Source organism: Adiantum capillus-veneris, chromosome 13, assembly GCF_014529385.1.
Source record: "Adiantum capillus-veneris isolate H3 chromosome 13, ASM1452938v2, whole genome shotgun sequence".
NCBI classification, from domain to species: domain Eukaryota; kingdom Viridiplantae; phylum Streptophyta; class Polypodiopsida; order Polypodiales; family Pteridaceae; genus Adiantum; species Adiantum capillus-veneris.
The window spans coordinates 73,373,579-73,517,757 of NC_140943.1; the positions used below are offsets into that span (position 1 = coordinate 73,373,579).

A 144,179-nucleotide genomic window follows, 5' to 3' on the forward strand; every position below is an offset into this window, starting at 1 on the left:
ATAACCTACCACTGAATCCAAGATCTGATCGATGAATGGAAGAGGATATGGGTTCTTCTTAGTGGCTGCGTTTAAGGGTTTAAAATCTACACAAATTCTCCACTTCCCATCCTTCTTTTGATTGACTACAACTGGACTCACCCATTCTGTGGTCTCCACAGAGACTATGAACCCTGCCTTCAACAACTTGTCCACCTCTTCTCGCAAGGCTTCCATTTGCTCTTGACCCATCCTTCGTAGCCTTTGCTGCACTGGCTTAGCACCTTCTTTCAGCTCTATATGCATCTCTTTGCCCTTGAACCCTCTGATCTCTTCATATGAAGTAATGAACAAATCCGGAAAACTAGCCAGCATGTGCAAATATATATCCTTCTCCATAGCTAAGAGGTCTCCACTGATCATTTGTGTCATCAATTCCTGCTTCTTTGACAACTCAACCTTGGTTTGGATCAGCTCTTCAACCACTTCATAAGGCCCTTCACTTTCATCTTCAACCTCATTCGCAAATGCAACTAAACCAAACTCCTAGATTTCGTTGTCCATCAAAAGAAATGCAACATCAGCATCCTCATCACTGTTGGTAGTGCTATCACTGTCCTCATCTGTCACCGTGGAAGAGTCTTCATCACTAGACTCATCCTCATCTTCATAAATCTCCTCTAATTGTTTCTTTGTGTCCATATTATAAAGCTTCTTGGTACCTGTCTTTCCATAGAGGATAATCGTACTATGTCACCAATCTTGAACAGCTCCCACTGCACGTAACCATGGTCTGCCCAGTATAATAGGATATGCTCCCAACCTCGCTAGCATCACATGAAAATCAACCACCGCCTTTGCATCATATGCCTCCACTTCTAAGCTCTTTATAACACCCAAACATTTTACTTTCTGATGGTTTGCCAATCTGACCGAAAACCTGACACCCCAGCCACTGTGAGACCCATCTTCTCAACGCATGAGTGTGTTATGACGCATATTTGGGCTCCGCCATCCACATAACCTTGTCCCAAATTTTTCCTTTTATGCCACACATCTACTATTGGACAAATGTCTGGTAGCTCATCCATTGCCAACACCTTTACTGAACCTCTCTCTGGCTCTTTCTCCATTGGGTTAACCATCCTCTTCCACTGTCGCTTTAGCTTAGGCACCATCTCTATAAGCTGCCTAAAAGTAATATCTGCCTTCTTGTTCGTCAGATCCTCCTTCAAGTCATAGCTTAATTGCCCATCCCCTAGTGGAAAATCTGAAACATGAAACTTTCGACGAGATCTCCTTTTCCTCTTGGCCTTGACATCCTCACCTTCATGACTCTTTCCCTTCTTCTTACTAGGACCTGGGGCACTTCTTCCTTCCTTGTCCTCTGTGGTCCTCTTCCGAATAGGCATCACTAATGTATCCTCTAGCTTTGATGCCTTCTCCAAGGTGACTACACTTAGCACTTTTGTCTTTCCCTTTTCCTCCTGGGTCAGTCCACTGGTTCCTTCATCTCCCTTAATTTCGATGCCATAATCATTTGACCTAGTTAATACCTGTCTTGGCAATGGATACATGTCTCCCCCCATCCTTCGTGGCTTATCACATTGCGGGCTGATGTGACCCAACTCTCCACAATTGTAACATGTGGGCGTCTGCCTCCAAAACCTACCATTGCTTTGTTAGGCCTTTCCTAGGCCTTTCTTCACCTCCTGGCTGATTTGCAAACCTTCCTCGACCTCGATTATTTCGCACTTGACCTAGCATGTTTAGGCTGAGATTCTTCATTAAATCTACCATTTGCCTCATGTCTTGCCTTCGCCCATCATCTTGCATTGTTGTAGTGACCATTGTTGGCATAACCTGAGTAGTAACCGGAACCACTGGTTCATGATGAACCCCTGACATGCGACCTTGTAAAGACTCTATAGGCTGAAATTCAGACCTCATGGGCAAAGACTCCACCCCTAACTGGCTCATTTTCCTCAACTTCCACTGTTTGTTCCTTGCTACCTCTAGTGCATCTTCATATGTCCTAGGCTTCTTTAGCTCCACTCTCCAACATATATTCTCCCAAAGACCAGCGAAGAACCTGTCCTTCTTCATCATGTCAGGCGGGGGTACCTGTGGTGCTAAGGCCTTGCACATTTGCTCCCATGCCAATGAAAACTTACGTATGTACGCATCTACTGGCTCACCTTCCTTCTGCACCAAACCTTGTACTTCTTGCCACACTTTGTCATGATCTTCTATCTTCACAAACTCCACTTCCAACCCATGTCGTAGATTGTCCCAACTCAATCTTACAGGTGGATCAGCCACACGCAACTCCTCTTCAAATGCTTTGGACCAAACTCGTGCATCACTCTTAAAACAGATTTGGAGAAGACGTAACATCTGCGCAGGGTCATGAATCTGGTTGCTAATGCAGGCAACCTCCATCTTTTCCAAAAAGTCTTCCACATCTTCATCACTTCTTCCATGAAACTAAGGATAAGATAAAGCCATGGCTACCCAAATTATGATGCTTTGAGAACCCCTTCGAACACACGTGCAAGAACCCAAAAATTTTCACTACCCAATCCCCAAAAACTTCAATGGAGCTCAACTTTAAATAAGGACAAACACATGCACATCAAATGAGTTTTCATAGTTGATCATCGGAATTACAACAGGCAAAGGACATTCCAAGATCTCTCGTAATCTTCTTGTCCCGAACATAAAGACTATGCGCTGCTAGAAAAAAATCTTCCTCGACACATGAACATTTATCTGGATTCTTTGAGTTAAATGAAATGGAGTGAATTGAGGGCCATTTTGATCATCCATTAAAGCCAACCATGAAGCTCCCAAGAAGGCACACCTTACTTAACCTCTGATTTTGCCAAAATTTCAGCAGCATAACAGCATAAATGGCTCAAAAGACCAAAAAACTAGCCATCATAACTTGGAAAAATTTTGGCAGAGTTTCCCCAGAAATAGAGTAGTAGGAACCCAAAATATAGACTGTATATGTATGCATAAACTGTCAACAATAGAACCCGAGCATCAAGTAGGACTCACTAGTACATAGCCTATGGCGAGGTCACAAAAAGGGTTCTCCAGCTACCTGTATCACTGAAAGGATCTCTACATTTGAGAATCCCCCAGCTCAATAAAAACCTCACGCTATTGACCCTCACACGAAGGCTAATGCAAATCGCGTATAGTCAAGTCTCAGAAATGATTATCTTCCAGACCAAGTCTCAGAAATGGCTGGGACTACCAAATACAACCAAGTATGGCTCCACAAATGCGTACAATGGCAGTTTCCACAAGTAACATACAATCTAGCAGACAATGCGCTCAAATAGGCGCCAAGTGATGCATACCCACAACAACTGCAAGTGACATCACTGCTAGTATATCACTGTACTCCAGCTACCTGTACCTGTGTGAATCACTTGTACCTGTACATGTCCCTATAACCTATAAACTATAACCTGTAACCTGTAATCCCGAATCTCAAAGCTTGAAGCTCGAAGGAGAAGGTACTCGAAGAAGATCCTCTGTGGGGGCGCCAAAACAATGTGAACGGGATGAAAACACACACAACGCCTCTATAACGACGTGACCCACACTCTTGGAATGATACACACACACACACATGCTATGGGGCACCACTCAGCTTACACAACACACCTGGCCGAGACAGGGAACACACCTCTAGAGTGAGAGGAGAGAGACTATCCACTTGCCCACTCCACACAGACACACACACACACACCCAAAAAACTCAGCTCAAAAGAGGGGAACTTTTGATGTTTAGATACAATTGAGCTTGGGCCAACACCAATGGGGCAAATAGCTCACACAATATGGGTAAAATAAGCCAGATACAATCACAAACTAGAGCAGAAACTTCGCTCATAGGAGAAACTTACATAGAAAAATATCAGGAAAAGAGTGAGGAATTTGGCAAAATGGACAGCACCATCGTGTCCGGAACGTCCCAAAACCCCAGTCTACAATGTCAAAGTGCTCAAATCCGACCTCGGATGAGCAGTTTACGGCCAAAACAAGCTCCAAAATGAGCAAAAACACACCTGCGGCTGTTCCTCCTCTCTTCTCCACGTTTTTTCTGGTCTTCTCTCATTTTTTTAAGTTCCCACACTTAGCTTTATTAGTTGGCCACCCTTGGCCTTTTAGATGACCTCAAACAGACCCCGAACAGGCCAAAAACTGACCTCGTAGTGCATAGTTGTCACCTTTTTTCATCATCCGCACACCTGGCACTCATTTCTTTTCAATAATGCATCTCGGAACCACGTGAAGTGGCCCCAAAAAGTGGTCATAATGATTACCTTTTTGCATAACTCTCACAAGAAAACACCCACGTTGTGTCCGTCCTCATCCGCGTGCAAATATTGACCCCGTTCGCCCTCCTGACGCCACTAGATGCCATCTGACGCACCTGCTTACCTCATGTCTTCGGCCTGCGGATAGCTTCCTCGAGAATTTTTACGCGCTATAAACTCCTCATTATTGTAGAAAAAACATACTGGTACTGGTGATAGTGAAAATCGATGCACTATGTACATGCTGTCCTACTTGTACACATGTGGGCCCCACGTAACCACCTGGCTCTGGAAAATGGGAAATTATTTATTTGATGCACCATGCATGTGTATGTACATATGCGCAATCCCTTGCTCCAAAAAACTCCTGACAACGTTGTTGGGCACATTTCTGACACCCCGTTTTTTGTAAATTTGTACATATGGACATGATGTCCAATGTCAAAAGTTTGTGTGGGCTTTATTTTTGTGAGGTTTTTAGCTTTCTTTAGCAAGCACATGTACATGCACTGCAAGTTGCTAGTCTAGTGACAACTATCGGGCTACTATAAGTGCCCGGGAGTGAGTTTTTTGAAGTGAGACTTGTATATAACTTAAACTCATGTACAAACTAGAAACATTCAGTCAAATATCATAAAATTATAGGTCTTATCTTATTCTGGCCTCTTGATGCTTTTGGATGCAGTTTCTTGCCCTCAACTAGCTCTCTCTACACCTAGTCTTCCTATTACAGCATCCTGTTCGTGTTGATTTTGCACAGAGTTGTGCGGGGGTTCGATTTGAAGGATTTCAGCACTTTTTTTGCAGAGTTTGTAGAGATTTTTTGAAGTTTGAAATCATGTCTTTTGGAGTTGGGTTTTGGAGTTATGGTATGTTCTCTACAACGTACAGTGCATGACAGCTTTGGGACAAAACTATGTAGTTTGAATTGTGGAAACCCGTACGTCTTGTGGGTGATGTATGATTTGAAGGGGGAGTTTTAAATTGGTTTTTGATGAAGGGGAAAGCTTTGTTTTCAAGAGAATTGGTAGGTGACGTCCGTAATTCCGTGCCTAAAGAGGTTTCTTCCTTGTTTGTGACATAGTCTCTTGGGTGGGCGACAGCCAGTAAATTCCCAAGGGGACTACTCTTGTTGGATTATTGGTGTTTCAAAGGAGTTTCCTAAAGCTTTTGGTGTCTTTTACTTCTCTTTCAAAACTCTTGAGTAACATCACTATAGAGGTGTTTCAGTTTGCTTGTTTCCCAACAGTGTTTTGGTGCCCGCCACCGAGGAATCGCTTCAAGTTACCTTCAGTTTACAGGTTTTGGAAGACATGGCCTTTAATTTTTCGGAGTTTAGTAGGAAATCAAATGAAAGTTCCAAAGGTTTCATTTTGAGAGAATGGAGTTTGCTTGCTTGACAAGAAAGAACCAGCGTTGGTGTTGCAAATCTTCTACTTCTGTTTGAAGGGAGATGCTAGGGAATGGTTGGAAGGCTACAAAAAGGAGCTACAATCATCCCAACCTCCTCAAGTTATGACTTATGAAATGGTAAGGCATGCTTTTCTCACACACTTTCAACAGGTGGAAGACCCACAAAAGGTATGGCAATCTATTCAAGGCGTGGTACAGGGTGAAGGCCAAACCATAGAAGACTTTGTGAAGGCAATCAATGCATTATGGAAAAAGTGGTGTACATCTTTGGGGGCTTAAATTCCTCCAGCCATGATGAAGAAGGATAGGTTTCATGCAAGTTTGAGGAGTAACCTACGCTTGAAGGTAGAGCTTAAGTAGCCAAGGACCTTTGAGGAGGCAGTTGAAATTGCAAAGAAAAAAGAGTGGAAAGCAAAGTGTCTTCATCAACTTGGAATCAATGTCAAGCCAAAGGTTGAAGTGAAAGCGATAGAGCAACCAAGGGTCCTCATCAGGGAGTCAGGTTATGATCAACAAGCTTCTCATGATGTGAATTCTTTTCGCAAAGAGATGCAAGAGGTTGTAGTTCTTATGAAGAATGTTAGTGTTCATATGATGGGAGGTGGAAGAGGTCAAAGCTATGGATATGGATGTGGGTATAGAAGCAATGAGGGGTTTACAGGTGGTAGAGGAAGAGGCATGGCTGGAAGAGGGAATATGTTTCAATGTTACAATTGTGGTGAATGGGTTCATAAAAGCTCTCAATATGACAAGCCAAAGAGAATGGGTGGTGACATGTTTCCTCTTCCTCCACAAATTCCTTCTCGAGCTCACGATTATGGTATTGAGATTAAAGGGGAAGCAAAGCCAAGCGGTTTGACAGCTGAAGAGAAGGACAAAACAAAAGTGGTAAGCATAATCCATTTGGAGAAGAAAGAGGATGATTTGGGAGCCGTGGTCATGCCTGTAGGTACAATAGATCATGACATGAGCGATGTAAGTCCCAACCATAAAAGAGGGAAACGAGGTGGCAATAGGTACAGGTAAAGAGAAGAAGAAGAGAAAACCCAGGCATGAGCGATGTAAGTCCCAACCATAAAATAGGGTTACAAGAGATCATGACATGAGCGATGTAAGTCCCAACCATAAAAGAGGGAAACGAGGTGGCAATAGGTACAGGTAAAGAGAAGAAGAAGAGAAAACCCAGGCAACATTACAATGCATCCAACTTTCCTTTGGGAGAAGGACAACCAAATTATAGTTTAAGGGCTGATTTTGTGGATAGAAAGGCTGATGTTACCTTTGGGAAACTCATGGAGATGTGTCCCAGGTTAAAGAGGCAATGGAAGCATGTAGTCAACCCCATGAAGAAGGAGCCTCCAAGGGGGTCAGTGAGAGTCCTATCTTTGAATGAGCTACCTGATATATGCCCTACTATGGATGCATGCCATAAGAGGAAGTGCGTTGGAGAGGCTTATATTGATGGAGGTGCACATGTATGTTTTATTACTCAAGCTTTTGTATCAATGTTGGGACTCAACATGGTGAGAATTGAGGTTTTTGCATAAAGCTTGCCAACCAAACAAGGGTGAGGTGCTTGGGATTTATAAAGGAATTGGAGGTGGATGTATTTGATGGTAAAGTGATGGTCAATTTCCATGTTATGCCCGCAGGTATTGGTGCATTCCCTCTCATCCTTGGAAGACCATGGTTATAGGCAACCAAAGTTGTACAGGATTGGGGACATGGTACCATCACTCTCTACAGTAGAAGGGGTGATAAGAAGAGGTTTGACATGGCTAGAAATCAATCTTTGGACATTGATTTTGATGAGAAAAGTGATGAAGAATAGTACTCAAGTGAAGAAGAAGACAATGGGATGATGGCAGTGAAGTGGAAGATAGCAGCAATAGCGATCTAGATGTTTCCTCCTTGTTTCTTGAAGAAGAGCATGATGAGAAAAAAAGATTTCTTGGCCTTATGGAGAATGAGTATATCTTTGGTCCTTATGAGAAAATTGAAGAGCTGATGCAACCCAAAGTTCAACCTAATGTTAAACAGGAGCTGATACAAGGTATGTTGTCTCCCGACTTGACTAGTCATGAGAAGGGTGAGTACCTACATATGATACAACAATTTCCCCATTTATTCATCACTTCTTATGAGGAAATTAGAGGCTTTAAGGGAGAGGAAATTCACATTCCAATCAAGTAGGATCCCATCTCGTACGCCAAAAGCTAAGGAGAATGGGATAGGTACAACTTAATGCTTTAAGGAAGAGGTAGTCAAGCTTCTTGAAGCAAGTTTCATATGTCTTGTGAGTACTACAGAATGGGTAGGTGAGTCCTGTTGTTGTCACACCCAAGAAGGATGGAAAGTGGAGGATATGTGTTGATTTTAAGCCTCTAAACGTAGCCATGAAGAGGGATCTATACCCTCTTTCTTTCATAGATGACATACTTGATTCTATTGCAGGGCATGAGAGGTATAGTGTATGTGATGGATTCTCTGGATATTCTCAGCTCACCTTGGATTTAGAAGATCAAAATAAGACCACATTTATCACACCGTGGGGATACTTTTGTTATTGTGTGCTTCCTTTTGGTCTTATGAATGGTTGTGCGTGGTATCAAAAGCGCGTCAATAAGGTGTTCTCTCCCTTTCTTGGCAAGTTTGTGAAGGATCTTATTGATGACTTTTGTGTTTATAGCTCTAGAAAGGATCATTGTGTAAAGCTTGGGATGGCATTGAAGCAATATGATGAAAGTGGAGGTCAACTCAACCCAAAGCAGTGTAATCTTGCTCAACCAAGAGTGATGTTTTTGGGGCATATGATCTCAGAGAATGGGATTGAAGCGGATCCTGAAAAAGTGAAGGCTTTGGTGCTCCTCACATCACCTAAATATACAAAGAAACTTTCTACTTTCATTCAAAACGTGAATTATATGGCAAGTTTCATTCCTTTGTCCTCTCAACTTCTTTATCCTCTACAACAAGTAGCAAGGTTGGATCCTCTACAATTGACAAATGAATGTGAAGAGGTTTTTCAAGGTATCAAAGAGGTTCTTGGTTCTCTTCTTGCTATGAAAGCTCCTAATTGGGATAAGGAGTTTTATGTGAATCCATCAGTAGGTGACGATACTATTGGAGCTATGCAGGGTGAAGCCACAAATCCCACTACATGAAACCTGTCTAGTGTGCTAGCAGGGTGAAGCTAGAGATGGAAAGAGGCTATACTAAAGTGGATCTCATCATGGTGAGTGTGATTTATGCATGTAGAAGGTTTAGGCACTACCTTCTCCCTAAACCATTCACATTCCTCACTAGCTACACTCTTCTACCTGAATTGGTGAATAGCCCTACTTTGTCAAAGAGGCTCATGAAGTGGATTGTGGAGCTACAAGAATTTCAACTCTCTTTTCTTGTTGAGGAGAGTACAAGGTCTACATTGGCTGATTTGCTTACCTATAAGGAAATCCCTCTTCTTCTTAAGGAGGACACGGTGAAGAAGCAACACATGGAATCTCCTGACATAGACAATGCCTATCTATTGTTTTTTGATGGATCTTAGAGGAAAGCGCATGGTGAAGCTTCAGAAGGTCTTGTAATTCATGATCCTCAAGGTGCTTTGGTAACTAAAAGGATTTTGAAGATTACAGCAGAAAGCAACAATGAAGTTGAGTATGCTACTTTGGAGAAAGGTCTCATCCTTTGCCTTGAGCTTGGCATCCGTCGTGTGAGGGTAAGAGGTGATGATATTTTGGTGGTTGAGCAAGTACTTGGGGTGTGGAAAAGTAAGAATCCAAGGCTGAAAAATTTGTGTATTCAAGGAAAGAATCTGCTTAAGCATTTTGAAGCTTGAAGTTTAAGGCATGTGGACATGTCTCAAAATGAAGAAGCACATGGTGCATCGCAAGCTTCAATTGCCTTATATATGAAGGGGGCTGATCTTGTGATGCAAAAAGTTCCTTGGAAAGAGAAAATTTACAAAATTTTAGAGGAGAATCATGGGGGTTCTTGTGGTGGTGACTTTTCTTTAAAGATCACTTTGCATAAAGTCTTGCAGGAGGGGTATGTGTGGCCAAGCGTTCAACGTGATGTTCATCATTGGTGCAAGTCTTGTAAAGAGTGTCAAATCATGGCAAATAGGGTTCTCAAATCAGAAATTAGAGGCACCATTGTAAATTATGATGTGTTTGAGAAGTGGGGTATTGATGCAATCGGTCCTCTGCCTATGACAGGTAGAGGCAAATGTTACATACTTACTGCTGTTGACTATCTATCCAGGTGGGCCGAAGCCAAAGCTGTTAAGCACATCACGAGTAAAGATGTTTCCTTATTTATATATAAAGATATTTGATGCAAATTTGGCATGCCATTGGAGTTACTTTCTGATAAGGGTCCAGGTTTCAGAGGAGAGTTGGTGGATTATCTATGTGAGAAGCTTCATGTGCATCGTAGGTTTACTACTCCATATTATCCTGGATGCAATGGCATGAATGAAAAGTTTAATGGAGAGCTCATAAGGATGCTTACAAAGATGACAAGAAACAATGTGAAGACTTGGGATTTAGAGCTACCTTGTGCTCTATGGGCTTACAGGACTGCCATCAAATCAGGTATTGGTTTCTCTCCCTTCCATCTATTTTTTGGCAAAGAGGCTTTACTTCCTATTGAGGTGGAGATGCAGCTTTGAAGATGATTCTAAAGCTTGAACAAGAGCCCAATGATGCATTCAAGGAAAGGCTTCTATATTTTCAATGTGTACAATTGGATAGGTTGTTGGCTTTTGAGCATTATGAGCAGGTCTTGAAGAAGAATCAAGCAAAGGCAAATGAGAAGGTGAAGGACAAGGACATCAAGAAGGGTGACATGGTGCTTCGTTATAATAGTAATCTTGATAGAACTTTTCAAAATAAATTTCAAATCAAGTGGCAAGGTCCTTTCTTGGTCTTAAACACGTTTCCAAATGGCACATATCAGCTTGCTGACTTGGATAGTACCCCACATAAAGCATGTGTGAATGGCTATAGGTTGAAGAAGTATAGTGCAAGGTTGATGACTGTGATTGAGGATGAGCATTATTTTGAAGAATTTTCTAATCATATGGCTAAGGATGAAGATGAAGTGAAGACTCCCTCATGTGGTTTACAGGATCTCTTTTGTGTTGCTGATCATGTTATGGTCTGCTCTCTACAACCTACAGTGCATGGCAGCTTTGGGGCAGAACTATGTAGGTTGAATCGTGGAAACCCATACGTCTTGTGGGTGATGTATGCTTTAAAGGGGGAGTTTTAAAGTGGTTTTTTATGAAGGGGAAAGCTTTGTTTTCAAGAGAATTGGTAGGCAACGTTCATAATTCCGTGCCTAAACAGGTTTTTCTATGACATTTGGAGCACATTACCGCTCAGATAGACGCACAAAAACAAAGGAAAAGTTCAAGCCAAAAAATATCGGGAGCGGTAATCCTTGAGTCAATGCTCGCGATAATGGTCCTTCAGCAATGCATGCGGTAATCGGCCCGGCTATATTTACGCACGTATTTCCGCGGGACTTATCGCCAGTATTACCGCAACCATTACCGCGCACGCGAGTATTTTTTTTAAAAAGCAGATGACCATTTGGATGGTCCTTGGTAGGACCCATCCAAATGGTCATTTTCCTTTTTTTTCCTATACATTTAATAAATAGAAGAACAACAATTTCATTACACAAAAACTTTGGACCAAAATCAAATGTTTAATTATATTGGAGAAACTGCTCATTACAAAATTGCCCAAATAGGCGATGCATGGCAGCTATACAACTGTGGCCAAAAGAAGACTTTGGGCCAAAATCAAGTGTTTAATTATATTGGATATTACAAAATTGCCCAAATAGGTGATACATGGGGGATATACAACTGTGGCCAAAAGAAGAGGGGCCCAAAAACACTTGGAGGATTGAGCTATTTGGATCCTGGGACCTCTCGAGGGACTCTTTGACTCTGGAAAATAAAAAAACAACAAACCCTTTAATTAATACAAATGGATATATAATTCTACATGCACTCATTTTTAAAAAAAGTTCACACTTACAAGTTGTAGTGTACGACATGCATTTTCAAATTCTTCGCGATTGATTTTGTTGTTTTCATACAGCCAGCACCATGTCTGATATTCGGAGTGGCTCTCTCTGTATCTCTGGATCTCTCGGCTTGGGCGGGTCATAGTAATATTTTGTTGTATCAATTAAAAAATATCACATACCTAACCTTATTACCACAAATTAAATCAATTCAAATGAAAATACACGCACTCACAAATTTATCTTTCCATGCTGCTTTTCCGCCCGAGCCGTAATGTGTGGGCATTTGCTACGTCCTTGTCTCCACCTGCCGAGTGTGCGCCCTAGCACGTGCCGCTCTCTCGTCCTCCAGCTCGCCCTGGGCTTTCTCCCACTCCTCGTCATGAACATTTCCAGGGCGATAGTTGTGACCCTCAGATTCAAATGTTCGCTTTGCCTCCCTCCGCACACTGGACTTCTTATTTTTCAAGAAATTCTTGACATAATCCTCGAGCCACTACCTGAAGAACTCTTCCACTTCCGGATTAGGGTTAAAGCAATCTTGGTATGTCGAGTGGATGAGTTGGTTAAGGTACCCTCGAAATGTCCTCCCCAAAGAGGAACCTATATCCACCTCCCCCCCTCGATGTATATAATAGTAGTAGCCACGAGCGTCCGGGGCGGGCGCATCGCGGTCCTCATCCTCATTTGGAGCTCCAAGGGGTGAGCGAGGAGGTCAGGGTGTAGGAGGAGGTGAGTCCATAGCACTACCCCCTCCACCACCAAAGCAGCACGAGCCACTACCTCAATGAGAGCATGAGCCACCACTACGGGAAGAGTGTTGGCCACCCAAAGAGCGTTGGCCTGAGCTCGAACCGCTGGGTGGTGTAGGCGATGGATAACTCGACGTTGCGGGCGTGGATCACTGTGAACGCAAGGTGGAGGGAGCTATGGGTGACGGGAAAGTCGAGGGTAAGGTGGAGGGAGGCCCACTGGGAGGCACACTCTGCACGATTGGAGTGCCGGTGCCCAGTGTCGCAAGCGGTGAGAGCCCATAGGCAGCCAACTGTGCTGGTGTGTACCGCCCACGAAGACTCTGCTACGAGGATAGCCACTCTGCCTGGGCGCGGTATGCCCTCTTGAGGTCGGGGTCGTGTACTGCATCTCGGAACCATCGAAAGCCGAAGGTGGATTGTGACTGGTGGGAGGAAGACTGCGAGTAGTAAGCATCACAAGCGTCCTTGTAAGAGAGGCCCTCGGCGAGAAAGTCCTCTATGGATCGATAGCCGGGCGTGGAAGAGGATGCCATATCCTACAATTTCACAAAAAAGAGGGACCCTAATTAACATTGGATTCTAGTCAAAGTGAGATTATTTATTGTATAGGATTCCTCCTTGCATAGGATTCCTCCCTGCATAGGATTCCTTTTATCTTCTATTTAAGAAATGGTTTGTGTGCTTATTTTTTTTGCATCCATTTAGAGTGTGTGTGTGTGTGCTTCTAAGTAATATATTGTGTGTGTGCATTAGTGTGTGGCAAAAAAATTAATCTAGTGTGTGTGTGTTGGACCTTAATCTACCGTTGGGCTTCTCAGTGACCATTGGGGTCCCAATCAACTTCATCGCACACCCACATGGAGGTATGTTTTGGTATGCTAATGCTAATGGAGGTATGTTTTGGTATACTAATGCATGCCCAAGCACACACTAATGCTAGCATTAGTGTGTGCTTGTAACGCATGCACACACTAATGCTTGCATTAGTGTGTGCTTGTGCACAAATTAGTGTGTGAAAACACACCAATGCATGCACACACACACACTAATGCGAGCAGTAGTGTGTGTGTGCATGCATTGGTGTGTTTTCACACACTAATGCAAGCATTAGTGTGTGCAATTTTTTCACACACCAATGCTTGCATTAGTGTGTGCTTGTGCACAAATTAGTGTGTAGACACACTAATTAGTGCACAATCACACACTAATGCAAGCATTAGTGTGTGCTAGAGAGGTATGCACACACTAACGCTTGCATTAGTGTATGCTTGGGCACAAATTAGTGTGTGGAAACACACTAATGCTTGCATTAGTGTGTGATTGTGCACAAATTAGTGTGTGCAAACACACTAATTTGTGCACAATCACGCACTAATGCAAGCATTAGTGTGTGTGTGTGTATAATGCATGCATTGTGCACAAAATAGTGTGTGAAAACGCACTAATTTGTGCACAATCACACACTAATGCTTGCATTAGTGTGTGTGTGTGTGTGTGTGTGTGTGTGTGTGTGTGTGTGTATAATGCATGCATTGTGCACAAAATAGTGTGTGAAAACACACTAATTTGTGCACAATCACACACTAATGCAAGCATTAGTGTGTGTATAATGCATACACACACTAATGCTTGCATTAGTGTGTGCTTGGACACAAATTAGTGTGTAGAAACTAACTAATGCGTGTGTGTATAATGCATGCACACACTAATGCTTGCATTAGTGTGTGCTTGTAACCCATGCACACACTACTGCTTGCATTAGTGTGTGTATAATGCATGTACACCCTAATGCAAGCATTAGTGTGTGATTGTGTACAAAATAGTGTGTGAAAACACATTAATTTGTGCACAATCACACACTAATGCAAGCATTAGTGTGTGTGTATAATGCTTTCACACACTAATGCTTGCATTAGGGTATGCTTGTGCATGCATTAGTGTGTTTACACACTAATTCATGCACAAGCACACCCTAATGCAAGCATTAGTGTGTGCTTGTAATGCGGGCATTAGTGTGTGATTGTGCACAAAATAGTGTGTGAAAACACACTATTTTGTGCACAATCACACACTAATGCAAGCAGTAGTGTGTGTATAATGCATGCACACACTAATGCAAGCATTAGTGTGTGATTGTGCACAAAATAGTGTGTGTGTGTGTGTACAATGTGTGTGTGCATGTGTGTGTGTGTGTGTGTGTAGAAGAACGAGAAGAAAGAGAGAGACTTCGAGCACTTACATTCGTGACCTCGATCGCTTGGATATGGTGGGGATGGAGATGAAGAGAGTAATAGAGGTTGGAGATGGAGAGGGAGAAGGAGAGAGAGCTTGGAGATGGAAAGGGAAACAAGCCCGCGCAGAAGAGGAGCCCGTTTTTGAATTTTTGGTATTCAATTTCACGAGGGCACGCAGGCGCCCCCTTTATATAAAAAAAATTGTTGGGGATTTTACCGCGTGTATTACCGCGCCTTTTTCCGCTTGGATTACCGCCTGTATTACCGCAAAAATCTCTAATGAGACATTAAGGTTACGCCGACTGCATGACCTCTTGTGCCCACCTCCCCTCTATCTTTAATGAGTGTCAATCATGTCAGTACCAACATTCTTGATTCTTATTTTCCTTATTTATTTTTTTCTTATTTAGTGTGTGGTCGTGTGTGCAGGTCGATTGGGATGACGTGGGTCCGTCGGTTGGCGCGGAACGAACTCGATTGTTGAGCGAGCGATTACCATGTCCATGTACGCGATGTAAGCGTGCGATTGCATGGCTTCGGCGTATATGCTTGGCTCACGTGGATGATTATGGACTATGGGACGATCTGAGAAAACGTGCTCGAATGGAAACTAGCAATCCGAGGGTTTTGGCATCCATTGATGTCGCTTCCCATTGGAGTGTGATCGGGGGCGGAGGCGGGAGGAGGACGAAAGAGCGATTGCACCAAGAAGCAGTCATGGGAGGGGGGTCACACCCGTTGTCCGATGTAGGTGGGTCCACACGAGCGCATGTGCATCCTACATCCATCACATATGGGGATCTCCCCACCACCCTGCCCCACATGGAGGTGGAGGAAGATCATTTGCAGAATATGGTTGAGGATCTTCTTGCACGTGAGGCGGCGAATGAGTGTGAGCCTGAGTGTGCATGTGAAGAAGCCGCCCAAAAAACCAAAGATTCATTGCTAGATGCAGCACACACCACTCTTTACGAGGGATGCTCCTACTCCATATTACAAGCGTCTCTTGAGATCTTGAATATTCAAGCAATGTTTGGATGGAGCAATGCAGGGGTCGATGCACTATTGAGGTACGTTCAAGTGTAATAAGTGTTAGTTGTGAGTTTTTTTCGTAGTTATATGCAATAACGAGTGTTCTTTAATTATGTCATAGGCTATTAGGCAAGATGATGCCTAAAGGCAATCATCTTCCAGAAAATCGAAGGAAGGCACGACAGGTGGTGACAGGGCTTGGGATGGACTATGATCGCATACATGCATGTGTCAATGATTGCGTGCTATTCTACAATGAACATGCAAGGCTTGATGCATGCCCCGAGTGTGGAGAATCAAGATACAAAGAGGTAATGCAAGGAACCACAATACCTCGCAAGGTTCTTCGTCACTTCCCCCTCATTCCCTGCATCAAGAACATGTTCAGCACCAAAGGAACAAGCGAGCTTCTTACATGGCATATGACAAATCGCTCCACCGATGGGGTTATGAGAGTGCCGGCTGACTCGCCGGCATGGCAACACATTGAGCAGACATGGCCGGAGTTTAGAGAAGAGCCTCGTCACTTGAGGCTTGGTCTGGCTAGTGATGGGGTAAACCCATTTGGGCATCGGTCTACCTCATGGAGTACTTGGCCAGTGGTTGTTGTGAACTACAACATTCCACCATGGGAGTCAACCAAGAAGGGGAACATTTTGCTCTCTCTTCTAGTCCGAGGAAAACACAAGGTGAAGAACATGGATGTATATTTAGCACCTTTGATTGAAGAGCTTCAAGAGCTATGGAACGGCATAGATGTTTTTGATGTATCAAGACCACTTCGTGATCGATGCACAATGATCAAGTGAATTCTCATGTGGACCATGCATGATTACCCCGGGCTTGGAGAGATTTCTGGTAAGCTTATACTTTGTGACACTCTTTAATGTCTTTGCATTGGTCACTTATATGCGGTTATGTCTTTTGTTTTTGTAGGACTATCGACATCTGGACATAGGGCATGCCCAACTTGTCGACCCTCACTCGTGACAGAGAGACCCGCTCTACTTGGTAAGGTGATCTACCCCAATCACCATCGCTTCTTGCCGCCCACACATCAAGCTTATGCTCCATCGTGCAATGGGATGGAGACACTCCATTGGACCATGGCCAATTGGGCAAGACATTGGAACGAGCATCACAACACATTGCCTCCTCCCAATGATCCACCTAGGGGTATGTCTAGGTACTCTATTTTCTTATCACTACCCTATTGGGCTTCATTGAAAATCCAACACCTATTGGATCCAATGCATGTGTTCAAAAATGTTGGGCAAGTTATATGGGATCACATAGTAGTCAAGAAAGATTCATTGGGGGCTAGAGAGGACATGAGGGCCATAAGGAGGCTCCCTCCTTCGGCCACACCTCACATGGGGCCTCGGGGGAAGATGGTTCTTCCAAAGGCACCTTGGATTCTATCAAGGGTGGATCAAGAGCGGATGAAACAAGTCATTGCATCCAACCATACTCCAACAGGTTATATGCGTTCGCTAAAGGGTGCCTTCAGTAAAACTAAGAAAGGAGGATCCACACAACTGTATGGGCTCAAATCCCATGATTGACACAAGATTCTTCAGGTAATGTGTGTGTGTGTGTGTGTGTGTGTATGTGTGTGTATATGTGAGTGTCTGTGTATGTGGTTTAGGGTTCTGGATACTAATAAGTCTTTTTGTTTGTGCAATAGTTTGTGCTTCCAATTAGCATTAGTGGATTGCGGACACGAAGGTAAAGATTGCAATATTCAAGGTGGGAGAAGTTGTCAGGCATAGCACATTTGATCCTCCCTCTTAAACTTTACATTGAAGACTAACTTTACTATGAATATTATGAAGGGTTTTTTGGTTACAGGTTTGTGAGTTCCAAAGAAATCGAAGTTTCAGCCATTCCAACAGCTTGACTTCTAGCGATTGAAGCAACTTGTGCTATTGAGGATGCATTCCCACGTTCTATCCTTGTTAGCCAAGTTCACCTATTGCTCCATCTTGTTGAGGAGATAGCCATTTGTGGTGTGGTTCACTCTAGGTGGATGTTCTTTCTTGAGAGGTTCCTAAAGACCTTGAAAGACTTTGTAAGGCTACGATCACAACCAGAGGTATTCATCGATCTTAAGCTTTAAACCTTATTAGGATTGGATTGTATTCACAATGCTTTTTACTTTTTACTTTAATCACTAATGGTTTCACACTACAAGCCATGCTTAACATTAGCGACGCTCATAGTGCGACACTCAAACATGAAAATGCACGACGTAGCTATATGCGTGCGTCGCTATATGCCTCGCTATGTTAAAAGTAACATAGCGACGCTCATAGCGACGCCGACAGGGCTTAAAAAATAACCGAGAGCGTCCGAAAACTCAGATCTCAGATCTAAGTTTTCGACGCGCGGTCAAAGCAAGCAAGGTAACGCTCTCCCTCTCTCCCTCTCTCTCTCTCTCTCTCTCTCTCTCTTTCTTCTCCACACACACACACACACACGAGGAGAGGAAGGAGAGCCACGTATGCTCCTTCCCTCTCCTCACTCTCATGTTCCCTTCTCCTCTTTCTCTCTCCTTCTCACACACACACACACACACACACACACGAGGAGAGGAAGGAGAGCCAGGTATGCTCCTTCCCTCTCCTCACTCTCATGGTTCCTTCCCCTCTTTCTCTCTCCTTCTCTTTCACTCACACACACACACATTGTGTTTTTGAGAGAGAGAGAGAGAGAGAGAGATAGAACGAGAGAGAGAGAGAGAGAGACAGAGAGAGAGAGAGAGAGCACAAGCATAAACAAAAAACACACACACACATGTATACACAAAGAAAGCACACACACATTGAGAGAGGAAAAGAGAGAGAGCATGTATAAACCAAAAATGTGCACACACACATGCATAATCAAAGAAAGCACACACACATTGAGAGAGGAAAAGAGAGAGAGAGAGAGAGCATGCATAAACCAAAAAAGCGCACACACACATGCATAATCAAAGAATGCACACACATTGAGAGAGGAAAAGAGAGAAAGAGAGAGATATATATAAAACAAAGAGAGAGAGAGAGAGAGAGAGAGAGAGAGAGAGAGAGAGAAAAGAAGAAGAAGAAGAGAGTTTTAACATCGTAGGAAAGTATCCCAAGAGACCTTAAAGATCTAGTCGACAGGAGTTGAACTCAAGACATGTTATTCATCAGGAAAATGACATAACCAATCTATCACACTTCGGTGATAGAATAGTTATACCATTTTTCTCCTTTTTGTATTGGCGTGCACACACACCCGAGAAGAAGAGAGTTTAATTTAACATCGTAGGAAACTAATTAAAGAGACCTAAAAATCTAGCCGACGAGGAGTTGAAACCAAGACTTGTTATTCAAGAGGAAAATGGCATAACCAATCTACCACACTTGAGTGATAGAAAGGTTATACTATTTTTCTCTTTTTATTGGCACACACACACCCACACACACACACACAAGAAGAAGAGAGTTCTAACACCGTAGGAAACTATCCCAAAAGACGTTAAAGATTAATTAGGGTTTTAGTAGACTTACATTAAATTAGATTTAGGTTTATTTTTAGTTAGATTTACGTTTGATTAGATTTAGGTTTATTTACGTTAGATTTTGATTTACATTATATTAGATTAGATTTAGGTTTATTAATTTAGGTTTATATATGTTATATTAAATTAGATTTAGGTTATTTAATTAAGGTTAGAAGAAATGGCGAAGAAATCGTTTAAGATAAGGTTAGAAGAAATGGCGAGAAAATGACGATAAAATTTCTTGCGCTCATAGCCTCGACAATCCATGCGCACCAGCAATTCCACCTGCATGTTCGATTGCTGGTACCATACAATAAGCCATCATGTTCAGCTAATGGAAGAGAAAATTGAGCATACACAGAAATTAGTGATGCAAGATGAAGATTCCAAGGGTCACACACACACACACACACACACACACCACATCCCGTCAAATATAGAATAAGAATCAAGTGCCTTGAGCAGACATCAGCTACATTGCAAGAATGACGTACCTGCATGCTACAAACAAAGATCTACTATGAAAAGATGTTAAGATGCTGTGAAATGCTACTGCTAGAGAAGAGGCAAAGGGGTTTTGTCCACTACATGCAGTATCATGTAGACGTGGGTGTGTAGATTTCTTGCACCCACAAATATAGGCATTGACCAATAAAGACGAGATTATAACCCGGTGGTTCTGATCTCCGTGCACCTCTAGACCGAGGTGTGTGGGGATTGGACATGACTAGAGAATGTGAGGTAGTTTACAGTGTGAACAGAGAGAGAGAGAGAGAGAGAGAGAGAGAGAGAGAGAGAGATAAAAGACGAAGAATGCCAATAGAAGATTAAATTTGTTATCCAGGTTATAAGATTTTTGCCCTCATTATGAGTAGTGACGAGGATGTGGGGCCATCCAACCGAAACACCTATCTCTCAACAAGGATCTTATGTCCTTGTAACCATTGCAAGCATACTGTGCGACGGACAAGACGCGTTTCTTTGCAGCACGTTCACAAATTTGGCGAGTTCAATCCATCTATTATAGATCGAGTTGTTGCCAATTATAACTCGTCGGACTCTGACGCTGGCCAACAGGCAGCAATCTTGTAACCCAATAGACGTGTTCGCAGGCGCTTTGGTCAAGCAGCATATGTGAGGCCACAAGATGTAGCCTCTGATAGCTTGGGGGATGATCATGCAGACCACATTCCCAACGAGGCAATGTTTGAGCCTGAAGTTGATGAAATGATCGAGACGATCATGGATTCAGAAAGGCTTGTCTATGATGATATGAAAAGTGAAGCCGATACGCCATTGTATAATGGAGCACGTGTGTCTAGATTGAAAGCGCTCCTGGTTCTTCTCAACATGCAGACAAAGTTTGGATGGAGTGACACTAGCGTCACAGCGCTTTTCAAGTGATCTATTACAATTAGTTTACTTTAATAAAACTCTAAATGTATAATGATCTGATAGATTTTTACACAATTCTACCGTATTTTTATGTTGTGTAGATTGCTCAAAGAGCACATACTACCAGTTGATAATGTGATGCCAGATTCTCGAGAGGAAGCAAGAAAGATTTTGCGAAACTTGGGGATGGATTATAATTCGATCCACGCTTGTCCTAATGACTGCATTTTTTTTTAGAGGGGAATACATAGACATGGAGAAGTGTCCGAAATGTGATTCTGAAAGATATCGAGTAGATCTCCAGGGAACAAAAATTCCGCAAAAGGTTTTGCGACATTTTCCTCTGCTTCCTCACATCAAGAATTTCTTCGAATGTAAGTCCATGGCCGCCCTAGCATCATGGCATGAGGAGAATAAATCTTCGGATGGTGTGCTACTGATTCCTACAAATTGTGCAGCCTGGAAACATATAGATGGAACATGGACAGACTTTGCCAGGGAAGCTCAAAATTTGCACTTAGGCCTGGCTATGGATGGCGTAAATTCATTTGGTCAAAGATCAACATCTTACAGTGTATGGCCCGTTGTCATCGTCAACTACAACATTTCCCCGTGGTTGACTACGAAGAAGGGGCACCTATGGCTAAGCTTGATTGTGACGGGGCGATATAAAGTGAAGAATATGGATGTGTATCTTCGTCCACTATTGGAAGAGCTACAACAATTGTGGATTGGCTTAGAGGTGGTGGATATGAGCCGACACACAGGTCGACGGAATGCTTTGATCAGAGGCATTCTAATGTGGACCATGCATTACTATCCCGGACTAACAGAATGCTCAGGTGATCTATTTACACTCCTCACTTAGACACTGTAAATCCATTAGGAAATTTCGGAGGTCATTTGGAGGGCCATATGAAGAGAGAGAAAAATAGAGCGCGTCCAATGAGCATGAAGGCTACGTTACGTAGGAAAGTACCTGGAAAGACTCAAAAAATAGGAAAATAGCATAAAACTTTCACGAAACTAGGATTGTAGCATAGTAATTTCCTTCCTTTTACCGAGCTTTTAGGTGCTTGCGTGTGGTCCCACTTCTGATATTCTCTTACGGTCATTAACGTACTGGAGGGTGACCATTAAGCCCGCACAAGATATTGGAATTTTAAAACACTTTCCCTCCATTAGAATGCTTTCAAAGTGAATCTCCCTCCACTAAAGCTTTTCTCTGAGAGTTATGGCGTCCACGTCTTCTCGCCCAAGAGCCTCCAGGTGTTTACTGTCTCTCACACCAACAACCAACAACGGCACTTTGCCTAGAAGGCCAAGTAGTAGCATATCTTCAATTACAATACCAGCTTCAATAAGTGCAGACAACCAATGGGTTGGACAAAGGATAAACAAAGGTTCATGGGTCCTCATGCAACCAAGAAGACCCAAGAGGTCTAGTGGTATCAACGTTTACCGCTCAGCATGGAAGGCCAGGGTGTTGGATTTCAAAGTTGAGATCGGCAAAAGATCTGTAAAGGAAGTTCTTGTTCAGCATGTGTTTACCCATCCAGAGGTGATAGCAAATGGTGGAAATGTATCAGATATACATCAACCACGTTGCAATTGTAAGTACTCTTGACATGTGAACTTACTGATACTCTCATTATAACTTTTCTTATATATTTTGCAATGTTTCTCCCGCTTGTTATGAGTAATGTCTCCACTCTTCACAGCTCAATTGCATTAGATTTGTCATTTGTACTTATTGATACTCTTGCAGATGTTTATCCCTCTTCTTATATATATTGCAGATGTTTATCCCTCTTCTTATATATATTGCAGATGTTTATCCCTCTTCTTATGAGCAATGGGAACCTGTGGAGTGCATAATAGGCCTCTTCCATGTTGTACATGCCCATATTGGTTCTCTACAGTACTCAGAGAGGAGCAGCAAAAGATTGGCTGATGAGGGAATCTTTTTTTATGACCACTTTTACCAACTCAGCTCAGGGAATAAGAATGGCATGTTGGTGAAAGTGCCTCTACCAACCGATTGGAACACTGTGGACTGGCCAGTTCCCGAGGAAACAATGGTGGAGGCAATGCGAAGTAAGCTCTACAAGGATATACAAAGGTCTCTACGTAGCTCTATTCCTACCAAACTGGTTAGAATTGCAAACTTTTGTCCCGTTGCACTCTTCATAGAGCTGTTTCATAGTTACAACATCAGAGTTACAAAAACTATGTTCATGTGCAAGTCATTTCAGCAGTCATCCTGTGACAAACTTCTTGACAAAGGATGGTATGCAAAGGAAGAGATTGGTTTACGGTGCGAGGTCGCGCTTGATACTCTAGTTGTCAAGTACATGATTGCAAGCCAATCACTGTTACTCTCATTTTGGTATATGCGATCACAAATGCTAAACGGTAAGTACATTCCTATGGACCAGGTTTCTGCAGGTTTGGAAGATAATCCTACTGTGGATGTGGAAGTGATTGATAAAGAGCATGGCCTACTATTGGTGGTTACAATAAGGGAGCTATGCAGTCTTCAGCATTTGCGAAATGACATCATTGAAGAGTCAATGGACAAGGAACTATCAGATTTTTCATTTTTCTTAGCTGGCCGTAAGGTGATGCGGCGAAGGGAAAAAGATATTTTGTGCAAAGAGTTGGATGGTCGGGTTGAAGTAGTGTCAATGTAACAGATATTCTTGTAAACCCAAGTGTATACAAATGACTTTCAAGACATGAAGTTTATTGATCTCATTTTCCAATTGTGCCCTGTGAAAAAGTGTGCTTGAAATACATTTCTTTACCACGTCAAATCTCTCTCTCTCTCTCTCTCTCTCTCTCTCTCTCTCTCTCTCTATATATATATATATATATATATATATATATATATATATATATATATATATATATATATATATATATATATATATATATGTTAGACAAGACAAAGACAGATAGAAAAATCATCTTAATTCATTAGAAAGTACAAACTCGTCCGTGAACAATGGACTGAGATACAATTTCTGTAAGTATGGAATCAGAATGTCTTCAAGGTAAAAATCGAAGGAATGCCCCTCGAAAGAAGGTGGTGAGATAGTTGTTCCCGGCGGATTTAGTTCTCCCTTTTCAGGAGTATCATCAATTAGTAGTGTATTAGTTGCATCAAAGGGTACACCGATTTGGCTAAACGGTTTGTACAAAAGAGGTAATCTTGGTTTTTTAGGGTGGTAGTGGCCCTCAACGGTAACGCATTTTCTTTGATCATACAAAAAGGCAAAATCTGACGTGTGAGCTTGGCATACACTGCAAACTATTGCAACTAGTGGCGATAAGTTTTGCCTTTGCATTGAAGACCATATGGCAACTCTGAAGCGCGGAAGAAGAAACTCAATAAATTCCTTGGTTCCTGGATGAACCACGACTCGACAAGTTCCCATCCGAAACGTTTGCAAATCCTCAAAGGGTCCTCTGTCACCGAGAGGCACCCGCATCAGCAGCAATCCATTGACGTCCAAGATAATCAACCTCTGTAAAAGTTGACAAGTACATATAAGTAGTTAGAAGCTGAACATATTTTTCCATACTTGAATAGACATTACCGGAACAACCGTATCTACAGGTAGCAAGGGTCCATACTGGGTCTCTGTAGTGTTCATGTCGTTGTTGCTCTCCTCCGCTTTATCTTCATAGTCATCATTCAAATCTTCATCAGGAGTCTCCCCCATGGCCCTTTCTGCCTGATTCAAGGTTGATCGGCTTGCCTCATACATCCTTGCCTCATCCATATCATTTTGCTCATCCCTAGGCCTGCTTTCCTCATCCATATCCTTTTGCTCATCTATAGGCCTGCTTTCCTCATCTTGGGTTTCAGCCATAGGCTCTTTTGGCTCCTCCACTGGCTGACTTGGCTCTTTCATTGTCTCCTCCGGTTGAACCTTAGCAGCTTCCATATGCTCATTTGTCCTTTCCTCATCCTCGGCTCTTTCATCTTCTGCTGATATGACACCCTCGGCCCGATGCGATTCCACTGTATCGAATGTAGGGGTTTTTCGTGGTGGCACGTCATGTTTTGTAAGATCAATAGTGCGCTCATCCAAGCCGCTATCTTCAAGCTCTCTAGGGCTAGACATAGTAAGCAGGTGTTGTATTAAACTTACCCGGTATCTTTGCAAATAATCATATGTGTAGTTTTTTAAAGCACTCTGCAAAATTGAAAGACCACATGGTGAGAATTCTTTTATATACTAAACCAAAACTAACTGAATGCATTGCCAAATGGGTACCTTAGTCATGAAAGGTTTTAATGCAAAGTAGCTTTGCAGGACATATTCTGCATGGAGAAGACATCTCCAGCCGCAAGAATTCCCATCGGTTTGATTTGGGATAGGTACTTCTTTGATTGGGGCTTTGTATAGTTCATACCTTCCACATAGCTTGCCATAGGCAAGCAACCACCTCTTTATACAACTGCACAAAGCAATGTCAAGATGTTAGCATGAGGCTTCAAATTTACATGGATATCTATAAGAAACACTTTCTGATACAAAACACTTACAGCCTAATTTCAGGGTGGGTTCCTTTTATTGAATTGAACACCCACACTGCTGGTTGGTCAACATCAAGGCATATGAGACTCCAGTGATGGTTGTTCTCATATGGGAAGATGATCACAGTAACTTCCAGCATAGCACAGTGGAGAAACCAGCTCTCAAAGGTCCCAGATGGACTGTTCTTTTGTCTAATAATTACAGACATTTGTGGATCAAGGAGAAACACCTCTGTGTGAGTGTGCAGTGGGAGTTGACTTTTGATCAGGCTACAGAGACTCTACCTGAGTTAGCAAACCTATTATCTGAGTTTTCAAAGCTAGCAAGATAGTAACACTTACTTAAGACAAGCATAGATAATTGTGTCTGAAATCTGAGCATCTCGATTCTGCAATAAATCGATGTCCGCTTTTTCCAGAGCTAGCTTTCTGGTTCCATCTAGAAATGGTATCTCTGCAAGCAAACCATTCTTCATTGAAAGTAGAGTTTCTTGATTCATTGCCTCTATAGACAGGGTCACATTGCACTCTATTTGTTTCTGGGACTCCACTGCTACTTTTGCTTTCTCCTTAAGCTCTGCTTCCCTCATTTCCTCTGTTTGGCGAGCAATAGTCTCTGCCTTTGCCCTTGTATTCACATCATGTGTGACATCTACAACTGTGAGCTGAGGCACTAGCTCCGGGGGTTATAACAAAATTTCTCTCATTTTCTTATCCTTGCAGACATTGGGGACCAGCAGTTTGTCATACCTCCACCTTATTCTTTTCAATGTCTCACTATCTTTGTCCATTATAGTAACCCTGTGGGCATGGGCTGCAACAATGGTCATGTCACTGAAGTACTCCAGTAGGAAGTCCTCTGCTTCTTCCTGTAGAGCCATTAATGCCACCACCTTCCACCTTTTGGTACCCCAGGTAGCTTCATCACATATGGACCTCACCATCCTCTGGAAAGGCAGCTTTGGTATGCATAAATCTACACATTTCTGTGCCTTTTTGATTTCTCTGAAAAGTCCCATGCAGGTTTGCAGCTTCTTCATCCTTGGCCCTTTCAGAATTTTATTTGGTTTTCCAACTCTTTTCTTTGGGGTTGCAGATCTGCCACTTGCTTTCGATGCTAATCCTGGACCCTTGCCTGCCTTCCTTGCAGTGGCTTTTGTTCTAGCCATCTTACTGTACACCAAAAAAAGAGTCTCAATCCCCTTTTCTCTTTCTATGAATCTCTCTCCCTCTCTCTCTCTCTCTCTCTCTCTCTCTCTCTCTCTCTCTCTCTCTCTCTCCTTTCTATAGCTTAGCATATATAACTAGAGAGAGAGAGAGAGAGTCCACATTACTAAAGGCGCGCATGGAGCACTTTTTAACCTCAACAAGCACCTCCGCGCGCCGTTAGTATAGGGGAAATAATACACACATACTCTCTCTCTCTCTCTCTCTCTCTCTCTCTCTCTCACACACACACACACACACACGGCGCGCATAGACAGTACTAACGGCGCGCATAGAGAGATGCACTACGGGTGTGGCTCTCTACGCGCGCCTTTGGTATAGAGAGAGAGAGAGAGAGAGAGAGAGAGAATGTGTGTGTGTGTGTGTGTGTATTTTAAAGATGTGTGTCTGTGTGTAAGTGAGTGTGTTTGTGAGTGTGTGTGTGTGTGTGTGTGTGTGTGTGTGTGTGTGTGTGTGTGTGTGTGTGTGTGTGTGTGTGTGTGTGTTTGTGTTTGTGAGTGTGTGGGTGTGTATGTGTATGTCTGTGTGTGTGTGTGTTTGTATTTTAAAGATGTGTGTCTGTGTGTTTGTTAGTGTGTTTGTGAGTGTGTGTGTGTGTGTGTGTGTGTGTGTGTGTGGACAGAAACAGAGATAGAGAGATTTAGGCAAAGGCAGGGGGAGAAGCAGACCTTCGTTATGTCGATGCGTGGCCTTGCTGTCGGAGACGCAGGCGACGGCTCTTGCACTCTCTCTCTCTCTCTCTCTCTCTCTCTCTCTCTCTCTCTCTCTCTCTCTCTCTCTCTCTTTCACGAGGTGTGTTTTTTCTCTCTCTTGACCGCTTTATATGGCGTACAAAAAGTATACGGTCTCAATAATGACCACACGTGCGACAACATGCAAATATATTATAATTTATAGTGACACGTGGGGCGCCGCCGTGTGTATCCGTTATAAGTGTGATTTTGAGAGACACAAAAAGAGAGAACAATAGAGAGCTTGACACACAGAAAACGAATGGAGAAGACACCACCCTTTGAGTTCCTGCAAACCCCACCAAAAAAAGGTGATCTCTCACTCTTTCTCTCTGTATTTCCAACAGTTGGTACAAATTGTCTGTTTGTGTGTGTGTGTGTGTGTGTGTGTGTGTGTGTGTGTGTGTGTGTTCAACACACACACCTCAATACCCATAGTTCCATAGACAGAGACACAGACACACATACACACAGACACAGCCTCTCTCTCTCTCTCTCCCTCTCTCTCTCTGCATTTTTCTATTTGACTAAAGGCGCGCGAGGAAGGAAAAGTACCTTTTGCAACTCACTCCGCGCGCCGTTAGTATTGTTATTGCTCTCTCAGTTGTACTTAAGGCGCGTGGAGAGGTTTGCAAAAGGCACTTTTCCTTCCTTGCGCGCCTTTAGTCAAATAGAAAAATACAGAGAGACAGAGAGAGAGAGAGAGAGAGAGAGAGAGAGAGAGAGATAGATAGATAGATAGATAGTTCTATTATCGTCCTGGGAGGTCAAATATGACCTATGGGACCAAATGAACATGTCACGTGGTGTGAGTGGAGTTCATAAGTGACTCTCGATGCTCAAAAATGGCTGAAATGAGCGTCGCAATAGAGAGTCCACATCGTGGCTGGGAGAGGAAGGTATGTAGGGAGAGCTCATGGCTGAATATATGGGGAAAAGAGGACCTAATGTGGTCAAAATCTGAGCACTCAAGTAGTGTGTGGTACTCACTCTCTCGCACTTGACGAGGGCATAAGGTGCAAAGTCGATGACACTCCTCGCCAGTGCCCCAACGTCCTGTCTCGCAGCGTAGAGAATGGGAGCTAAGACGAATGGAGGCAATGGTGCGGATCGCACTCAACGGGATGGGCTCAAGGATGTAGGAATGGGTTCGGTTACCTCGTTCCGAGAAGAAGAGAGATTTGTAGTTTGGGGCAACGTGTGTGGTGTAATGGCTGAAGCGAGAACCTCCAGATTTCTCCCAAGCCATGATACATTGGCGTTGTAAGAAGGCCTCATTAACTTGGGAGTCGATCGACGCATCCTTGACCAAGTGACATGCATCCCATCTTCCAAACCATTTCTTGATATCAAGCATCCACCCCGAACTTAGTATTTTGCTCTTGCATGTCTTTTGAACCTTTTGACTTGCTTCATATGCGATTCTAGGAAGTCGATGCAAAGGGCTACGTTGTGTCTTACGCATGTACTCCACAACCCTTTCCATGCCCAAGACCTCAATGGGAAGCGATCCGGACTCAAGAAGTAAGAGCATGTAGGGTGTTTGTGTCTTGACTTGGAGAAAGTTGGTGAGAAAACGCTTTTGGACATTCTCAAACTCTTTCCAAGTAGACTTCCCGATGCTTCCACCCCACACCTCCACTCCATAAAGAAGCACCGGTGTCACCAATGTGTCAAAGAGGTACTTTTTGAGAGCCCAACACTTGATCTCTCCTGCATTGCACATGTTCTCAAATGCATAATAAGCCCTCTTTCCGGCTTCCAAGCGACGTATTGCACAATCCTTCCATTTATGATTGGATGGAACCTCAAGGCCAAGGTACTTGAAGTGATCTACCACTTCAAGTTTCTCATTGTTGTATACAATGCATGGATTTTCGTCATTGAGGGTCTTTACAAGCATAACCTTGGTTTTGGATCCATTCACGATCAGCCCGCTATGTAGGCAAAAGCGTTCCAAGACACTCATAAGCTTTTGTGCATCTTCTAAGGTATGTGCCAAGAGCACTACATCATCGGCATAAAGCAAAAGCATGATCACCGCATTTCCAATCTTAACCTCTTCTATGCCTTCTTGCTGCATAAAATCAGGAACCATGTGCTCCAATTCATCAATGAGTAGCCCAAAGAGGGTTGGGGAAAGTGGGCATCCTTGTTTGACACCAATAGTGCTTGCAAAAAATTCTGAAATTCCATCTCCCATACGTAATCGACATATCACTTTTTGGTAGATGCGAAAGACTGCATGCATAAATTCTCTCGGCACTTGAAGGCTTTGCATACGTCTCCAAAGATTTCCTCGCGGTACCATGTCAAAAGCTTTCTTGAAATCCACAAAGCAACAATACAACTTTTTTCCTTTCAATCGAGACGCTTCCATAAGAACTCGAAGAGTGACAAGGTGATCAATAGTGCTATGATGCTTTCGAAAACCTGCTTGGCCAAGCGCACGTTTGCCATTCTTTTCAGCCCATTCACTTATCTTCATCTCCATGATACATCCAAATAACTTTGCCATCAAAGAACCAACCATTATAGTGCGATAGTTGTTCACATTGTTTACATCTCCTCCTTTGTGCAAAGGTTTGATCCAATTTGCACTCCAATCATGAGGCATGCCATACTGAAGTGCAAGGTTAAACATATCGCATATCCAATATCGTGTTTTCTTGCTTGTCCATTTAATCATTTCAGCCTTGACACCTTGAAGGTCACCTGCCTTGCGAGTAGCAAGTTTCTCAAGCCCGCGGCATACATCCTCAATGGTAAAGAAGGGAGACATAAATGGAAGGGAGCTACAACCCTCCATCTTATCAACATTGGGTTGCTCATAGAGGTTCTTACAATGCATATACATATCCTCAAGAGTCAAGTCACCAAAGCTCTCAACGCGCTTGCCTTTTAGATTTTGCCAAAACTTGCCACATGCATGTGCTTTCTCTTGTGCTAAAAGAAGTTGTTTTTCGACTTCCCACCTTCTCCTCTTCTTTTGAACAAGTGCTTTGTATGTGTGTGAACATTCCAAGTAAACTTCCTTGTCTTTGATTGCATCCAATCTTAGCAAGTGTTTTCGGGCTTGACTACATTCCATGTCAAACCATTTCTTCTTGGTGCTACCCTTCTTAGACCTTTTGCAAGACATGTGTTTCGCCGAAAAGCATTCCTTCGCACAAGAGAAAATTACTTCTTTGAAAACTTTCCACTTGCATTCTAATGTTGGGCTCCCTTGATGCTCTATCATGCTTAACATTTGGTCCACCATATCAGCATATATAAGTGCTCGTTTGAAGTCTAGACGTAGGTACAAATGATTCACATCATGATTGGAGGCTACATGCTCGGGCCGTTTACCACACTTGAGGTCAATACATAACATCCTATGATCCGATTCCGGATTCCATTCACCAAGTGTAAAGCTTTGTATGCATTCTAGAGTGGCTTCTGAGAACAACATATAGTCAATCACGCTAGCACCATTGTGCTTTCTACATGTAAAGTCATTGGTGCCTTGCCATAGAGATACACCATTTGCAATGAGCATTCCGGTACTATTGCACATATGTAGAAGTGACTTTCCATAGTGATCCACTTCTTTTGCATCATTAGAACTTCGATTATACATGTATGAGTCATCCACTCTTCTTGATACATGCGGCATGTCGACTTGTTGTGTGTCGTGTTGTAACATATTTGTGCGAGCATTCATGTCTCCAAAAACAATGACTTCACCTTGATCCTTGTAATAAGCAATGTCTTCCTCTAGTTCAACAAAGGGCTGATCTCTATCCATATTCAAGCGAGCATAAAAGTTGGAGTCATAGTGAGGAATGTAGCAGCTGGCCACAAACATGACTTGACCATTTGGTGGGCTGATTTTCAGCCATAAGTAGCGTTTATACTTATCTTCTTTGACAATGGAAACATCTTTCAAACCCTTTTTGGTCATACATGCTATGCCTCCTTGGCCTCTTCGTTGCTTTGCATTTTTGGCCCACATCAAAGAATGTACATCGTATTTGTCAAATCCAAGAATTCGTTGCGCATCATGCTCCCATGTTTCGACAAGAAGTATCACATCGGAGTCATTGGTAAGCTCATCAATGCCAATTCCCGCATTCCATGGATACCCGTTACAATTCCAAAAGCTTATTCGCAAGCGTGAGTTGGTCTCATAGATCATGTGTCCCTATTTGTTGGGTGGACTTGCATCCTCCTCAAGTGCCTTTTCTTCTTGAGATGATACCTTAACCTTCTTGCTTCTTTCCTCGTATGCTTTGCGACGTACATTTTGTTGCATAAGAGTGCGATCCTCATATACATTACAACCCGTTCCTTTGAGGTAGATCCAACCATTGTCAAGGATGATCTTTCTCTTTACCTCATCAGCCATGGTACATACAATAGGTCTTTCTCCTGAGCGAGGGACTCCTTGTTTTCCAACTCGATGTGCACCATAAGCCATGATTCCTGACATGCCAAAGTGTGTAGCAAAAAACTCTTCAATAGCAACCGCAAGAGATTGGGGTGTTTCCATGCTTTCCTCCTTGATTCCACGAATGACGATGTTCTTTGAGCGTTTTTGTCGTTCTTGCAATTCTTGAGTGTCCACATTCTCTACATTCTTTGCTTGGACAACGGCTTGCGTGATAGGAGATGTAGAAACCACATTATCCTTACATATATCAGCCCATGATTTGGATGCATTTCTCATCTCACATACATCATGTCGTATTGTATCTATCGTTTCCTCTTTCAATACATGATCACTCTCAACTTTGCTCAAGCGCTCTTTCACTACATTCATGTCCACAAGAGAGCGTTTACATTCTTGAACTTCATTCTCAAGATGCATCAAGCGCGTTGTTTGCATTTCAAGAACCTTCTTGAGGTGCTCATTCTCCACAACGAGAACTCTTAAAGTACCATTCTCCATTGCAAGTGCGCGCAACTCTTCACCTTGCTTGTTGACGGTTTCTTGTAACGAGATCAAGTAAGCCATGATCATTGCTTCCGTTGTTGTAGACGATGTGGTTGGATTAGCATCCAAATTCCTTGGAGATTTTGCATCATTCTCCATGGCGAGTGTGGCTTTTCCACCCTTGCGAGTTTTGTCTGACATTGCCTTCAAGTCGGCAACAAAAACGCAAAGTTTTGACAGTTTTTTCAGTTCTGAGATGCTGTTACAGCAAAGCCTTCCATTACACAGAAAAATTCTGTCTTTACATCAATGCGTAGAGGGCTTCGTGCTCTTCGATTGAGGCTATAGATCACCTAAATCGGAGTTTGGATGAGCAAGTTATGGTCAAAAGAGTGAACTGCTGTCTACTAGGTCAAAAAACGGCTGTGTGAGAGAGAGAGAGAGAGAGAGAGAGAGAGAGAGAGAGAGGCTGTGTGTATTTTTTAGTGTTCTTTGGAGAGAGAGAGAAAGAGAGAGAGAGAGAGAGAGAGAGAGAGAGAGAGAGAGAGAGAGAGAGAGAGAGAGAGAGAGAGAGAGAGACTAGGTGTGTTTTTGTTTGTGCTTTGGTGAGAGACAGATATATATATATTTATTTATTTATTTATTTATTTATTTATTTATATATTTATATATATATATTTATATATATATATTTTATATATATATATTTTTATATATTTATATCTATCAGGAGAGAGAGAGATCATGATGGTTTGGTTTTGGCAGAGTTGTCATGTTTCCTCATGGTTTTGACTTGTCATGTTTCTTGATGAACAGGATTAAGGTCCAATAGGCAGAAGAGGCTGAAACCAGATCCAGAGCTTGTGCCAGGATCTCAACCCTTGCAGGCTCAGTTGCTTAATGTATCTGCCAAAAGAACTGTTGACTTTTTTCAGGACATATCTGAAGAAAAGTCGATTGGTGAAGATCAATCAGAGAGGTCACCAAGGCAAGAGGATCCCTCACCCTACAAGGGTGTGGTGCCCTGTAGAGTACTTCTGAAGAAAAATACAAGAAAGAGAAATATAGACTTCTCAGATGATGCAGATGTGCTAGAAAGTAGTCCCTGTACAACTAAATGTAAAGAAAAAGAGGATGTGTCCTCTCTGGAAGACCCAGCTGCAACTGATGAGAGGCTGTTTGATTTTGCAGCATCTTGTGGTGCTGGGGCCAAGTATGATCTAGTTCATTCTATGTTTAATCCAAAGTTTGACATTGAAGACCTGTTAGCTCAGCACAGTAATTTCTTGCAGGCCTACAGAGATAAGTTTGAAGTGATGGTGCAGGTAGGAAGGGTTGTTCTGCCTAACATGACTCTTGTGCATTTAAATGACTGTGGTGGAAAGGGCCAGGGAGTGAAGAAGTATAGGGAATTACCACCCTCTTGCTGACATTCAGCCTGCCCTTTGCATCAAAAATAATGCAAACTCATTCAGGAAGCCTTTGGCTTTATGATTTACCTGAACAGCCTGTTTGGATTCCTCATGCAGAATCCTGATGAGGTGTTAGAGGAGCAGGATGCAGCACCAGATGAGGAATGCGAGGAGACAACTCATATGCAAGAAGTCGAGGAGGTTGAAGACACAGTCGACCTTGAGGTTGAGGCAATTGAAGTACAAAGAAGTAAGATGCTCTCTGTGAAAACCACAGAAATCAAACTTCCATTGGATGTCAGTAACTTCACTGAGAAGCATGCTCAGATGATGTTGCCTGCTGTGCCTGACTTCAGGATTGGAGACAGGACCTATATCTTCTTACATGATGTGCAAAGTGTGTTTTATTTAAGGGAGGATTTCTCCCTAGCTATTATTTCCAGAGTCCAAGAGGAGAGGAGTGGATTTGTTTCAGAGGATAGTAGTGATGATGAGGCAATGGAAACATCCAGCAATCCAATGGAATGCCTTCGAAGATGCTTTGAGAAAGCTGAAAAATACAAGGAGACACTACCTGATGAAGCCACCTTCCAAGCAATAAGACAAAGCCTAAGACCATCGAAAAGTAACAAAGAAGTGGAGGATTGTTTTAACCATTCAGGTCAGGGGTCAACTACATCTGTAGACCTGTGGCAAAAAAACCTCTTTCTGCAGGATGAGAGCTTCATGGTAAGTGTCTCTCTCTCTCTCTCTCTCTCTCTCTCTCTCTCTCTCTCTCTCTCTCTCTCTCTCTCTCTCTCTCTCTCTCTCTCTCTCTCTCTCTCTCTCTCTCTCTCTTCTGTTTGTGTCATTTTCTGACATTGTATGTGCAGTCTTGGATTGCTGACAAGGATGACTTCCTTCGGCGCCGGACAAGAGAGTATCGAGGAAGGGATGCGGCCCTAGCACAGTACCTTTCAAAGCTTTGCGAGTCGCCGATAGTAGTTTTTCACAATTCCATGTCACAAGAGGGTTCAATAGCAACTTACACATTCAAGACACTATCACGCTTCTTGGGTGGACCGGTGCTGCCCAAAAGTGCAGATAAAGTCATTCTTGTGGACAAAGTGTTTGCTAGAGATTGTTTTGGTTACTGCCCAGGCTATACAGGTGGTCGGGCAGCGTATTACTACACCTACACAGCAATGGCACTAGCTCTTGGTAGACAAAACCCAGATGAACTTTTAGAGTATGGCAAACATCTCATGATTTGTTACAAGGGTGACGTGCCAAAAAACAAAATTGAACCTGCAAAATCTTGATACACTTCAAGTACCAATTGTATAAGATCATGTATTACATAAATTTTGAACAATGTCATCCACTCAGAGTATCTTTCTCCACTTGTGATTCACATACACCATTGTCTCTCTCCACCTTCGTTGACTTTCACGAGCTCCGGAGTTGTTGTATGCCATTGATCTTTTAGCTTTTTGTTGTTGTAAATGTCTGATGGCTTGTGCTGTTTCTGAATTTGCCAAGACTTCTTTTGCCTGCATTCGATGAATGATTCTACGATAGAACCATTCAAATAGTTCTCTCAAACTGTTAGCCTTGATTCGAGAGCCACCATGTCGTGTGTGCCTGAAATAAGCATTTCTCGCCATGTAATGAGACTTTTCCATCCCTTGGGTATTCCATATTGCCGGGTTCCCATACTTCTGTATAAAATATGGCAAATGATTGAAGATGATGTGCTAGATATGAAAACAGATTAGTTAGAATGTTTTACAGTCACATATTTGCACATAAGAGAGAAAGAATACATTATAATACCATGTAGTGAGTAATCTGGGTGTCCGTCCATGATGTCTTGAATGATTTTTTCAGAAGGTTGAGATTTTCCTTGAACTTGTTCATATCACCTTGTGACCAGTCATCTTTGTCGCACATCAAAAATAGGATGTCTATTGATCGCCAAACCTCAGCCTTCGCGTTACGAGTAGTTGGTTCGTGGTCTTTGACTGCAATATGTAGCTTTTTCCATCTCTGATACTCTACCTTGCTAACATAAGATGTGTTATATATTTTTCCATGTTTTGTTAGCTTTGGATCTCTTGTACCTTGGGGCTTAGATAAAAACCTCCGTGCCTTCACCCCACCGATGGATGGTTTGCATGGGACATCCTTCTCAGCAGTTGATCTCTTTTCATCCCGTTGGATTTTCAAATTGCCACCATGAAGCCCCATATCCGACAGTACCATTTCTAAGCACTGCAGGGCTACTTGTCGTTCTGCGGAGTTCTTAATCTTCCAAGCAAACCCGATGTATAAATAGACCAATTTCTCCACAATTCTACAAAGGGCATGCATTGTACAAATGTGGACATTCACAAGTGGTATTTTCAAAACTGGTCAAAAAGCAGGATCCTCAATGTGACGTGTTGGAGCTTTTCTCCACCACTTTGGGTCCATGACCTTTGCAGGCTCCATGCAGAACAAACACGGTGACCTTTCCATTGCACCCATTCCACAATTATACATGCACTTTAATGTTTTAAGGTCACCTGCAAGATGCCACTGAACTTGAAAGTCTCCCCTTCCATCTAGACGTAGTACCTCTCCCTGGTTAGTCTGTCGATCAATCAGCTCCGGAATATTAGTTCGATGGAACACCCAATATAGAATCTCATGATCTTCTTTCTTTACCTGCAACACAAAATAAATGAGACTTAAGTAGATCTGAACATTTGAGCTTACTTGAGAATATCGCTTACCTCAAACGCACCAATCCACCATATATTACATTCTGATTGAACACTAAAATATAAAGGATCATCACTGGGACACTTTGAGAGGGCTCTATTCATTAAAGTAATAGTAACACGCTCTAGCTTTTTCTCTTTAACAAGCTCACACTCATCCAGTTTTAACACAAAATGTAATATCCCACGTGACTCTTCAAATGTGATGTTGTAAAACTCCACCATTATCTTCTGTAGTATCCGCAGGTCCATAAAAATATTGTTGAACTCATCATATGCCATGTTCGCTCCATGGCCACTGTAAGTTGCTTTAATATGAAAGGGCTGTCCAAGATAGTCTCCGTGTGCCTCGTTAAGCTGAAGCCTCTCTTTCCAAACACTTGAGGCTGATGGTAGAAGTTTGGATTTTATACCCTTCCTAACAAAGATGGATGAGACAGACTTTTGGATAGCCGAATATCCTCTTTTGCTTACACCAAGTGAATCAAGTGTGCCTTGTATCTCTTTTGCAGGCACTGAGTTCTCTGAAATAAAGCGGTCCACTACATTTCTTTGTAGAACATTAAACTTCTTGTCATGTACTATATCTGCTGCCAGGCTTCTACTTATAAGTGGCTTCAATCTCTTTCCTATATTGGCTTTGGGGTCAATGTTTTCCTTGTCATGATAGATTGAATCTCTACATGAAGACAATGCATAAGTAAATAACAGAAAATTTGCTTCACTAACACTATTTAGGCACATGAAAACAATGCATAACAAGAAAAAACAAAGAGATTACTTAACTAAGACCATGTCTCCTTATGAACATAAAGGACAATAGGGAACTAAGAAAACATGCATATATTATTTGTATTGAGCGCGACTATAGAAACTTTGATGATAGGTTTGCAGAATGGTAAAAATTCAACTTTTTGTACCTATTTATTTTTTCAAAACAAAAAATAGTGAGTGAGAAGCAATCATATGTTCTGACCACCAACCCATTGAAGTTAACTAGGGAATTTATCTCAAGTCCTACAAAAATCCCTAATCTTATTTTTATGCAACAAAACGTAAGAAATGACTGTTTTGATGAAAATGCACTGGTCCATCAACTTTGGAGGCTTGGTGTGACCAAAAGATGCAAAATTTTACAAGTTTCTTATTTTTTCCATGTGTAGTAGGCCTTGAACTATAACCTCATGAAAGGATTTTACAAAACGAGTGGATCTACTATGGTTTTGGAGGTTTTTTTCAAAACCCTGAAAGGACACTTTTATGTCCTGTTAGGTTACCAACCTAGTGTTAAGGGTGTAGGAACAATCTAAAGAGACGTTAAAGTTACACGACAAGTCTAACAATTGATATATCTATGGAGAGAGAGAGAGAGAGAGAGAGAGAGAGAGAGAGAGAGATAGGTTTTTTCTTTTTTTTGGGGGGGGGGGGGGGGGTGGTATGAGGAGAGCATAAATATTTTGAATCTCATAGTTATTGTACTGGAACAATAGCAAAAGGCCTCAAAACCTATGTGGCAAATCTTCAAATTAAGCATATATATATATATATATATATATATATATATATACACACACACACACGCACCTGCACACACACACACACACACACACACACACAATTGAAGCTCTTTAAGATAAAGTATCATAGTAGTCACCCATCAAATTTGAGGGCTAGAGTTTTATAATGGCCCTCAAAAGACAAAGTAGAGTCACTCTTTAAATGACACATTGAAGCCTCCATGGATCCTCTCTCTCTCTCTCTCTCTCCCTCTCACACACACACACACACACACACACACACACACATACATTGATATCCCATGCGAGGGTGTAACAGATTTTCAACAAGTGTGCCCCTCCTCTCTTGGCATAGCATGTCCTTGGGCTGGTGAGAGAGTGATCGTGGATGTATTGGGCATTCAACTTTTATCTGTCCTTTGTGCCCTCATTGGCACCCCAGATGGGGTGAGAGATTGCCTAGTTGAGGGGGCTTTTACCAATTTTGGGAATTTTTTTCTTTTTATTTTCAAGAGTTAAACTATGGGACATGCTTAAAAATTTATAGATTCTCTAAAGTTTGACATACAAGGGTGCTCATAAAAAACTATGTGTGTGTGTGTGTGTGTCTGTGTGTGTCTGTGTGTGTGTGTGTGTGTGTGTGTGTGAGAGAGAGAGAGAGAGAGAGAGAGAGAGAGAGAGAGATAGAGAGAGAGAGAGCTAGAGAGATAGATAGATAGATAGATAGATTTTATTATCGTCCTCGGAGGTCAAATATGACCTATGGGACGAAAGTTACATGTGATGTAGTATGTGTATGGCTAATGAGTGACTCTCGATGCTCCAAAATTGTAGTGATGAGAGTCGCAATGGAGAGCCCACACTTTGGCTGGGAGAGGAAAGTGTGTAGGTCTAAGTTATGGCTGAAAATGTGAGAGAACCAAGTTCAGATGTGACCAAAAGTTGAGCACTCTAGTAGTGTGTGGTACTCAGACTCTCGAACTTGCAGTGAGCATAATGTGCACAGTCGATTTGACTCTTCTCCATTGCCACAACGCCCTATCTCGCATTGAAGGAAATGGGAGCTAAGCCGAATCGCTGCGATAGTGCGTATCGCGGACAAGGGAATAGTCTCAAGCATGTAAGTGTGAGTATGGTTTCCTCTCTCATCAAAGAGCATGGTTTTGTAGTTGGGGGCAATATGGGTGCTGAAATGTATGAAGCGTGACCCACCGGATTTCTCCCAAGCCGTAATACATTGGCGTTGTAGAAAAGCTTCATTCACTTGAGAGTCAATTGAAGCATCATGTAGCAAGTGGAATGCATCCCATCTCCCAAACCACTTCTTTATGTCTTGCATCCATCCCGTGCTCAAGATCTTGCTTTTATGCGTCTTTTGAACTTTTTTGCTTGCTTCCCATGCAATTGTAGGAAGTCGATGTGAGGGGTTTTGACGCATCTTTATCATGTACTCCACAACCCTTTCCATGTCCATAACCTCAATTGGAAGAGATCCCAACTCAAGAAGTAGGAGCATATATGGTGTTTGTGTCTTAACTTGGAGAAAGTTTGTAAGAAAACGCTTTTGGACATTCTCAAACTCTTTCCAAGTAGAGTTTGAGATGCTCCTGCCCCACACTTCAACTCCATAAAGAAGAACCGGTGTCACCAATGCATCAAAAAGATACTTCTTGAGAACCCAACACTCGATGTTTCCCGCATTACACATGTTCTCAAATGCATAATATGCTCTCTTTCCCGCTTCCAAATGACGCATAGCACATTCATGCCACTTGTGATTGGATGGAACCTCAAGGCCAAGGTACTTAAAGCTCTCAACAACTTCAAGTGTCTAATTTTTGTACACAATGCATGGCTTCTCCTTATGGTTGGTTTTCACAAGCATAACCTTTATTTTGGATTCATTTACAATCAGCCCACTATGCAAGCAAAAGTTCTCAAGGACAACCCTAAGCTTTTGTGCATCATCTAAAGTGTGTGCTAGAAGCACTACATCATCCGCATACAACAAAAGCATGATTACCGCATTGCAAATAGTGATCTCTTCAATGTCTTCTTCTTGCATAAAGTCAAGTACCATTTGTTCTAATTGATCGATGCATAGAACAAAGAGAGTTGGTGACAATGGACATCCTTGTTTAACCCCAATAGTGCTTACAAAAATTTATGAAATTTCTCTTCCCATGCGCAATTGACAAATCACCTTCTCATAGATTCGAGAAACCGCAAGCATAAACTCACTTGGCTCTTGGAGTTCTTCCATCCTTCTCCACAAATTGTTACATGGAATCATATCAAAGGCTTTCTTAAAGTCCACAAAACAACAATACAATCGCTTTCCTTTCAACCGACTTTCCTCCATGAGAACACGAAGAGTGACAAGATGATCAATGGTGCTATGACATCGACGAAAATCCACTTGTCCCTTTGCACGCTTATCATTCTCTTCAGCCCAATCACTCAATTTCATCTCCATTATGCACCCAAACAACTTTGCCATAAGAGACCCAATCATTATAGTCCGGTAGTTGCTTACATTCTTTACATCCCCTACTTTATGCAAAGGCTTAACCCAATTAGTATTCCAATCATAAGGCATACCATGTTGAAGTGCAAGGTTGAACATATCACACATCCACTCATGGGTAATATCTCCCGTCCATTTGATCATCTCCGGCTTGATACCTTGAAGATCTCCTGCTTTGCGAGTGGCCAACTTTTCAAGCCCACCGCATATATCCTCAATAGTAAAAAAAGAGGGCATACATGGGAGTGAACCATAAAATGGAATTTTTTCAACATTTGATCATCTCCGGCTTGATACCTTGAAGATCTCCCGCTTTGCGAGTGGCCAACTTTTCAAGCCCACCGCATACATCCTCAATAGTAAAAAAAGAGGGCATACATGGGAGTGAACCATAAAATGGTATTTTTTCAGCATTTTCTTGCTCATATAATTGCCTACAATGTGTGTACATATCCACTGACTCAAGTTACCAAAATTCTCAACCCGCTTGCCCCTCAAGTTTCTCCAAATCTTCCACATGCATGTGCCTTTTCTTGGACTTGAAATTCTTGTTGCTTTACTTCCCATGTTCTTCTCTTATTTTGAATCAATGCCTTGTATGTATACAAATGACTTTGATAGTTGTCTTTGTCCATAGTTGCATCAAGCTTTATCAAGGACTTTCAAGCATCTTGACATTCTTTATCAAACCACCTTTTGTGTGATGTATCTTTGTTGATACCATGGAGATGCTTTATGGCAAAGCATTCTTCCGCACAAGAACAAATAGCTTTCTTGAAAGCTTCCCATTTAGTTTTTAATGGTGCATCACATTGAAGCTTTGTCATCCATAATTTTTGCTCAACCATTTCAATGTACATTGGTGCCCGTTTGAAATCCATACATAGTGATAATGTCTCTTTCCTTTGGCTGAGATTATCATGCTTAGTTTCTTCTCCACATGAAAGTTCAATACATAAGGTGCGATGGTCAGATTCCGGGGTCCATTGACCAAACATAAAACTCTTTATGCGATACATGATGGCTTCAGAGAGTAGCATATAGTCAATCACGCTATCCCCATTATGTCTCCTACATGTAAATCCATTAGTTCCACTCCACAAAGATACACCATTGGCAATGAGCATTCATATCCCCAAATACAATAACATCACCTTCACCTTTGAAATAAGCAATGTCCTCTTCTAAATCAAAAAATGGCTGATCTCTATCCATGCAAGCATAAAAGGGAGAATCATGATGAGGAATGTAGCAACAACCAGCTACAAAAATGGGTGCTCTTTTTGGTGTCATAATTTGTATCCATACATAACGTTTGTACTTGTCATCTTTTACAATTGATACAAAATCTTCCAATCCTTTCTTAACCATACATGCGACCCCTCCTTGTCCTCTTCATTGCTTGAGATTCAACAAGAAGTACAACATCGGCTTTGCTTGTTAGTTTATCAATGCCAACCCCCGCATTTCATGGGTATCCATTACAATTCCAAAAGCATATTTTCAATTGTAACTCGGTCTCATAGGTCACGCAGCCCTATTTTCTTGAGGGACTTGCCTCCTCCTTGGGCACATTTTCTTCATGAGAGATCTCCTTGTTTTTATTATTCTTTTCCTCATATGCCTTGCGACACATATTTTGTTGCTTAATGGTGCGATCTTCACATACAAAACATTTTGTATCCCTCAAATAGATCCAACTATTATCAAGGATAATCTTTCGCTTGGTCTCATCCGGCATGGTGCATACAATTGGCCGTTCTCCCGAGCGAGGAGCTCCTTGGTTCCCCACTCTATGTGCTCCATAGACCATAACTCCGGACATGCCAAAGTGGGTTTTGAAGAAATCTTCAATAACAATGGCAAGAGAAGGAGGTGTCTCTAACTTCTCTTTGGGAATTCCACGAATAACAATGTTCTTGGAACGTCGTTCCCGATCCTTCAACTCATTAGGAAATTTCGGAGGTCATTTGGAGGGCCTTCTAAGAAAATGTATTTTTTGCACTCTCTCTCTAGAAAAAATGGCATATAAAAGAGCTGGGTCTTTCATAGTAAAACTTCAAAAAGTGTACTTTAAGTAGATTCCTTACTCCTCTGAACATTCGTTCGTAGTGATTGAGGGATAATCCTCTTTTCAGTTGCATTGAATGAACAACGTCAATACGGAGGGAATGAGGCTAACATGGAGGGACGAATCCGCAACCGCTATTCACTTTCCATTAAACCTGCACATTTGGCTAATGGCGCACTCCTCAAATGGCACAAGTGTTACCCAGAAACGAGCCAAATATCACCTTCACATTGATTTGGACAATGAGTACCAACCATTGATTAAGCGCAGTAAAACAAACACACATATACCTCCCGCCTCCATAGACACGCTCAGAGCTCAAGGAGCCAAACACATAGATATCTGGACGAGAGGCTCTCTCTACCCTAAGAATCCAATAACTAATGGGTCTCCACCGTTTGTCAATCCTACAAGCTTATTGACCTTTGCTGGTGATGGAGAAAAGGGCCTTCTGGGTTATTGTAAATCACTTACAAGAGAAGCTGAAACTTACAAGAGCATTCTCCAAGCTCAACAATGTGAGATTGTTCGCCTTTCACATTTACATTCTACAGATCAGGTTACCATTTTGCAACATAAAACAGAGGTACAAGAACTGAAAGGAAAGGTGCGAAGTTGTCAAATGAGGGACACCATCTTGGGTGGTCGTATCCGAAAGAAGAAATTGCGCAATCTTGAAACATTGCAGGTTGCATCAGGAGGTCTCAAGAAAAGAATCCGAGCATTAAGGTGATGCTTCTTGGTTGGCTACATTGTCAAAAGAATAATACATCTCTTACCAAGGGGAATCTTGGGGACAAAGATGAAGTGCTAAATACAGCAAACATGAAAAAACTGGGTTCAACATTATGAGTTGTAGAATCCCATAGAAAGTATTCAATATCTAACCAAATTTGATCCTTATGACTAAATATGGTTACTACCTACAAAATGCATGTAGTTGTCACAAAAAACTAAAAATATTGAAAAAGCTATACTTGATATACTAGAATGTTTCGTTTTCTTCTATAATTGAAAAAATCAACCATCATTGTGTACAATGCAAAATAGGGTATTAGGTGCCCCAAAACTCAAGGAATATTAGCTTTATGTTACAATATGCGACATAGAAAATCAAAAATGCATTTGGATATCATGAAATCCACCAAAAAATTCATAGAAGAGCTAAAATTGGCTAAGAAACAGGATTTGACAATTTTTGTAATTTGGTCATAACTTACAACTTTAATATTTATTTCTCCCTAGAAGCATCACGACATGTTGAGGACTACTAAAGATAGTTCTCTAGCATTATAGACCTCACAAAAATGAATTCTAGAGTGGTATAGTTGCAAAAAGTTGAAAAAGCCAAAAACAGGACCCGTTTTTTCACACAGTTTAGGTTGTGAAATGTTGTGCAAGGACAAGGTTAAAGATGGAATTGATATTCCAAAAAAATGTCGAGTTTTTTTCAGCTCATGAGACAACTTTCTAGATAGATAGCACCTCAAAATCCATTTTGAAACTCTTGACATAATTCAAGGAAAATGGTCACTTAACAGGACATAAAAGTCTCCCATAACATAAAAGTGTCCCATTACCAACCTAGTGTTAAACATTTTTCTCTCTTTTTCTGTCTCCCCTCTTCTCCTTGTCGCATCTTTTGTTGGACACTTAAAAAATTTTCCTCTCTCTCTCTCTCTCTCTCTCTCTCTCTCTCTCTCTCTCTCTCTCTCTCTCTCTCTCTCTCGTTGATTTTTTATGAGCACCCTTGCATGTCAAACTTTAGAGAATTTATAAATTTTTAAGCATGTCCCATAGTTTCTCTCTTGAAATAAAAAAGGACAAAATATCCCAAAATTGGTAAAAGCCCCCTCAACTGTGAAATCTCTCTCCCCATATGGGGTGCCAATGAGGGCACGAAGGACGCAAAAAAGTTGCATTCCCAATGCATCCATGATCACTCTCTCATCAACCCGAGGACATGCTATCCCAAGAGAGGAGGGGCACACCATTTCAAAGTTTGTTACACCCTCGCATGAGGCATCCGTGTTTGTATGCGTGTATATGTATGGTTGTGTGAGTGTGTGTTTTAGAGAGAGAGAGAGAGAGAGAGAGAGGAGCCCTGGAGGCTTCCATGTGTCATTTAAAGAGTGACTCTACTTTTCCTTTTGAGGGCCATAAAAAAACTCCAACCCTCAAATTTGATGGGTGAGTACTTCGATACTTTTTTCTTGACGATATTCAAATATATATATATATATATATATGCTTAATTTGAAGATTTGTCACATAGGTGTTGAGGCCTCTTAATATTGTTCCAGTATAGTAACTATGAGATTCAAAATTTCTATGGTCCCCTCATACCCCCCCCCCCCCCCTCTTGATATTGTTCCAGTATAGTAACTATGAGATTCAAAATTTCTATGGTCCCCTCATACCCCCCCCCCCCCCCCCCCCCCCCACCCAAGAAAACCTCTCGCTCTCTCTCTCTCCCATAAATATGTCAATTGTTGGACATGTCGTGTAACTTTAACGTCTCTTTAGATTGTTCCTACACCTTTAAACATTTTTCTCTCTCTTTCTCTCTCCCCTCTTCTCCTTGTCGCATCATTTGTTGGGCGCTAAAAAATTGTCTTCTCTCTCTCTCTCTCTCTCTCTCTCTCTCTCTCTCTCTCTCTCTCTCTCTCTCTCTCTCTTTGATTTTTGATGAGCACCCTTGCATGTCAAACTTTAGAGAATTTATAAATTTTTAAGAATGTTCCATAGTTTAACTCTTGAAAATAAAAAGGACAAAATATCCCAAAATTGGTAAAAGCCCCCTCAACTGGCCAATCTCTCTCCCCATTTGGGGTGCCAATGTGAGTGTTTGTTTTTGTCGTACATTTTATCCATTTTATACGGGTGAAAAATGTTAGCTGCTCTTTTAAAAATACACTATAATTTCAAGAAACCCATAATATCTTGGCCATTTCCATTACACACCTTCTACAAACACCATGAAACCTCGACTACAACGGCTCTGTCGACATAATCACGATGAGCGCAAAATAACATTGGACAATCCTGGCTTCGCCTCCGCATGGCCCTCCTTGTTGAGAGATTGGCAAAGTAAACCCTGATGTTGGTTGGCTCCAAAACATGTCAAGCATTCCTCCTGCTCCACTGCTGGGAGTTCCTCCTGGAGCTCACCAAAAAATGTTGCCGAGATCTCCCCTCCGAGCTCTCCTCTCTCCTCCAAAATGAGGTCCCCCGAATGCAAAAAATTGCCTCCCATTTTTGGCATGGGCAAGTCCTTTTTTGTCTATCATGCTATTATTGGCTTGCCTTGCATGTGAAGTCTCTCTATTTCATGTTCTGCTTGAATCCCATGTTCTACTTGGTCAACCTCTAAAATGGGGCACCGACGGCACCGTCAATGCTCCCACATGTACTCCTAAAAGATGTTTGCCTATAGAGGGCGCAAGAACCCTGCTGATAAGCATGCCACTTCAGAAGCATGTTCAAACAACACCGACAATGTTGTCCCACAACCACACCACCATCTCCCTCAAAACCACTGGCCTTCGACCGCGGAGAGATGCCCGTGCAGAAGAAGAAGAACAATTCCATATCATTAGATGACTATTTGGCAGGGGTCAAGGGGGTCCCCAAGTAAATAATCTAGGTTTTTGCCACATGCCAAAATTGAATTCTAACTCCATGGGCAGCTTATAGACAAGGTCTATACACAATGTACCTAGATGGTTTCAAGAAAACAGTCAAGGCAAGATCTCTAATAGCAAGAAATAGCTCGAAGACTACAAAACATCAATTTTGACGTTGTTGGGAAACAAGCAAACTGAAACACCTCTATAGCGATGTCACCCAAGAGCGTTGAAAGAGAAGTACAAGACACCAAAAGCTTTAGGAAACTCCTTTGAAACACCACTAATCCAACAAGAGTAGTCCCCTTGGGAATTTACTGGTCATCGCCCACCCAAGAGACTATGCCACAAAGAAGGAAGAAACACTATGGGAGAATGCTGCAGTTACCGCACAGCATTACCTCATAAGAGGAGAGAGAGATCTTCAAGAAAGAGAGAGATTGTATGCTGCAGCCCTGCTGGCGCGTTTTCCTAGTTTTCCGTGAGCATTACCGCAATTATTACCGCATATATAGCCGCCCATATTACCGCAATAGAAAAAGAATCCACGCGGCCCATTCCTCTCCCACTTTTCCCTTTCTATAAATCCTATTCTATTTTGTTACTTTTCAAAAATTGGTACCCCCTTTTTGCATAGAGTGTAAGAAATCCCATTCTCATTGGGATTTTTAGTACCTCTCTTCTCTTTGCTTGCCTCATCTATTGGTATGATTCTCCTACTCTACTCATTTATACTCCATGAGATTCTATATCAAAAAATATTTTATTTCCACCTCAAAATCTTATGTCAACTATGCATTCATATGGAAATGGCAAGCGAACGATGATCAAAATTGTATTGTCACCCCCTTTTTGCATGGAGTGTAAGAAATCCCATTCTCATTGGGATTTTTAGTACCTCTCTTCTCTTTGATTGCCTCATCTATTGGTATGATTCTCCTACTCTACTCATTTGTACTCCATGAGATTCTATAAACAAAAATATTTTGTTTCCACCTCAAAATCTTATGTCAACTATGCATTCATATGGAAATGGCAAGCGAACGATGATCAAAATTGTATTGTCTTGCGTTCATAAAAAAATAGCCCTTTTGTACAGCATAAGTAGAGAAATAAGACAAAATCCAAAAGATATTTATTAATTTTCATCCTCCAAGAGATCTCTACAAGTGCTTACATCCATGTCCAACCCCATGGTAGCTAAATCAACAAATAAATTTATTGATTCATCCTCTACAGCCTCTCCTATTGAATCATCATCATCCTCTCCATCCTCATCGTCCTCCTCACTATGGTTGGTTATTGGGAATGTTTGGTTCTCCTCGACCTCAATTGCATCATCGTCATTGGCGTCTTCTTGAGATGGTATGGTGGGATCTGCCAAAGTCTCTATGTTCGTATCTGCAAAGATAGATCTGCTCCGTGGTGTGATTGGAATAACATACCAAAGTCGTCTTCCATACAATGCACATAAAACACCTATAGGTCATAGAGCAAACAACAACATGAATGTAGTTTTATATGTATCAAAGTCATCTTCGATACATACAAGGCACATAAAACACATGTAGGTCATAGAGCAAACAACAACATGAATGTATTTTTATATGTATCATATAATGTTTTAGTGAGTTGCACATGGACTTTACCTGCTCACAACTACTAGGTTGCACCAAGTTGTCGGTCTTTCCGCGATGAAATTGCCCGGAGTCTACCATATAGAGCCCATTCTCATGTCTCTAACCTCACCCGCAAACCATCGGCAGCCAAAGAGATATTTGTGAAATGTTCTGAAATCCACTTTGACTATCCTCTCTATTGTTCCACATTCCCTCACCTCTTGTGTTGTTGTGTCAAAGTTGCCCATAACTCCACTATCATGAGTGGTTCGACGCTCATCTATCTTGCGGGTTCAAAAATGACGTCCTTCGGACCACATAGAGTTGAATGTGAAGGCCTGCAAAAACCAATCAAGATAGATGAGAGAGAGAGAGAGAGAGAGAGAGAGAGAGAGAGAGAGAGAGAGAGAGATGACACACATACACACACACACCCACGCACACACACACCCACGCACACACACACTCGCACACACACACTAAACACATTGAGTATATTACCCTTGGTAAGACATCCTCGCGCGTACTTCCATTCTTTAGAGTTTATTTGTTCTCCTTGTGCCTTGGCCTTGGTCATGGCATTGTGTATCCACCAACTGGAATTAGATCAAGGTATTTGGCAAGCTCTTTAGGAAAGGGAGGTGCTCGCCTACCACCACGCAACCTCTTCCATGCTTCCCTCTCCCTTTCTCTCATTGTACGCACCTCCACATACATATCCACCCATTTGCCCATGATGGGAGCATTGAGTAGACAATGGTTGTTGAATATGGCTTGAAATTCCCTATCCAAAATCAGGAGAGAACCTTTCCCACTTGGAATGTTTGCGTGTTTTTTTGGATCCTCTTCCTCCGTCTTTAAACGAGGCAATGATGGGTCTATTGTGAAAAGATATTGAGAGACATACACAAAAGCCTCTTGTACAATCCAACCCTCTGCTATGCTTGCCTGAACACATGACACTACAAGAGGTTGTGTGCTCTTGTGATGCTTATAGCGACGGAAATACATTGTGTTTTTTAAACCCCCGGCGTCGCTAAAAGCGTCGCTATTAGCGTCGATACCAGAACGTCACTATAGCCGTCGCTATCGCAGTCTCTATCAACGTCGCTATAGGCGTCGCTATATAGCGACGTCTATAGCGACGCTGCAGATCCATAGATAGCGACGCTGCAGTGCACAATTTAGCGACGCCCATAGCGACGCCCGAGATTAAATTTTTTTGGTGGCAGAGCATTGAATTCCCTGCCACCCATCAAACCATATTGAATGTTTCATTGGTCTATTTACCTTTGAAAAAAAGTACAAAGGTAAATATAGACCCAAAATAGTCAGCCACACAAGACAATATAATCATTAACTCCATCATCCATAGTACGTATTGTTTGCAAAATAAAGATACAAAAATGACAAGCGTGAATTGATGGAAGTAAATAAATGACAATTGTACACAGCAACAAAATCACTTGATTGTTAATCGTTGCAAATGTAATAGTTACAAACCATTGTCATTATTTAAAAAATATACATGGTTTTCAAAAATACATAGTTACATGGTCTCATGATACATAAGCTAGGACAAAAAGAAACTAATGCTATCTAGCTATGGCTAAACTGGCGTCGTCTAATCAGACGTCTCATCGCGTCCAAGCGGCGTATCTGCCAGATTCTGTAAAAAAAAACAATAAGATAGCTTTTTGTAAGTATAAACATATAGCGAGCAACGTTTATAAAACAATACAATAAATAGAAAAGAATAAACCCTAATACTAACCATGCCGCCGCGAGAAGTCAGGATGTCTATAAGGGCGTTTAAGCCCTTCCTGCCTGCGTACTCACGCTCGTACGAAGTGGGATCACGTCCTGTAAACGACCACTGTCAAAACATACAAAAAATCCATTATGTTAGAATTTCAAATCCTATAAACCCTAAACTATCGAACATAGATGCAAAAACACTTACAAAATCGGCCTCAAATGATGTCCACCCGCCGCTCCCCAAGTGGTGCGAGCTCCCTGCCTCTACTCGCGCTCTGGCTGCCTCCTTTTGTTGCTTCCACTTGTCGAGATTCTCGCGCGCTTATTTCTTCGCATGCTTCCAATCTTCTTTGGCTAGTCATCTGGTCTACTCCATCCATGCTTGATTGCTTTTTTCACTTCGAAACGCTTATGCTTGCAGTATTCGCCCATTCGAACCTTCATCACATCTTCATTGAAGCGGTCATCCCGTGTTGGAACGGGAAACTCGTCATGAAGCATACTGATGACTCTGTCTTTTAATTCATTTGGTACTTCACTCCAGGTGTTTAGTATGTAGTGTCTAAACACCTGAGAGCAAAGACCGCGCATACGCGAAATCACCTTCTTGCCGTCATCATCCAAGATGATGCCGCCGTTGAAGTCGATGGAGTAAGGCAAGCCCTCTCGCCGCTGGCGCGTGAACCTGGGTGTCTCGATAGGGGTCTCTAGCGGCGTGTCAATGGGGGTACGGACGCCAGGTGTCTCCACTGGAGTCTGAGCCCCGAAGCGAGGAGTGTCCACTGGAGTGACTCCTGGAGCAGTAGCTAGTGGTGTGTAGCTGTGGGGAACGGCACTCAGCCGCGCAAAACTTGGTGTCGATGGAGATGCCGTGGCTGGTGTCAAGATGGGAAAAGAAGGGGAGGGTAAAGAGCCTCGTCAAACACAAGGAGGTGTCGAAGCATCGGTGGCGCCACCCTCACAACAACCGCCACCGCCACCGCCACCACTAGAGCGCCGGTGCCTAGACGAGTGTGAAGATCGTCTTGTCGACACCGAAGCTTCGGAGCACGCTGAGGAATCCGAAACAGAGGGAGATGTGGATGGAGTAGGAACGCGGGATGGTGCGCCTGAGCGATGACGCTCCACGTACCACTGTCTCTGCTGGGGTGACAAAGAAGAAAGAAACTCATCATCATCCATACCTGCATTAAACACACGAACATTTAAACTTAATATTGAATGAATGGAGTAGAAAACATGGACAAGTAGATAGATAGAGAGAGAGAGAGAGAGACAGAGAGAGGAGGTGCTCGTCGTCTCTGCTAATGAGAGCATACCTAGAGCATATGTACCTAGAGTGGACGCAAAGACCATTAAATACAATGACGCAATGATGCATATAAATACAATGATGCAATGACACAATGACGCAAATACTTAAAGAGTCGGAGAATCATACAAGAACACTCCAGTGCTTGTAGCTTTGGAATGTTCAAAGGCTATCAGCAACAGAAAGCGTTCTTCTTCTATTCAACTTGAGTGATGAAAGAGGCAAACGCATAACTCTGAATTTACAAAACGGAACACACTTGTTCAAATACAATATTTATGGCTTTAAGAGATCTCTCTCTCATCCTCGCATAGCTCAGCATAACTTCCTATATCTATATAGAGCTCTCCGTTTAAACAGATGTCCTCTGTTTCATTTTGTAGATCCTCTGCATGCACCCCATAGAGAGTAGCAGCTTGATGTTCGTTTGGCACCACCTCCACAGATTCTGACTGGGCATCTTCTTCGATCTCCTCCATTGATGCCGTTGTGATTGGCACATGGTAGCCTTCATACGTCCGTGCACTACGAGGGCTACCTCTATGACGTACCACCAGTTTGATGCAGACTTTGTGGGATGAAATATCACTTGCCAGAGCCACATAACTTACATGAGAGCTTCCAAGCACATAAATTCTAAAACACACGTTAACTATTTACATACTTACTTGTTCACAATTCTCGGGTAGTACGAAAGTGTCTCTTAGGTCAGTCGATTTCTTAGTTGAATCCACCTCAAGAAAACCAGACTCTCCTCAACGCACAGTAGTGTTGCGACCCTCCATGATTATCTTGAACCATTGCATGTTGAACAAGTCGACAAAAAATCCTCTATAATCGATCCTCAAAATCTCTTGTAGCGTGCCGAAGTAAGTGAGTTCCGCCACCACAGGACTTGCATCAAAGGACCGTCGTCGACTAGACTGTTCAAATTTTGCCATGATTCCACAATCTTGAGTAAAACATTTTTTGTCGATCCGTTCCACCCTAAAATGTCGACCTTTACACCATGCTACTCTGTATGACTTATACTACAACTAACAAAGATTATGAGTGGTCGTTCAAACATCTAGAAAGTTACTAGTCGTACATTGCAAACTTACCTTGGTTGCGCAACCCCTAGAGTACTCCCACTCTTCCTCAGTCACTTCTTCACCGAATTGTTGTGCGTTTTTCAGTTGGTTGTGCAACCATCTTAAGCTCATGAATGTTGGTAGGCTCTCCAGACCCGTCGGATAGTGCATCGATGGTCGTCTTCCCCGTCTCCACTCGATTCTTGCCCTTTGTCGCTCTTTCTTTGCATCCTTATATTGTGAGATCCACTTCTGCATGACTGGATTGTGAAGCATGCAAAATCGGTTGATTTTAGCCTCTAGATATTCCGTCATCATCTTCTCAACACCGAGATTGCACATGACAATTCCAGATATGCACTCATTATCTATGGTTCACCATAGCGTGTCCCGAGCTTTATCAAATCCGTCTAGCCACTCTCCAATGTACACTAGGGACTCTGATACCAGCCAACCTTCTGCCATGCTACCCTCCGGACGTGCCTTCTGATGCGCATATCCCTTGAGCGTTTTCATGAAACGTTCTAAAAAGAAAATCCATCTGGAATTTACTGTGCCGGCTATTTCCACCTCATCAACTATGTGAACAAGAAGACGCACCTGAATGGTTAGCATGGTAGTAGGAAAATGTTTCTCAAACATACACACAACCTCCGCAGTGTTTAGTTTGGCGAATGGTATGGAGTCTACGTTGATCTCCTTTTGTGAGATCCATTGTACTAACTTCGCAAGTTTGTAGATTGTGTTACGGACGTCAAGAGACAGACATCCCTCAATGGAAACCGGTAAAATAAACTGCAAAACACGTGCAACAATGATATTAAAGTACGTCCACACACAAATTTGTTACACAATTCTCACTATGATATACTCCACTATGAACATACCTGACACATTTTATGCCAGTCGTGTGACTTCAAACCAGTAAACTTTCCTTCTTTAGTAAAACACGTTTGGAGCCAGTGCATTACGCCAGTGGGGGTCCGCAAAGATCGAATGGTCTCTTTTACTTTGCGTTCTTGGGCTCCTGTGATAATCCATGGTGCTTTAGCGAGTTTTATCGATCCATCGGACGTTGTTTGCGGCCAATATTGCTCCATACGATCCACATTTCTAAGGTCAACTCTGGCTCCCAAAGTATCTTTCTTTCCGATCAGATGGTCCCATAGTAGATTACCCACATTCTTGAATATGTGCATTGGATCGAGCAAGTGATTCATCATGAGTCGAGGCCACTATGGTAACTCGTACCATAGAGATAGTCTCTTCATCCCTAGGGGCAATCCCTCATCACACATCTCCTTCTGCTCTAACCATGCTTGTGTAGACATCCTCGGTGGCTCTCTTCCCAAAAAGCCGTCTGGTAACACATGATTCTCTGGAAGATACTCTTGATTACCTTCGTAGATTTGCTTCTTCAGTGAGGGCGCCCTACGTGCATTCAGTTTAGGTCCACATGTGACACATGCTCTGTATCTGCTTGTTTGAAGCCCTTCATGTATACACATGATAATAGATCAACTTGAGAAAAAGCGGGCCTCCACATCCACATCCTCAACATTCTTTGTTTGAACCATAGCTTGCATGAGTGAGGAATTAGAAACCACATTGCTACCACATACATCATCCCAAGACTTGTTTACGCATACATTTTTCATGTCGCATACATCACGGCTCATAGTGTCAAATTTCTCCTCTTTCAATACATAGTCATGCTCTACTTTGCTCATCCGCTCCTTCAAAGCATTCAAGTCCACAAGAGAGAGTTTACATTCCTTGACTTCCTCTTCAAGTTGCATCAAACGTGTTGTTTCCATCTCAAGTGTCCTCTTGAGATTCTCATTCTCAACCACAAGTACCCTTAGTGTGCCATTCTCCATTGCAAGTGCTGATAATTCTTCTCCTTGTTTGTTTATAGTCTCTTGCAATGATACCAAGTACGCCATGATCATGGTTTTCGATGTCGTTGGTTGGGTGGTTGTGTTGCTATCTCCACACTTAGGAGATTTTGGATCATTTTCTACAATGGTTGTGGACCTTGTTGAAGAAGAAGAACCCTTGCGAGTGCCGGAAGACATTGTATGTAAAATAAGAGATGACAGTCAATTTTCTTGAACCTGTTCACTTTGGAAATGCTGCTACAGAAACGCCTTTCATAACTCTGAAAATTTATGTCTTTGCATCAATGCGTAGAGGACTTCGTGCTCTTCGATTGAGGCTATAGATCATGGTAAGTTCAACCAATCAAGAGGTTGTTTAATAAGTTGTGATTACCAAACTATGCTTCAAAACATTTTGCAACTCTTGAAAAGACTCCTTTGCGAAGGTGTGCCCAATCTATTTAGGATTCCTCAAACTTAGTTGCAAAGAATCTTGCTCAATCTTTTCCCTGTTGTTGGGTGGTAGGGGTGAAGCTATTGGTTTCACCTTCTTTGCTACACTCTTGTATTTCGTGTCAACATGGACTTCTAGGCCAATTGGTGGCTTGAAACATTGGTTTTATTTAAGTGCTTCTATGACTTGATACATCTCCACAGAGCATACTTCCACAACTTCATTCCCAAGATGCAAACTAGACTCCATTATAGCATCAAGTTCACCCATAGTATCTACAAAAGAAATTTACTCACACAAATCCAAAACATTTTCAGTAGGCTCTAACAACCCACTCTCTTTCATGCATATTTTTACATTATGTACATATTGCTTCTCACATCTCTTTAAATCTTCAATTTTTGTAAAACATACTGACCCATTCCTTGTTACCAAGGATCCTGTAGAAAAAGTTTCAACCATTTTTGGATCAAGCAAGAACCTTTTTCCTTCTGTACCATTGCAATCCTGCTTTACAATGGTACTTGGCCAAAACCCATCATTTTCCTATCATCATGAAACTCTTTACTCACCCTTGGTAGAGGATGCTCTCTAAGGTTGTCACAATTTCTTTCAAGGTTTACACAAACTGTGAGAAACTGAACAGCACATTTACCATCTTTGCTCCGTATCCTGGCATAAGCTGAACCATCATCCATTACCTTTGTTTCCATTCAAACTCCCACAATGTAAGTCTATCCAAGGATAAGATGATATGAGGATGTGTCCTATATAAAGAAATTTTGTTCAGCCTTTACATCACCTATTGTCACTTTTACACTTGGACATGCTGCATGCAATTCTTCTGATGAATTGTTTTCCACTTTGAACATCCAACCATGTACTCTGTCAATTGGCCATTTACATTTATTGTAAAGACGTTTTGACATTATATTTATTTCAAACCCATGGTCAATTGAAGCAACAAATGGTTCTTTAAGATCACCTACCTTGACCAATGTCTCTGTTGTAGCTCGCGCCCAGTGACTTCTAGAATAGTGGCTTCTAGGAATGCTTTGACGCTCTTCCCCATCATCAGCAAATTTCACTTGTCTTACATTCTAAGAAGATTAGTAGCATCCTACCATCGCTTCATCACCTTCTTTGGTTTGCACCTATACTCCTTGTGTCTTCACAATATCGCCTTTAGCTTGCAGGAAAATAGCCTCTCCAAGTGTTTGCCTCTTTCTCTTGATGATGTTGATGATCTCTTCATGGAATTCACGCTTGGCTATGCCAAGCCTCGGGGGGTGCACTCTTTAGTACCCCCCTATATAACGTGCATTCGTGGGGTAATTAAAAAATCCCTTTTTTTACATGTTTGAATGAATAAAATAACCCCTTATTTTAGGAAATTTTTCCAAAATGGAATATAAAAATCCCTTTTTTTATTGTATCTCTGTTAAATTGCCTAAGATTTTTGAATTTTTAAACCCCTCCTGTTGAACTCATGTGGTACATTAACATGATTACATAGTGCACCCCCTGAGTGCCAAGCACCTCCCCCAAAGTAAACTCAACCTTGCTATTCAAAATCCTCTTCTCTAGAACTTGCTTCAAATCTGTAGCAAGCTCAATGTCAGATTGTAGTTTGTAAGCTGGTCCTTTTTGCTTACCTTTTGTTGGTTCCTTCTTCTTCTCTGTTGTAGACTCTTCCATGGTCACTTCTGGTGAAGGTGCCTCTTGTGTCACTGGCGCTCGTGGAGGGGCTGCATCATTCCTTCCTCCAATTTTTGTAGATCTTTTTAAGGGCCCTTCATCACCATTTTCACGTCTACGCTTTTCTTGTACAATGGCTTCATGGTTTTGGCAGTTTGTAATGTAACCATGCACGGACATTGAATCCACTCGATCACTCCATCCTGTTTCTAGATGTATGCAATCGCCTGCTTCATGAAGAATCTCTTTTGTAAGATTTTCTTTTTTAGCTAATTCCATGATATTTGACCGACTTCTACAATGGTGATCATGTCAAAGTTGGCGATGCGGAACCGTACAATGACGTGAAGAATACACGAGAGAGAGAAAGAGAGAGAGAGACTTCTTCGAACCAACCAACCTTATGAATCAGTGATTTACAATGGGGGCTGAGGGTTGCTTATATACCAATTAGAAAATTTCCCTACCCAAGTTTTGGACAAATAAGTAAAATAAATACCTAAAGCCAAAATAAATAATGGGTTCACATTAGGCAGTTCACTTGAGATGCCTAAACTTTAACACCCTCTCTGCACCTCATAGTGGACATCAGTAGTGAGACCGAGTCGATGAAGAAGCTACCATGGACACCCCAGCGGAGGATCCGTTCCATTGGATACACCTCGGTTATGTGAATATCAACATGTCCCCCAAGAATAATGCCATCTTGAGCACCTGTAGCCATTTAGAAAGTTGAACTGTAGACCACACTACATCCAATAATCTCCATTCGCGAATTGTGAACACATCACATCCTATCACCCCTAGATTATGAACTATTGGAACACATCCTGCCCATGATCTGCCAACACAATGAATTAGTGCACTCATCCATAGTGTTTTAGATACGTCTGATTGGTTCTGTGCCAGATGCAGACGCATTGAACTCCAACCCATGGGTCCAAACACCAAGAACTTGAAGTCTAACACATAGGTCCAAATCTATTATACGGAGCACATGTTTGCCCCTCTCTGCCACTCACAAGCCTCTCTCTGGCTGAAGCTAGTGGTGACAACCACCATTTGACAAGAGATTTGACGTTGTGGCCACCGTGTCTGCCCCCACGCGTGCCATGCCGATCTCCTCTGCCACTTCTTCATCACCATGATCTTTGTTCAACTTGCCTTTGCCTTTTAGTGAGTCCATGATTTTGTCTTTGACTTCGAACTTCGGAGACAAACAAAGCATCCTCTCATGTAGATAGCAACGGCTCTCGGACTTCGCGGGTATCGAGGCAGGTAACTGAGCACTGGTGAATAGACTGTCCATAGCCAAAGGAAGGTATTGCTTCACGGTTCTCTTTCGATGGTGAGGCAGCACAGGAACGGCATCAATCTCGGCCCAAGGCACATGACGTTTCCTCTTCATGCATTGACACGCATTGACTTCTATGAGTCCACATGCAATATTGCAACGCTGTGGCATGGCGTTTTTGTTCCCTGGCCGTTCATGGGACTCCTGGCCAAGCTTTGCAAAGGTCACTGCATCGGGGCTGTCCACCACGGATGCCAGGTCCTGGTTCCTCACTATCACTGCAGCTAAAAGAGAAGACTTCCCTGCATTAGCTGGTAGACCCACAACAGCAACCACATGAAGAGTCAACATAGCGATAACCCATAGCGTCTACATTGCCTCCTCGCTTTGCAAATTGCCTTTGCTTTTTGTGAAACTCCAATAAATTGTCCTTCACGCCTAAAATCTGATCTCCAGCTTGCTTAGCAAAGACGTTCTTGCGATGGCTACTCAAGTCCTCAGCCTCCTTGGTAGCAGCGTTTGCAAACGACTGAGCCTTGTCATAGGCCCATTGTCCCGCTCTACAATCTCCGAGTCTCCTCTCACCACCATAGGCATCGAGGCCATGTCTGATGCAGTATTCTGTGTGTGCCAAATGGTTTTGACTTTCAGAATGATGGTGCATTCTCGACGTAGACTGGAGAGAAAGTAAAAGGATGCTTGCATCCTTCGCATTGCTGAGCGTTGCTATGACTAAGCCATTGAAGAAGGCAATCCTGGTGGACATACTTAATGCTACCACTACAGGCACAAGGGTAGCAGAGGGGAGATCCTTTCTCGCCAGAGGTCCTACAGATGCGGCACACATCTTCTTCTTCCTCAGCCTTGTTGCCCCCCTGCCTTTTAACGCCTTTTACTGAGCCTTGCCGTCGCCATCGTCAATGGGCAGCCAAAAACACAGCAAGCAAATAAGGGCCGCAATCCACCAATTGCAGAGCGTTCAAGAACTCAATCACGCCACCAAGCTTGACCATAGCTCGACCACTACTACTTCTCTCCTTCGTGTGCTAGTCCTCGCCGCCTTTCTTGCGATCACTGCGCCTATTGCTTTGATACCATGTCAAAGTTGGCGATGCAAAAGCGTACAATGACGGGAAGAATACACAAGAGAGAGAAAGAGAGAGAGACTTCTTCGAACCAACCAACCTTGGCAATGAATCAGTGATTTACAATGGGGGCTAAGGGTTGCTTATATACCAACCTTAACAAATTGCCCTACTCAAGTTTTGGACAAATAAGTAAAATAAATACCTAAAGCCAAAATAAATAATGGGTTCACATTGAGCAATTCACTTGAGATGCCTAAACTTTAACAGATCACTCATCTCTTCATCACTAAGATGCTCAATTTTCACTCCATAAGTAGCTGCCTCAACTGAAAAGGTGGCATGGTTAGTTGCCATTTCTTCAATTAAGGTTTGCATTCCCTCCTTCCCAAAGTTAGTTCTCAAGGATATACCTGTTTCTCTCAAGTGAATTTTACCATCCTTAAAAAAAACAACGTCTTTTGTCAAAGCATCACTAAAACTATCACAATTTATTCTTACATGGTTTGCACTATCACACCAAATACATCTACGGACAAACCCTTCTTTGGGTTGTTGTCTTTGCTTAGGAAGTGGCCCCGATGGTTGGCCTTTTTCTTCAAGCTTTACAAGTTTTACCTTAAAGTGGCGCATTCTCTTCACAAGCTCATCTAACATAGACTCATCAAACTTAGGAGCTACAAAAGCAAGCTTTACCATTTTGTCAAAAGTTGAGGAGGAAGGACTTGTAGTGTTTACCACCACCTTGTCCCTTCTTCTTTGTCGCTTGGCAAGTAGTGAGACAGTACCTTACCTCATTCCAATCGGTCTTTAGTCCTTGCTCAACCTCTTTATCTTCCAGAAGCAGCTCCAAATTTTCTTAAAACTCTTTACCTGCATCTTGTAAGAAAAGACCTATCTTTTTTGCATCCAGTGTGGCCTTTTCTGTCCTCATGAGTTGTGCATAGCGCCGCTCAAATTCTCTAAGTAGCTCTGTTATTGACAGTCCCTGTTTTGGCTTGACTACCCATTCTAAGAATGTCCTTTTGGTAACTCTCTCAGAATCCTCCATAAAATATTCCTCCTTTAAAGCTACTTTCAGTTCTTCCCAATTTGGCCCATGCCCATCTTTAATCACCCTTCCATGTTTCCTAATTTCTGGAGCAACAACTAGCTCAAAACTTTGAACCATCTCACCTTCTGACACACGATGCAGCTCCATCTCCTTTACATACTCGTGCAAGTACTTGGTTACATCTTTGTCATTGAATTGATCCATTTTGTTGACGACCGCTTGTATGTCTTTGGTTGTTGAAATCTCCATTCTTTCAATGGAATGTTGTTGTTGCATGAACATTGCAAATGCTTGAAACATTTGCATTGTTGCTGGATCAAAATGTACACCATGTGCTCCACATGATTGCCCATGGTTACCCACAAAATCTTACCCTGGCAGCTTTGCGTCGGGTTCACCAAAAGTATGTCGAGAAGTTTGCTATCTTGCCATGAAGGCACCAAGCCTCTAGCTATGCGCATTCATGGGAAAGTTGCAAGGGGCTTTGATTTGATGATATTAGTACTCTATGACAAGCACATCAAGTGCAGCCATGTAACACACAATCTAATTACACACACGAAATCTAAATCCCTCAAAATAATATGAAGATAAAGACATCAATACTTAAGTCATATCTAATCATGGGTAGGATAAATGGATTTACTGATGCATTTATAGCAACTAGCCTATGTGGCCCAAGTATACTGCGAATGGCTCTTTGGAATTGAAGCTTTGTGCTAACAAGGATGTAGATATTTTGCCTAGTAGCAAGGATAAGCCGAGTGTATAGATCTTCTTGGTTCATAGCTCTTTGAGTAAACTTACACCCTATAACAAATTAAATATGTTTACATCAAAAGAAACAGGGTAGTCTAGAAGTGGTAAAATAATGGGATCTCGCGAAAGAAGAATTTCTCTTAGTCTTTCTGGACCAAAGAGAAATACAATTCGTTGTTGAAAATGAATTTTATGGCTAATGCGAACATTAACTGTAAGATGTTGCACAAAATAAAAAGGTTGAAATTTCACAGTGCTTGGGTTATTCATATGGGGTGTTTTAAGTAAGTAGTAGGAGTAAAAGGGTTCTTTGCAAAAATCCACTTAATTATAAGTGATAAGTTGAATTTGAAGAAAGATAGGGGTAGAGAGAGAGAGAGAGAGAGAGATGAAAAGAAGAGAGTTTGAAGGAAGATAGGGGTAGAGAGAGAGAGAGAGAGAGAGAGAGAGAGAGAGAGATGAAAAGAAGAGAGTTTTCCCTCCCAAGCCCAAAATTGCTCGTAGGCAATAAGGATACTATGGGGAGAGATGTACTTGTAGCAAGGAGAAACTAGAGTGCGTAGAGAGAATGAAACTCTAAAAGTGAGAGAGATTTTTGAGAGTGTGAAGATATAGCTACTCACCTTATACATTAGAATAGCTCTCCAAGAAGGTTGATCATAGCTTTCACGGAGTGTTGTATCTTGAATGCCTTCAACAATTAGGACACAAGAGAGAAGTAGATAGGGATAGAGATAGAAGTAGAAGCAGAGATAGACGTAAGGGTGGTTGTAGAATTAGAAGTGGATAATAGCTAGGTTAGGGAATAGATTTGGAGATATAGGTTGGGCTAGAGATGAAAAACAAAACAACAAGAAAATCACAAAGCAAAACATACCTTATTTGATAAACACTTCATGAGTTATTCGGCAATTTGATGGAGAGAGAAGATGAGAGAAGACTTCAAGCTTTGATTGATGCACCAATTTCAAGTCCTTCTTTGATTAGAGTTGATCTCTCATGGAATGTTTATAAGATTGGCTAGTCTTTCTCAAGGAGAAATTGTAGGGCTTTAGGTTTATGTTTATGGCTAAGTACGATTAGGTATTAATCATCAAATTCTCTCTTTTATGGTTTTCAAGGAAGAAGAGGTCCCCTTTTATAGGTGAAGGGAAACACGGTTACACAAAAGAGAGAGGAGCCAGTGTGAATAGGAGCTAGCAAGGTTTGAGATAGTCTGTCCTTGCATGATGTGGGCAGACTGGGGTCCACCATTTTGAGCATATTTCCTCAACCGTGGCTCCAAATTAAAAAATAAAAATAGGGCAAACAATTCAACTCATAAGCTACGACTCCTATTTTATATACTTTTTTCAATTTGGATTGGAACCTTGTGTGAAAAATTCATCAAAATAGGATATGTTTTTGGCAGCAAAAGTCTACTTGTGGTCCCCTTCCATTGATTCCAATGGACACTTTATGCAATATGAAAACATGACATTGATCCTTTATAAAGTTTTGTAATAATCCTTTCAACAATGCATTAAAATAAGTGCATCTTTGAAAATTATGCAAGGTAGTGTCCCACTAAGATTTGATACCTTTCTAATAGCTATTAAAAAGGAATATGAAAAAAATATATAAAATACATAAAAATATATATATATTGAGAATCACCCTAGCTATAGGATCTAGTTAGAGTGTGAGATGATAATGAGATAGTAGAAAAAAAGAACCAATGATTTTTATTTTTCCCAAGTTAAAAGAGACATAGCTATTGACACTTTTTTCCACAATACTTTCTAGTTGTAAAGTAAGAATATATTACCCTTGAGATAAATACTAGGGTGAGATAAAAAGCTTAGGATTATACTTAGATATACATATGTACATTATGGAAAATATACGTATGTATCTAAAAAGTCACAAAATAAATCTCGTAGCATTCGTTCCCACCATGTATGTGCCATAGCACGACAACACCCTTGTAGTGAAGAGTCAAGAAGCTGATTCTTGTTGAAAAAGTGCGGTGCGGCAAAGATGAAATTTTGAAATTCTCTTTCTCTCTTCATGCATACACCCAAAATAAAAGTGGTTGCTTTTCACTTAAACTCTAAAAATAGTAGGTAAAGATGAGTTCTATTTACATTGCTTCTTTGAATCGTTTTTGAGAATAAACCATAAGAAAATTTTATAAAATGTCCAACAGTAATAATAGTGATAATAAAGACAATTCAAAAGACTACTTTTATTTCTATTGTATGTCATTTTACATCATGGAGTGTTTTTCTTTGAATTACATCAGCTGGTATGGAACGAACAATAGGTCTCATACCAAGGGTTTTTATAATTTCTTTAAGGTTTTCCACCCCTTTACTTAAGCTTAGGGCATAGTGGGATAGGATTGATCCACTATGCCTACCCGCAAAGGCATACAGAGTTGCTTCACAATCCACTAGTATACATTTGTTGGCATTGAAAGTGAGGGAGTCTTTACTAAGTACCTTGCACTTGAGTAGCTCTGCTTTGAGAACTCTTTGTGAAAAACTCAAAGAATGAATGGTCACAAGTGCCTTACGTAGTGCCATAGCGAGTTATCTCTACTAATGCAGGACAAATTTCAAAAGCCTCCAGTTTGCATAGCAAATTTGTCAACGTTGGTGCAGCTTAAACATGTCGACCCCAAATATGGGCTCATGCAATAATATGTATGCATACATTCGTACATCGTGGTGCTACACTAGGTGTCAAAAGCTACGGTGGTCAAGAGGCTTGGGAAATGTAAGCCCAATGTGGTTGTTTAGGCCAAAAAGGACTCCAGATGGGGCTAATAAAGTGGGTGGTTGAAGAAGCCCAAGAGGTAGAAATCACATGCCAAAATGTGTTCTTTGGTGTGCTCTCTAAGCCGGCTCAAATGGCTTGCCAAATGGAGCCCTAAAGAGCAAGTTATGGTCGTTTAAAGATAAAGGTGGTTGGTAAAGCTAAAGTACTCAAGTTGTAGAGCGTGCCGGTCTTCTTGGATTGCCAATCAGAGTTCTAGAGGGCAAGTTACGGGCACTTGAAGTTTCCAAGGGGCCAATTTTGGAATGCTTTGGTCGCGTTGGTAGGCATGCCACCAGGGATGTTTTTTTGGGCTTGCCTGTGTTCCTATGAGTAGTGTGCATCATGAGAAGCCATATAAAGGCGATGGCATGTGAATCCAAGCCCAGAGCAAAAAGTTATGACCGTCCAAAGACTACGGCTAGCAACGGCTATGGAAATCCTAAATTTTTTGCAGTTTTGGAGTGCGTCGTTCAAGGCCGAGATGGAGCCATGATGTGGAGAGAAGGGATGAGATTGAGGTTCGGAGTGTATGTTTTTACCCGGGTTTGACAGCTTCTTTGTCGGGGCACTGAGCAAAAGGCAAGAGCCGTCATTGCCTCTCTTGAGTGCATTTAGAAAGTTTTTTTTTTGGGGGGGGAAGAGAGGACAAAAAGCTAAGGAAAAGGAGAGAAAAGAGGAGAAGAAAAAGGCGTTGAAGAAAGGAAAAGAAGGAAATAAAGGGGAAGAAAGGAAAGAAAGAAAGGGAAGGAAGGAAAAAACAAAAAAAAAAGGGAAGGAAAGAAAGAAAAAAAGAAGAACAAAAAAAAGTGGTAGGTTTTTTTTTTTTTTGGTGCGAAAAGAGGAGCAAAAGGAGAACTCTGTTTGGAGCTCTCTTGAGCGAGGAAAAGAGAGAGAGAGCTATGGCTATGATTGTGCATGCTTTGTAACACTACTCTAATCAATCGAAAGCCATTATTGCTCGCAATTTTGCATCATTCCCCCCTTCCCCCTTCTCTTTCTTGCCCCTCTTGTGCAGTCCATGGTTTTGTGTGTGCAAGTGTGTTTGACCCGAGCCAGTGGTTTGTTGGTGTTGCAAAGAGGGAGAGAGAGAGGTAGTGTGTGTACAAAAGGTAGTAGATTGAGCATTGTAGGGCGATTGTGCTTGATTATAGTGTCACATAGTGTTTGTACGTTTGTGGAGTGTGCAAAAAAGGGTTTGTGTGTGCAGGTGTTGTTTTTGGAAGGTGTAATTGAGAGGATAGGGGTGCTATGAAAGTCCTGACCTATAGAGAGGCTCTTTTAGTGTGTTGGGCGTTGTTCTCCATTCTCCCTCTCCATCTTCTGGTGCACCCATTGAGGAGCGCCTGATTGCTCCTAGTTGAAGTAGTAATAGTGTGTTTTTGAAGTGGAATGAGATGGCGACGAGGAGATATGGTCCGATGTTTACAGGTGAAGAAAGCATGGAGGAATGGATAGTTGTCTTTGAACTTCACATGCTATCATTGCGAATGCCAAATGATGATAGTAAAATGCAAACTTTTCCATTGGTCATGCGGGGGAAGACCAAAGCGGTTTGAAGTGGGCTGGCGCGATGGGCTTTCCTCGCGCCACCGATGCCGTCGCGCCATCCGAGGGACGAAGCGCGCGCCACTCGTGGCGGGCTTTACGCACCTGCGCGCTCGAGACGCTGGCGCTCTGGGCTTTTCATCCGACCCATCTTGAAACACGGACCAAGGAGTCTAACATGTACGCGAGCCGGTGGGTGGCAAACCCACGGAGGCGCAAGTAACCTGACAGGTGGGATCCCCCTCGGGGGTGCACCATCGACCGACCGTGATCTTCTGTGAAAGGTTTGAGTGGGAGCGTACCTGTTGGGACCCGAAAGATGGTGAATTATGCGTGAGCAGGGCGAAGCCAGAGGAAACTCTAGTGGACGCTCGTAGCCATATTGACGTGCAAATCGTTCGTCAGACTTGGGTATAGGGGCGAAAGACTAATCGAACCATCTAGTAGCTGGTTCCCTCCGAAGTTTCCCTCAGGATAGCTGGAGCTCTTCGCAGTTTTATTACGTAAAGCGAATGATTAGAGGCATTGGGGGTGAAACACCCTCGACATATTCTCAAACTTTAAATAGGTACACGGCCGAGGTTGCTCTGTTGAACCCCGATGCGGAATCCAAGCTCCAAGTGGGCCATTTTTGGTAAGCAGAACTGGCGATGCCGGATGAACCGAAAGTCGGGTTACAGTGCCGAACTGCGCGCTAACCTAGATCCCACAAAGGGTGTTGATTGATTAAGACAGCATGACGGTGGTCAGGGAAGTCAAAATCCGCTAAGGAGTGTGTAATGTAACATTTAATGGCCTAATAACTTGTGTGTAGCGGAAATGAGCATGAACATAGTGGGCATTTCATTAGAATAGATTCCTAATGAGAATTACAAGAGTGCATGGGTGGAGAGAGCAACAAATGCATAACACCCAGTTAGGTAGCATCGACAATACTTTCAAAAGAGAGAGAAATTAGGCTAATGACAACAGTTGAGGACCGGATTTTCATGGAGCCAATCCCCCCTCCAAAAGGCTTTGTATTATGGTTTCTCCCATCAAGAGAGACATTGTACAATACAATTCTTTGTGTTCCTTCAAGACTAGCTAGTGCAATGAAGATGAAAGCTTCATGCACTAAGCAAAACACTTAGCAAACACAACTTGAATTATCCCCGTTCTCAGACCCAAGACCTCACACACCTTTGAAGATGGTGAGAGCTAGCAGGGTATGAGAGTAGATTGAGAGGAAGAAGGAGTATCTTACGATAAAGATGTACATCTCCTCACATAATCACTCATATTATCATAGCTTTAGCTTAGTAATTAGCTTGGTAGAGGAGATGAGCATGCATTGAAGCTTGGCTCTTGGTTGGATTTGCATCCACAAGCCAAGAGTGTGTCGTTGTGGGCTTCTATCTCACAAGCTTGGAGTAGGTGATGAGCTCTCCATTAAAGCTTCGGAAGAGATAGTCTTCTCTTTCTTCACACATGAGATTGTGTGAGTGTGTGTGTGATAATGCCTTGCAAAAATCATCCCCCTCTCTCTCTTGGGTGAGCCCTCTTGCTATTTGCTCTTGTTGAACCCTCATTGGCTCTCCCCAAGTCAAGCCAATGATTATTAAGCAGCATAAGTGATAGCCTTTTGACATGTGTCCCCCTTTCCCCTTTTGTGAGAGCTTTAGGTTATTAAATAATTAAACTAAACTCTCATTGGACCCCTTTGCCTCCTGGCCAATAGGAATCAGGCAAGCCATTGGGCTCCTGAATGCTCATTGGACCCCTTGTGAGACTGCCCAATAGTCTTCTAGGAGACTTAATTCTCATTGGTTTCTTTTATTAAATGTTTTTAAATTAATTAAACTAGATTTACTCTAGCTTAATTCTCATTGGTCCACTTCAAGGGTCATCCAATAGAAACTGGGCACACCTTGTCGGCATCTGGCCTAGGGATCTAACATGTGTCCCTCATTCCCTTTATGTAAAGGGAGCCTGTCTGTGTGTGTGTGTGGCTTTCTCTCTAATCCCCTAGAAGAAAGGCTCGCCCCCTCCCATGTAGGGATATGTGTTGACTTTGGAGAGAACACAAAGCATCCAATTCCCCCTAAGCTTTAACCCTTTGGACACAACCTTAGCATTTTGGAAGTCTTAATGGGTTGAACCCTAGGGTCTTTTTAGCCCATTGTTGCACATGGCTCTTTTGCAGATGGCCCCCCCTTTGGATCCCTATTTTCCCTCCTTTGGATCCCTACTGTGGCCGGTCTGCTAGCTTAACCAATATTCTAGCCTTTTCTCCCCTGGCACTTCCCCACATTAAATGATCAGTTTAATATGAGAAAATCATTTAGGAGAATTAGATATTGATTATTATGACATTACCTCTCTCTTGAAATCATAGTCATCCTCGACTATGGTGTAGATAAGATAAAGCATATTCATGAGTCCTTTTCTTAGCGGGTAGAGGATCCCTATGTTACCCTACGACATCATTCCACAATGGATGACTAGTCCATTTGGCGCTTGAGAGCGGCCTTAGGCTGCCGCAAGCATGTCTGCACATTAGTCCTATCAGTCTTCCATAATAGAATGACAAGCTCTACTTGGTGTTTGGGAGACGTTGTCTCCGCAAACTTGATCCAAGCATGCATACTACTTCATTTTTGTGCACAATAAAGAAAAAGAGAGTCTTATAAGACAAAAAAAAACTTTGTTCATTTTTAACATTTTGTACATTTGCTTACTCTTGGGAAGCATTGTAAGCATTGACAAGGTTTAGGTTATCCTTTAATTGTATGCCTTGCATCCATCTAGCATCTTCAAAAGGATAATTCTTAAACTTAATAAGATATCGTCGGATAGTCTTACCGCCTCTTAATACCTTGTCTTCATGTCGCAGAATGGACTCGGGCTGCAGCACCTCCTCTTGGTCCTCGATCTCCGGTGGGTCTTCAATAGTTGGTTCTTGAGGTGGCTCTCCTTTGTAAGGCTTTAATAGGCTCATATGGAAAGCATTGTGTATGAGACAATGATTGGGCAACTTGAGTTGATAGGCCATCTCATTGATTGGCCTAAGAATCTGGAAGGGACCATAGTACCTTCTAGTTTAGCATAGTACTTTTGGTGGCCCGTAGGATTCTTGCCCGTCGTGTGCCTTAATCGAGCCTTGGGAAACTTTAACAAGACCCAATCGTTTTCTTTAAAGACTTGGGCTCTTTTGTGCTTGTCAGCAACAGCCTTTTGCATTTGCTGTGAGATAGAGATAGCATCCTTAATCTTTTGAAAAGATTCTTGTAGGTCTCGGCTATACTCATCTGCAGCGAAGATCTTCCCATGTACCTTAAGTAGCAAGGGACTTTTTGATCTTCCCTCAATTACCTCGAAAGGTGCTTTTCCCGTGGAAGTATGTACGGTGTTATTGTAAGCATACTCCACTAAGGGTAAGTACTTCTCCCATTGGGATCTTTGATCTACTTCCGTTACATAGGCTTTTAGTAGATCGAGAATTGCTAGGTTATCTATTTCACTTTGGCCATCCGTTTGTGGATGATAGGCCGAAGAAAAGTTTAGCCTTGTTCCTAAATTCTCAAAGAGACCCTTCCAGAAATTACTGGTCATTCTAGGATCTCTATCCGACACTATGGACATTGGCAAGCCATGGTACTTGAAAATTTGTGACATGAAGAGGGTTGCCATTTGATGGGCTTTGATAGTCTTTTTGACAGGTATAAAATGAGCTTGTTTACTGAACCTATCTACTATCGTTCATATTTTCGTATTCCCATGGATAGACTTAGGCAATCCAAAGATAAAATCCATGGATATGCTCTCCCATGGTGAATTAGGGATTGGCAAGGGTTGAAGCAATCCAAGTTGCTTCCCTCTATCAAATTTTGTCTTTTGGCATACCACACATTTAGAAACATACTCTTGTATGTTCACTTTCATGGTAGGCCAATAGAAATATGTTTCAATTCCCTTTAAGTTAGACTAAATCACTCTATGCCCCGCATAAGGTGGAGCATGATATTCATACATTACTTTCTCACGTAGTGAGTTAGTAACACATAGTCTATTGCCATAGAGAAGATAACCATCTTGTAAGGTAAATGGTTCTTCTTTCTTCCCTAATGCAAGGGCTGAAATCACATCTCTAAAACCGGGATTAATAGCATACTCATCTATCATTGAAGATAGATCATTGTGAGTTGCTATGAAAATCGCATTCACTCTTGGCCGTCTTGAGCGTGCATCAGCTACTTGATTATGCTTGCCAACAATGTGAGCAATATGAAAATGAAATTGCGAAAGGAAATTTGCCCACCTCATTTGTTTGTCGGAGAGCTTGGTCTGCGTCATGAAGTACTTAAGACTTTGCTGATCCGTTCGCAAAATGAAAGGAGTCCCCAATAAATAGTGCTTCCATGAGTCTAAGGCATGTAGAACTGCAAGGAGTTCCTTTTTGTATATGCCTAGAGCTTGCTCAACAGGGTCGAGCCTTCGACTCTCATAGCCTATGGCATGCCCTTCTTGGAGCAGAACAGCTCCAAGGCAATCACCACAAGCATCACATTGGACCTCAAATGGCTTTGAGAGATCCGGTAGTGTAAGCACAGGTTGAGAGATAAGCTTTTCGAAAGCATTGTTCTCCTTAGCAGACCATGTATACCTAACGCTTTTCTTTGTTAGGTCATGTAATGGTCCCGCAATTTGTGAGAACTTTTCTATGAAGCGTCTATAGTATGCACACATACCTATAAAGCTTCTTAGTTCATGAAGATTCCTTGGTTTAGGCCATCCTTTTATTACCTCTAACTTAGATGGATCCATTTGGATGCCATCTTGAGAGATAATATGACCTAAATATTGAATCTCTTGCAAGAAAAATTCACTTTTCTTTCAATTAACATAAAGTTTATTCTCTCTTAAAACTTGAAATATTACCTTGAGGTGTTGCTTGTGTTCCTCCAATGAATTAGAGTAGATGATAATATCATCAAAGAACACTCCAGTGAAGGTTCGATGAGGCCTGAACAGCTTCTCCATCAAGCGGTTGAATGTGGCTGGTGCATTGGTCAAGCCAAAAGGCATGACAATGTATTCATAAAGACCAAATGTGGTGCGAAATGCGGTCTTTACAATGTCTTGATCAACTATCCTTATTTGATGATAGCCACTTTTTAGGTCAATCCTACTGAAGTAGGTTGATCCTTGTAGCTTATCAAATAGGTCTTCTACCCGTGTAACGGGAAACCTATTCTTGATAGTGATCCTATTTAGTGCTCTATAGTCAACACACATACGATATGTGCCGTCTTTCTTTTGCACTAGTAGCACAGGTGAGCAAAATGGAGATGAGCTTGGCCTAACCATACCCTTCTCAACTAACTCATGCACTTGCCGCATAATCTCCTCTTGTTGAGCTTGAGAAACTCTATAAGGAGGTTTGTTAGGCGGTGAACTTCCCGGAAGAAGTTCAATTGCATGGTCATCATAACCTCGTTTAGGAGGTAGCTCACAAGGGATGTTGTCAATAAAAACATATTGAAACCTCTTGAGAAAATTGGATAACTCTAATTCCTTTTGGTTGCTTTTATTTTCTTTTGCTAAAGCATTAGGTTCATTTTGAGAATCTTTAACAAAAATCATGTACACGAAAATAGAGCTCTTTATTGACTTGTTGAAAGCTGGTGTATGTACAATGGGGATAGTGTTACCCATTTCCTTAGCATCTAGATTCTCCTTTCAGGAAATTTAACATCGGCAGCCAGGCGGTCAAACCATGGTGCCCCTAGGATTACATCCTCATGCTTGAGAGGACAGATAAAGAAGTCCTCTTTGTCCACATAGCCTTGGACATGAAGCCTCAATTTCCCGATTAAGGGAGTGACTGAAGCTTCTTGCCCCTTGAAGGCACTGTCTGCGGGTAGGACATCTCCCATCTCATAGGATTGTATGCCTAGCCTGGTGGCTAACTCTATAGATATAAAATTGTGAGTAGAACCAGGGTCAAAGAGAATAAAAGCATCATGTTCTCTTACCTTTCCCCAAGCATGGCATAGAGGAGATCCTTTGTGATGAGTTTGGTGAGTCTCCCCCTCTTGGATTTCAACCAAGGAAGCTCTAGGAGGATCTTGGCTGTTGTTCTTTTGGGGACAAGCTCGGTACGCATGCCCTTGTTCGCCGCACTTGAAACACCGGTTATCCTTACGATAACGCTCAAGCTCTTCAGGAGAGAGTTTATTCTTACCTTTGTAAACTCCCTTCTCTTTAGCTTTGTTGGAGTTGCTCTTAGGAGACTTTTGGACATTGTCCTTCCCCTTAGGCTCATTGGAACCCTTGTTTTCTAGGGGCTTATTATTTCTTTTAGCCCCTGTTTGGAAATTGATTCGAGAGGCCACCATAGTATGGTGTATTACCGCCGATATGGTACGTGGCCTTTGGGAGTTGACATACTCCGCCATTTCTTCGGTTAAGCCCGCACAAAATTGTTGCTTTTGCTCTCCAAAATCCAACTTTTTGAAGACAGTGGCTTTGAGTTGTAGGTCCCAAAACGTGTCTACATATTTATGGATGGATTCATTGGGAGAGAGCTTTAAGCTTCGCCATTCGGTGAGTACCTTGTCTTTGGCATCGGTGGCCAAAAACTGCTTCATAATGGAAGCTCTTAAAGCTTTCCATGTTCGTGGAGCTTCACCGTTGGCTCGTAGGCTAGACCACCATTGTCTGGTGGACTTTTGAAAGTGCATAGCTACATGGCGTAGCTTGGAGGACTCCGTGAAGCCCTCATCTCCAAACGCCGCATCAAATTGTTGGATAAAGGCCAAGACTTTGTCCGTAGCACCAAAGGTACCATCATAGATAAGGAAAGATATGATCTTCCCTCCCTCTTTGAATTTCTTCAATTTGGACGACCTCTTCCATGTGGCATACGATTTCGTATGGCCTCTTCTTTTTTATGGTTCAAAGGTTGCACCATCACTTTCTTCAGAAGATGAAGAATTTGAAGAAGGTGGAGAAGAGGGTGACCTCTTTCTCGCTTTTTTCTTGTCTTGATCTTTGTCGTCTTCACCATCGCTTTCATAAGAGGAAGAGGATGAAGAAGATGGACAAGAGGGTGTCCTCTTTCTCGCCTTTTTCTTCTCTTGCCTTTTATCATCCCTCTTTGAATTATGGCGTGGAGAAGAGTGTGATGGTCTTCTCCGCTTTGGTGGTGATGGAGAGCGTTTAGCCCGCCGTCTTCGTGGAGCCATCTCCGCCGAGGTGGCGGGAGACTCGCTTCTTTCTCGTTCCTTTGGTGGAGGCTCTTGAGTTCTCCTTTGAGAAGGAGATGCATCATCAACAAGTAGATTCTTGAGCCCTTCATATGGATTCTCTTCTTCTTCCCGAATCGGAGAGAGACCTCTTTTGGTAGTCTCACAAGGAGGCTTCCTAGGTGTTCTCTCGTCATGGTGATGCGCTTGGAGAATCCCGTGAGCACGGAGCTGCCGTTGCATTTCACTTTGGAGAGATGGATTGCCCATGGCTTGTTGAAACCTAGTAACAAGATAGTTAACAAGCATTGAAGCATCATTAGTAGCTTGCTCATGAGCAAAATCAGAGTTATCAACATTAATTTCATTCTCTTTACTATTGTCAGCCATTCTAACAACTTTTAGGTGTAAACTTTTTAGGTGTACTTTGGCACTTCAAGCCCTAGTTGCTACTCCTCTTTACCCCTTTAGAAAAAGCACTCAAGCTACTGTACCCGCGGCTCGAATACCATTAATTTCAAGGAATAAAAGAGAGGGTCTTTCTACACCAAAACAGCACCGGCTCCTGTCAAGCTTCTTATAGCTCAAGAGTGGTTAATCCGTATGTAAGCCCCGAAGGACTCCACTATTAAGACCATAGCTGTCGACGGTGATGCCCCGTTAACTGCACAAAGGCAGGCGCACTGCAAGGCTGAAAAATCCCTATTCTACTTACTCACAGGTAATTAATAATACCAACCATTTGTAGCTAGCTTGAGGACCTCCCTTCTTGAGCAAGAAAAGAGAAACCTTGTGCTCTGATACCAATGTAACATTTAATGGCCTAATAACTTGTGTGTAGCGGAAATGAGCATGAACATAGTGGGCATTTCATTAGAATAGATTCCTAATGAGAATTACAAGAGTGCTTGGGTGGAGAGAGCAACAAAAATCATAACACCTAGTTAGATAGCATCGACAATACTTTTAAAAGAGAGAGAAATTAAGCTAGTGACAACAGTTGAGGACCGGATTTGCATGGAGCCAGTCCCCCCTCCAAAAGGCTTTGTATTATGGTTTCTCCCATCAAGAGAGACATTGTACAATACAATTCTTTGTGTTCCTTCAAGACTAGCTAGTGCAATGAAGATGAAAGCTTCATGCACTAAGCAAAACACTTAGCAAACACAACTTGAATTATCCCCGTTCTCAGACCCAAGACCTCACACACCTTTGAAGATGGTGAGAGCTAGCAGGGTGTGAGAGTAGATTGAGAGGAAGAAGGAGTATCTTATGAGAAAGATGTACATCTCCTCACATAATCACTCATATTAGCATATCTTTAGCTTAGTAATTAGCTTGGTAGAGGAGATGAGCATGCATTGAAGCTTGGCTCTTGGTTGGATTTGCATCCACAAGCCAAGAGTGTGTCGTTGTAGGCTTCTATCTCACAAGCTTGGAGTAGGTGATGAGCTCTCCATTAAAGCTTCGGAAGAGATAGTCTTCTCTTTCTTCACACATGAGATTGTGTGAGTGTGTGTGTGTGATAATGCCTTGCAAAAATCAGCCCCCTCTCTCTCTTGGGCGAGCCCTCTTGCTATTTGCTCTTGTTGAACCCTCATTGGCTCTCCCCAAGTCAAGCCAATGATTATTAAGCAACATAAGTGATAGCCTTTTGACATGTGTCCCCCTTTCCCCTTTTGTGAGAGCTTTAGGTTATTAAATAATTAAACTAAACTCTCATTGGACCCCTTTGCCTCCTGGCCAATAGGAATCACGCAAGCCATTGGGCTCGTGAATGCTCATTGGACCCCTTGTGAGACTGCCCAATAGTCTTTTAGGAGACTTAATTCTCATTGGTTTCTTTTATTAAATGTTTTTAAATTAATTAAACTAGATTTATTCTAGCTTAATTCTCATTGTTCCACTTCAAAGGTCATCCAATAGAAACTGGGCACACCTTGTGGGCATCTGGCCTAGGGAGCTGACATGTGTCCCTCATTCCCTTTGTGTAAAGAGAGCCTGTGTGTGTGTGTGTGTGTGTGGATTTCTCTCTCATCCCCTAGAAGAAGGGCTCGCCCCCTCCCATGTAGGGATATGTGTTGACTTTGGAGAGCACACAAAGCATCCAATTCCCCCTAAGCTTTAACCCTTTGGACACAACCTTTGAATTTTGGAACCTTAGCATTTTGGAAGTCTTAATGGGCTGAACCCTAGGGTCGTTTTAGCCCATTGTTGCACATGGCTCTTTTGCAGATGGCCCCCCCTTTGGATCCCTATTTTCCCTCCTTTGGATCCCTACTGTGGCCGGTCTGCTAGCTTAACCAATATTCTAGCCTTTTCTCCCCTGGCACTTCCCCACATTAAATGATCAGTTCAATATGAGAAAATCATTTAGGAGAATTAGATATTGATTATTATGACATGTAACAACTCACCTGCCGAATCAACTAGCCCCAAAAATGGATGGCGTTGAAGCGCGCGACCTATACCCGGCCATCGGGGCGAGTGCTAGGCCGCGATGAGTAGGAGGGCGTGGGGGTCGTGGCACAGCTCCGGGCGTGAGCCCGAGCGAAAGGGCCCCCAGTGCAGATCTTGGTGGTAGTAGCAAATATTCAAATGAGAACTTTGAAGACCGAAGTGGAGAAAGGTTCCATGTGATCAGCAATTGGACATGGGTTAGTCGATCCTAAGAGATGGGGCATTCCTGTGTCAAGGACGCAATGTGCGCCGTTCATCGAAAGGGAATTTGATTAATATTCCCGAACCGGGACGTGGCGGTGGACGGCAACGTGACCGAATCCGGAGACGTCGGCGGGGGCGTCGGGAAGAGTTCTCTTTTCTTTTTAACAGCCCGCCCACCCTGAAATCGGATCACCCGGAGATAGGGTCCGGCGGGGCGGCTTGTAAAGCACCGCACGTCTCGCGGTGTCCGGTGTGCCCCCGACGGCCCGTGCAAATCTAAAGGAGCGAATGCCGATCATGCTCGGTCGTACTCATAACTGCATCAGGTCTCCAAGGTGAACAGCCTCTGCTCGATAGAACAATGTAGGTAAGGGAAGTCGGCAAAACGGATCCATAACTTCGGGAAAAGGATTGGCTCTGAGGTCTGGGTCTAGGGGTCTGCGGTCCAACACCAGAGGCTGTCGAGGGTCTGCCCTAGGTGGTGAACATCCGTCTCAGAACTGGTACGCACAAGGGAAATCCGACTGTTTAATTAAAACAAAGCATTGCGATGGTCCCCACGGATGTTGACGCAATGTGATTTATGCCCAGTGCTTTGAATGTCAAAGTGAAGAAATTCAACCAAGCGTGGGTAAACGGCGGGAGTAACTATGACTCTCTTAAGGTAGCCAAATGCCTCTTCATCTAATTAGTGACGCGCATGAATGGATTAACAAGATTCCCATTGTCCCTATAGACTATCTAGCGAAACCACAGCCAAGGGAACGGGCTTGGAAAAATCAGCGGGGAAAGAAGACCCTGTTGAGCTTGACTCTAGTCCAACTTTGTGAAATGACTTGAGAGGTGTAGAATAAGTGGGAGCCTTTGGCGCAAGTGAAATACCACTACTTTTAACGTTATTTTACTTACTCCGTGAGGTGGAGGCAGGGCTCTACCCCTGCTTCCGGTCTTAAGGTGCGCTCGTGTGCCGATCCAGGCGGAAGACATTGTCAGATGGGGAGTTTAGCTGGGGCGGCACATCTGTTAAAAGATAACCAAGGTGTCCTAAGATGAGTTCAACGAGAACAGAAATCTCGTGTGGAACAAAAGGGTAAAAGCTCATTTGATTTTGATTTTCAGTACGAATACAAAATGTGAAAGCATGGCCTATCGATCCTTTAGTCTTTCGGAATCTGAAGCGAGAGGTGTTAGAAAAGTTACCACAGGGATAACTGGCTTGTGGCAGCCAAGAGTTCATAGCATTAGGAAAAATATGAACCCTCTAGGGGCCCTTTGGGATTAAGGTTAATTAAAGGCCAACCAATAGGAAGAGGGTGGTGGACACACTCTATATCCTCAAAAAAGTAGAGGGACAAGGTAGCCTTACACCTCTTTATGGCCTCTTACCTAGTGAGAAGGTAAGGGAGGTGGCTAGGGGAAAGGGGGGGGGGGGGGGGGGGGGGCGACCACTTTGATATTTTTTGCCCCCACTTTTTGGTCCGGATTTAAAAATACACTAAAAAAATCAAATTTTCAAAAAATTTCAAATTTCAAATTTTCCCTCTTTAAAAGGTCCCCAAACTTATTTCATGGTCAAAAAAGTATTTTTGACCTCCAAAAGTCAACAACGTGCACTAAAAAATACAAAAATTTGAATTTTTTCAAAAAAGTTCAAAACATCATTTTCCACCCTCCAAAGTCTTTCCAAAGCTATTCTATAGCTAAAAAGTGATTTTCTCTCTCCAGAAACTCTTTTCTAAGCTCTCCATTGCTGCAACAACCACATGCACCCCCTATAGTGTAACACTATCTCTCTACTAGCTTTCTCCCACCTCCATTGTAGCACCAAGCAATCTCCTCCCCCATCTCTTCCCCTTGGCCACCACATAGTTTCACACCAAGCTAGCTCTTCTTCCTTCTCTCACCTCCATTACACCATGAAACAAGATTCTACTCCTTCTAATTCTATTCACTCACACTACATAGAAACCTCTACTCCCGAAGATGGGAAAAATATGAGCTCACATGACTTGAATACCACAACAATAGGAGGTGTGAATAGTGTGTGGGCTTTGCAAGGGTTGATTTCCAACATAAAGATAAAATGGTAAGAAAACTACCCTTGTAGCTTACATTCAGAGCTTAACATCATCTCCATCTTTAAGTTTATCATGCTGGAGAGAATAAACCTCTTTATGGCTTTCAATGTTTAGGCTTCATACCTCATAACACTGGGTGGTGCTATTTTGTTGATGGCTTTGGCGCACCATCTATAGTTGTGTAGCATGTGATTGAGTCTCACAATGCAAGTAAGTTGTGTTATCTATAGAGAGTCATCAAGGATTTTTCTTATAATTTATTCTTTGTATAGTTGTCATTAGATTATCATTTTCTACTTTATAACTTTGTGCTCACATAATCTGTTGTTTACTTATAGAGTCAACTTCTTTTCAGAGGACATGAGCAAGCAAACATGTGCAGAGATGGAAATCACTCTATTTTTGTTCCATGAGGAACCTTTCACTACGATGTTAAAGGATTTTGATAAGAATAGTAGAATTTTTGTAGAATCTTGAACCAATAGGTACTCGAGCTAGGAGCTCTTAGAAAAGCCATCCATATAGTACTACTATCTTCCCTAGTGTCATAGACACACAAATACTCAAGTGTATATGAATCTCTAGATGAGGAAGACAAATACTTGTAAGAGAAGCCTAATAACAACAGCATTGTCTCCGTTTGTAATTATTTTCATGAGGCTGGATTCTTCTATAAATGCAATATAAATGTGTTTTTTTGTTAAATGGCGTCGCATTGAGTGAGAGTATTTAATTTAGATTACTGGAGTTTCATACAGATTTGAGAATTATTGTTGAACTTTATGGATATTTTTATTTGCCTGTAAGATGTTTTAAGTCTCAAGTCTTAATCAAAAATTCGAGCAATATTTTGATTTCAGTTTAATCATTAATGGTTATTCTTATTAAAGTGGATCATAACCTTTGTAAAGATGTCCTCATTTGGGGATGCTGAATATATATCATTAACAACGTTTCACAAGTTGAGAAAGCTAAATTCTTGCTTTCCAACATGTTATTGTTTCCATACTATGCCTATGCCAAGCTTGACTTAGAGAAATGACAACTTGAGATGAAGGTGTCGATGTATAAGGGTGACTTATTATTGACTCATGTTTCATCATACATATATTGTAAAGCCTTTGAGTTTCCACCTTTTTAAGTAGTGGTGACAAGTTTTTGGTATCAAATCTTCTTAAATATCCCTATTCATGAGCTACCGGTAGCTATTTCTTTGGTATTGCTAAAGATGATACCAATAGCTATTACCTTGTGAACTTAACTCTTAAATTGTGGATTTGATTTTTACTATGTAGCTCATTTGGATAGAGAAAGTGTAACATAAATTATAGATACATGCATTATTAACATAGAAGATATGTATCAATCAAGCCTATGTAAACTGCTAATCAAGAAACCTTTGGTTGGATACTATAACAATAGGGGTCACATGTGGTTTCAAATACCAAAGAAATGGCTTAACCAAAACATTCCCAAGAACACGAGATGGACACAAGGAAGTAAAAATTGGCTCCTTGTTTGGTCAATTTCTAGTGTGAATGTTTAGTGCACAGGATTTGTGAGGCCTTTGACCTTGGGGAGTTCAGTAAAGTATATGTAACATAGCACACGTGTTCAACATAAGGGATTTTGTATTCTTGTAAAGTTACAGAAACATGTGTAGATAAGGTCTATAATGGGTACTTTTAATCCATTCTGGTGAACGCACATGATATAGGAAAATTTTACATAGTGAATGTTCCAGACCTTTGAACACATAGAAAAGGGGACCGGGGGGGGGGGTGGTGCTCTGATTACATCAAACGCTACACCTCTATCTCATGGCCATGCATTAAAAAAACTCCTATTTGTCAGTATAAGACCCCAAGGGGGGAGCTCTTGCTCTCTGTACATCTATCTTACATCCTTTTCTCATACTTATAGCAATAGTGTTACAAAATTTTCTCATGTAAAGACTCCCAGGGCTCTCAACAAGAGTGGCCACAAGGGCGCGCAAAATGGCCATCCAAAAGTCCCGGATGGCCATTTCGCGCGCCCTTGTGGCCACTTGTTTTTTTATTTTTATTTTTTTTTTAGTGTTGAACTTGTAGATTTTGATGCAAAAAAAACATACCTTGTTTCGATTCTCTAAAAACAACGTGCAAGTTGACAATCTCTTAAAAACTAATGTAAAGCAGACATTTCTTACTTTTTCCTTAATCTGCGGGCTCCAACGAACATTAAAACCATGGAATCTGAAAATACTCAAAAAACTAATGTTTTTTATTGTGTTAAGGACTGTATTTCCTACATACAATACTTTCTCAAAATCTTGCTCTAACACCTTCAAAGGCCCAAGGGGGTGAGCTCTTGCTCTCTGTACATCTAATTTACAGCCTTATCTCATACTTATACACAATAATTTTGTAAATTTTTGCCATGGAAAAGCTTCCAGGGCCCTCAGCAAGAGTGGCCACAAGGGCGCGCAAAATGGCCATCCAAAAGTCCCGGATGGCCATTTCGCGCACCCTTGTGGCCACTTTTTTTTTTTTTTTTTTTTTAGTGTTGAACTTGTAGACTTTGATGCAAAAAAAAACATACCTTGCTCGGATTCTCTAAAAAACAACGTGCAAATTGGCAATCTCTTAAAAACTAATGTAAAACAGACATTTCTTACTTTTTTGTTAATCTGCGGGCTCCAACGAGCATTAAAACCATGGAATCTGAAAATACTCAAAGAACCAATGTTTTTTATTGTGTTAAGGACTGTATTTCCTACATACAAAACTTTCCCAAAATCCCATCCTAACACCTTCAAAAGTGGCTTCCAAGGAGTGCCCTCGGTCAAAATTTGAAACTGAAGGACAATAATTAGAATGAACTCCTAAACTCTGTACAAACTTTAAAATAACCAAAATTTCTTTCAAAAAAATTTATTACTAAAAATTTGAAAATAGACTTCCCTTGAACTTCCCACAACGATAGAAATCAAAGGGTTTAAGGAGAGATGTGGTATCGAGGTTTATTCCGTCAAGATCTCTTCTACTTTATCATGTCTTCTCATGTACAATCTTACCAAACAAAAACAAATTTACACTTTAAATGACTACAAATCTTATTTAACTTATCAAACAATCTAAAATATGGTAGACCTAGAGTGCTCTTTCACATTAACAAACAAAAAAGTCCAAATTTCTTCTCATTAACTTTGATAAACATACATTTGTGAACAACTTCCAAGGAGTAGTGCGGTCATAGTTCTTACATCCATTCCATGACATGGCATGATATGGGGTGACCTATCACATAAAAATATCTTTGGTAGGAGTGCCCTCATGTTAGAAAAGGGTGTGTTGCTGCTGATGAAAAGATGTTGCTTTGTCCTCCTAGGGATCTCTCCACGTTAGCATAATGATTTTTGGTGTAGTGGAAGCCACATTGCCGTTGAGGAGAGCTTTGTGCCACCGTAAAAGCTTCATATTATGCCAGTTCCTTGAGCCATTCTTGCAAACAACACCACTCAACTAGCATATTAAGAGGTCACCTTGTAACAAAAACATGTATGAATTCAACATTTGCAAGCTGTATAATAAAGACACTTGTTAAGTATAAGTTGTACAAATGTGAAAGTATTTCCATCCAACTAGGAATAAACAATCCTAAAATATACATTATGATGAGATTACCCACCTCTAATAATCATGGATTTGAAGCACCTACCTGCAAGATGTAATAAAGAAGACTGTTTTAGAGGAAAAGTGGTGACACTTGGCCTCTCTAACCTGCAGCTTTTCACTATTTGTGAACAAAAGCAACCTTTGTGCCAAGCACTAAAAAACAAGTAGAGTCAATACATTATACTTCAAAGTTTATGATAAGAAGAACACAACCAAAAGAAAGAAGTATATTGTTACCTTGCACAAAGGGGTGTTTTATTCAAATATGTGATGGTATTGGCAAGATATTGAAGAACCATCAGCATTCATCTCAGCGACGGTACGACGTGCTTGGGATGACCTCTACTCACCCTTAAGTGTGGCCTTCGGTGCAAACGCCACGGACAAGAAAACATGTATGCATACGATTTCTAATGTCCGTGAGCACCATGGCAGCTGTTGCGTGAGGAAGCAAAAGATGAAAAGAGAGAGGGAGGAGGGAGAGGAAGGAACATGGGAGGAGAGAAGGGGGCAGTGGGGGAGAGGGAGAGAGAGAGAGAGGGGAGGAGAAGGAGAGAAGGGGACAGGGAGGGAGAGGGAGGAACATGGGAGGAGAGAAGGGGGCAGTGGGGGAGAGGGGAAGAGGAGGAGAGAAGGGAGCAAGGAGGGAGAGGAGAGGGAGAAAGGAGAGAGGAGGAAGAAAGAACAAAGGGTTTTTTTTTTGGGGGGCTTTTTTTTAAAAAAAAATTGGACTTTTAGTGCTTGTAGGTTTTAAAAAAGGTCAAAAAATGATTTTTTGATATGCATATATGTTGGGGGGAAGTTTTAAGTAAAAAAGAAGTAAAATTATTGTTTTTGAAAAAAAATCAAATTTTGGCTCTTAGTGACCCACGTTTTTGCTAATGTGGCCACACCTCTTTATTCCCTTCACTTTCAAAAAGCTAGAGAGAGAACGTGACCTCATAGGTCCACATCCTACATGTGTCTAAAAAAAAGGCTAGAAAAGCCTACTCAAAACTAACTTCTTGAATGCCCTTGTCCCCTTAACCCTACACAACATTAGCCTTAATCCCTAAAAATTAAGATTCCTTTCAAGGCCCATGCAAGGTCCATATTTCTCCTAATGGCGACGTTGATTTTTGATCCTTCGATGTCGGCTCTTCCTATCATTGCGAAGCAGAATTCGCCAAGTGTTGGATTGTTCACCCACCAATAGGAAACGTGAGCTGGGTTTAGACCGTCGTGAGACAGGTTAGTTTTACCCTATTGATGAGCGGTGCTGCAATAGTAATTCAACTTAGTACGAGAGGAACCGTTGATTCACATAATTGGTCATTGCACTTGGATGAAAAGCGAGTGGCGTGAAGCTACCATGTGTAGGATTATGATTGAACGCCTCTAAGTCAGAATCCATGCTAGAAGCGGCGCTCTCTACCTCCCCGGTTGTTACCCGACTTATAGTAGGGGCGCGTGTGCGTCCCCGAGAGCATGTGTCAAGAGCCTCCCCTGAGGTGGCGGAAGCGCCGTCTTGGGGGCTCTAAATGGCAATCCCAGACGATTGGGGAGATGAATCCTTTGCAGACGACTTAAATATGTGACCGAGTATTGTAAGTGGAAGAGTAGCCTTGCTGCTACGATCCACTGAGATTCAGCTCGCCGCCGCACCGATTTGTCCCCTCTCCACATTGCACCGTGGGGTTCAGCCTTGCCCTTGGCCCATGTGAATTTGGCTAAGTCCCCCCACTCCCAAAAAGAAAAACACAGAGTCATGGTCCCTCTCGAGATTCATCAATCTGACAGCGTACCGAGTTGTTCCCTCTACCATTGCACCGTGCGTTTCGACCTTGCTTCTTTTCGATGGGAAAGATTAAGTCCTCATCGCAAAAGTTAGGGCATTCTCCCGACTCCGATCGAATGTAAGTAAGGCTAAAGCTAGGCAAACAAAAATTGCCGATCCCTTGCCTCCCAACACACACACACATAGATATCCCCCCCCCCCATTCCCCCGGTGCCCGTGCGCACCACACCCACACACATATGTGTGCATGCATAGATACATATAAGTATGCGTGGCTATCCCTACATAAGTGTGGTGCGGTCATACCAGCGCTAATACACCGGATCCCATCAGAACTCCGCAGTTAAGCGCGCTTGGGCCAGAACAGTACTAGGATAGGTGACCTCCCGGGAAGTCCTGGTGCTGTACCCTTCTTTTGCCATGTTGCAAAGTACTCGGATGGCGCCGCACCACCGCTCGCTCCCATACAAACTTACAAAACTTTGGCCGCATCACTCTCCCTGACGGCGTTTTCGCACTCTGGGGGCGTTTGCTCTCGTCCGCATGCTGCCGTCACCGTCCGTGGTTCGCCCGCCACGTCGTGGAGGTCCCTCCATGCTCGGGATTTCTGTGTTTTCGCCACCCGTCGACGCATCCGGTCTCCTTGCCCCGGCCCGTCGGCTCACCCGGCCCACCCCGTCGGCACCGTTTGATGCCCCCGGCCCGTCGGCTCACCCGGCCCGCCCCGTCGGCACCGTTTGATGCCCCCGGCCCGTCCGTGTTGGCCCGCCCCGTCGGCACCGTTTGTCCCACCCGGCCCCGTTGGCACCGTTTTGATGCCCCCCTGTCGGCTCACCCGGCCTGCCACGTCGGCTCACCCATCTGTATCGGCCCGCCCCGTCGGCGCCGTTCGGCCCACCCAGCCGCGTCGGGTCACCCGGCCCGCTCCGTCGGCACCGTTCGACGCCCCGGCCCGTCGGCTCACCCGTCCATGTCGGCCCGCCCCGTCGACACTGTTCGGCCCACCGAATGCCGTCGCGCCGGCCGAGGGACAAGAGCGCCAAGTGGATTAGTCATCCATTGTGGAACGGTGTCGTAGGGTAAAATAGGGATCCTCTACCCGCTAAGAAAAGGACTAATGACTATGCTTTATCATCTCTGTCTCATAGTCGAAGACGACTATGATTTCAAGAGAGAGGTAATGTCATAATAACTAATATCTAATTCTCATAAATGACTTTCTCATGTTAAACTGATCATTTAATATGGGAAAGTACCAGGGGAGAAAAAGCTAGATTATTGTAGCAGACTGGTCACAATAGGGATCCAAAGGGGGACCATCTGCAAAAGAGCAATGTGCAAGGAATGGGCCACAAAGACCTTAGGGTTCAGCCCATTAAGACTTCCAAAAGGTTAGGTTCCAAAATTTGAAAGGTAAAGTCCAGATGGTTAACCTTTATGAAATTGGATGCTTTGAAAAGGTACACAAAGTCTTCATTGACTCCTATTGAGGAGGGGGGCAAGCCCTAAAGGTAGGGGATGAGATAGAGTGAGGTGAGAGAACACACACACACACTCAAAGGCTCCCCTTTACACAAAGGGAATAAAGGACACATGTCAGATTCCTAGGTCAGTTGCCCCCAAAGTGTATTCAAATCCTATTGGGTGACCATAGCGGTGGACCAATGAGAATTAGGCTAGAGTTAATTTAGTTTAATTCATTTTAAACACTTTACAAAAATAACCAATGACAATTAAGTCTCCTGGAAGATTATTGGACAGCCTGCCAAGGGGTCCAATAGGAATTAAGCAGCCCAATGGCTTGCTTAATTCCTATTGGCTAGAAGGGTAAAAGGTCCAATGGGGATTTAAATGAAATATTTGAATTAGTTTAATTCTCACTGAAGGGGAAAGAGGGACTCTTGTCAAAAGGCTCTTCATTTGACCACTTAATTCCTATTGGCTAAGCCCGGCAAGGTCCAATGGGGAGCCAGCAAGAGGAATTAGCAAGAGGGGTCGACCAAGGTGAGAGAGGGGGCTGATTTGTGAGGCATTATTCCACACACACTCACACTAGCTCATGTGTGAAGCAAGGAAAAGTCTATCTCCTTCTCAAGCTTTAATGGAAAGCTCTTCATCTACTCCAAGCTTGTGAGAAGGGAGGCCTACATCGACACACTCTTGGCTTGTGATGCAAATCCAACCAAGAGACAAGCTCCAATGCATGCTCATCTCCTCTACCATGCTAATTACTAAGCTATGCTAAGCTATTATGAGTGATTATGTGAGGAGAAATACTTCTTTCTCGTAAGACTACTTCTTTTTCGTCTAGATCTACTCTTATACCCCGCTAGCTCTCAACATCTTCAAAGGTGTGTGAGGTCTTGGGTATGAGAACAACGAGGAATTGATGTTGTGTTTTAAAAGTGTTTTCGTGCTTGAAGCTTCCATATTCATGGCCCTAGCAAGTAATTGAAGGAACACAAGTTCTTGTATTGTAAAATGTCTCCCTTGATGGGGGAAACCTATAATACAAAGCCTTTTGGAGGGGGGACCGGCTCCATGTACATCTGGTCCTCAACTATTGTCAATTGCCTAATTTCTCTCTCTTTTTGAAGTATTGTTCATGCCTAATTCTAACTAGGTGTTATGCTTTTGTTGCTCTCTCTCCAACCAAGCACTCTATGCTAAAGTTCATTAGGAATCTCTCTTAATGAAATGCTCGCTATGTCTATGTAATTTCCGCTAGACATAAAGTTACTACCCATTAAATGTTACATTGGTATCAGAGCACAAGGTTTCTCTTTTATTGCTCAAGAAGGGAGGTCCTCAAGCTGACTATAAATGGTTGGTATTATTAATTGCCTACAAGTAAGTAGAATAGGGATTTTTCAGCTGTGCAGTCCGCCTACCTCATGTAGATAACAGGGCAACACCGTCGAGAGCTATGGTCTTAATTGTGGAGTCCTACGGGGCTTGTTGCCTATGGCTTAACCACAATTGAGGTATTAGAAGCTTGGCAGGAGCCGGCACTTAATTGGTGGTGAAAGACCCTCTCTTCTAGTCCTTGCAATTAATGATATTCGAGCCGCGGGTACATGAGCTTGAGTGCTTTTCTAAAGCGTTACCACTAGGTTGGTAATGGGACACTTTTATGTCCTGGGACATTTTTATGTCCTATTAAGTGACCATTTTCCTTGAATTATGTAACATTTAATGGCCTAAAATCTTATTTGTAGCGGAAATTAGCATGAACATAGTGGGCATTTCATTAGAATAGATTCCTAATGAGAATTACAAGAGTGCTTGGGTGGAGAGAGCAACAAAAAGCATAACACCTAGTTAGATAGCATCGACAATACTTTCAAAAGAGAGAGAAGCTATTGTACCCGCGGCTCGAATACCATTAATTGCAAGGAATAGAAGAGAGGGTCTTTCGACACCAAAACAGCACCGGCTCCTGTCAAGCTTCTAATAGCTCAATAGTGGTTAAGCCGTAGGCAAGCCCCGTAGGACTCCACTATTAAGACCATAGCTCTCGACGGTGATGCCCCGTTAACTGCACAAAGGCAGGCGCACTGAAAGGCTGAAAAATCCCTATTCTACTTACTCACAGGCAATTAATAATACTAACCATTTGTAGCTAGCTTGAGGACCTCCCTTCTTGAGCAAGAAAAGAGAAACCTTGAGCTCTGATACCAATGTAACATTTAATGGCCTAAAATCTTATTTGTAGCGGAAATTAGCATGAACATAGTGGGCATTTCATTAGAATAGATTCCTAATGAGAATTACAAGAGTGCTTGGGTGGAGAGAGCAACAAAAAGCATAACACCTAGTTAGATAGCATCGACAATACTTTCAAAAGAGAGAGCAATTAAGCTATTGACAACAGTTGAGGACCGGATTTGCATGGAGCCGGTCCCCCCTCCAAAAGGCTTTGTATTATGGTTTCTCCCATCAAGAGAGACATTGTACAATACAATTCTTTGTGTTCCTTCAAGACTAGCTAGTGCAATGAAGATGGAAGCTTCATACACCAAGCAAAACACTTAATCAAACACAACTTGAATTATCCCCGTTCTCAGACCCAAGACCTCACACACCTTCGAAGATGGTGAGAGCTAGCAGGGTATGAGAGTAGATTGAGAGGAAAAAGAAGTATCTTACGAGAAAGAAGTACATCTCCTCACATAATCACTCATATTAGCATAGCTTAGCTTAGTAATTAGCTTGGTAGAGAAGATGAGCATGCATTGAAGCTTGGCTCTTGGTTGGATTTGCATCCACATGCCAAGAGAGTGTTGATGTAGGCTTCTATCTCACAAGCTTGGAGTAGGTGATGAGCTCTCCATTAAAGCTTGGGAGGAGATAGAGTATTTTCCCTTCACACATGGTCAAGTGTGTGAGTGTGAGTGTCAATGCCAAGCAAAAATCAGCCCCCTCTCTCTCTTGGGCGAGCCCTATCTGCTAAGTTAGTCTGGCTTTTGCCTCATTGGACCTCCCCAGGTCAAGCCAATAGGGATTAAGCAGCATAAGTGATAGCCTTCTGACATGTGTCCCCCTTTCCCCTTTTGTGAGAGCTTTAGATAATTAAATAATTAAACTAAACTCTCATTGGACCCCTTTGCCTCCTGGCCAATAGGAATCAGGCAAGCCATGGGACTCCTGAATGCTCATTGGACCCCTTGGGAGACTGCCCAATAGTCTTCTAGGACACTTAATTTTTATTGGTTTCTTTTATTAAATGTTTTTAAATTAATTAAACTAGATTTACTCTAGCCTAATTCTCATTGGTCCACTTCAAGGGTCTTCCAATAGGAATTGGGCATACCTTGTGGGCATCTGGCCTAGGGAGCTGACATGTGTCCCTCATTCCCTTTGTGTAAAGGGAGCCTGTGTGTGTGTGTGTGTGGCTTTCTCTCTCATCCCCTAGCTTTGGGGCTCGCCCCCTCCCATGTAGGGATGTAGAAAGACTTTTTGGGCACACACTAAGCATCCAAATTTCCCTAAGGTTGACCTTTGGACACAACCTTTGAATTTTGGAACCTTAGCATTTTGGAAGTCTTAATGGGCTGAACCTTAGGGTCTTTTTAGCCCGTTGTTTCACATGGCTCTTTTGCAGATGGCCCCCCCTTTGGATCCCTATTTTCCCTCCTTTGGATCCCTACTGTGGCCGGTCTGCTAACTTAACCAATATTCTAGCTTTTTCTCCCTTGGCACTTCCCCACATTAAATGATCAGTTTAATATGAGAAAATCATTTAGGAGAATTAGATATTGATTATTATGACATTACCTCTCTCTTGAAATCATAGTCGTCCTCGACTATGGTGTAGAGAAGATAAAGCATATGCATGAGTCCTTTTCTTAGCGGGTAGAGGATCCCTATGTTACCCTACGACATCATTCCATAATGGATGACTAGTCCATTTGGCGCTTGAGAGCCTGAGGCTGCCGCAAGCATGTCTGCACATTAGTCCTATCAGTCCTCCATAGTAGAGTGACAAGCTCTACTTGGTGTTCGGGAGACGTTGTCTCCGCAAACTTGATCTAAGCATGCATACTACTTCATTTTTGTGCACAAATAAAGAAAAAGAGAGTCTTATAAGACAAAAATTTTTGTTCATTTTTAACATTTTGTACATTTGCTTACTCTTGGGAAGCATTGTAAGCATTGACAAGGTTTAGGTTATCCTTTAATTGTATGCCTTGCATCCATCTAGCATCTTCAAAAGGATAATTCTTAAACTTAATAAGATATCGTCGGATAGTCTTACCGCCTCTTAATACCTTGTCTTCATGTCGGAGAATGGACTCGGGCTGCAGCACCTCCTCGTGGTCCACGATCTCCGGTGGGTCTTCAATAGTTGGTTCTTGAGGTGGCTCTCCTTTGTAAGGCTTCAAGATTCTCACATGAAAAGCATTGTGTATGAGCCAATGATTGGGCAACTTAAGTTGATAGGCCATCTCATTGATTGGCCTAAGAATCTGGAAGGGACCATAGTACCTTTTTGCTAGTTTAGCATAGTACTTTTGATGGCCGGTAGGAGTCTTGCCCGTCGTGTGCCTTAATCGAGCCTTGGGAAATTTTAACAAGACCCAATCGTTTTCTTTAAAGGCTTGGGCTCTTCTGTGCTTGTCAGCAGCAACCTTTTGCCTTTGCTGTGAGATAGAGATAGCATCCTTAATCTTTTGGAAAGATTCTTGTAGGTCTCGGCTATACTCATCTGCAGCGAAGATCTTCCCATGTACCTTAAGTAGCAAGGGACTTTTTGATCTTCCCTCAATTACCTCGAAAGGTGCTTTTCCTGTAGAAGTATGTACAGTGTTATTGTAAGCATACTCTACTAAGGGTAAGTACTTCTCCCATTGGGATCTTTGATCTACTTCCATTACATAGGCTTTTAGTAGATCAAGAATAGTTAGGTTAGCTATTTCACTTTGGCCATCAGTTTGTGGATGATAGGCCGAAGAGAAGTTTAGCCTTGTTCCTAAATTCTCAAAGAGACCCTTCCAGAAATTACTGGTCATTCTAGGATCTCTATCCGACACTATGGACATTGGCAAGCCATGGTACTTGAAAATTTGTGAAATGAAGAGGGTTGCCATTTGATGGGCTTTGATAGTCTTTTTGACAGGTATAAAATGAGCTTGTTTACTGAACCTGTCTACTATCGTCCATATTCCCGTATTCCCATGGATAGACTTAGGCAATCCAAAGATAAAATCCATGGATATGCTCTCCCACGGTGAATTAGGGATTGGCAAGGGTTGAAGCAATCCAAGTTGCTTCCCTCTATCAAATTTTGTCTTTTGACATACCACACATTTGGAAACATACTCATGTATGTTCACTTTCATGGTAGGCCAATAGAAATATGTTTCAATTCCCTTTAGGGTAGACTGAATCCCTCTATGCCCCGCATATGGGGGAGCATGATATTCATACATTACTTTCTCACGTAGTGAGTTAGTAACGCATAGTCTATTGCCATAGAGAAGATAACCATCTTGTAAAGTAAATGGTTCTTCTTTCTTCCCTAATGCAAGGGCTGAAATCACATCTCTAAAATCGGGATCAATAGCATACTCATCTATCATTGAAGATAGATCATTGTGAGTTGCTATGGAAACCGCATTCACTCTCGGTCGTCTTGAGCGTGCATCGGCTACTTGATTATGCTTGCCAGCAATGTGAGCAATATGAAAATGAAATTGCGAAAGGAAATTTGCCCACCTCATTTGTTTGTCGGAGAGCTTGGTCTGCGTCATGAAGTACTTAAGACTTTGGTGATCCGTTCGCAGAATGAAAGGAGTCCCCAATAAATAGTGCTTCCATGAGTCTAAGGCATGTAGAACTGCAAGGAGTTCTTTTTCGTATATGCCTAGAGCTTGCTCAACAGGGTCGAGCCTTCGACTCTCATAGCCTATGGCGTGCCCTTCTTGGAGCAAAACAGCCCCAAGGCAATCACCACAAGCATCACATTGGACCTCAAATGGTTTTGAGAGATCCGGTAGTGTAAGCACAGGTTGAGAGATAAGCTTTTCTTTAAGCTTTTCGAAAGCATTGTTCTCCTTAGCAGACCACGTATACCTAACATTTTTCTTTGTTAGGTCATGTAATGGTCCCGCAATTTGTGAGAACTTTTCTATGAAGCGTCTATAGTATGCACACATACCTATAAAGCTTCTTAGTTCATGAAGATTCCTTGGTTTAGGCCATCCTTTTATTACCTCTAACTTGGATGGATCCATTTGGATTCCATCTTGAGAGATAATGTGACCTAAATATTGAATCTCTTGCAAGAAAAATTCACTTTTCTTTCGATTAACATAAAGTTTATTCTCTCTTAAAACTTGAAATATTACCTGGAGGTGTTGCTTGTGTTCCTCTAATGAATTAGAGTAGATGATAATATCATCAAAGAACACTCCAGTGAAGGTTCGATGAGGTCTGAACAGCTTCTCCATCAAGCGGTTAAATGTGGCTGGTGCTTTAGTCAAGCCAAAAGGCATGACAATGTATTCGTAAAGACCAAATGTAGTACGAAATGCGGTCTTTACAATGTCTTGATCAACTATCCTTATTTGATGATAGCCACTTTTTAGGTCAATCCTACTAAAGTAGGTCGATCCTTGTAGCTTATCAAATAGGTCTTCTACCCGTGGAACGGGAAACCTATTCTTGATAGTGATCCTATTTAGTGCTCTATAGTCGACACACATACGATATGTGCCGTCTTTCTTTTGCACTAATAGCACAGGTGAGCAAAATGGAGATGAGCTAGGCCTAACCATGCCCTTCTCAATTAACTCATGCACTTGCCGCATAATCTCCTCTTGTTGAGCTTGAGAAACTCTATAAGGAGGTTTGTTAGGCGGTGAACTTCCTGGAAGAAGTTCAACTGCATGGTCGTCATTACCTCGTTTAGGAGGTAGCTCAGAAGGGATGTCGTCAATAAAGACATCTTGAAACCCCTTGAGAAAATTGGATAACTCTAATTCCTTTTGGTTGCTTTTATTTTCTTTTGCTAAAGCATTAGGTTCATTTTGAGAATCTTTAACAAAAATCATGTACACGGAAATAGAGCTCTTTATTGACTTGTTGAAAGCTGGTGTATGTACAATGGGGATGGTGTTACCCATCTCCCTAGCATCTATATACATGTCCTTTTCCCTGAACTTAAAGGAGATTCTCCTTTCAGGAAATTTAACATGGGCAGCCAGACGGTCAAACCATGGTGCCCCTAGGATTACATCCTCATGCTTGAGAGGAGAGATAAAGAAATCCTCTTTGTCCACATAGCCTTGGACATGAAGCCTCAATTTCCCGATTAAGGGAGTGACTGAAGCTTCTTGCCCCTTGAAGGCACTGTCTGCGGGTAGGATATCTCCCATCTCGTAGGATTGTATGCCTAGCTTGGTGGCTAACTCCATAGATATGAAATTGTGAGTAGAACCAGGGTCAAAGAGAATAAAAGCATCATGTTCTCTTACCTTTCCCCAAGCATGGCATAGAGGAGATCCTTTGGGGTGAGCTTGGTGAATCTCCTCCTCTTGGATTTCAACCAAAGAAGCTCTAGGAGGATCTTGGCGGTTGTTCTTTTGGGGACAAGCGCGGTACGCATGCCCTTGTTCGCCGCACTTGAAACACCGGTTATCTTTACGATAACGCTCAAGCTCTTCAGGAGAGAGTTTATTCTTTCCTTTGTAAACTCCCTTCTCTTTAGCTTTGTTGGAATTGCCCTTAGGAGACTTTTGGACATTGTCCTTCCCCTTAGGCTCATTGCTACCTTTGTTTTCCGGGGGCTTATTATTTCTTTTACCCCCCGTTTGGAAATTGATTCGCGAGGCCACCATAGTATGGTGTATTACCGCCGATATGGTACGTGGCCTTTGGGAGTTGACATACTCCGCCATTTCTTCGGTTAAGCCCGCACAAAATTGTTGCTTTTGCTCTCCAAAATCCAACTTTTTGAAGACAGTGGCTTTGAGTTGTAGGTCCCAAAACTTGTCTACATATTTGTGGATGGATTCATTGGGAGAGAGCTTTAAGCTTCGCCATTCGGTGAGTACTTTGTCTTTGGCATCGGTGGCCAAAAACTGCTTCATAATGGAAGCTCTTAAAGCCTTCCATATTCGTGGAGCTTCACCGTTCGCTCGTAGGCTAGACCACCATTGTCTGGCGGACTTTTGAAAGTGCATAGCTACATGGCGTAGCTTAGAGGACTCCGTGAAGCCCTCATCTCCAAACGCCGCATCGAATTGCTGGATAAAGGCCAAAACTTTGTCTGTAGCACCGAAGGTGCCATCATAGGTAAGGAAAGAGATGCTCTTCCCTCCCTCTTTGAATTTCTTCAGCTTGGACGACCTCTTCCATGCGGCATAGGATTTCCTATGGCCTCTTCTTTTTGATGGTTCAAAAGTTGCACCATCACTTTCTTCAGGAGATGAAGAATTTGAAGAAGGTGGAGAAGAGGGTGACCTCTTTCTCGCCTTTTTCTTGTCTTGATCTTTGTCGTCTTCACCATAGCTTTCATAAGAGGAAGAGGATGAAGAAGATGGAGAAGAGGGTGTCCTCTTTCTCGCCTTTTTCTTCTCTTGCTTTTTATCATCCCTCTTTGAATTATGGCGTGGAGAAGAGTGTGAGGGTCTTCTCCGCTTTGGTGGTGATGGAGAGCGTTTAGCCCGCCGTCTTCGTGGAGCCATCTCCGCCGAGGTGGCGGGAGACTCGCTTCTTTCTCGTTCCTTCGGTGGAGGCTCTTGAGTTCTCCTTTGGGAAGGAGATGCATCATCAAGAAGTAAGTTCTTGAGCCCTTCATATGGATTCTCTTCTTCTTCCCGAATCGGAGAGAGACCTCTTTTGGTAGTCTCACAAGGAGGCTTCCTAGGTGTTCTCTCGTCATGGTGATGAACTTGGAGAATCCCGTGAGCACGGAGCTGCCATTGCACTTCACTTTGGAGAGATGGATTGCCCATGGCTTGTTGAAGCCTAGAAACAAGATAATTAACAAGCATTGAAGCATCATTAGTAGCTTGCTCATGAGCAAAATCAAAGTTATCAACATTAATTTCACTCTCTTTAATATTGTCAGCCATTCTAACAACTTTTAGGTGTAAACTTTTTAGGTGTACTTTGGCACTTCAAGCCCTAGTTGCTACTCCTCTTTACCCCTTTAGAAAAAGCACTCAAGCTACTGTACCCGCGGCTCGAATACCATTAATTGCAAGGAATAGAAGAGAGGGTCTTTCGACACCAAAACAGCACCGGCTCCTGTCAAGCTTCTAATAGCTCAATAGTGGTTAAGCCGTAGGCAAGCCCCGTAGGACTCCACTATTAAGACCATAGCTCTCGACGGTGATGCCCCGTTAACTGCACAAAGGCAGGCGCACTGAAAGGCTGAAAAATCCCTATTCTACTTACTCACAGGCAATTAATAATACTAACCATTTGTAGCTAGCTTGAGGACCTCCCTTCTTGAGCAAGAAAAGAGAAACCTTGAGCTCTGATACCAATGTAACATTTAATGGCCTAAAATCTTATTTGTAGCGGAAATTAGCATGAACATAGTGGGCATTTCATTAGAATAGATTCCTAATGAGAATTACAAGAGTGCTTGGGTGGAGAGAGCAACAAAAAGCATAACACCTAGTTAGATAGCATCGACAATACTTTCAAAAGAGAGAGCAATTAAGCTATTGACAACAGTTGAGGACCGGATTTGCATGGAGCCGGTCCCCCCTCCAAAAGGCTTTGTATTATGGTTTCTCCCATCAAGAGAGACATTGTACAATACAATTCTTTGTGTTCCTTCAAGACTAGCTAGTGCAATGAAGATGGAAGCTTCATACACCAAGCAAAACACTTAATCAAACACAACTTGAATTATCCCCGTTCTCAGACCCAAGACCTCACACACCTTCAAAGATGGTGAGAGCTAGCAGGGTATGAGAGTAGATTGAGAGGAAAAAGAAGTATCTTACGAGAAAGAAGTACATCTCCTCACATAATCACTCATATTAGCATAGCTTAGCTTAGTAATTAACTTGGTAGAGAAGATGAGCATGCATTGAAGCTTGGCTCTTGGTTGGATTTGCATCCACATGCCAAGAGAGTGTTGATGTAGGCTTCTATCTCACAAGCTTGGAGTAGGTGATGAGCTCTCCATTAAAGCTTGGGAGGAGATAGAGTATTTTCCCTTCACACATGGTCAAGTGTGTGAGTGTGAGTGTCAATGCCAAGCAAAAATCAGCCCCCTCTCTCTCTTGGGCGAGCCCTAGCTGCTAAGTTAGTCTGGCTTTTGCCTCATTGGACCTCCCCAGGTCAAGCCAATAGGGATTAAGCAGCATAAGTGATAGCCTTCTGACATGTGTCCCCCTTTCTCCTTTTGTGAGAGCTTTAGATAATTAAATAATTAAACTAAACTCTCATTGGACCCCTTTGCCTCCTGGCCAATAGGAATCAGGCAAGCCATGGGACTCCTGAATGCTCATTGGACCCCTTGGGAGACTGCCCAATAGTCTTCTAGGACACTTAATTTTTATTGGTTTCTTTTATTAAATGTTTTTAAATTAATTAAACTAGATTTACTCTAGCCTAATTCTCATTGGTCCACTTCAAGGGTCTTCCAATAGGAATTGGGCATACCTTGTGGGCATCTGGCCTAGGGAGCTGACATGTGTCCCTCATTCCCTTTGTGTAAAGGGAGCCTGTGTGTGTGTGTGTGTGTGGCTTTCTCTCTCATCCCCTAGCTTTGGGGCTCGCCCCCTCCCATGTAGGGATGTAGAAAGACTTTTTGGGCACACACTAAGCATCCAATTTTCCCTAAGGTTGACCTTTGGACACAACCTTTGAATTTTGGAACCTTAGCATTTTGGAAGTCTTAATGGGCTGAACCTTAGGGTCTTTTTAGCCCGTTGTTTCACATGGCTCTTTTGCAGATGGCCCCCCCTTTGGATCCCTATTTTCCCTCCTTTGGATCCCTACTGTGGCCGGTCTGCTAACTTAACCAATATTCTAGCTTTTTCTCCCTTGGCACTTCCCCACATTAAATGATCAGTTTAATATGAGAAAATCATTTAGGAGAATTAGATATTGATTATTATGACAAATTATGTCAAGATTATAATGCTAGAGAACTATCTTTAGTAGTCCTCAACATGTCCTGCTGCTTCTAGGGAGGAATAGATGTTAGAGTTGTAAGTTATGACCAAATTACAAAAATTGTCAAATCCTGTTTTTTCGCCAATTTTAGCTCTTCTAGGATTTTTTTGGTGGCTTTCATGATATCCAAATGCAGTTTTGATTTTCTATGTTGCATATTGTAATATAAATCTAATATTCCTTGAGTTTTGGGGCACCTAATACACTATTTGCATAGTAGACAACGATGGTTGATTTTTTCAATTATAGAAGAAAACGAAACATTCTAGTATATCAAGTATAGTTTTTTCAATATTGTTAGTGTCTTGTGACAACTACATGCATTTTGTAGGTAGTAACCATATCTAGTCATAAGGATCAAATTTGGCTAGATATTGAATAGTTTTTATGGGTTTCTACAACTCATAATGTTGAACCCAGTTTTTTCATGTTTGCTGTATTTAGCACTTCATCTTTGTCCCCAAGATTCCCCTTGGTAAGATATGTATTATTCTTTTGACATGCTCCATGGCTCCTTATGAACCTAAAGGACAATAGGGAACTAAGAAAACATGAATATATTATTTGTATTGAGCGTGGCTATAGAAACTTTGATGATAGGTTTGCAGAATGGTAAAAATTCAACTTTTTTGTACCTATTTCTTTTGGCAAAACAAAAAATAGTGAGTGAGAAGGAATCATATGTTCTGATCACCAACCCATTGAAGTTAACTAGGGAATTTATCTCAAGTCCTACAAAAATCCCTAATCTTATTTTTATGCACAACAAAACGTAAGAAATGACTGTTTTGATGAAAATGTACTGGTCCATCAACTTTGGAGGCTTGGTGTGACCAAAAGATGAGAAATTGTACAAGTTTATTTTTTTTTTCCATGTGTAGTAGGCCTTGAACTATAACCTCATGAAAGGATTTTTAAAAATGAGTGGATCTACTATGGTTTTGGAGGTTTTTTTCAAAACCCTGAAAGGACACTTTTATGTCCTGTTAGGTTACCAACCTAGTGTTAAAGGGAGTAGCAACTAGGGCTTGAAGTGCCAAAGTACACCTAAAATTTTACACGTAAAAAATTGTTAGAATGGCTGACAATAGTAAAGAGAGTGGAATTAATGTTGATAGCTTTGATTTTGTTAATGAAAGTGCTACTAATGATTCCCCTATGCTTGTTAATTACCTTGTTACTAGGCTTCAACAAGCCATGGGAAATCCATCCCTCCAAGGTGAAGTACTACAGTAGCTACGTACACATGGGATTCTCGAAGCTCCCCACCAAGAAGAGAGAGTGCCTTGGAAACCTCCTCATGAGGTTCCCAAAAGAGGGATCTCTATGGTGCAAGAGGAAGAGGAGAATCCGTACGAAGGGCTCAAAACTTTGCTACAAAGTGATGGTGCATCTCCCTCACAAAGGAGAGCCCAAGTCTCTACAGTAGAGCCCCCACCCAAAGATCGATAGGGGAGTGAGTCTCCCACCACCTCGGCGGAGATGGCACCATGCAGACGGCGGGCTAAACGCTCTCCAACTCCCCCTAAATAAAGGAGACCATTTCCTAGTCCCTCTCGCCATAATTCTCAATAGGAAGAGAGGAAAGAAGAGAAGAAAAAGGCGAGAAAGAGGTCACCCTCTTCTCCATCTTCATCCTCCTCATCTTCTTCTGAATAAAGTGATGGCACAACTCCCAAGGAGCATAAAAGGAGAGACCATAGGAAATTCTATGCCGCATGGAAGAAGTCGTCCAAGCTTAAAAAGTTCAAAGAGGGAGGAAAGAGCATATCTTTTCTGACCTACGATGGCACCTTTGGTGCTACGGACAAAGTCTTGGCCTTCATCGAACAGTTTGATGTGGAGTTTGGTGACAAGGGCTTCACGGATTCCTCTAAGCTACGCCATGTAGCCATGCATTTCCAAAAATCTGCCCGCCACCCAATGGTGGTCTAGTCTACGAGCCAACGATGAAGCTCCACGAACGTGTAAACTCCTATGAGCTTCCATCTTGAAACAATTTTTGGCCACCGATGCCAAAGACAAAGTGCTCACCGAATGGTGGAGCTTGAAGCTCTTTCCATATGAATCTATACATAAGTATGTAGACAAGTTTTGGGACCTCCATCTCAAAGCCAATGTCTACCAAAAGATAGACTTTGGAGAGCAGAAGCAATAGTTTTGTGCGGGTCTATCCGAGGATATGGCGGAGTATGTCAACTCCCAACGACCCCGCACTATTTTTGCGGTTATACACCACACCATGGTGGCCTCGCGCATCAATTTCCAACAAAGGGTTAAGATAAATCTTAAGCCCATGGAGAACAAAGACCGCAACAAGCCAAAGGGGAAGGACTTTGTCCAAAAGTCTCCTAAAGGCAATTCTAGCAACAATAAAGCTAAGGAGAAGTGAGTATACAAGGGCAAAAACAAACTCTCTCCTAAAGATCTTGAGCGTTATCGCAAGGATAACCGTTTCTTTAAATGTGGGGAACAAGGCCATGCATACCGTGCATGCCTCCAAAAGACTACACACAATGAGCCTCCTAGAGCTTCCACAGTCGAAGTTCAAGAAGAGGACGGTCATGGCAAAGGATCTCCACTATGTTATGCTTGGGGAAAGGTAAGAGAACACAATGCATTTATTCTCTTTGACCCTGGCTCTACTCACAATTTCATCTCCATGGAGTTGGCAGCCAAGCTAGGCATCCAAGCATATGAAATGGGAGACGAAGTGAACGCGGAAGGAGTCTTCAAGGGCAGGAGGCCTCAGTCTTTCCCTTGATTGGGAAACTTAGGATCCATGTCCAAAGTTATGTAGATAAAGATGACTTTTTCATATCTCCTCTTAAGCATGAAGATGTGATTTTAGGCGCACCATGGTTTGATCGTATGGCCGCCGACATCAAGTTCCCTGAAAGGCGTATTTGTTTTACGCACAGGGATAAGACTATGTATATAAATGCTGACGAGTCGGGGCACACTATACCCCTTGTACAAAAAGAAGCTTTTCATAAGTCAATAAAGAGCTCTATTTCCGCATACATGATATTTTTAAAAGACTCTCAAAAAGAACCTAATGCTATGTCAATTAAAAATGAAGGGAATGAAAAGGAACTAAAGTTGTCTAACTTCCTTAGTGTGTTCCAAGATGTTTTTATTGACGACATCCCTAGTGAGGTACCTCCAAAAAGAGGGGATGCCGACCATGCAATAGAACTTCCACGAAGTTCTCCGCCTAATAAGCCTCCTTATAGAGTTTCTCAAGCTCAACAAGAGGAGATTATGCGGCAAGTGCATGAGTTGGTTGAGAAAGGCATGGTTAGGCCTAGCTCATCTCCATTCTATTCACCGGTTTTACTAGTGCAAAAGAAAGACGGCACATATAGTATGTGTGTCGACTATAGAGCACTAAATAGGATCACTATCAAGAATAGGTTTCCCATTCCACGGGAAGAAGACCTATTTGATAAGCTACATGGATCAACCTACTTTAGTAGAATTGACCTAAAAAATGGCTATCATCAAATAAGGATAGTGGATCAAGACATAGTGAAGACCGCATTTCGCACTACGTTTGGTCTCTATGAGTACATTGTCATGCCTTTTGGCTAGACCAATGCACCAGCTACCTTCAATCGAATGATGGAGAAGCTATTCAAGCCTCACCGCAACTACACTGGAGTGTTCTGCGATGACATTATCATGTACTCCAACTCTTTGGATGAACACAAGCGACATCTTCAGGTACTATTTCAAGTTTTGAGAGAGAATAGGCTTTTCATAAATCGAAAGAAAAGTGAATTTTTCTTGTAAGAAATTCAGTATTTAGGTCACATTATCTCTCAAGCGTAGTGCATGTTTTGCTTGTGTGTGCGATATGAGTGGAAAGTTGAAACATAGCAAGTGATGCATCAACAGAAAGTGAAACAGATTTGCTAGTGAAATTCATTACGTGTGTACTATAATTAATTTGTGGATTATGCTAGGGATGAAAATGCATGCCCAAAATGATATCGGTGGATTGTAATGGTGCAATAAAAAAAAATCATGTTGTTTGTGAACTACCATCATCATGTAAAATAGACACACTTGAATTTTGAATTTTGCCTTTCTGATGGAGCAAAGCATGAATTGAAATTGGCTTAATTGTAGGTGAGGTGGTGTGGTAGTTGTTCAATCAACCATAGCATTGTCGAGTACATTTCACCAAAGTGAAGCCTCGTTGTCTTCGTGAGATTGTTGAGCTTCGAATGCGACCTTCAAGATTTTGATGATGCATTCATCTTTGATGTCGTCGTCGTTCCGAGGGAGATTCTGATCACTAGATGCGAAGCATTGTTTCTCACTCAATGCGAGGCACTGATTGACTTCATTCAATTCTTGCTGTAGCAAGAATACTTGTTGATGTAGGGTCGGTGATGGAAGAGGGGATTCGATGGTCCATTTGGAGTTGTTGTCAGCGTTCGTTTCCATTATGAAAGGGAAAATTGGTAATTACGTTGATTTGCTACAAATCGCGTTCTGGAGTAAACGGTTTGCGTCGAGTAAATACAACAAACCGGATTCCACATCTTTGGATGGAGTAGAAGAGCTCGTAAGCCTTTTGCCAAGTGCTACGAATTTCGCGGCGTTGTAGTGCAATTGCGAGGTTTTTTATGTAAAGATGCGCCGATCGAGTGAGATGTTAATGATGTAGAGGCTCATAGTCGATGAATTGTTGACGATAGATACGATAGAATGTAGAATTCATGTCATAATGAAAATTAGAGAAGCAATTTAGCTTACCGAAAGCGGTTGATGAGTGATGGTGTGCACAGAAGTGATGAGAGGTGCGTTGATTGGTTGCCGAGAGCAATGAGGATTGCCGATGATGGTTTACTGCATAGCTTTGGAGAAGAGAAGAATTCCATCCTCGGAGTTGCAAGAACTGTGTGTGTGTGTGTGTGTGTGTGTGTGTGTGTGTGTGTGTGTGTGATAGCCATGGCGAATCAAGTCTGTGTGTGTGCTTGGAAGTTTGTAAGCTTGATTGAGAATTGTGTGTGTGTATGTGTGTGTGTGTGTGTGTGTGTGTGTGTGTGTGTGTGTGTGTGTGTTGTGTGTGTGTGTGTGTGTGTGTGTGTGTGTGTGTGTGTGTGTGTGTGTGTGTGTGTGTGTGTGTGTTAAGTCTCTGTAAAGAAATTCGGAAAACTGTTTTCAGTGTGGTCGCGAAACTTTTTTTTTTTTTTATTAAACATTTTTATTTTATTTTTTGAGTGCGGACGCCGCCGCAGCCGCGAGCGAAAAGCGTGCCTTTTTACCCACTTTTGTCATGCGGTGGTTGCATGCGATTGGAAAAGAGGGAGTGGTGATTGGAAGAAAGAGAAAAAAAAGCAGTGGCTCTAAATGGTTCTTGATGTGTGTGTGTGTGTGTGTACATGTGTGTGTGGGAGAGAGAAGAATGTGTGTGTGTGTGTGTGTGTGTGTGTGTGTGTGTGTGTGTGTGTGTGTGTGTGTGTGTGTGTGTGTGTGTGTGTGTGTGTGTGTGTGTGTGTGTGTGTGTGTGAGTTGTTTGAATTAATACACACTTAATACACATATGAGGGTAATTAGTAACAAAAATCAAGTAATTAAGAGTACTTAACTTCAGATTAAGAGTAATTAAAAGTACTTAACTTCAAAGTAAGAGTACTTAGCTTCAATCCAAATAATTAAGAGTTCTTAACTCAAATTAAGAGTACTTAACTTCAAATTTGTCATGTTCTTCCTTCTTACAATCCGTATCTTTTGCCAAAAGCGATGGTTTGAGCTCTGATACCACTGCTACAAACGGATACGCGGTGTCCCTGTAAAATATGCACAAACTAACATACTACAAATAACATAATCATAAATCTATATACCTGCACAATTGTATGCGCATATAACCGAATCGTACGCGAACAAAGAGAGACAGACAGCGAGAGAGAGTAAGAGAGCACGTGCGGATGCACCTCCTAGAGCGGAGTACTACACCATCACGGCGAGAGAGAAGAGAGGAGAGGAGAGAACTAGAAGAGCACAAACATTGGGTGCAATCTCCCCCTGTGCAAGTGTGAGCATTTTCCTCTTGCACGTATTTACTTATAGATTTCTTGAATACACATTGACCGGTCGGACAATAATTGGCCATAGCTCATAAAGAGCACTTGAATAATAAAATGTACATAAATCTGATGTTTCCTTGCAGATCCCATAGCTCGATCATGCTTTATCCACCTGTCAACTGCAAGAAACACAATATATAATTTACAATTATCATTTCCATTACATTGAGCTGACCTTGAGGTGGGAACCTTGCCCAAACTTGACGTGCTTGTCGTGCTTGCTGACTAAGGTGCTTGAGGTGCTTGTCGTTATTGATGATTAAGGTGATTGAGGTGCTTGTCATGCTTAATGAGTAAGGTGCTTGAGAAGGTAAAAATCAAGATTCATGCCTACAAAGGGGGGGCGAGCCCTACAAAGACGGGATGAGAGAGTCATGCCTACAAAGGGGGGGCGATCCCTACAAAGACGGGATGAGAGAGTAGTCACATGCACTCTCTCTCAAGAGTCACCCTTCCACAAGAGGCAACAAGGACACATGTCAAGCTCCTCGTCATGTTTCCTTCATGGTGTGCTTAAATCCTATTGGATGGCCTTTAGAGAGGTCCAATGAGAATTTAGTTAATTAACTAATTATCCAAGAAATATTCAAGCTCTCTCTCTCAAAGGGAAAGGAGGACACTTGTCCAAATGCTACACTTGTTGCTTGATGTAACTAAAGGCTTGTAATTGTCAAGGCTAGAGGTGGTCCAATCACATGCCTGCATGAGCTAGAAGAGAGGGTCGACCAAGCAAGAGAGGGGTTCCCTTTTCCTCATTCTCACACACACTCTCACATACTCTCTCATTTTGTGTGAAGTGCATGAATTATATCTCCTTCTCCAAGCTTGAGAAGTTGAGAGCCTATACCAACACCTCTTGGCTATGGAGTGCAAATCCAACCAAGAGTCATGCTTCAAAGCAATGCTTGCCATCTTCTTCTTCTCCATTAGTATGCTATACTATGCTATGCTCTATGAGTAATGGTATGTGAGGACACTATTTCTTTCTCATAAGATACTTCTTCTTCCTCTTCCCTACCCTCACTCCTTGCTAGCTCTCTTCACCTTTGAAGGTGTTTGAGGTCTTGGGATTGAAGCCAGGGACAAGTTAATACTTTCATTAAGTTAATTACGGGCATAAATGTGGTGCATGAAGTTTTCCATCTTCATTGCACCAACGAGGTCTCAAGGAACACAAACTTGTATTGTACCAAGTCTCTCTTTTTGAGAGAAACTATAATACAAAATCCTTTTCCAAGGGGGACCGGCTCCACACGAATCTGGTCCTCAACTGTTGTTGATGTCTCTAATTCTCTCTTTTGCAAAGTATTGTTCATGCCTAGCTAATTAAGTATAATGGTTATGTTGCTATCTTTTATCAAGTTTTCTCTTTATGCTCTTGAAGAAATATCATAAAATTCTCACTTCAATTATCTTTATTCCGCTACTCTCAATGTTTATAGTTCAATTCCGTTACATTGGTATCAGAGCTATTTGTTTCTCTTTTCTTACTTAAGAAGAGAGGTCCTTAAGTTTTCCATGAAAGGTTGGACTTGTTCATTGCCAGAGGGTAAGTGGGACAAGGATATATTATCTGGGTTGGAGGAACTTAGTTCGCGGTACACCGTTGAGAGCTATGGACTTAATAATGAAGTCTCTCGGGACTTGCCGCTGGCTTAACCATTATTGAGCTAATAGTAAACTTGGCAGGAACCATAATCAATGGGGCACTGCTAGACCCTCTCCACTACTCTTCGCAATTAACAATTTCTAAACCACAGGTGTGGCTGCTTGAGAGCCAATTTTCAAGAGCTAAGAAGGGTAGCAACTAAGGTTTTTAAGGGTACCAAAGCACAAAGTACTATATATACATAAGTTTAATTAGCATGGCTTACAATAATAAAGAGAGTAGAATAAATGTTGGCAACTTTGATTTTGCACATGAAGGTGCTACTGATGATGCCCCCATGTTTGTGAACTATCTTGTCACTAGGCTACAACAAGCTATGGGCAATCCCGCCCTACAAGCTAAAGCTGCCCAACAACTTTGTAATTATGGGATTCTTCAAACTCCCCAAGATGAGAGAGAGTTTAGGAAGCCTCGTAATGAGACTGTCCCTAGTGCAAGAAGCAAGAGAAGAAGAAGAAGAAGAAACCACTAAAAGGACAAGAAGTAACTCTCTGAGTTACTCGACGAATGTTGCTCCATGAAGACGACGGTCTCAACGGACCCCAACTCCTCCCAAGAGAAAAATACCATCGCATAGTCCTTCTTCTCATTATTTTGACAAGGAAGGGAGGAGCCCAAGGAAGAAAAAGGAAAGAAAGAGGTCACCCTCTTCTCCATCTTCATCATCTTCCGATAAAAGCAACGACTTTTCTCCTAGAGAATACAAGAGGAGAGAAAATCGCAGATCCTATGCTGCTTGGAAAAAGTCTTACAAGCTTAATAAGTTCAAGGAAGGAGGAAAGAGCATCTCTTTTCTCACCTATGATGGTACCTTTGGTGCTACAGACAAAGTTTTGTCCTTCATCCAACAATTTGATGCAGCCTTTGGAGACGAGGGCTTCACAAAGTCCTCCAAGCTACGTCATGTAGCTATGCACTTTCAAAAATCTGTGCGACAATGGTGGGCTAGCCTTTGTGGCAATGGCAAAGCTCCAAAGACATGGAAAACTCTACGAGTTTCCATAATGAAGCAATTTCTTGCAAGCGATGCCAAGGACAAAGTGCTCACCAAATGGCAAAGCTTGAAGCTACTTCTCAATGAGTCTATCCGCAGGCATGTGGACAAAATTTGGGAGTTACATCTCAAAGCTACAGTATTTTAAAAGATAGACTTTGCCAAGAAAAAGAAACAATTTTTTGCAAGATTACCTGAAGAAATGGTCGAGTATATCAACTCACAACAGCTTAGAACTATCACTGAAGTCATCCATCACACTATGGTTGCTTCAAGGATCAATTTCCAACAAGGGGCTTAAGCCCATGGAAAACAAAGATCAAAATGAACCCAAAGGGAAGAACCATGCTCAAAACTCTTTCCAAGGCAACACCAACAACTGCAACAAGGCCAAGGAGAAAGGAGTTTACAAAGGTAAAAATAAACTCTCTCCTGAAGAAATAGAGGCTTTTCACAAAGACCGTAAATGTTTTAAGTGTGGGGAGCAAGGACACGGCTATCGCTCTTGCCCCAAGAGAAATGCATGCGATGAGAATCCTAGAGCTTCCATGGCCAATTCTTCAAAAGAGGATACTCATTGCAAACGATCCTCTCTTTCCTATGCTTAGGGAAAGGTGAGGGAGCATGATGCCTTTATCCTTTTTGACCCTGGCTCTACTCACAATTTTATATCAAAGGAGTTGGCCACCAAGCTGGGCATACAAGCTTTTGAGATGGGAGATATGATGACTGCTGATGGAGCTTTCAAGGGACAACACGCCTCCGTCCCTTGATTGGGAAATTGAAGCTTCATGTCCAAATCTATGTTGACAAAGAAGACTTTTTCATCTCTCCTCTCCAACATGAGGATGCCATCCTAGGGGCCCCATGGTTCAACTGCATGACTGCCAACATGAAGTTCCCTAAAAGGAGAATCTATTTCACTTACAAGAAAAATATCATGTATATAGATGCTAATGAGTTGGGTCATACTATACTACTTGTAAATTCACCTGCTTTTGATAAGTCAAAGAAAAGCTCATTTTTTGCGTACATGATTTTTGTCAAGGAAAATGAACCTAAGGAAAATGAGTCGGGTCATACTATATCACTTGTAAATTTACCTGCTTTTGATAAGTCAAAGAAAAGCTCAGTTTTTGCGTACATGATTTTTGTCAAGGAAAATGACCCTAATGTTTTAAGTAAAGATGATAAGAGTAAAGAGGAATTAGAGTTTTCTAATTTCCTAAACCAATTCCAAGATGTTTTTATCGATGATATCCCTAGAGAGCTACCTCTAAAACGAGGGGATGATGACCATATCATAGAGCTTCTACCTGGGAGCTCATCGCCTAATAAGCCTCCTTATAGAGTTTCTCAAGCTCAACAAGAGGAGATTATGAGGCAAGTTCACGATCTGGTAGATGAGGGGATGATGAGGCCTAGTTCCTCTCCATTTTGTTCACCAGTCCTTTTAGTGCATGGCACATACCCTATGTGTGTGGACTATCGAGCACTAAACCAAATCACTATCAAAAACAAATTTCCTGTACTATGGGTAGAAGATCTGTTTGATAAGCTACAATGCTTAACCAACTTTTGTAGGATTGACCTTAAAAGTGTCTATCATCAAATAAGGATAGTGAATGAGGATATTGTAAATACCTCTTTTTGTACTACGTTTGGTCTTTATGAATATCTTGTCATGCCTTTTGGTTTGACAAATGCTCCGGCCACATTCAACTGCTTGATGGAGAAATTTTTTAGACCTCATCGCCATTTTACTAGAGTGTTCTTTGACGACATTATCATCTACTCCAAATCTATCGAGGAGCATAAGCAACATCTCCAGGTAGTCTTTCAAGCTTTGAGAGAGAAAAAGATTTTCATTAATCAAAAGAAGAGCGAATTTGTTCTTCAAGAGATTCAATACTTAGGTCACATTATCTCTCAAGATGGTATCCGTATGGATCCATCAAAGTTAGAGGTAATAAAAGGATGGCCTACTCCAAGGAATCTACAGGAGCTACGAAGCTTTATTGGTATGTGTGCATACTATAGACGCTTCATAGCTAAATTCTTACAAATAGCAGGACCATTACATGACTTAACAAAGAAGAATGTTAAGTACATATGGATTGCAAAAGAGCAAAATTCTTTTGAGAAGCTAAAAGAAAAGCTTACCTCTCAACCTGTGCTCACACTACCGGATCTCTCCACACCATTTGAGGTCCAATGTGATGCGTGTGGAGATTGCCTTGGAGCAGTCTTGCTTCAAGAAGGGCATGCCATAGCATATTATAAGAGTCAAAAGTGCGCATTGGGCATCTACGAAAAGGAGCTACTAGCTATCCTATGTGCCCTTGACACGTGGAAGCACTATCTTTTGGGGAGCTTTTGGGACTCCATTCATCCTACGAACGGATCACCAAAGTCTTAAGTACTTCATGACACAAATCAAGATGTCCGACAAACAAATGAGGTGGGTAAATTGTCTTTTGCAATTCAATTTTCATATTTCTCACATTGTTGGCAAGCACAATCAAGTAGTTGATGCACTATCATGACAACCAAGGGCAAATGCGATGTCTATAGCAACTTACAATGATCTATCTTTCATGATAGATGAGTATGCTACTGACCTCAACTTCAAAGATGTAATTTCAGCCATTTCTTTAGGGAAGAAAGAGGAACCATTCACCTTGCACGATGGTTATCTTCTCCATAGCAACAGGTTATGTGTTACTAGCTCACTACGTGAGAAAGTAATGTTTGAATCCCATGCTCCTCCTTATGTGGGGCATAGAGGGATTCAACCAACTTTTCAAGGAGTAGAGACATATTTCTATTGGCCCACCATGAAAAAAGACATACAAGAGTATGTTTCAAAATGTGTGCTATGCCAAAAGACAAAGTATGATAGGGGAAAGCAACCTGGATTACTCCAAACATTGCCAATTCCTAATTCACCATGGGAGAGCGTATCCATGGATTTTATCTTTGGATTGCCCAAGTCTATCCATGGGAATACGGGAGTATGGACAATAGTCGATAGGTTTAGCAAACAAGCACACTTTATTCATGTCAAAAAGACTACTAAGGCACATCAAATCGCAACCCTCTTCATATCTCAAATCTTTAGACACCATGGCTTGCCAACATCAATTGTGTCGGATAGAGATCCTCGAATAACCAGTAATTTTTGGAAGGGTCTCTTTGAGAATCTAGGTACAAGGATCAATTTCTCTTTGGCCTACCACCCCCAAACGGAAAGTGAAATAGCCATCCTTACAATTCTAGATCTACTCAAGACCTATGTTACGGAAGTAGATCAACGTTCACAATGGGAAAAGTACCTACCTCTTGTAGAGTATGCATACAATAACATTGTCGATACTACTACGGGGAAGTCGCCTTTCAAAATCATTGAGGGAAGACCTAAAAGTCCCTTGCTACTTAAGGTACATGGAAAGATCTTCATTGCTAATGAGTATAGCCGAGACCTACAAGAATCTTTTCAAAACATTAAGGAGGCTATATCCATCTCGCAACAAATGCAAAAAGCTGCTACTTACAAGCATGGAAGGGCCTTAGCTTTCAAGGAAAATGATTGGGTCCTACTCAAGTTTCCTAAGGCTTGGTTAAGGCAAACTACGAGCAAAAATCCTACCGCCCACCAAAAGTATTATGCTAAGTTAGCAAAAAGGTACTTTGGCCCTTTTCAAATCCTAAAACCAATCAATGAGATGGCCCATCAACTCAAGTTGCCCAACCATTGGCTCATTCCCAATGCTTTTCATGTGAGCATACTTAAGCCTTACAAAGGAGAGCCACCGCAAGAACCAATCATTGAGGACCCATCCAAGATCAAAGATCAAGAAGAGGTACTTCAGCTTGAATTGATTCCTCGACATGAAGACAAGGTACTAAGACATGGTAAGATTATTTGATGGTATCTTATTAAGTTCAAAAGTTATCCTTTTGAAGATGCTAGATGGATGCAAGGAACACAACTTAAGGATAGTATGAACATTGTCAATGCTTACAATGCTACACTAGAGTAAGAAAATGTAAATATCTTTTTAATGAACAATGTTTTTGTCTTATAAGACTAGCTCTTCTACACTAGAGTAAGCAAATGTAAATATCTTTTTAACGAACAATGTTTTTGTCTTATAAGACTAGCTCTTCTTTTTATTGTGCACAAAATTTACATACTATGCATGCTTAGAATCGTGTTTGTGATGACGATGTCTCTCAAACACCAAGTGGAGTTTGTCACTCTACCTTGGGAGTATGATATGGACTAATGAGCAGACATGCTTGCGGTAGCTAAGTCTCTCTAGCCCCAAATGGATTAGTCATCCATTTTGGAATGATGTCGTAGGGTAAAAAGGGATCCTCTACCCGCTAAGCCACATGGACTAATGACTAAGGCTTTATCTCCTCTACCTCATAGTTGAGGACGACTATGATTTCAAGAGAGAGGTAATGTCATAAAATCTAATATCTAACTTATCCAAATGATTTTCTCATATTGAAGAGTCGTGCCAAATGGCGAGGAAGTATATTCGAGCAAGGCAAAAACCAAGCAACTTGCTTCCAAACATAGAGCCATGAAATGAAGGGGAGAGAAGGAGATAGATGGATAAATATAGAGACTTCATCCATATTTGCAATAGATATTACGCACACACCAGTCCTTGATTCAATTAGGGAAGTGATACCACCAAACAAAACAAAGACCTATGTGTACATAATTACAAAAGCATCACATAGCCAACATGTAGTCTCTGTTTGTTCCAAAAACGATACTAAAAATAGGTTTATAGCTAGGTTTCATTCATCATGAACAAAAAATTACGTATGCAATGCCAACCACGGTGTTTACATATCTACAAAGAAATTTCCATTTGAGATTGTCAAGGAACGGCATGATTACTCTCTCTCTCTCTCTCTCTCTCTCTCTCTCTCTCTCTCTTCCCCCGTCTCCCCCCTCTCTCCCTCCCTCGAGAAGACCTTGAACATCAACAAATATTACCTTGATAGCTTCTAATTCTACATTGTCTTGTTTTCCTCCCCTCGTAGACCTACACAACAAAGATTCATGTATACCTTTCTACCTTACTTGTTTTAAAGCAAGAACATCAAACTCAAGGACTTGTCAATTTGAACGTTTATCTGGGTGCATAAAGGCCCCACTTAGATACTTTTAAGGCATATTATAAGAAAAACTTAGAGAATTACTAATCCAGAAACAAGCATATGGAGAAGAAAACTAAGTTGTGATGACATACCATAATACTTACGACCTTGACAAAATGGTGCAAATTAATGATCAAAGCCAATTTTCTAAGGGTTCTCTTTTTAGGATGTTTCAATTGAGTCGACACTACTTGCAACCATCAACGCGAGCTAGATGAAATATGGGTCTCCCTCCCTCCCTCTGTCATGTCTATCAAAGCACGATATTAATAAAGAAAGAGAAAACAATCCGATTGCTACCCATCGTGAACCATAAGGCTTAGCGCTATAGGTATCACAACATTACATTAATGATGTGGCAGCGACGTGGGTGCCCCTCCAAAAACTGCCTGTAGTAGCCGGCACAGATGGCTACAGGCAGTTTTTGGAGGGGAGGGTGAGGCGCTAAAGCGAATGGATATAGGCAGTTTTTGGAGAGGAGGATGAGCCGCTAAATATTCAAACCTAGTGCTTGATCAACTAAAAGAAGAGATTCAAATCGAGCTCCACGATAACATCCAAATCGTCGACTAATGAGCTTCCTAAAATTAGATAGTAGCACACTGCCTGCAATGCTTGTAAAGCCAAGGAAAATCAGAAGATGACAGCAATGGAAGCTATAAGTTGTTTGGGAAGAGCTGAGGGTGTGATCCCGTGGGTTGACGGCTAACCCATTAACACCAACCAGCTTGGGTTGCAACACTCAGGAGGTTGGCTGATGGCAAGGAGGAGGCCATATATTGGAGCACTGCAGGCAGCTTGATCAAGGAAATGGCACCAAGCGAGGCAAAGAGGCTAAATGCCAATTGGGGCCGACTGCTGAATCGCTCCCAAATATTTTTTTGAGGGGCCAACCTTTGTAGAAACTTGGAAGCATGTTTTGGAGCTGTACAAGGAAGATTGAGGAGGTCGTGAAGCAGTCACCAACGTTGGCTCTAATTGATGTGAATTCTTAACGGTGGATGGACGTTATTAATGCGCTGATGAAAAGCTCTGAAGTAGATGTAGTAGCCAAATCCGATCAATACAATCTCTCTCTCTCTCTCTCTCTCTCTCTCTCACACACACACACACACACACACACACACACATAGGTCTTGAGTTCATGAATCATTGGATAGATCTTTGATATCTCTTGGGAATGTTCCTGAAAGGTTAACAATCCTCTTCTTCTTCCTCCTCCTCTCACTCTATGTCTCTCTCTCTCTCTCTCTCTCTCTCTCTCTCTCTCATGACCATTGTATATTGTTTGCCACTACTTGGTTAAAGATTCCTTCCTAGAAAACAAGGAGGTTGGGTCTTGAGAAGGCACCATGCATGGTGAACGATTGTAAGGACATGAACTAGTACATGTTGTTAAAAGTGTTTGATTTGAACTCTCAAGCTCATGAGTTCATGAGGCTAATTTGGCAAAGGATATGCTGTTTCAAGGCTTTTTAGATATTTTAATAAATATTCTTAGGCTCAAAATGACTTTTAGCCTACAACTACTATAGATCTATGGCCTATTTCATAATTATGAGGTGGTAGTCGGATGTTGCTCGGGTTTTCATAAGCTCGCAAAAGTTCACTCGGAGTGTGGGTTTCCTCATATTGAACTGATCATTTAATGTGGGAAAATAAATGGGAATAAGAGTTAGAATAAAATTATGTGCTTTTAGATATGTCTCAGCACGGGACCAAAGTGAGAGAAGACAATGGGTCCAAAAGGGAGATGGTCTATCAAAGAGCAATGGCCAACTAATGGAGCTTAAAAGACCTTAGGGTTAGTTTCATTAAAAACCTCCAAAAGTTAGTGTTAGAAGTCCTTAGACTTAAGACCTTAAACAAGCTAGAGCTGACCTTGAGGTGGGAACTGATGCATGGTTTTTAGGACCCCTTCTGAAGATGCAATAAAGGCACAGTCAGTTGTGGGGAGATGAGGATACTCTAGTCCAAGGGATCTCGAAAGAGAAGAAAAATCTACTTCACAAGCACCAAAGAGTAAAAAGTGCCATGGACAGAAACTACATGGGAACGAGCTCTTATGCATACCTACAACCTATATCTTACAGAATAGTCCATTCTAGGTGTGAATTTCTAGTGAAATTTACACGAGGATGTTCGTGTGGACTCACAGCACAGCATACTCCGTTTTCACTTTTTTACCGACAGTAAATAATTTTTACCACAGTAAATATTTTTTACCTACAGTAAATATTTTTCACCTACATGGTAAATACAAATCACTTTTTACCTACAGTAACTTTTTTTACCCATGGTAAATATTTTTTGCTGCACCATAAGTATTTGGTAGGTAATAGTTCACTGTTACTAGAAGCAGTGATTGGGCATCAACAATGCAGTTACAGGAGGAGAAAAGGGGAAAATCTTATGGTAAAGGTGAGTCAACAGGGATAAAGACTTTTGAGTTGAAAAGAGACATGCTGATTTTTTCAAAGAACACATGTCAAAAGAAGCCATGGTTGAGGATTTTTTGAGAATTTGATATTCAGGAGGACCCCAGCTGCCACCCCCCCCCCCCCCCCCCGCAGGTCCCCCCCTGACATGTGCAGAACCTCCAGTTTCAACAGCCACCTTACCTGCTCTTAAATGCTGGTCAAGGCCTTATCCCCATGTGTCACAATCAGAAAAATCAGCATTTACCCTCCCCTCTCACATCACTCTAGAGAATATCTTGATGGTGACATATCAGGTGACCTCAATCTGTTGACCACCCTAAGCAAAAAGTGACCCCAATCAGCGGATTTAAGCATGTTTATCCCTAATCCTAAACCCTCTCAGAAACCTATATAAGGAGGCCTTCTCTCACTCAAAACCAACACTTCACCCACTTCACCAAGCAATGAAGCTAAGACGACATTGCTCACAACGAGGAGCTATGGATGGAGCTCTACTCTCTCTCCCTCTCTCTCTCTCCCTCTATTATGCTACATTACTAGCCCTAAAACCTAAATAAGGAGTCTTCTCTCATGCTCCATGGCCACCATCCTCGCCATCATTCTCTAAGGTATTGATGTGTTGCTAGTAGGATCATACCTACTTGCTGGGTTGATTGTTTTTGACAAGGGATTATGCCATCCTTGGCTTGCTTCTCTATATCCTTGTTATGTATGATCAGATGCCGTTGTATTGTTAAGCTGATGTCTTGTGTATATATATGCTACATAAGGTCCCTAAGCTTCGTTTCCATGTGTTTTGCCATATGTTTTGATGCCATCATAATGCCAGAAGTCTCACTTGCCTGTGTGCACTATGTGTGAGGTCCCTAAACCTCTTAATTTAGGGTGGTGCCCCCCTTGTTTTGTTCTTTGCTTGTTTGCATGAGGCGTGGTTTGTGGAGTGTGCACGAGTACAGAGGCCACCCGATTGCACTGCTCTTTTTCCCGCTATCATTTTGGTGCCCCCACGGAGGAGGGCTACACAGACCTTCAGTCCACAAGCAATGAAGATGTGCAATCTACAACATGGACGAATGGCGTGAGGGGTTTGCAAATCGGAGAACAGAAGAGGAGGAGGCTTTAGAGGCCTTAAAAGCTTTCATCGAGGTCTTGTTACCAGGTTGCAGTGTCATTGAAATTCAAGAAGTAAGTTCTTCTACATGCCTTGTTCGTGATCGTCGCCAACGAAGGAGAGTAAGAAGAAGAGCTTGATATACCTCTCCTCTCAACCTATGAGTGCTCCAGAAACCTCCAACGCACACGAGCTTGAAATATTCTACATCAACATACACGAAGGTCCTGTGACACACATTAAGTGAAGAGAAAGCATCACCAGACCTCTCTTTCCTGAGGAGCCGACTAAGAGGAGGAAGATCATCTCTACACCTAAGTGGCCCAAGGCCGCAGCACGTGCTCAAGCGTAAGGTAACATTTGGCTTAATCTCATTAATAAGGGATTACATGACCACTACAGGCAAGAAAAAGGCTAGTGAGCAACCAACTTCAACCTCCAACTTGCAACCACGACTCTCACCCCTAAATCCTCCTGAAGCAAAGAGGTGAAGGCTTGCCTACAAGATTGTTGCCCGTCTGCGAGTGCTCCCAGTGCACTTTGTGAATCCAGACACCACCAATCCCAAGCCAACCTCCTGTCTGCGTGAAGATCACTTTGGATATTGTCCAAAGTGCTTTGGAGACCGGGTGAAAAGCCTCCCTGCCCTACCTTTGCTGCTAATTTTCAAGAAGTTATCTCAATCTAAGGAAACTATCTTAGTTGATGATGTGCTGCACATTAATGGTGTCACTTTCATTCGTCATTCTGCTTATGGTAATAGCATCCAATTGTTGCTTGCTAAAAGGCTCAGCATTGTACAAAGTGTTGCCATCACGCCTTACGTCTTCACAGATGCATCAGGAAGAGTCGAAGTGATCCGAGGTGCTGACCTTCTGTGGCTGATCAGGCTCATTGGTCCCAAGGTGGTGCAACTAAGCTAGGCTCTTGTGTGTAAGTATGGATGCCAATAATGAGAATGATAATCCCCGCATGTTTCCTTTCCATTTTGTGTGTCATATCCGTGTGAATATTTGTATTGATAGAAAAATATTTTATCAGCAAAGAATAGCCCTGTTGTTTGGAGCCGAGAGACTTGGGGAAATCTTGCGCTCTCCTCATCCTGTCATTCTACCCTTACTAGACTATTACCATTCCTTTGATGTGTCGATCTTCATCCTATTTTGAGCTGAGTTGTGCTAAAGCTCCAATTGTAATTACCATACTCTATTTTAAAATAAATTGGAGCTGTTTGTGTAATTGTTTACTCTCTGACTTATGGCCTTCCCTAATTTTTATAGTAAGCCTGGGGAGGTTGCTCCAGACTTTTTGGATAATTTGGAAATGGCCTTTCTGGTATCGGGAAGGGATGACGAAGCCACTAAGTTAAGGGTCTTTCCTTTGGTCTTGAGGGAAGGTGCAAAATTATGGTATCAAACTTTGGCACCTGAAGAAAGAAGAGACTGGGAGTCCTTAAAGATGGCCTTCATCGAAGAATTTCGCCGCCATGAGCCTCCAGAGGAGATATGGAGACAGCTCTTAGAGCTACGCCAAACATCACCCAATGACTATAGAAGCTATGAAGGAAAGTTTTCCAACCTGTGGGAGAAATGGTGTGCATCACTAGGTGAAGGAGAAAGGGCGCCAGAATGCCTAAAGAAGGATTGTTTCCTGGCAGGGCTTTACCCCATCCTTCGAGAAAAGGTAAAAGGTAATCCCAGATACCTTTGATAAAGCTATGACTTATGCAAGGGAGAAGGATAGGAAGTTAAAATTCCAAGCTCAACTACAAGGGGGAATGGAGCCTCCACCGCTAGCTCAACCTACGGCAAGGGTAGTAGCAGGGATAGGAGCAACAGACCAAGAGTCCTCTCAACAAGAACTTCAACAAATCACCAATCAACTAGAGAGCCTGTCCATCAATCTGGTTCAAGGTGTAAGGGCTCCCCAGCCAGGAAATGAACGAAATAGACAAGAAGGACAAAGGCAAGCACGTGAGTACATTTTCTACAACTGTGGAGAGGTAGGTCACGGCATGTATTATTGCCCCCATCCACGACGCTATCAAGGAAATAGTAATCAAAGACGGCCTCCTCGCCAGCAAGTCACTCCTCCTCGAGCTAGGCCACTAAATGGACAAAATGCACACGTGGCTCCACCAATCCAAATATTGAGACCCCCTTCTGCACCACCACAAGCACCAGCAGAGATCCATCCACTACCATCGGGAGGGGAGGACAGGGCTGTCTCTGTCATAAGTCTTGACAATGGTAAGGATAAAGGTAAAGAAAAAATGGAGGAAGCTGTTGCCATGCCAATAAAGAGAGTTAGGAGACAAAGAACTGATGAAATGGAAGCTTCAGAGCCGGATAAAGGGAATGAGGGTTCCTCCCAAGTGATAGGAGACAAGAAAAGGAAGAGTAGGTCAAGGAGGCACATAGGAGTAGAAGACTTTCCACTTGGGGTAGGATCCATACCTTACGACCTGGTAGCAGATGTGAGTAAGCAAGGACCAAAGATTTCATGGCAGCAACTCCTCCACCTTTCCCCAAAGATGCGTAGAACCTGGTCTAAGATGGTCAGCACCAGGAAGGCTAAGGCAAAGTCAGTTGGGTCTATTAGTGCAAGAGGCATGAAGGATATCGTGCCAGTCATTGATGCAGAGATTAAGAGTCAGCGAGTCTGCAATGTGTACGTAGATGGTGGAGCCGAGATTTGTGTTATGACAGAGAAATTAATGCACAGGTTGGGTTTGGAAGTAAACGAGCAAACTTCCTTACAAGCTAAGATGGCAAATAATGTAAGGGTGGCTTGTGTGGGAAAGGTTAATGGAGTGAAGGTTTCAGCTTTTGGAGTGAAGGTTTCAGCTTCCAATTAAAGGAAGGTGCCAAACCAGTGGTGCAAAGGCTAAGGAGATTAGGGCTAGTGCAACAAGATGCACTCTTAAAAGAAGTAAAAAGATTACTCAAGGCAGGATTTATCTTCCCAGTGGAAGATTCTGAGTGGGTGTCTCCAGTTGTGGTAGCACCAAAGAAAAATGGGAAGTGGAGGGTATGTGTGGATTACAAGCCTCTAAACGCAGCCACAAAAAGGGACCATTTTCCTTTGCCTTTTCAAGATGAAATACTAAATGAAGTGGCTGGTCATGAAAGGTACACAGTGTGTGATGGGTACTCAGGCTACTTCCAAATCAGAATTGCAGATGAAGACCAAAGAAAGACTACCTTCATAACACCTTGGGGGTGTTTTGCTTATAGAGTTATGCCTTTTGGTTTAACTAATGCCCGAGCTACTTTCCAGAGGTTTATGAACTTGGTGTTTCAACCTTACTTTGGTAAGTCCATACGAGTCTTCATTGATGATTTTTGCATTTACAGCTCTAGGGAAGTACATCTGTCCAAGGTTGATGAAGGTTTCACCCGTCTGGCCCAATTGGGTGGACAATTGAATAAAGACAAGTGCCACATAGGTGAGAGCAAGGTCACTCTAATAGGCCATGTTGTGTCTCAAGATGGTATTGAGGCTGACCCTGAAAAGGTAAAGACATTGTTAGCTTTACCTACTCCTTCAACTAGTCTCCTTCATTCAAAAGGTTCACTACATGGGACGATTCATACATCTCCTTTCTCAGGCAATCTATCCTTTGCAGCAGCTCACTAAACACACTACATTGACATGGAGTGAGGAGGGTGAAAGGTGCTTTCAAGAAGTTAAAACCATTTTGAGCTCATTGCCTGTTGTCCTACAACCCACATGGGGTGAATTATTCTATGTAAATCCTAGTGTAGGTCCAGAAGCTCTAGGAGCTGTCTTGATGCAAAAAGACCCAAAGACATCTCTCATGAGACCAGTCTACTTCTCTAGTAGAGTGATGACAGCTGCTGAAAAGGGTTTCAGCGCAACTGAGCAATTGGTGCTAGCTCTTAAGTTTGCAGTGGAGAAGTTTCAGGCTTACTTACTTCCGAGACAATTTGTGGTGATCACAACTGAGGAGGTTTTTCCATATGCCCTACAACACATGGAATTGTCTCAAAGAATAGCAAAGTGGGTGGTGCAGCTTCAAGAGTTTGACTACACACTACAAGTAGAGGATTCCACCCGTGCTTGTTTGGCAGATGTCCTCACACAGAGGTGTTATGAGAAGGCCAAGAAAGAGGCACCTAGTAAGGTATCGCCTATCCTGGAGCCTGAATTTCTACTGGGAGCACACAGTCTGTATTTTGATGGGGCTTACAAGAGGACCAAAGACAAGGCATCAGCAGGCATAGTAATATTAGGTCCAGAGAAGGAGAAGATCTTTGCAAAAGGGTTTCATCTAAAAGAGGTTCATTCTAACAATGAGGCAGAGTACCATGCCCTTGTTTTAGGGTTGCAATGTTGTCTTTCTCAGGGCATCACAAAGCTAAATGTTTTTGGTGACTCCATGTTGATTGTTAAGCAAATGGTTGGTGTATGGGCCTATAAAAATGACAAATTGTATGTTAAGATGAGGGAAGCAAAGGCCTTGTTGAAGGGTTTTAAAGAAGTTCGAGTGCACTTTGTACCTAGAGATCAAAATCGAGAAGCAGATGCCTTAGCAGGTGAAGAACTACAAACTCTCATAGTAGGTGCTATCCTTGTGAAAAGTCCTTTATACCAGGGAAAGGAGGAGCTGCATGATTTACTTTACTTTCTTGAGCATTGTGAAGCACCCTCTGGTATGAGTAAAAGTGAACGTAGGTGGTTGGCAAAAAAGGCTACCAGCTATAGCTTAGTGAATGAGGACTTGTATTGTAGAGGGAAAGATGCTGTCTTAAGGAGAGTTCCTGCATCCCAAGAGATAAAGGATATTTTGTTTAGTTGTCATGAAGGTGTGTGTGGTGGCCACTTTGCACAAGAGATTACTAGCAGAAAGATTTTACAAGCAGGGTTCACGTGGCCAAGCCTCCATCGAGATGTACAACATTGGTGCCGCACATGTGAGGTTTGCCAAAAAGCTGGACCAAGGCATCTTACCCATGAAAATCAGCATCCAATCAAAACCTATGGGCCATTTGAAAAATGGGGGATAGATGCAATAGGGCCACTACCTTGCACTCAATCAGGGAAGGAATACATCATTATGGGGGTGGAGTACATGACCAGATGGGCAGAAGCTCGTCCCACAAAGCGCATCACAGCCAAGGACGTGAGTGATTTCATTTTTGAATGCCTTTGTTGCCGTTTTGGCACACCTTTGGAGATTCTCTTGGATAGGGGACCGGGATTTCGAGCTGATTTAGTCGGGCAATTGATGAGCAAGTTAAAAATCAAGCGCAGGCACTCTACACCATACTACCCTCAGTGCAATGGTCTTGTGGAAAAGGTAAATGGTCTTATATGTAAAATCATCACTAAGCAAGTGCATTTACATCGTAAGGCATGGGACAAACACCTAGATGCAGCACTTTGGGCCTACAAAACATCCTTTAAAACATCCTTGGGGTATACACCTTTTCACTTGGTTTACGGGCAAGAGGCACTATTGCCTATAGAAGTGGAGCTAGCGAGCCTCCAAGTTCTAAAAGCACATCAAGAGGATAGTCAAGAGAAGCAGGTGGAAGGAAGAATCATCGATTTGGAGAGGTTAGGGCTAGATCGAGAGTCAGCAGTGAAGTACTATGCAGCCCAGGCAGAGAAGAAATGAAAGAAGTTCAATCGCAACCTTGTCAAGAAAGGTATCAAGGAAGGTTCTTTAGTGCTCAGATACGACAATCGCTTTGATTGCAGGAAGGATGGTAAGTTCTTGCTTAAGTGGGAAGGCCCTTTTGTAGTGATACAGAGGTTCTCAAATGGTAGTTACCAACTAGGTGACCTAGATGGTAAGGTACATCAGACCCCGGTAAATGGTTGGCGATTGAAGGCCTACCAATGTCGTCTTTCACAGCCATATGCTGGTGAAATCAATGCTAAGGATGGTTCAGAGGAGAGCTCATCATATTCGAGCTCCAACTAAGGTAACAATCATGTACATAGTCATTTCAAAAAAAAGAAAAAAAAAAGAAAAAAAAGAGAAGAAAAAAAGAAAAAAAGAGAATGCTACCAGTGAAAGTGGATATTGACAATGGATGGGGTATGGCTTTCAAGGGTCTAGGAGACCAGTTGTTAGTCATGGATGGATACAATTATTCATCAGAAAGGACTAAACAAGGTGCATCAGCCAAGAAAGCAGTAACATGGCAAATTCAATTGGTACCAGGTGGGTAAGTATTCAAGAGAACCCTACTGTAGCACAACCTACAGCTAGAGGCATCAAATACCTCTAGCTTAAGGGGGAGGGCTATATGATGCATGGTTTTTAGGACCCCTTCTGAAGATGCAATAAAGGCACAGTCAGTTGTTGGGGAGATGAGGATACTCTAGTCCAAGGGGTCTCGAAAGAGAAGAAAAATCTACTTCACAAGCACCAAAGAGTAAAAAGTGCCATGGACAGAAGATACGTGGGAACGAGCTCTTATGCATGCCTACAACCTATATCTTACAGAATAGCCCATTCTAGGTGTGAATTTCTAGTGAAATTTACACGAGGATGTTCGTGTGGACTCACAGCACAGCATACTCCGTTTTCACTTTTTTACCGACAGTAAATAATTTTTACCACAGTAAATATTTTTTACCTACAGTAAATATTTTTCACCTACATGGTAAATACAAATCACTTTTTACCTACAGTAACTTTTTTTACCCATGGTAAATATTTTTTGCTGCACCATAAGTATTTGGTAGGTAATAGTTCACTGTTACTAGAAGCAGTGATTGGGCATCAACAATGCAGTTACAGGAGGAGAAAAGGGGAAAATCTTATGGTAAAGGTGAGTCAACAGGGATAAAGACTTTTGAGTTGAAAAGAGACATGCTGATTTTTTCAAAGAACACATGTCAAAAGAAGCCATGGTTGAGGATTTTTTGAGAATTTGATATTCAGGAGGACCCAGCTGCCACCCCCCCCCCCCCCCCGCAGGTCCCCCCCTGACATGTGCAGAACCTCCAGTTTCAACAGCCACCTTACCTGCTCTTAAATGCTGGTCAAGGCCTTATCCCCATGTGTCACAATCAGAAAAATCAGCATTTACCCTCCCCTCTCACATCACTCTAGAGAATATCTTGATGGTGACATATCAGGTGACCTCAATCTGTTGACCACCCTAAGCAAAAAGTGACCCCAATCAGCGGATTTAAGCATGTTTATCCCTAATCCTAAACCCTCTCAGAAACCTATATAAGGAGGCCTTCTCTCACTCAAAACCAACACTTCACCCACTTCACCAAGCAATGAAGCTATGACGACATTGCTCACAACGAGGAGCTATGGATGGAGCTCTACTCTCTCTCCCTCTCTCTCTCTCCCTCTATTATGCTACATTACTAGCCCTAAAACCTAAATAAGGAGTCTTCTCTAATGCTCCATGGCCACCATCCTCGCCATCATTCTCTAAGGTATTGATGTGTTGCTAATAGGATCATACCTACTTGCTGGGTTGATTGTTTTTGACAAGGGATTATGCCATCCTTGGCTTGCTTCTCTATATCCTTGTTATGTATGATCAGATGCCGTTGTATTGTTAAGCTGATGTCTTGTGTATATATATGCTACATAAGGTCCCTAAGCTTCGTTTCCATGTGTTTTGCCATATGTTTTGATGCCATCATAATGCCAGAAGTCTCACTTGCCTATGTGCACTATGTGTGAGGTCCCTAAACCTCTTAATTTAGGGTGGTGCCCCCCTTGTTTTGTTCTTTGCTTGTTTGCATGAGGCGTGGTTTGTGGAGTGTGCACGAGTACAGAGGCCACCCGATTGCACTGCTCTTTTTCCCGCTATCAGGAACCTTGCCCAAGTTTGAGGTGCTTGTCGTGCTTGCTGACTAAGGTGCTTGAGGTGCTTGATGATTAAGGTGCTTGAGGTGCTTGTCATGCTTAATGAGTAAGGTGCTTGAGAAGGTAAAAATCAAAGTCATGCATACAAAGAGCGGGTGAGCCCTACAAAGAGGGGATGAGAGAGTAGTCACATGCACTCTCTCAAGAGTCACCCTTCCACAAGAGAAACAAGGACACATGTTAAGCTCCTCCTCATGTTTCCTTCATGGTGTGCTTAAATCCTATTGGATGGCCGTTAGAGAGGTCCAGTGAGAATTTAGTTAATTAACTAATTATCCAAGAAATATTCAAGCTCTCTCTCTCAAAGTTGAAAGGAGGACACTTGTCCAAACTCTACACTTGTCGCTTGATGTAACTAAAGCTTGTAATTGTCAAGGCTAGAGGTGGTCCAATCACATGCATGCATGAGCTAGAAGAGGGGGTTGACCAAGGAAGAGAGGGGTTCCCTTTTGCTCATTCTCACACACACTCTCACATACTCTCTCTCATTGTGTGAAGTGCAAGAATTCCATCTCCTTATCCAAGCTTGAGAAGTTGAGAGCCTACACCAACACCTCTTGGCTATGGAGTGAAAATTCAACCAAGAGTCATGCTTCAAAGCTATGCTTTCCATCTTCTTCTTCTCCATAGCTATGCTATACTATGCTATTCTCTATGAGTAATGGTGTATGAGGACACTATTTCTTTCTCGTAAGATACTTCTTCTTCCTCTTCTGTATCCTCACTCCCTACTAGATCTCTTCACCTTTGAAGGTGTTTGAGGTCTTGGGATTGAGGCCCAGGACAAGTTAATGCTTTCATTAAAATAATTACGGGCATAAATGTGGTGCATGAAGTTTTCCATCTTCATTGCACCAACGAGGTCTCAAGGAACACAAACTTTTATTGTACCAAGTCTCTCTTTTTGAGAGAAACTATAATACAAAAGCCTTTTGGAGGGGGGACCGGATCCACACAAATCCTGTCCTCAATTGTTGTCGATGTCTCTAATTCTCTCTGTTGCAAAGTATTGTTCATACCTAGCTAATTAAGTATAATGGTTATGTTTCTATCTCTTATCAAGTTTTCTCTTTATGCTCTTGAAGAATTCTCATAAAATTCTCACTACATTTATCTTTATTCTGCTACTCTCAATGTTTATAGTAAAATTGCGTTACATATGTTTTTCTTACATATATTTACTGGCCTTGGTTTAATGGTTGATTCCCACTTGGTCTAGCCCACTTTTTTTTATGGTTTGATGCAGTCATCTTTAGAACTTGTATGGCACTATTTTGTTAGTCTTTTTACTCAAATAGCATTAAGGTCTTTGATGTTCTCTCTCTTCTTGATGGGTATCTTTGGGATCTTTTAGATGTCTGTATTTACTCCTGGATCTTGGTACCCTCTATGCCTAGTATTGATTTTTTTGGATTGGTCTTTTTTATGGGTTCCTCATGTTCTGCCTTAATTTTCTACTTTCACTCTGGCTGTCATAAAAACTAATGTCTAACTTTTCCAAATTATTTTCTCATGTTAAACTGATCATTTTATATGGGGAGGTACAAGGGGAGCAAGATCTAGAATATTGGTGAGGCTGTCAGTCCGGTCTCAACAAGGGATCCAAAGGAGGAAAAATAGGGATCCAAATGGGGTTGGTCTGCTAATGAGAAATGTGCACAAATGGAGTTTTAAAAGTCCCTAAGGCTCAGCTCCATTAAGACTTCCAAAGGCTAAGGTCCAGATTTTTAAGACTAAAGTCCATTAGGAAATGATTAGGAAAATTGGATGGTTGTGGGAAGACTCAAAAGTCTTCCCACAACCCTACAAAGGAGGGGGCGAGCCGTTTTACTAGGGGATGAGAGAGAATAATCTCTCTCTCTCTCTCTCTCTCTCTCTCTCTCTCTCTCTCTCTCTCTCTCTCTCTCTCTCTCTCTCTCTCTCTCTCTCTCTCTCTCTCTCTCTCTCTCTCTCTCTCTCTCTCTCTCTAAGCTTGCCTTTGTACACAAGAGTGTTAGGAACGGGTGGTGTGTGCAGAGAGCTTAAGGTGGTTTGAAGCTTGGGAAAACCATGGCTATACACAGTAGAGAGAGAGAGAGAGAGAGAGAGAGAGAGAAAACAGAGAGAGACTCACACTCAATAGACCATAGTGTACATACAATATATTTATAGCATATATTATTATTAGTTCATATACAAAAAGGAAGTGTTTGTATACAAAAGGTCTCACAGCCAGTATCCGGCTGCTCATATCTCCAGGTGCCTTTTCAAAAGACTACACACATATATGTCATATGTGTCACATCAAAAATAAACTAGGTGTCAAAGGAGTTCCCATGCCCACCTTTCAACCCTCCCGTTGGGCATGTAACACATATTGAAGACCCAATTATCCACACAGGATGACACTATCCACACAGGATGACATGATCTATCCACAGAGGATGAAAATACCTCCCCTTGAACTAGAGAGAGTAGAAACGGATCTTCAAAGTACATCTGTAACGAAAGAAATTTCTCCTTCATCCCCAGTTTCTTCTTCTTTGACTATATGTGCTACTCCTCTCATTGATTTTTTGCCTTTGTTGTTATTGTTGACGTTGTTATCTTGAACTTTTGAATAGCACCTAGAAGTAGGGTACCCCTTCTTTCCCCAAGTGCTACAAAATTTATTGATATAGCAGTCTTTAGCTATATGACCCATTTTACCACAGTCATAGCATTTTCGGACGTTGGAAGATGATATGAAATCTATGGATGATCCACCTTCTCTTGCTATAAAAGCCCCATTTGTCGGTGTAGGTGGATTTTTCTGCTTCCTTTCTTCTGCTTGAAGTGAGCTTACCACATCTTGAAGTGCTAGAGTTGGCTCCTTTTCTTCAAGAATTGTGACTATATGGTCATAGTTGGAAGGAAGTGCACTAAGAAGGACTGCAACTTTGTCGTCTTCTTCTACTTCGCATTGGATGTAGGTCAGTTGTGTAATCATTCTTTTAAGCCTATTGACCAAACTGGCTATGTCTTCCCCCTCGAGCATAGTGAGTTTGTAAAGTTGCCGCTTCAAGCTAACTTTACTTCGTTTTGCTTTAGCTCCAAAATTCTCTTCTAGAACTCACCAGGCTTCGTATGCATGTGTGCACTCATCTATAAAATGTACATAATTGTCATGGAGTGCAGTAATTATAATTCCAAGTGCCTGCTCATCCTTTTCTTGATTAAGTGCAGTAGAAGCCTTGGTTTGTGTGCCTTCATGATCATTGAGAGATGTTTTTACTACGGCCCATAATGTTTTTTTCATTAAGTATCCTCTTAGCTTAGTTTGCCAAGTATGGAAACCCTCCCCATTGAATTTTATGATTCCTTTCTCTTCCATGGTGCAAACGCTTGTGAAAGCTACCAGGGACTTGGTCTTACCGATAGAGAGAATCTCTCTATGGCAGTGTCTTGCCCAATTTTACAAAATAGTGCAAGTGCGAGCGCTTAATAATTTGGATTTGTGAAGTCACTCTTCTCTCTTGAGAAGCTCCTCTTCACTAAAGCCCTGAAGAAACAAAAAGGGACGCTTTGAATTTATACAAGAATAATGTTCTTAGCTTGATGTGGTGCTTTGCTTAGCCAAGCTTCCTTTCAGCTAGCCGGATAGCTCTCTTGAGTAACTCAAGCTTGCAAAGTATTGAAAAGAGCTCTTGGTTTAGGAAAACTTGTTAAGCAGTGAAACTCGGAAAGGGCCTTTTTGAAGCAATGATGTTTTGAAAGCTTCGGATAAGTAGGACTGAGCCCAAAGCTGTTATGTAACTCTTGCTTGTGGGAAACCCATTTGGGTGTCAATGTGTTCGAGTGATGGGGAGAGAACAAGGCTTTATTTTCAATTTATTAAAGGTCAAGGCTTAAAACAAAACAAATGAATTGGCAAAATCTGTTATTACTGTTGAAATGAGCAGGATCCATCCAATCTCGGAGTGATCGGGTACTAGCACTTCGCGTGAACTGAAGATGCAGAATGGGTTGCCTTGGCCTCTTGTTTGAATATGTGGGGGCTGATCGAGGCTGTGTTGAGCAGGATGATGAAGGGCTTGTGTGTGTGTGTGTGTCTTTCGCCAGCGCTGGTTCTGCAGCTCACTACACACAAAATGTGTGTGTGTGTTATATATGCACACCAATCTCTTGCCCTGTTGCCCAATTGCGGCCTCTAAGCTTCTTCTCAACTCTCTTCCCGATGGTCTTTTGCCGGCTCTGAATCCTCCTTGGTCCGGACCTGCTCAATGCGCACTCCACTGCCCGGCTTCGGCTCTTCAAATTGCTTCCGATTTTCAGCTGGTGCTGCTACCCAATTCCAATTGTGTGTAATGTGATGCTTGCCCAATTTCCCCTTTGGATTGCCCTACTCTACCCCACGCTGTGTGTGCTCCCCTGCCTTGGAATGGCGCTGCCCGACTCTGGCCTTGCTCAAGGAAATTGCCCTCCGATTGGGCTCGTGGTTCTCTAGCCCACTTCTCTGCTTCTATTTTTTATTTGCTCTTGCTTGACGAGCTGCTCGGTTTCTCCTACAGCTTCAAACTCAAAAGCTTCAAAGGTTTGGTTCAAGGTAGGGATACACACTCGGCATGGAAGCCGGAAGCCGACCAAGCTCTGATACCAGTTGTTAGGAACGGGTGGTGTGTGCAGAGAGCTTAAGGTGGTTTGAAGCTTGGGAAAACCATGGCTATACACAGTAGAGAGAGAGAGAGAGAAGAGAGAGAGACTCACACTCAATAGACCATAGTGTACATACAATATATTTACAACATATATTATTATTAGTTCATATAAAAAAAGGAAGTGTTTATATACAAAAGGTCTCACAGCCAGTATCCGGCAGCTCATATCTCCAGGTGCCTTTTCAAAAGACTACACACATATATGTCATATGTGTCACATCAAAAATAAACTAGGTGTCAAAGGAGTTCCCATGCCCACCTTTCAAAGAGGCATAAAGGATACATGTCAAGCTCCTAAGCCAGTTGCCCCCAATCACCCCTTAAATCCTATTGGATGGCCAAAGAGGTGGACCAATGAGAATTAAGCTTGAGCAAATTGAGCTTAATCATTTTAGAAATGCTTGCTAAAAGAACCAATGAAAATTAAGCTCCCTAGAACACTATTGGACAGCCTACCAAGGGGTCCAATGAGAATTAACCTTGCTGAATTTCTATTGGCCATTAGACTAAAAGATCCAATGAGAGTTTAGTTTAATTAAATTAATTACCTAATCTCTCACTAAAGGGGAAAAGAGGACACTTGTCACAAGGCTCTTCTATTTGCTTCTTAAATCCTATTGGCTAAGCTTTGCATGGGCCAATCGGTGTCAGGAAGAGAAAATTGGAAGAGGGGTCGACCAAGAAGAGACAGAGAAGGCTCATTTGGCATACACAATTCCACACACACTCACACAAGCTATGTGTTGAGCAAAGAACTCCATCTCCTTCTCCATGCATTGAGAAGTAGAGGCCTACACCAACAACTCTTGGCTATGGAATGCAAATCCAACCAAGAGCCAAGCTTCAATGGCATGCTCATCTCCTCTACCATCTAATTACTAAGCTATGCTATACTATAAGAGTGATTATGTGAGGAGAATACTTCTTTCTCGTAAGTTACATCTTCTTCCTCTTCTCTTTGCCTCATTCCTTGCTAGCTCTCACCATTTTTGAAAGTGTGTGAGGTCTTGGGACTAAGGCCGTGAGGAATTGTTTTGTTTTTCAAGCATAATTTGGTGCATGAAGCTTTCATCTTCATTGCACCAACGAGTTTTATCAAGGAACACAAAGTATTGTATTGTACAAAGTCTCTCTAGGTGGGAGGAGCTATAATACAAATGCCTTTTGGAGTGGGGACCGGCTCCATGTAAATCCGGTCCTCAACTGTTGTCAATTTCTCTATTTCTCTCTCTTTTTCAAGTATTTTTCATGCCAAACTAACTAGGTGTTATGCTTATGTTGCTCTCTCCAACCAAGCACTCTCTCCATGCTCATTACGAACTTGTTCTTAATGAAATGCTCACTATGTCAATCTATTTTTCGCTACACACAAGTTACTGGATCATTAAATGTTACACTGGCACTTGTTGGTCTTGATCTTGGTAGCCATTATTTTTTATCCTCTACCTACATTCTTATCTAATTGCTTGTATTACTGTGTAGAGGAATGTTACTTTTGTCTTTTCAACCCCGACCATATTATACGATCACTTACCAATCACAAAGTTTCCTATGCTTTTCAGTTCAAAGAATTATTATTTCAAAATTGGTAGGTTTTTAAGATCCTCACCACTTAATTACTAATTTTAATGTCTGTTGGTGGTTGGTTACTATTCTCCTTGAAGGATTTTTTACCTTGATCTCATTAATAATAAATTGGGCAAGAATTGCTAAGATGGCAGGGCTTATTTTGGTTTCTCTGATTTGGAACTTAGGTTTCATCTACTAATGAGCCTAGTGAATTTTGGCATTAGATACTATTATGCTTGCATTTATCTCCTTTCTTGGTATCAATAGCTGAACTCTCACTTCATTTGGCTAGATTTTCTAACGGTTTGCTATAGGCAACTTGGATAAAAAGTAATTTAGGGGAGCTTTTATAAGGCAATTTTGATAATGCGTTTACTTGCAAGATACTGAGTTATCCCTGTTTGTATTTTCTTTTGCCGAGTATCAATGGAACTTTTTTGCTCACTTTATTTTTGCTCTTGGATCCTACTATGGCTTATACTAAATCTAGCTATTGTGACTCTGGTATGGTTGAATACTTTGAGCTGATATTGATTCAACTGGTTCAGTTCTGGTTGCTAGTTGTAACTGGCTGATAGGACTACACTAATAAATCTTGAAGATGTATAGAAGTAAAATATTCAAACTTGTGAAGCACAGGGGACTAGACCATGCAACTCTCCACGCAACCGTACCCTATATAGGCCCTGCCTAGCTAATTATAGGGATCGCATTGACTGCATGTCCATCCTAGCCCTTGGACTGACATTACTCCCCCCTTGGAGAAGCATTTTTGTCCTCAAAAACACAAGTGGTGGTATCTTCATAAGAACACTAATGTTTTTCCACCGTGGCATCCCTCATGGATCCAACGGTTCGTTGGATCGGAACCCGGTTCAGTAGGAGGTTCAATGAAATCAAGAATAACATCTTGATTTTCCACATTGTTGTCCCTGTGTACCCGTCTTCGTTAACCAACCCATAACCAACATAGTGTGGGACTCCATTTAGAACTCACTTGAGTATGCTAAACGAGTTATCACAACTAAAAGGTGTCTAAATTCATACCTAGGTTTGAGACTTTCTGAAGGTATTGGAACGTGCAATAAGACCTCTGCTCAACTTTCCATGAAAGTAACATGTTGATACACTTATCAACACCAACCAATTCCTTGACTTGCTGTCGTTTCTTGTTAGTAACCAACCTCATCCAAACTGATGATCAAGATTGATAACTTGAGAATAATAGGCAAAGACTAAAACTAGTCGCAACATGCCTTTTATCATGTGAAGAAAACTCCAAACCAGAAAGGTAACCAATCCAGTTGTTTTGCTTCTTGCCAATGTATGCACTTAGCATATCCTTTAGCGTGGTTTACTAACGTATGCGCTTAGCATATCCTCTAGTACTAAACAGATTACTTGTAAGCTGCCCATCCAACGCGGGATGAATAGCAGTAGTAAGAGTGAGGTGCTGACAGTCTTCCATGACTATTGATAAACTACGACTCACCAAGTGAGTTTCCAGCCATATACTCGATATGGAGTGGAGACAACCAACTAGGTTAAAAGTGGATTGGAGTTTAGAACATCCAATCACAAACACCCATATTGTACCGTTATCTCGTATGGCAGGGTGTAAACTATAATAAATCTACGAGGGAGATTGCACTTAAAGTGCAAAAAATTGCAGAAACAATAAAGTCCATGAATTTGTATGCCGCTCCGATTCTCATTATCCTAGCATACTTTGCTATATGTAGAAACAACCATCCGTTAAGGTTGTTTCACAGCACTTGTAATTGCAACAAGTTTATACTGAGTACCCGATAATTTCTGGCCCTGAAATTGTTCCTGATACTATGTTCTCAAAATGGTCTAACCACCGTATGCAACCAGCACCTAGGGACTTCGTCGTGACACATCATTAGGAATTAGGCACCAGTGTCAGTCCCAGAGACTCATATTCTCCACATGTGGAATATGTCTCAAATAAGGATGTCAGGAAAAACGACATCCATCAAGTACAAGATGTACTTGTGTGTGGAGGTAACTGCAAACACTCCACGACAAGAGTGAGAGGGACTCTCATATACTTGCTCCACGCTGGCTAAACCGAACTCCTTGAGTTCCTAGACCATATTGTATCCCATGTGACAACATGTGCCATACAGAAACCTACCTTGTAAGTCTGTAGCTGTTTCAACAAGAATCAAACCTATCATGGTATCTTGATGAATAGTGAAGAGAGAAAGTGACAACACTTTCTCAGAATGCTATGCTCTTACATGACCTTGTCACGTGGCTAAAGAGCAAGCTGGATGAAAGCCTTCTAACTCAAACATCCCTTCGACAAAGATAAAGAAATTGAAACTTGTAACCCTGGGTGTTGCCTTGGCAACCCAAACCCTCTGGTTAGAATCTATGTAGTCAAACCCCTTGGCAAGACCCTTGATAGAAACTGCTGAACTAGCAGGTCATGGTAACCAACATAGTCGACCATGTACAAAAATGATTGGAATCAACTTGAAAAGTTGAATTTGTCCACTACCCCGTGGTAGATTGCAGACTTCTTTCCTTGAAATTATAACTATGATAGATCAAACTGTGATCCTCAATGCCTATGGAGTGATTTAGTAATCACCCATTGGGTCCTACCCCAAAACTGTGCTGACATAGACACTTGTAGTGTTATAGAGAGAGCAGGAGATCAACACAAGTGAGATGCCTAGCTCTTATGGAAAGCCATGCTGTCTCAACTGTTTGCTACATCTAGACTCCGTGGTATAGATCAGTTGATGTGAGTTTAAGATTATTAGAAACTTAACTCGAGCGTCGCACTAAAAACATGTAGTGCAAAAATGACACCCAAAACATCCGTATGGAAAGACTCTTGCTTGTCCATTAACATCCATGGGTACTCCACTAGGTAGATCTGTTTGATCTTGAGAACAATCACCCAAGGAATGCCAACAATTGGGTCTTACCCTAGGCCTGGCAATGTCTCTTAGCCTTTGTGGCGCATAGCCCTTATGCCAATAATAAATTAGTGTTCAATCAACGAACCGATGAAGACTAATTTGGGTGGCTTCTTGGCCACTATCTAGCTGAGAGTTAGAGCACCTTGGCTCAGGCTGATTCACAAGCAAAACATGTTACAAAAGCTTCTTAGAAGATTTTAATTATTCCTTGAGAGAAATAAGAGAGAGAGAGAGAGAGAGAGAGAAGGAGAGTATGCTGGGCTGAGGAACTTTCCTTAAGTCTCTGTAGTGTGTATCCAATTCGTGTGCTTGTGTACATCGTATGCCTAGTTTGCAGCTTATTCTATAAGCATACAACAATCTGTCTGTATGACGCTCTCATCAAGAGATTGAACAGAAAACACAAGTCACATCTTGACCCATCTACCTTATAGGGGTTCGTGATTGTACAAGGATGACTTGAATATGGCACCTTGCCTGTGAATCAAGTCTTAGATTTAGGTTCCTTTTAGTGGTGTTGTGCATTAACAACAACCGAAGAAACATAAATAAAAATCATGTGAAACAATCCATAATCCATGAGGCGGTGGAATTCATTCCACATGGGTAACATCACTTTCTTGCAGAATTGTAAGCCCTTGGCTTTAGTGACGGCCTCAAACGTAAAAGCCAAAACCATAATTGCCTTGCACCGGCTAGACTGGTAGGGATTCTATGAGGTGATATCCCTATTATGCCAGTTCCCCGAACTTGTGTGCCAATGCCCTTGATTCTAAGTCAATGGGCAGTATCTCGGCACAAGGGAGAAGCCTTGCTTCGTGTAAAAGTGCCAAGCACTTTTCTTTGCACAACAAGGATAGTTGCCAAGGAAAGTGTAAACATGGAAAAACAAGAAAAACTTAAAATTGTCTAACATGGTCGTCCAACTGCAAACAGTTGTCATGAAATTTGGAAGGAGAAACTCACTCCAAACCGGCTCATAGGCAAATCTGCTTTGCGAGAGATTGTTGCGAGAGAGTTGTTGTGTATGCAGATACGCCCTCTTGTATCATATACGCCCATCTTGGATGTAATGAAATAACTTGCAAGCATATTACCAAATCCTTCCCAAGTTTGTATGCTCATAGCATATGCCAAACGTGGGGAGTCTCAATGCAAGATGTATAAATTGAAGCCTTGCTTCAGATAACTACGTCTGGCCTCATTGCCAACAAATGCTATTGGCGACAGATGTCATAGCAAAGAGAGTCGACCTTGTCGATCATGCACAAAAAATTGACCTTGTCAAATGGTAAATCTAGTGGAAAAGTAGTATAATACGTGCAAGTTATGCCTCTCGTACCTGCTTGGCTCTCATAGACGTCCATTGCACACCAGAGGTATCAAGCACTTGCTTAATAAACAAAAGTCAAATGCGTACCACATTAAGCACACCTGCCGATGGATCTTGCCAGCGTAATAATCGAATGAATTGCAATCAAATAGAGAATAACTGCTCTACTTCCTGCTAACAAGGGCCTTGCCCGATTCGCAACCCCAAACTTAGAGGTAGAGAAAGAAAGACTGACACTCAGCTTTGCACCTGTTATCAAATTGAGCAATAGGCCATGCTTATCACCATGAAATCCGCCATGCCTTTGCAACAAATTGTAACCTCAGATAAGTGTGTGCTATCGAGGTACTCTAGAGAAGATTTGCTTCTAATCAACATTATTTGTACGCAAGCCGTGCTTGATTCGGATGTACAACTAATCATTGGCCCTTGACAACAACGGATGGAAAAAAATTTGAATGCGTATGGAACTGTCACAAGCCGTGCTTGTGCCTGGATTGCCGAAAGCACTCACACGTCTGCTGCAGGCAAGAGCTATACAGCATGTTTGAAAGCTTGATCAAACCAAAACAAAAACTACTGCATACCTCATCACTTAAATCAACTTTCCGTGTCGTCCCATTGCCTATGCTTTCGCGCATACATGCCATGGACCTCGAGCCATTAAAAACTTCTCATTGCATGCCAAGCGGCTTCAATTTGCCCCATCTTTGCCTCCCTTTGAGGCTCGCATGCCGTCTCTCGATTCATGCATCTCTTGGATTCTCTATTCAAGCTTTATTTTTGCAGTAGCTTCCTCTTGCGGTAGCATACTGCCCCACTTGCAAGAGCATGCATTATGCCATGGCTAGTGAACGCATGCTCAACAAGATGAGTTTTACCGAACATCGGAACCTTGCCGACCTTGACTTCTTGTTGTGGTTTATGCCTGGATCGCTTAACCAAAACCGTCTTGTACTTGTCTAAGTCTAGAGAGATGGCCTTGCTGAGTTGCATTCGATGCCCGTTATGGGGCAGGTGCATCCCGGTTCCGTGAGCACCATAGCCACCTGGAGGGCCCTTGGCCGCCTTGGGGGACGCCCCCTTGGGGTCCCCTAAATCCATGGTGGCGGGTCCTTTTGCGCAGAAGAGAAGATGAAGTTAGAGCATCTTCTGCATGCCAAATTAGGCTCGCATGCTATAACGAAAAAGCCTAAGCAAGCCAGGGCAAAACCATAGAGGTAGAGATTGGCTTGTTCTACACAGATCAATCTCCCATCTTTTCCCTTCCCAAGGGCTGATGCCCACAGCTTGTTTTCATGTCGGGCCTTCATGCAAAATCCTTCATGCCTTGCACGCCATGCAAATTCATGCACGACCCTATCCTCCAATCCTGAGAGAGCTAGAGGGAGAGAGATTCCAAGAGAGAGGGAGAGAGATAGAGATTCATGCCTAGAGGGAGAGAGAGATCCATGCCTTCTCCTCTGCCATGGCTTCACCCTTCTTCTTCCTCTCCACCTTGCTCTGATACCAATGTGAAGCACAAGGCACTAGACCATGCAACTCTCCACCCAACCGTACCCTATATAGGCCCTGCCTAGTTAATTATAGGGATCCCCTTGACCGCATGTCCATCTTGGCCCTTGGCCCGGCCCTTGGCCTGACAAGACTCTGAAGGGATAGTTTTTTTTTACTGCTTGGCTGTTTCAATTTGATCTCAAGAGTTAAAGATTATGGGATGTTGACATGAGGTTGCACAAAAATATTAGGTATGGTATACTCTAGATGAAAAACATGGCTTCTGGATGGTATTGGGAATGTCTCCTTCCTAGCTTTTAATATAGGAATTCTGTTACTTTGTGCCCCTAAAAGGTAATGATATGATAAGCAAGGTACTCTATAGTGATATCTGGATGCCAATCTAGTTTTCCTTTTTCAATGATTGATTTTACTAGAAGAGTTATGTTTTGGTAGAAATTTTCTTGACATGGATGGCATCGATACAATTATAACTCTTTCACAAGCTAATTTTTGGGTATGGTTATTTGGTTATAGATAATTCTTACCACTTATAGTTTGTTTGAAGCATGAATATTCATTAAGTCTAATATTTCTAAGGTTGGAAATAAAATCCAAACTTCACCGCTGAGGTTTACTCCATTTATGGTCTACTTATTCCTATTTGGTACCTTGAAAGGATTCAGGAAAGGTTGATGGACTACATAACTAATATTATTTGATTGTGGTTTGAAGCATATATGCTTACCGCTTATAGTTTTTTTTGAAGCATGAATACTCATTACGCCTAATATTTTTGAGGTTGGAAATAAAAGCCAAACTTCACGGCTGAGGTTTACTGAGGTTTACTCCAGTTATTGTTTACTTATTGGTATTTGGTACCTTGAAAGGTTACAGGAAAGGTTTATGGACTAAATAACTAATATTATTTGATTGTGGTTTGAATTGGGTAGATGGCTCGGTAATACAATGTCTTCTTTGCCAGTAATATGATAAGGCTAGAATGATTGCCAATCATTCTAGCCAGTAATACAATGTCTTCTTTGCCAGTAATATGATAAGGCTAGAATGATTGCCAATCAAAAATATTAATTGACAACATTTGAAAAAATAATTAGGGTGAAAAGTACAATAAGGGCGTTCGTGCTTACAAAAGGGGTATTGGCTTTGGATGAGGGTATAGTAACTTAAAAAGTATTTTTCTTTTCTTGCTTCACTTACATTATGGATAGTTTCTATTATAATAAATATTATGTATGAAATGGATAACAATTGATAGGTTCATTGACACCTACCATTTGTAGCCAACATATTCTATTGTCTTTTTTATATGGATGCAAGTGAGAATGCTATCTTTTCTTAAAATTGTTTAGCTTAGTTGTTATTTGACTTTGAAGATGATGGCTGATTTCAACCTTGATGACATCTACAGCTCTAGTACTTATGTGAATAGAATTATTGGAATGATCCCTCATTCTAACCATATTGTACAAAAATGAATCTAAGACTGAGTCGTTTTTGTACAAACCACTATGCAGTTGTCTAAAGCCAGTTATCTTTTGAACTTTATGTTCTTTTGTGTATAAGTATATATTAAGTTTAATATGCAGTTGTCTTTTTTATATGGATGCAAGTGAGAATGCTATCTTTTCTTAAAATTGTTTAGCTTAGTTGTTATTTGACTTTGAAGATGATGGCTGATTTCAACCTTGATGACATCTACAGCTCTAGTACTTATGTGAATAGAATTATTGGAATGATCCCTCATTCTAACCATATTGTACAAAAATGAATCTAAGACTGAGTCGTTTTTGTACAAACCACTATACAGTTGTCTAAAGCCAGTTATCTTTTGAACTTTATGTTCTTTTGTGTATAAGTATATATTAAGTTTAATACAACAACACACACACACAAAATAATAGTTGATTATTGCATTGACCTTGCTATTGGAGACAATGTAAGATGCAACTACTATAGATTTTCCATCAAATTAGGGTGTTGTCGATACAATAGGACGTTCTTAGTGACCTTGGATTACTGAGACAATTGGGGCTTGTTTTAGAGAAATTGTGTGAACAATGATGAGACGTTTGTACCGGTTGTGAGGTAACCATTTAGACCATTTTTTTCATTGCTACCTTTTTTGGGTTGTAACATTTAATGGTATAATAACTTGTGAATAGTGAAAAATAACTTAACATGGTAAGCATTTCATTAAGAACAAGTTTCTAATGAGCATAGAAAGAGTACTTGGTTAGAGAGAGAGCAACATTAGCATAACACCTAATTAGATTGGCATGAACAATACTTGAAAGAGGGAGAGAAATAGAACAATTGACAACTATTGAGGACCGGATTTACATGGACCGGTCCCCCCTCCATAAGGCATTTGTATTATAGCTTCTCCCATCAAGAGAGACTTTGTACAATACAATTCTTTGTGTTCCTTTGTAAAAACTCGTTGGTGCAATGAAGATGGAAGCTTCATGCACCAAATTATGCTTGAAAACACATGAATTTCCTCACGATCTCAGTCCCAAGATCTCACACACCTTCAAAGATGGTGAGAGCTAGCAAGGAATGAGAGGAAGAGGAAGAGTAAGCAGAAGTATCTTACGAAAAGGAAGTATTTCCTCACATAATCACTCTTGTAGCTTAGCTTAGCTTAGTAATTAAGATGATAGAGGAGATGAGCATGCCATTAATTGAAGCTTGGCTATTGGTTGGATTTGCATTCCATAGCCAAGAGTTGTTGGTGTAGGCCTCCATTTCTCAAAGCTTGGAGAAGGAGATGGAGTTCTTGCTCAACACATGAGTTGTGTGAGTGTGTGTGGCAATGTATTAGCCTCAAATGATCCGTCTCTCTCTTCTTGGGCAACCCCCTTTGCTATTTACTCTGCTGGCATCCTATTGGCCCTTGAAAAGCTTAGCCAATAGCATTTGAGAGGGATTTTTACTCATGATGGCTTCCTATTGGCCCTTGAAAAGCTTAGCCAATAGCATTTGAGAGGCCAAGTCAAGAGCCTTGTGACAAGTGTCCACCCCTTTCCCCTTTGTTAAAGCTTAGATAATTAATTTATCTAAATTCTCATTGGACCTTTTAGTCTTCTGGCCAATAGGAATTAAGCAAATTCATGGGCTGCTTACTTCTCATTGGACCTTTTGACTGTCCTTTTAGGGAGCTTAATTTTCAGTGGTTCTTTTATCAAGCATTTCTAAAATAAGAAATTGAACTTACTCTAACTTAATTCTCATTGGTCCACCTCTTTGTCCATACAATAGATTCAGGCATAATTGGGGGCCATTTACCTGCATGCCTGACATGTGTCCTATTTGCTTTAGGTGTAAAGGTAAACTTGTGTGTGTGTGTGTGTGTGTGTGTGTGTGTGTGTGTGTGTGTGTGTGTGTGTGTGTGTGTGTGTGTGTGTGTGTGTGTGTGTGTGTGTGTGTGTGTGTGTGTGTGTGTGTGTGTGTGTGCGTGCGTGCTCAGTTTTGTCTCATCCCAGCAAGAAGAACTCGCCCAACTCTTCTTGCTTTAGGTGTAAAGGTAAACTTGTGTGTGTGTGTGTGTGTGTGTGTGTGTGTGTGTGTGTGTGTGTGTGTGTGTGTGTGTGTGTGTGTGTGTTTTCTCAGTTCTGTCTCATCCCAGCAAGAAGAACTCGCCCAACTCTTCTGTCTTTAGCTGCAGTTACTTTGTTGACTTTAGGATTTAGCACTTTAGTCAATAAGAATGGTTCCCATGGCCTAGGACCTTTAGCTTAAAAATTTGGAACTTTACCCTTTGGAAGTCTTAACGGAGATGAACCCAAAGGTCTTTTTAAACTCCATTGATGCTCATTGCTCCTTAGCAGATCATCCCCATCTGGATCCCTAATTTCCCTCCTTTGGATCCCATGTTGAGACCGATCTGACATCCATACAAATATTCTAACCTTTGCTCCCCTGGTACATCCCCATATTAAATGATCAGTTTAACATGAGAAAATCATTTGGGAAAGTAGATATTAGTTTTTATGACATGGGTGGTCCATTTATTAAATGGATGTTGTCTTATCTTTTCTCAATGGTGAGTTTGAGGAGAAGGTGTATGTGGAGCAACCTCCAAGGTTCTTGGATCAGGATTTTAGTGACATGGTTTGCAGGTTGTGTAAGTCTCTCTATGGCCTAAAGCAAGCCTCTCAAGTGAGGTACAAGAGGATAGACTCTTTCTTCCTCGGCCCTCCTTTCATTATTTTTCAATAGACCTAGATTTGTATATTTATAGTGAGGAAGTATTGGTGGCTCTCAATATCCTCTATGTCGACAAGTAGCCATGTTAAGCACATCTATAGTACTATGGAGACCGTGGGTAAGGAGTTTGAGATGATAGATTTTTGCATGCTTCACTACTTTCTTGGATTGGAGATATGGCAGACAGAGAGGGGCATCTTTCTGTCGAAGGTGATGATGGTTAAGGTGGTCGTTCTAGAGGTGGGCATGTCGGAGGTGCGTGCTTAGGTAGAGGTTGTTACTCATACAATCCAAGGAGCTTTGTTGGTGCCTTTGATTGCCCTTGTGTGGGGAGAGCCATCCTCTATCTTCAATACACAAGTTGTATCAAGCAATGCATGATTTTTTAAATGTGATGTCTCGTTCTTACTCATGTGTTGTGCTCGTGACTTGTGAGTAGAGCCTACTTGTAAGCCACTTGGTCCTGATACAGAGCCGTTTACTAATTTTTCATGTGTCACGCTGTAAGAAATTGGCTTTTTCTAAGTGCAAGTAACTGATTTCAAGCAGTACAATTGCAATTTCTATCAACACATGACCCTCTTTCCTATGAATTGCACGTGTGTGTCCCTATAAAACTATAGATGTGTGCTATGTTTTTAGATTTTGATTTTGAGCCTTTCTAAAAATTGTTGTGACCAATTTTAGATGCTTGTCTTTTAGCATATTGGCATCTTTTGGTCACTTTTGACATCATTTCAAAGCATGTATGCATTCTTAGGCATTAGTCAAGTGTCATGCACAAAGAAAGACATTTGCTGGTTTTCCACTTGTAGACATCAAATTTGCAAGAAATAGAATTTTTTCATCTTCTCAGAGTTGAAAATATGACCTATCCTACACTATGGGCTCATAGACATGTGCTAAGTGGCCATGTATGGTCAAATCTATCAGACTCCATTATTTGAAAATGGTCGCAACCATTTTCATATGGTGCCAGATTGCCACCAAACATTACAATTAGCAAGTATATACTCTGTATAGCCCATTTTGTGAAGTGGCATATCAATTGGATAGGTTTTCCTTGTCACTTGGAGGATTTTTTTTTCTTTCTACCTATTTGTCAAATTTGCTACATTTTCCTATCTTTAACTGTGTTAATTGTGATTTGAAAGAAGGCACACTTGTGTATGGTTCATACGGACTTGTCCACAATGTCAGTCCCTAAATTGGAACTCTATAAGTCAGCTGGAATGAGTCGCTTGCGTTTTGGCATCTACTGGCATCCAATTTTGATTTCAACTTGAAATTTGAAGTGTAATTTTGACTTTTCAGTGCATAACTCCATAGTGTCCAATTGAGCTTGTGTATTCTGTCCCTATGGATCCTGTCCGTGTGTTGTGAAATCCATTCTGCTCTCTGTGTTGAGACTCGTGTCGAGGCAGAATTTGTCCAAACACTTAATTTGGATGCATTGTTTAAGATTTGACAATTTTTGCATATAAATACATTTAAGATGAGCTTATAAACTAGCCTCTTTTCACTTTGCGTACTTGGATTGGCTAGATCAACAAAAATTGGGCCACGAATAGACAAAACATAATCTTGGCCATAATTTGTGATTTGGGACTCCATTTTGAAGATCCTTTGAGATTTGAGCTCCTAGAGTCATGCCAGATGTGCCCATGTGGTTGGTTCTCCTTGGATGTCCTATTTTAAAATGGTTGCGACCACTTTCATGGAGCAGGTAGTGGCCATGCATGTACTTCCAGGGTTAGTACACACCCAAAATGTGTTTTTTCTTCGGTTAGAATATTCATTTGGAGCCCTAAATTTAGTTTTTTACTCAGGAGTCACCTAAAACGGTTTTGCTTGGTGCGTTCACGTGCATGAATACTAGCCTACACGGATAGACACACATAGTCTTTATGCAGTAGCAATCCTACCTATAATAGGTTGCATGCAACAGTGAGCTGATCTAGTCATATGGGCTTTGCTAATGATCGTGCCTAAACTTTTTTCCACGCTCTCACATTTGCGAAATAGACAAATGAGTATAATTTTGTGATTCTTTGGCCTATATTTAGCCATGTGCCCAAGGTGCTCACTACCGTCAGTTGGCTATATAGCTGTCTGGCATCCTACAACATGTCATAGGTCAAACCGTACCTAATTTGGAGCTCTGGTGGCCTAATTTACACCCAATTTGCAAAATCTGGTACAATCATTGTGTGTAAATTTTAAGTGAAGATTTGGCCTATCATCAAATTTGCTCAAGATTTTTTGCCAATAGGGAGCATAGTGCTTGTGTGGAATATCTCATGCATCACTTATTGGAACTTTCGACCCTTCACATTTATTTTTCAAAAAATATTTACATAAAAGACAATCCTATCTATAATAGGTTGCATGCAATAGTCAGCTGATATAGTCATATGGGCTTTGCTAAAGATCCTGGCTAAACTTTCTTCCACACTCTCTCATTTGCAAAATAGAAAAATGAGTATAATTTTGTGATTCTTTGGCCTATATCTAGCCATGTGCCCAAGGTGCTCACTATTGTTAGTTGGCTATATAGCCATCTGGCATCCTATAACACATCATAGGTCAAACGGTACCTAATTTGGAGCTCTGGTGGCCTAATTTACACCCAATTTGCAAAATTTGGTACAATCATTGTGTGTAAATTTTAAGTGAAGATTTGGCCTATCATCGAATTTGCTGCTCAAGATTTTTTGCCAATAGGGAGCATAGTGCTTGTGTGGAATATCTCATGCATCACTTATTGGAACTTTCGACCCTTCACATTTATTTTTCAAAAAATATTCACAAAAAAGGCAATCCTAGTTATAATAGGTTGCATGCAATAGTGAGCTGATCTCGTCATATGGGCTTTGCTAAAGATCGTCGCTAAACTTTCTTCCACGCTCTCTCATTTGCGAAATAGAAAAATGAGTATAATTTTGTGATTCTTTGGCCTATATCTAGCCATGTGCCCAAGGTGCTCACTATTGTCAGTTGGCTATATAGCCATCTGGCATCCTATAACACATCATAGGTCAAACGGTACCTAATTTGGAGCTCTGGTGGCCTAATTTACACCCAATTTGCAAAATTTGGTACAATCATTGTGCGTAAATTTTAAGTGAAGATTTGGCCTATCATCGAATTTGCTGCTCAAGATTTTTTGCCAATAGGGAGCATAGTGCTTGTGTGGAATATCTCATGCATCACTTATTGGAACTTTCGACCCTTCACATTTATTTTTCAAAAAATATTTACAAAAAAGGCAACTAAATTCATCAAAATTCCAAAATGAGTCCAAAGAAATTATTTATAAAAATCTTTAAAATTCCCAAAAATATAATAAAACTGGATAGCTCAAATGGTACTTAGGTTGGAAATTCTAGCCGAAAACTTAGCCGATACTAGATTTTGGCCAAAAATTGAGCAAAAATTATGAGTATATACATATGAAGCGTATTGAGGTCAAGATTTGGCATTGGCTATATCTAAATAATACATAAGGGCATTAAAATATAAAGCACGCATTGAGGAAATCCTCAAAATTTTGACCGAATCCCAAAAAACATTATGCTTTCAATATAGTCTAAGCCTAAATTTTATGTGGGTCTGCATATATATGCTTTCCCCCACCTAGTCTAAGCCCTCTTGGGTGATTGGTGGATGTGAAATTAAGTGCATGTGCCTAGGATTAAAGCAGTGTGTCTATGCATGACCATGTAGTGATGCCCTATAGGATGATTCACAAAGTTTATGGATGGAAGTTAACATGTTGTGCGAGATGGAGGTCATGAACGGTATATCCTTATGGGCTTGATGTCAAGGCATATGTCCAATGGTTCAAGGAAGGGTTTTGGATCTTCAATGTGAGTTTCATAAGTATTGGGGTGTTTATCCTCCTTGGGTAGAAGTACCGCTTCATAGCTTACCTTAGTGAGTTTACTCATGTGTTTCCATGATAGCTTAGGAGGTAATCTTGGACATGACTCCGTGGTTTGAGGTTTCATTGGCTTGGCATGCTTCTTTGGAGCTCAAAGGTGTGGCTTCTTGTTACATTAATTAGGCTACCCATTTTTGAGCCAAGATTAGAGTTCTTTTGGCAATTTTCTTGGATTGCCAAACTTGCTTAACTTGTGAGTCCCTTGCTAGTGGGGTTTTGACACTGGTAGAAACTGTCACTATTGGATTTTGAACCTATTTTGGCAATGATTGGCTTTCTTTGTGGAATCCACATGTGCTCTTGTCCTTCTTGTGAGATGGGAGATGGATTTGATCATTGTCTCCTCTTTGTCAGGCTCACTTATGGAAGGAAGTAGAACTAGCTTGTGTTCTTCTTGCTTACTGTCTTCTTCTTCATGTTCTTCAATCAATTGATATGCATGTCTAGGATAAAACTTTGCATACGACCTTTGGGATCCACTACTGAAGTAAAATTTGTCATGCTCCTAGTCTAGATAGGCATTGTGCTTCCTTTTCCACAGCTTCCCAAAGTATAATTTCATCTAGTAAAGTATGTGAAAGTAAGATATGAAACCTATTGCTACTTTCAATGTCATTGATGGACATTGGAATGTCTGCATACCCTATAGTGTGGACTTTTCCTTTCGAGAATCCAACTAATGTGACATTTGCTAGCACAAGTTGAACTCCATTTAAGTATTTGAAATTTTTGTAGGCCATGGATTTGTGATGTGCCCTTGAATTGAGCAAAGCATATTGAGATCTCTTCATTGGTCCGAGCTAGACAAGAATCTCCCCTCATTGTTCAAGTGTTCATTGATTTATTCTTGGTTCTTTACTCGTATCCATGCAAGGTTTTGTTGGTGTCCTTGCCTCTTCTTTAGCCATCCTTGCTCTAGGATGCTTCTTGTTTGCTTTGGACTCTCCCCGAGCATCTTCAATGAATTTTTTCTTCTTATTTTTCCTAATCTTTAGTTGCATGCAAGCAGTGAAGAATTTCTTGGGTTAGTGGTTCATGGTATTCCTTTACACGGCATCTCTTCTCCATCAAAGTTTCCAAGTTTAAGCGCTCCCCTTTTTGAGATGTCTTTGATCGCAAATGGTCCTAAAACCACATTTTCATAGTTTACCCACATGTTGTGTTAGTGTCTAGGCAAAAATGAGATCACCAATTTTGAAGTTCTTTGTTGCGATATCCACATCATGAAACCATTTTTGTCGTCTTTTCTGGGCATAAATCCCAGAAACTGCTTTTATTCTTGTTTCACCAACTCGTTCCAACTACTCAAGTATTTTTGAAAGTAATGTCCATCCCATTCTAGTTGGTTGGCTACCAGTAGAGTTGGAATCATGAATTGTAATGGAATTACTGCATCTAAGTCATAAAACATATTGCAAGGAGTTGTTCCTATGGTTGTTTTATAGGCAACTTTGTATGCCCATAAAGTTGAATGCAATTTTTGATCCCAATTGGATTTGAGGTGCCAACGATCTTTATGAGTACAGTGCATAAGATCTTGTTTGTACTTTTTGCTCGACTATTTTCTTGTGGGTGATATGGTGCGGACTTTCCATGGATTACCATGAATTTATCCAAAAGACTTTCAATTACCTCATTTAGAAAGTGTGTTTTGCAATCACTTACAATCTCTATCGGTAGTCCAAATCTTGTGAACACATTTTTATAAAGAAACTTGGCAGTGGTTCATGCATCTACCTTTATTGTGGCATGGGCTTCAGCTCACTTGGTGAGATAATGTGTTGCCACTATAATATATTGAGCATGTGTCCTATGTATAGGGGGATTGATTGGTCTAACAAAGTCTATGCCCCACTCAACAAAAGCACGCGCTCCCATCATAGGTCTAAGGGGCATGGTATCTTTGGTGATTGGAGTCTTAGTCCTCAAGAATTCGTCACATGTTTTGACATATGCCTTAGCATCTCCAAACAAGGTAGGCCACCAAATCCCAATTGTAATTGTGCATTTAGCATAGTGTTTGCTGAGAAGTATCTTTCTGCTCTACCCTTGTTTGTTTGCTCTAGGTCTGGAATGTATTTGGGTTGTTATATGGCCCATGCTTATAAAGTTGCCCTCCTATAATTGCATAAGATTGGGCTTCTACCTCTATGGATTTTTGTCACACTCTAGGCATGTCTTCAAGAATCTTTTTTGTGGAAAGATAGTCAACAAGATACCTACCCCATTCGGTCACAATAGCTATGCGGAATAAGGTTGAATGGGCAAGAATTTTCTTGGCTTCACATTGAACACAATTGGAGATAAATCGGTGTACATTCCCATACATGGTTGCCCAAAAAACTCCCTTTCTCTTGAGGTTTTGCTCCTTTTGAGGCTTTGAAAAGTGCCAGCCACATAAGCCGACATGGGCTTCTATGAGATACGAGGTTTGTTTGTATGGCTCTATGCACATGCACAAAATTCCGTCACTTCCTCTCTTATACAACCTTCCTACTATCAATTGATAGGATGAAGCTTGTTTGATTGTTTTTGTTGTATAAAAGAAGTTTTTTTCAGAGACTACTCTCCAAAAAATTAGAAGAGGAATGATCTTGTCCTCTTGGGAAACATTTGTACATTGAATAGGTAGTAGGTCATCATCTGTGCCAATAGGGGCCTCACCATTCATGATTCTTGATAGATGATCAACTCTCTAATGGGTAGTGCCCTTCTTGACTACAATAGTAAAATCAAATTCAAGTAAGATGATGAACCATCTTACTATTCTACCATTGTTACATGGCTTGTTCACCAAGTATAAGAGCCATTGGTGGTCTACAAAGTATGTAAACTTGTTGGCAAGCAAGTAATGCCTAGATTTCTTGACTGCATAGATCATCCCTAGGCTTTCACAATCAGTTGTTTTGTAATCCTTTTTAGCCGTATTCAACTATCAATTAGCATAGCAAACAGGAAAATCCATGTTGCCCTCGCCAGGTTGCACGAGTATGCATCCAATCATGAAGCTACTTGAATCAATATACAAGTGAAAAACCTTACAAAAGAGCTGTTGATAAGCATAGATGACCTTTAGAGTTTAAGAAAGAAGAATGGGTTTTGTTGTGCCACATGCCTTCAATTTGCAAGCATAGGCAATTGCATCTTGGAAAAGGCCTTCCCTTCGCATTTGATTAAAATAGCCAAAAGTTTCCTTGCCACAGCCATGTTGGGGCGCATATCCTACAATTGATGCGTATCAAGAGATGACACTTTGAGGAGAAAGCTCATCAAGAACTTTGTGTGCTTTTGTGGGCTTTTATATATCAACCAAAGGATTGCCAAGCACTGTATCTTTCTCCAACAGCTCTTGATGTCAAAATTGAGTTCTCTCATTTATGTGAAGGTCTTGCATAAGGCCACATGCCTTCAAGGTGCAAGAATAGGCAATTATATTTGGCAACTTCCCTTCACATTGATTAGAATAGCCGAAAGCTTCCTTACCACAATCATATTGGGCATATCCTACAATTGACGCGTTTCAAGAGACAATGTTTTGAACATAAAAGTCATCAAGAACTCTTTGTGCTTTTGTAAGGGTACCATATTTGACATACATATTTACCAAAGCATTGCCAAGCACTACATACTTCTCCAACAGCTCCTGATCTCATTGTGAATTCTCTCACCCACATGAGTGAGGTCTTGCATAAGGCCACTAGCCTTCAAGGTGCAAGCATAGTCGATTGCATCTAGCGAAAGGACTTCCTTTCACATTGATTAGAATAGGCAAAAGCTTCCTTGACACAACCATGTTGGCATATCCTACAATCGACACGTTCCAAGAGATGATATTTTTAACAGAAAGCTCATCAAGCACTTTAAGTGCTTTTGTAAGGGCACCACCTTTGATACATATCAGCAACAGCATTGCCAAGCATAACATGCTTCTCCAGCAACCCTTGATGTCATTGTGAATTCTCTCATTTATGTGAAGGTCTTGCATAAGGCTTGCCAGGCCCTTGATGTCATTGTGAATTCTCTCATTTATGTGAAGGTCTTGCATAAGGCTTGCCAGGCCAAGGGCCACGACAGACATGTGGTCAAGGGGGCTATATTTAGACAGGACATGAGCCTATATATGGCATGGTTGGGTGGAGAGTTGCATGGTCCAGTCCCCTCGGCCT

At 41.9% G+C, this 144,179-nt stretch overlaps 1 non-coding gene across 1 annotated transcript; it reads left to right on the forward strand.

Moving 5' to 3' along the window:
- Positions 1–82,073: 82,073 nt before the first annotated feature.
- Positions 82,074–82,192, forward strand: LOC147444248 (5S ribosomal RNA). The gene has a single exon (XR_015190150.1). It is a non-coding gene; the product is annotated as a 5S ribosomal RNA (ribosomal RNA).
- Positions 82,193–144,179: the final 61,987 nt, after the last annotated feature.